Consider the following 144179-nt stretch of genomic DNA (forward strand, 5'->3'; position numbering starts at 1 on the left):
CTTTACGACCCTCAAGCCCTGCACATTTATTAGCATTCAAGCTTTCATATTTTCTCACATTTACAATTACACCCTAATTCAGTCTAATAAGAAAGTGGGATGCTTTTAAATAGCTTTTACTGTGATTTTTGAGATGCACAGACACCAGTCTGTCATCAGTTATTCAGGCAAGCAGCATAGCTGGGAGATGTGACAGATGTCTGCATGAAGAAGAGAGACTGAAAAGGAAAGAAAATGTTGAATGAGAGAGGAGAGAGACATACTTCCATCCCATCTCTACTTGTGTCTCAGCCTCATCTCAACTTTGGTCCATTTGTGGTGAGGATCGGACAGGACTAGCCGGCAGCCACGTGCTAAACGTTGTGCTACGGTCAAACTACAAAAATCAGACTATTAAAGTGAGGCATGCTTATACTTGAAAAAGATTACATGGAGACTGCAAATGGATAATCCTTTGAAGCCTGATCAAAGAAAGTCTGAATTTTGAAGTGGGGTGCAGTATGTGTTTACATGCAAAAGGAGTTGATACGGGTAGCTGTTTACATGACTCCAGCATGTAATCCAGTTAGAGAGCGCTCTGTCTTGTCAAGAGCGGCTGTTGTTGTTTGTTGGCATAAAAAAATAGCACAGATGAATGTGAGAGAGTGGCACAGGTATCTGTAAGGGAAACGTTTTAAGTGCTCACACTGCTTCAGATTATTTTGGTTAAGGTATATGATATGCGTAGGTTTTTAGGCATGATATTTCCTTCTGATATTCTATATTTGCAGCCTTATTTCAAGATTTCAACAAGAGCTAACAATCTACCCTTACATTATCCTTCAGATTGTAGGTCTAATAGTTTACACAGAGTATTGTTAGTGTAAGAAGAAACATTTATATTTTAGACCCTTTAGATTTACCCTTTAGACATTCATTATAGATGCTAGATGAAAGTTAAAGAATATTTCAAACTGTCAAAACTGTGATCTCAGATCTAAAATGACTCAGCAGAAAATAATGGAAAAGAAATGCACAAATGTCTTCAATTTTCCAACTCATGTGCAGCCAAGAGAAAATGTCTATGATGCAACCAAAGAATGTTTTCATTTAGAAGTCATTTAAAAGAAACTTTCAAAGAAATGTTGCATAAAGAGGGTGACATTAAAAAAAACTATTTTTAAATGAATAAATCTAAATGTTGTGCCTTCCACAAAGTCATGCACCTGTGCCTAATTACATGTGCACTGTGGTATTTTGGATCTGAAACACTTTGATCTTACAGTAAAAAGAAGTCAATATAAATGTCAATGGGCTTTAACAGGGAGCAATCTTTCGAAAATGGATTTTCTTTCTGTCCAATCAAACATGAAGAATTTCTTCCATTGTCACAGATAAACTGATGTTTTTTATAAAGCCTTCCAACTCGTCTTCTCGCCAAGCTCTTTCGATAAAATCTCGTAAATAAAACGGTCTGTCTCTGTTGTTATTGCAGAAGGAGAAAAATGTTTTCTTTTGCTTGTCTGTGCAAATATTTCAGTGTGGTGTAACACAAACATCTACAGACTAAACATTGACATACAAAGGTTCTGGCCTCGTGTTGTGCATGAGGATTTGCAATTGGGTTGCTTTTGTTTTCATGTCCTCTGACGGTCTGTAAAGCAGATGTGCTGTTGTCTTTGTAATGGGAAGAAATAAAGCTGTGGCATGTAGATAAATAGGTAGATCATGGAATTGCCAGATGTAAAGGTTCAATGTGTAAGTCATGGCAGAGCAGATTACTGAAATTTACCAGTACCCCTCCCAAATGTATGCCCATTGGCAGCAGTCCTAGCCCTCATTCCTGGTTTAAAAAGCACTGCAGTCAACCATCACAAAAGCAGAGCTGCATCAAACATCCCAATGACACACTGACAAATAAACCCAAGTTCAAAACAGCCCTACAAAAACAGGAGCACAAACGCAGACACTGCCCATGTCTAAAAGCTCATATTTGTTGGAACCACAGACATGCCGTGGTTCCCTGTTTGACTAAAGAAAAGACACACGAGGCATTTTCTAGTGAAAAATGCACTACGAGATGTTTCTCCACACAACAAGGAGACCTGTTTGACTAACATCCTGCCTGTGAACAATAAACGCTTCACAATGTGAAGAAAAAGATATTCTTTTTCCTTCCATCCTCTCCATGCTCAACACTCTTTGTTTTCTCCATATCCTGTTAAGGAGCCTTGGAACAGCTGGTACTGCTGAATCAAAGGCGATTTTAAATGATGTCAAAATATTGCACCAATGATGACAGCGCAAATAATGAAAGCACTAAAAAAGTTCAGCTTTATCTTAACTATTGATTAATTATGCATGAAATATAAATTTCAGATATGATGGAAATGTGCATTGATGTACAGGGAGAAAAGCACTGCATACATACTTTTTTGGTTAGGAGTGAACATTGTAGCAGGGGTGCAGTTGTCACAGGTTTGTATCTTTGATACTGTTAATGTGCACTCAAAATGAGATGCAGTATTTACCAGCAAAGGGGAAACAGCACTACCTGAGCAGACAGCTAGCTCTATAAGAAAACTGGAAGTGCGCTGTCTCCACACTGTGGTTCAAACCGTTAAATACATCCTTCCATGGTTTTCCTAGACATTTGGTTCATTTTGTTAAGAAGATGAGTAAGACATAATAGTACTTTTCAATCCGTTACTTAAAGATATCCTGATTACGATATGAAACAGGATTTTCCTTTCAAGAAAAGGATTATTTAAAAGCACCACAAAATGAGACACTCACTTTATGTAAATAAATCTAAAGAAAATTTCCATATTATAATCACATTATATCTCCGAACTAAATGTTGTTTATGGGATTTTGTTGTTTAGGTATAACAGAAAAGAGTTATACAGCAAACCGGTCATGTCTAACGTCAAAAGAACAAAATGCAACCACAGAAAACGGAGCAGTCAAAAGGAGCAGTCAAAGCCCGAGTCCAGGTTTCAGAGTCAAAAACAGACAGATGGTCACTTAGATGCAGCAGCATGAAGGTCAAAATGCAACCTGGTAAGTGGAGAGTGGGGAACTATGTTCTGAGGGATCACCAAAACGAGGAAGTGGACGCAGGTGAGCTGACTGAAGGGGATTAGAACCAGGTGCGATGGGTTCGTGCAGACAGGTGACTAGTAGAAAACAATGGAAGACTGAGGACATCTGGTGGGTGGATAGTGTGATGCACGATGTTGTGGCCAATAACGGCAAACCCCAAGGCAGAATTATGACAAATAGACAACAAGAAGAATGAAATTTGGTGCCAGTTGAGACCATAAGGTTGGTGAATCTACAACAACATTATAAAAACAGTCCTTGATTACAGCAAATATTGTAGGGAAAAGTGCTACTTATTATTGTTTTGGAAATTATGTGAGATGAGATTTACTGTAAGAACTCTCAGGAGACTCAGACGTCTTACTCATAAAAATGTAAATAAGGAAAATAGATTAAAAGCGAATGTTAAAATACTTGTTGTGAAGAGCCTCAGTTCTGAAGCTTCTTTCTCGAACAGATCATATTTACGGTCAATCTGAATTTCTCACTGTCTTTCAAGACATGTTTGAATCAACTTTCTGAACATCTACATGCTTCTAACCCCAGTCATTAAAAACACTAATCCCATTTCACATTAAAAGATTAATCAGAGATGACATTACATCAGTTTGACACCTCCACTGTCTCACCAAAATAGGCATTATTTTAATAGAAAATCCTTCACAATATCCTTTTTTATGGTCTGATCAAGTTTTTTAATAGAATTTTCTATTTTGTTTGTTTGTTTTTGTTTCCATTTTATTTTCTATTCTGATATATAATTATTACAGCAATGCAAAGGTCTACCGTGACAGTGCAGCCTTGCTCAAACAGAAAAGTCAGTCGCATATGCCTGTAAATTAACCAGCAAAAATCAAATTCACCTGTGGGGATTCAGTATTACACCTAAGCATTAGCATGCTGCTGTAACAGCCTGCACTGTTTTGGGAAGACTTTCTACAGGATTTTAGAACATGGCTGAAGGGATTTCCATTCAGCCACAACGGCATTAATGAGGTCTGGCAACTGATGTTGGGTGATAAGGCCTGGCTAACAGTTGGGGATGCAGTTAAGCCCAACAGTATTGGATGAGGTCTAGGTTAAGGCTCTGTGCCCTGGCTGCCTGTTTTTCCATATTGAACTGGGAACATCATTTTCATTTTTTTCATGGGTTTGTGCAAAATGATGCTGCTAACATAGATGTATTTGAAAAACACATGCATGCTATACTTTAGCTTTCTTCACTACAAACACAGAAGCTGCCCAAGGGAATGCACAGTCTGACCTCAAGATCTGTGATAAAGAAGCTCCCGTTACATCTCGGACTGAAGTAGAAACCTCCAGGCTGCAAGCTTTAAACACACTATGACATTTGCTGGATTTGTAATATTGATCGTTTCTTGGTGTGCAGGAGGTCCTGGGGGTTTAAATACAGGACAGGCCCCCATTTGTCAAAAACTAGCTTTGGGAAAGTGGCCAGCTGGAAATGGCAAGGGATGTAGTTTAGTTTTAATAAATGTATTTTATTAAACTTTAAAATATATATATATATGGGAAAGTCAGTAATTTCAGCAAGGCAGTGAGTGATTGTGAGCCATATGAGTTGCCAGGTTGTTCAAAGTGCAAACGCAGAAGCCTAATAGCAGGTTAACTAGCGGGGCATCATTTATAGGCTGGATGGTCCAGGTGAGAAACATTAACTAATAACCTTAGAGTAATAGAGTAACCTCCATCAAACCTCCAAGATTAACCGAGTGTGGACCACTGCGTGTTAGGGCATCATTAAAATATTAGCGTTCAAACTTTTTTTTAATGGTTTCAACAGTTCGCTTTCAGTTACTGATTTTTTCATACATCCTAAATTAAATGCTATCCTAAATGTATCGGAGCGTAACTGCGCTTTGTTTTTGGTGAGGGATTTCCTGGCTGCCTGTCTTACTATTGGCATATGCCTGCCCTGGATGATGCGCTTCTCTTCCCAGGCATGACACACTTACTTGGCTGCAGAGCCACGGGACAGAAACACGACGAGGAAGCAAGAGGACAGAGGCAGGCGAGGGAGGTGAGGATGCGGGTAAGAAAAGCGCGACAGATGACGATGATGATGGCGAGGACGGGGATGAAGATGAGAGTGATGATGCTATCGACGAAGGAATGGTCGTAGAAGAAGCGGAAGAAGAAGAACGGAAAATAAAGCTCTGCGGGATCGGAGGATAGTAACAGTGGTGATGCTGATCGTGAGGCAGTTTGGATTGTGAGTACGGGACCGCAGAGGCGAGGATGCTCGGACGCTCGGAGCACCTGCTCGCTCAGTTTTGATCATTGTGCAGGGTAAAACCTCCGGTATCACCGAGAGTTTAACGAAGCGCTATTCTGAGGAGGTGGGCCAAGTCCCAGGAGAGAGAGAGAGAGAGAGAGAGAGAGAGAGAGAGAGAGAGAGCTCTCCGAGGACCTTTGGACTGAGTGCCGGTGATCCAGCAGGGATGTTGTTGTTCTGTTGTCAGTGATGTGAGGCGACATTAAGGAGCTGGTGAAAGGAATCCTGGCACATATTCCTACATTTTTGCAGGTAAGCAGCAAATTGCTCTGTATCGCTTTCTGTGTCTCTCTCCTCATCCAAAAACTCTCTCTGTCTCTGGTGATCATATTGCTGCAAACACGTACACCCTTCTATGGAAAGATATAACACTAAATAGGGAGTTACAGGGAGGGGTGGTTGCAGTAAGTTCATGTTGACCTCTTCCTCACAGTATTTTGCCTCCCACAGATTAACATTATGTAATATTCAAGTAGGTGGACAGAGAGGAGATTGACAAGAATCTATAAAGTGTTAGCTGGTGCCATGTAAGTACATTTATTTTATTACTTGCATGCACACTGTACATGCACTCTAGTTAAAAACACATTGTACTAAAGTTACTGCATGCTTGATCATTTAAATTAAAAACATACACACAACATATAATATATCCTACAGCATGACTTGCAAACAAATGCTGTTCATAAATTGTGAAATTAGTGGTTATAGTCTATAAATTGATGTATAGTAACTCTAATAGAATCTCACTGCTTAATTAGTGGCTTTTACTGCTATTTTAAGTAGTTTTGTTAATTATAATTTAAAGTTTTACATGTGGGAGAGGGCTTTTGAACTGTTGAATTAATTGAAAAGTGTCTAAGTATTAATTCATATTGACGAGTTATAACGTGAATATGAACAAATGCTGAATAAATGCATATTGTGAGTAAAATAATATATTTTCACACTCTACATTTATCTAACATCCACCACACTGGCACATTATTGGTGAACTCTGTGACACAGGGGAGAAATAAAAGCGCAAATACAAAAAACACAAATTGTAGGAGGCAATTACATGTAAGGCAAATTTACTGTTGGGTACCACAAACACCGTAGGTCCCTATAGGAGTATTGTAGGCGTGTTGTAGTGATTTTTGGATAGGCTCATCTCTATCTCGCTTGCTCAGCTTTCCTCCCAGGCTTTCCTCCCACACACTTTAACTCCTTTGTTTCAGCAGTGGAGTACAGTAGCCTTACAACCCTGCAGTTACATTAAAACTAACAAAGAGGAATGCTGCAGTCCAATGTCACTTTATCCCTTAGATCAAATACTAGGTTGTGTAACAAATATTCGGGTCTATAAAAGAGGCATAGAAGAAGAAGTACAGATAGCATATAGGTCAACTTTATAAGAGAAATCAAAATAGCAAAAAATAAATGCTTATCAACTAGAGAATACAAAAAACATAAAATTCCCCAGACATGGTAAAAGTGTAGTTAGCTATGTCCTTGTGTTAAAAGACGTATTTCCAGTTTTATTATGTGTGACATTTTCGGTGACATGTGGGTTGACGGTTTGATCAAAAGAGACTTGCTGTGTCAGGGCTGCAGGCACTTCTTAGTGCTCAGAGTCCCCAGAGAATATTAAAGCTCTGCCATGGGTTATCTAAGTGGTGCCTGTCTCCACTCAGCTATGAAGGTCAATGCTGCAAAAAGCCCTTTGACTTTACTCTGACACATACACTGTAACTTGGAGTAAACACTGGTATTGAGAGATTTCTTAAAAATTTATTTATACGTTTTTTTAAACTTATGACATCTCATGTTTGGTATCGTTGTGCAGTGACCTTTCAGGTTAAATAGTTCAGTGTAAATGTGCCTGGAGGTGCAAATAGAACAAAGGAAGAACATGTGTTAACTTTAGGAAATTGATGTTTGCATGTTTGAATCCAAAGATTTAATGAGGATGTGGAAAAATGACAGAGCCTTGCAATTATCATAAACCCCACCAATCTCTCTTTAATGAAGCAAAATATTATTTGTTAGTTGTGTGCACAACAATTTTACAGTGTCTTTCACAGTGGAATTAGATCAATTGATGCTCTTTATCTGCTTTCTATGCTACAAATTACATAACTAATGTCACCATATGTCTTTAAAAATGTGATACATGTGGTAGCGTTGTATGTGATGTATTATTAAGACAACTTAGTGATTTTCCACAGAGGGGATCCTTTAATGCAGTAACAGGGTTAACGTAGATTAAGTGACAACCTTGAAACAAGCGATGAACACTGAGCTCCACGGGGACTGAACTTCCGATCCCCTCACTGTGGGGTTCAGTTCTGTGACCCACCCGTCACAGGAGCTGAACTCCTGGGCTTTAAAGGGTGGCATGGACATTCTAACCAAGGGTCCTGTCTGCCCAGCTCCAATCAGGAGTTGCTCTGAGATTGGTGCCGTACCCAGGACTGACAGGTTGAATGGATGACAGGGCTGTGTGGGCCAAATAGACTGTCAGAGAGAGCTGTGAGGAGATGGATGAGAAGAGGGAGAATGGGACACCGAAAGAACATCAGAGAGAGGGAATACCAGAAAATAGAGCTGAAGAAATGATGGAGTGCTGTTGTGGCTACAGGCAATATCTGATTCCCTCAATTTCTCTTTCTCTAACTGTTCCTGTCCCTCACCCTCACCCCCTTTTCTTTTCCTATCATCGCCTGCTTTTCTCTAATCTATGGGGTATTACAAGCTCTACACAGTGTCTGGAGCTGTTTTGCTACAGAACGAGTGTAGCACCTTAGAAATGTGTGATAGCTACTGTGACAATGGGCCCTACTTTCTGTATAAAACCACCAAAATTGCTTATAAATCGTAAACTATTAGTTTTTAAAATTTAAGAAATAAAATACTGCTAGCAACCAATGAAATGCTAAATGTTTATCAGTCATTGGTTGGTGTATGTTTTATGAATCATGTATTCTCACTCCCAGAACAGAAAATACAGTTATTAAGTCAAAGCTGCCTAAACACAAAGTTCTCTTTAGCATTAAGCCTGTGATGTCCGTGTTGCACCAATACCCAGCCCAGTAAGTCTGGTGTCTAAACCAAACCAGCTAGTAAAGGCACAAATAAACTAAAGTATCAAAAAAATCAAAATGGTAAGTATAACGAGACACAAGCTGCAGGTTTGCTTATCACCATCTTCTAAAATAGTATTGTAATCATTCATTTAAACCACTGACGGTGCATAAATGATGGGTGTAGGTTCTGGGTCTGAAAAGTGACGCAACAGTACAAGCGCCTTTAACGTTCATTCTTTTTATTAAATTATTATTTGCTGACTGAAGTCATAGTGACTATGTCCATCTTTTACATACAGTGTATGGTACCTTTATAATAGCATTTAAATAAAAGAACAGACTCACTATATAGTATTTATTAACAAAGGTTTTAAAAACCACTTTACAATAACCCTGCAGTTCATTACATACAAAATTATTTTTACTATTTAGTTCATATTAACAATTATACATCTATTCATCCATCTCCATCCATATCTTCCAGGTCAGTGTCGCAGAGGACCTGAGACATAGCTTAGCTGTCGTGGAGCCAGAGGCAGGGAACACCACGGATAGAGGGAAACAAACAACCATGCATAGTCAGATTTACAGCCACGAACAATTAAGAATCACTTAATCGAAAAATCATGTCTTTAAACTGTGGGAGGAAGCCTGAGTAATGAGAGAAAACCCAAGCAGGCACACAGAGAATAATATGCAAACTTCACATAGAAGCACTCGAGCCAGTCAGCTGTGAGGCAACAGTCATTTCAATTTACAACTGATAATAATCGTTGTTATTGTTCCAAATGATGTTGATGTTATTATTACTATTATCATTATTATTATTTTTTATTAGTAACCCTATACTGTTATGCATGTAGTATTGCCACACTTTATTGCTTTGGCTGCTTAGAGAGAGAACAGTATTTAGTGTCATCAGTCCGTCTGCATGTTGTCATGTGTTGCAACATATGTGAAGCTCTGGAGAATTGTGGTATAGTAGATGAGTTTCTGTGTTTGATTACAAAATCTAAAGGATATAAATACTATTTCCCACTCTGCTTGTCCAGTTAGAGTTTTCACAAGCCTTTTATCTCCAACAAACTCTCTCTAAGGACATTTACATGGAATGTTGAGAAATTGGCAGTTGTCTTGTGTTGGCAACTACGTAGAGCTCAGCTCTGTGAAGAAATGACATTATTCCTATTTTGAAATTTACAGCTATAAAAACTGAATATCTAGTGCATTTTTTCCTTTTGTGTGCATTCTATTTAATCAGGGGTGTCAGATTCACTTTAGTTCATTGGCCACATAGAGCCAAGTTTGATCCCAAGAGGGCCAGGCCACTGAAACCATTGCATAATAATCCACAAAAAATACCAAAGAAATGAAAAGAAAACACCTAAATCACAATAATGAACAGTCCATCTACAAAACAAATAACAGGCAACTCGAATTGTTTTTGTCTTAAGCAAAATACATGAAATTTCCATAATATCTCAGCAATGTCACTGAAGGTAAATATAACTGTGCCAGCACCAGCTCTCTCTATGCTTTGTGGTCTGGCATGACATTGGTTATGTCACTGTCTGTAAGAAACCAGTTAAAGAAAAAACAAATAGTGAACTAGTAGTAGTTTGTCACAAGTCCTTCTGTGCAGTGTTTTAAAAACACATCCAGCCAGGCTGGACTCTTCAGTGGGCTAAATCTGGCCCATAAAGTGGATTAAATAATCCGGTCCATTTTCCCACTGAAGTAACTTGTGTATAAATATAATGTGTTTGTGTGGGGGTAGTATTTGTTTTTGTCTTTGTAGCTGTTGTGATGTGATGAGCCATTTGCTTTGCTTCTCGTTTGCTTCCCTTGTTTCCCTTTGAAAGCTATATATTTCTGTGTGCTTAGAGCTTTTAAACTTTTACATATAACATTTTATATATGTAATAAAAAATAAAGTGCATCTTCAAAATTTTCACTTTAAAGATGTGCATTGCTGTTGTATCTGTAATAGAGCTTCATGTAAAGTGAATTCAAACATAACTATATACATAAAATTATATTTTGGGGCCAAAGTACTTACATGTTGACAAAAAAACAAAAGTAATCTTTACTTTCTGTTGTCTTAATTTGGTACTGAATAATTTAAAGGATTTATTTCAAAGCACTTTTATGGAAATGCTTGATGGTAGATTGCAAGTTCCTTTCAGCTTTTTGATTTGGGAAATTACAATAAAAAAAGGTATGGATGAATTAAACTTGTAAAATGCAGTAAAAGGACAAAGCATGTGCTGCTTTGTTGTCTTGTTAAAGGCTGACAGCTAACACAAAAATCCAAGCACTGCAGCATCCATCTATTTTCTTCCACTTATCAAATTCAGGGTCACGGGGGGGATGGAGCCTATCCCAGCTGTCATGGAGGAGAGACAGAGTACACCATAGGCAGGTTACCAACATATCACAGGGCTAACAGAAAACCTTCCACAGCTTCACCCAATTTTTAATCGCCAATTAACTTAACGCCCACCTCATTCGACTTGGAAGGAAGCCAGAGGGAGAACACGGAAACACGGATTGGAACCTAGTATCTTCTTCCTGTGAGGTGACAGTGTTAAGCACTGAACCACCATGCTGCCCACAGTGTAACATGTTACTACAAAAAAGGCAAAAAAGCAGACAAAGCTACACTAAACTAAAATCTCCACTTAATTTAATTGAAATTTAGTGTGCTTTATCAGTAGACAGACCCCCCTTAATTTAGTTCACTCATCCCTCTAAGCAGTTCCTCTCTTAGCTTCAGCTCATCCTATTGAATGTTTGTTTGGGATTGAAAGTTCTGCTCTCTCTCTCACACACGCACACACACATAAACATAGTCCAGGACAAGACTGGAGTGAGAACAACTCACTATGTGTGAGAGAGGAGAGATCGTTCCGTCTAGCTGCCAGAGTGTGTTGTCCGTAATATCGGTCTGTGTGTGCAGGGACAGTTATATAATAACAATGCAGAAAGCATCACAGGTTCATGAGTCACAAACACACACACACACACACACACATGCAGGCTCCTAACACTCTCACTGCGAACAGGAAGTGAGGCATTACAATCTTCCACGTGTTCACGATTTATCAGAATCAGAACAAATTGTAGCGTGACATATTATCGCTTTGACTTGACAAAGACAATGTGTTTGACAGCACGGGATGTGTTTACCAAACTCAACTCTGTCTGTAATGACCTTTTCCAATTTCTGTATCTGAATGCGGGATACAGACCTACGTCTCCACTGGTTCACAGCAGCTGTTCATGATTTTTGAGAAGAAAAAAGATGTTCACAATTAAACAAGCCTGTTGGATGTGTAAAAATAGAGATCCTCCTACATCGGATGGCATGCAATTCATCTCCGAGTTCCAAAACAAGAAGCCTGACCCTCAATAATACTTTTCTTGATGAATAAAAGGTTTTAAAAATGGCTGTGTCATTAATGTCAATAGTGAGTCAGTGGAGCGATGTGATGAATAAGAGAAGTCGACATGTAATGAAACGGAGGAAGTGCCTCTATTGATTAATGCAAAATTTATGCCTGAGGTAAAAGCAGCCTAAGCAACACTAATACATTTTCTGAAATGTGAAAAACATTAGCTTAGTTGTGGTGAAAATAAATGGAAAAGTAAATATAACAAAGAAAGCTTCAAGCTGGCATCTTGGTGTTTGTTCCTGAAAATAAATTAGCAATACAAGCCTTTATGAGGAGGAATAAGCATAATCATTTTACAGAGAGACTGCTCTAAAGTTAAGCAAATCAGAGAAAGTTTTATCCACAGGTTTCTTCTTGCTTTCAGATTTTTCAAAGTCGTACTTACAAAAATTATCCTTTTGATGCTAACGTGTTTTCCTGGCATCATTGTTATTTTGCATAGCTGTTGCACAACTACAGTAGAAGAGTTAAAGCCTTCAGTATACAGTATTACAAGTATTAGATCCTTGTAGTAAATTACTAGTATTTGCCTTTATATGTGTGTGTGGTTCAGCTATTGATTGGAACGCTTCAACCCTTTGGCCATGTTCCTGAAAGAGCAATAAAGACACACACACACACATTCAAATGTACACATAGATACACTCAAAGGATGGTGTGGGTGGCCACTTGACTGCCTCACAGACAGACAAATACACCTGCACACACACACAGACACACACACACATGTGGCCTGGGGCTTTCTAAACAGCCAAGCTCGGAGGTTGCAATTCGCACATCACTCTTTGCTACCTCCCTCTTTTCCTCCATCTCTCAGTAAAGCAACACAGCATCTCTCACGTTCTTTCATTTATTTCTCATTGGCCATCCACCCGCCTGCTGTTTGTTTTCTTTCCCTGCCCTCTTTAGGCTCACACCACACATTTTTTTCTCACTAATGTGCTGACCTTCCCATTGTTCTCTGTCTGTCTTTGTAGTTACATGTATAGCAGCACTGTGTCATACAGACCAGTAGAAGTTGGCTTCCTGCCTGCTGAGATGTGCCAATAGGAAACACTTTGAACAGGGGTTCATGCTGATGAAATTGATCTGCTCAGGTAAGGAACAAGTATGACATATTGATATTCAAAAGCCTGTAAATGAACAATTGTAATGTCAAACTGCATCTATGGGACTTCATTCAAAAGGTGAAAATTTATTCTTTTATGGAATATTTTCTAGAAAATGTCTTGTTTAGCATGCAGCTAAAACATAGCCTAACCCAAACCTGGTCACATGCAGTCTGGAGCACAGTGTGTGAAAAAAAACACATATAACATAAATTGTCTTTAACAATGCTATTGATCAGTTTTACTCTAAATTAATCAAGAAAAAGGCAAAAGTTATTATGTCGTGCTGGTACCAGACATAATGAGATTTGTTTTTGTTATTGAGGTAATCCTTTGTTTATTTTTAGTTGGATTACAGGTTGAGCTTTTAAACCCCAGAGAACGAGTTAGACATATTTATAGAAGCTCCCCATCTCAATAAAAGATGAATCGCTGTCTTATGCAACAACTCCTGACCACAATGAAGACAGGATGGAGATGGAAGGACAGAGGAACAGATGGATAGATAGATGGAGAAGCAGATGGATTGCTGGATGCATGGACAGATGCATGACTCTTGCAGATGTGTTTTTTTCTGTCAAGGTTGCCCTTCGAGAAAAGGATCCATCCTTCTTCACTCCTGTAAATTTCTCTAGTTTCCTCTAGAATATGACTCGGTTTCTTTATCAGTTTCTCTTTCCCTCTATTCACCACTCTGTTGCTCACACCTTTAATATCGCCGTCATTCTCTCCTTTTGACTCTCTCCCACTTTCTCGTTCTCCTCTCTGATCTATTATTCACATCCCTCTCTGACTCTTCTCTTTCTCCCTTGACACCTGAAATCTCTCCATCCCCTTCAGGGTGTTTAGGCCTCCACCGACAGTGCTTCCCTCCCAGGAAAAGAAATAGAATGATGAATAAAAGAACAGAGTGAAGAGATAGATAAAAAGCTTTGGTATGGGTGGCTCTATCGATATGCCAAGGTATTTCTTCCAGGCTGAGCTGGTAGCATTCAGACAGAGCTGAAAAGGAGAGCATTTGCAATGTTGCTGCAGTTTTTCAACACAGAACTGTTGCCAAAATTTTTTTTTTCTTTTTTTGCTCATTACTGAAGCGTAGTATCCAGCATTAGTGAGCTTAAATGCAGTATTAACTGCAGTGTTTTTCAATATTTGACCGAATTTCAAAGCATGTTGTGAATTTTTTTCATTGAGCTCTTAGTGTCACTGCATTTGGTTGTTTTGAGGATGACACGTGGCATCAGTTTATCCCTGAGCTTCATTGCAGCTGTGCCCCTGAGAAGGGCATGCATTTCCCAGCTGCCAGTAAAAACATCCACATCTGTCTTCTTTTTCTTGAAGACAGGAAAATGCAGTCAGTGAAGATATTCATGGAGTAAATATATGATTTATTCAGACACTCTTCCGCCTTCAGCATGTCCATAAATTCATTGTGTAGATGTCATAATAAGGTGTTAATGGGTGTATTTTAACCCAAACCAAAACCAAGTACAGAATGAGTACTGAAGCTGAATGCTGACACTCAAACTAATGTTACAACTGAGTGCTTTGGGGCAGGGATAGCTCAGTAGGTAAAGTGGTCGCCCCATGATCGGAAGGTCGGCGGTTCGAATCCACTTAACGGCTACCCTGAGGTACCCCTGAGCAAGGTACCGTCCCTACACACTGCTCCCCGGGCGCCTGCTTAGTGGGCTGCCCACTGCTTCACTGAGTGAATGGGTCAAATGCAGAGAAAAACAAGTAATTTCCCCATGGGGATCAATAAAGTATCCATTATTATTATTATTTAAGTCACTGACTCACTGTCACCAGTCTCCAAAGGTGGAGTTTTGTTGCTATATTAAACTGAACACCAACTCTAACTTCCATTCAATGCAGTAAAACAACCAAATTTCAACTAAGATTAGGTAATAAATGACTCCTTGTAGGAAGAGGATGACACCAAATTGAAAGCAACTGAAAATGGCTATTCAATGAGCTGAAAGTATTCAAAATGATAAATGTTAAGAACATTAACTGCTAATGATCATATAATAAACGGCATCTATTGAAATGTATCATAAGGTATAATAATGAAATAGTTAATGGTCTTGAACTGTAAAGATGTAACAATGTCATAAAGGTTATTTGAACAATTAAGAGAATTTATGTTCTAGTGAACACTTATATTGTCTAAGTATTAAGTGAAAAAGTCTGTGCAGGAGATAAAAGCTAAACATAATCTACATATAAGATCAATGGCATGCGTGTGTGTCAGATGAAGGCAGATCTGAAATAGAATCTTCTTCCGTTCCTCCTCACTGCACACATCGTCTATCCGCGCTTGCCATATCCCTCCACCAAACCATCAATCATCACATTCCCATGCTTTATGGTAATAGGAGGAAAAACTGCATTTAACGGCATTTTACCTTCTACCTCACCTACCTATCTCTCTTTGTCCCTCCATCCATCCATCTGTCTGAGCTCTCATCCAATCCAGACACAGTATGAGGTTGTTTATTTAAATCTATTTAAATGGATATGAGGCGTGGGCATATACAGGGATATTTCACGGCCCGGCAGGTCAGCAAATATCAAAGCTGTTCCAGCTCACTAACCCCTGATCTCAGGGCCCATAGACATTTAGTACATACCACAGGTGGTCAAAGTTATGTCTATAAGTGATTGTGTATGAGAAATAATTATATCTATCTATCTATCTATCTATCTATCTATCTATCTATCTATCTATCTATCTATCTATCTATCTATCTATCTATCTATCTATCACCACCTGAAGAAATGAGCGACAGAAGTGATGAATCATGGCTGAAATTAAAAGGAGTGAAACAACTGCTTCTCTTCTAAGATTAAAAGGCCAAACTGGATGAGGTGTCTTGGAACAGTTTAAAGAATAAGAAAAAACAGAAAGTGCAAGGGAGGGGAGAGGAAGGAGAAGTGAAGGGTAAATGTCTTTGCTAATGTCTTTGGTGCCAATATTGACTAACACTGGCTCCCTCTGACTTTAGTACACTTACTGCATCCTCTTCAGATCGTTAGCTCTGTCATTAGAAAATGGACCTGTTGGCTCAGTTGTTCATTGTCATCACATTGGATGGATGGATGGACGGCTGTACGGACGGATGGCCAGACGGACAGATGGATGGCCAAACATCACATTTTCTTAATGGAAATATGAGCTTCTGAGATTTAAATTCAGTGTCAATGTTCAGTGAGAACTAATTATTTTTTCAAGGCTACTTCCTGACAGGGTGGACTGTGTAACAGTGAAATGTCAATTAACCAAATTTGGAACAGGTGGGACAGTTAAGAAAAAAAAAATCCATCCATTCAACTTTCAGCTTCCATCTTCTGAAAGATAGAGGTAGATAATCAAGACAAACATTAGAATACATTCAAAAATGGTTAACAGTGTCACATGTAAAATTAGCTAGATGTGTAAAGATTACTTAGATAGTCAAAGGCAGAGGATGTTACTCATCTAATTTCTCACAACAGTCAGTTGTATCGATTAATGGAATTAATGATTGGTGGTTCATAATACAATTTCATAGCACACCATCATGTTATGTAACATCTTGATCCATGGAAATGTTAGTATCAGTCTATGACTGAGTCCAGACAGGAAAGGGGGTGCAGGTGCTGTTTTAACACAATTTAAAACATTGCTTTTCATCCCCTCCCTTAAATTTTTTTTATCATCTTATCCCTCTCCACCCTTTTCTGGCTTATATCCCCTGCACAGCACTTCTGACAAAGAAGGAAAAAAGAGAAAGACCTAAAAGGGCAAAGCAACACAAGGATTTACACACTGAAACCCAAAGAGAGAGTGAGACAGCATGTGAGGGGAAAAGGGTCAGGGAAAGAAAGACATCAGTCTTCTAATTCAAAGGGGAGGTGTCTGTCTGAAATGGAATTCTGTGATATGATGTTACAGATTTTTTGGTTTTTTATTTATCAGACTGCTCCAGTTGGCCCTGTGCACTCAGCACTTGCTGGACTTGGTATAATCGTACTTTAGTGACCTGACAGAAAGACAGAAACGCATTTACTGCAATTCAATATAAGTGAAGGATATCAGATACAGTACAAGTTGCGAGAAGCAGACAGATTTAGATGTAATAGATAGTATACAGTTGCAAAAGAAAAAACATTATAGATTTCAACACCATTTCCAAACAACTCCAAGTTGAATTTTCACCTAACCTTATGAGTGTTGTTCGCAGAGGCTAAAAATTGCCCAGCTGGGCATGTGGCCGCCTGTCAAACTCTCAGTGGACACTTCTGAATCTGCTTCTTTCTTTTTAAAATGTCAGAACAATTTCTCAGCTTTTGTCTGTTCAGTCAGGCTTTAAAGGCGATAATGTTGTTATGGAGATAATTGTGTAACAAGAAAGTCATCACAAAACTGTTAAAAAGTCATTTTTTGGAACTCGCAATGATGACCACTTTTTTTCAGTCAACCGAAGAGTTTATTATTGGCAGGTTTCAACAGTGTTACTAATGAAGGTAAAATATCAACTGGAAGTTTTATAACCAAATTCTTACATCAAATTTTCAAATCTACTCTATCAGATAAACTTATCAAATAAAAATAAGAAGAAGAATAAAACATAGATACATTAACTATTATATACATAGTACATTTCTACTCTGATCACATTCAGACATTGACAGAGCTTTATAAGTATTCTCTGCCTATCATGCACAGTTTCAAACTCTGCATGGGGGTTTAATCGGATTGGGAGCAATTTGGGCGATCGGTATGTTGCCCAAGGACACTGACATGTGGACTGGAGGAGCTGGAGATCGAACTACCGACCTTCCAACTGGCTCTGCCTCCTGAGCCACAGCTGTTGTTTTTGACTTCATGGTGTTTTGGCTTTCATACAAGTCATGAAGTCTGATGGATGACTGGTAATATAAGCAGAACAGGAGTTTTAAAAAGTAATTGTTTTAGTCCACGTGACCTGACTTTCTTGCACCTTGTATCTTAGCTGTACTACACGCTTGCTTTAAACAGGTTTTTAGTTTGTAATGTGTTCCTGTTAGAAGAGTTATTTTGAGTCATTTTTGAGTGTGCTACTGAAGCACAAATGCTCCCAAAATGCAATGCACAAAAGAAATGTAGCGTCTTTTCAAGTTAAAAAAAAAAAAGTAAGTTGTAGTGAAACAGTTCCACAAAGTATTCAGTCTTAAAATGTCTCTTTGTTCAGTTTTTATCACCAGCAGCTTTCAAAATCTGAAGTTTCTTTTTCAGTTGGTCTACTTACTAAAGAGGTTTAGTGATGCTGGTGTTCGCCCCAGCATGCATCCCAGGGTGCCTTTTCAGAGACACAGCAGAAATGGATGAAAGCAGACAGTGATGGACACTCTCAAGCGAGTAAGGGTGTACTGCCATCTTGTCAGCTGCTTAGAGTAACAATGTGGAACCACAAGAGAACAGAAGTGGGGTAAGCAGGTGCAGCTGTCACCTCACAGTCAAGTGTGATAGGGTAAGGCACCTGTCACTCAAGAAGAAACAGCCATGCAGAAACTCTAACCAGTTCAACTGAGGTGTTTTGTGTGAAGTGACAGTGCTCTAAAATGTAAAAAGGGTAACAGTAAAATGTTATCCTTTATCCTTTATGCTCAAGGCTTTTTTCCACTTGGCAAAGGGGACTGGAGGTGTTATGTTGTGACTTGTGGAAGGACTCAGCGACAGGAAATTAGTCACTTAATCTACAAATGCATCTGAGCTTCACAATCTCTTGTGAGAAAACACTTTATTTTAGTGAATTTTCCCACAAGACTTTAGTGAAAATGGTCAAGGGTGCACATGGGAACACACAGCAGACAGTATGGTGTGTTTACTGTCTGTGTGTGTGTGTGTGTGTGTGTGTGTGTGTGTGTGTGTGTGTGTGTGTGTGTGTGTGTGTGTGTGTGTGTGTGTACAAGCATGCTATTTTTTGCTGTCTTGATTTACAGTACCAATCATAGCTGGATATAAAGTGCTCCCTGAATTCCTATGGCTCATTTTCCAGTCTGTACTGGCTCCATCCTGCTCACTGAGCAATCATAATTTCCAGTTATTATAAATCAAAACTGGATTTCCAGGGATGACTGACCAATCACAAAAAGTATATACTGCAATCAGTGGTAGGATTTATTCAGTGTTGTGCACACCACTGAGATACCACAGTCTGACTATGTGGTTCATATGTGCATGAAAGAATATTAATACATATTTCTGTTCCTCTGCACATTGACACAACTAGTTCACAGGACACCCCGTAAACCTCCCAGGTCTCTGATGCACCTGCTCATTAAAAACTTTCCCTTCCTGGTTCTTGCCAAATCAACACCGCCAACAGCTGCAAGTACATTTTACTTTGAACTAACTAACTAAGTGGACCAGTGAAGGAATTTGTTTGGAGCCGTGTAAGATCACCTGTCTTATTATGCTTGTGTTCAGCATGATGGCAGCCTATTTGCTTCTACAACCAATGGACACAAATAGTTGGCTATAGTTACCTTGTAACAACCCTTTGAGCACTCACATTTGCATGTTATAACCAATCAGCATGTTCTAGGACTGAAAAATGAAGCCAATGTGAAAGCACCAGAAACCACAGATCCCCACAGACACTTATGTTGAAATCCCTAATTTTAGCTATAAAAACCTGTCGTATGCTTATGGTCCCCAATTCATAACAACTGCAAGTTTTATCAGGTTTAAAGTTCGGTGTGTGTAGCTATAGTTTGTGCTCTAGTTTTGCTTAGTGACATACTAGTATTCTATTAGTCTTTTAGCACCTGCACCCTGACATTAACTAATTCTGCTCTTGTGTCCAAGACAGTAACTTCTATCTCTAAAAACCAACAACATAGCAGGCAAAAAACTAAATTTGAGGGTTATGAAGCCTAGAAACCACTGGCTGATGTCACCATGACTATGACCTTGTTTTCAGAAACTATGTTTGGCTATAATCTGTATTAATTAGCTAATTAAATTATGTTTCGGAGTTTGGATAATCTTTGCTAATTGCCTATCACCAATATAGAGAGTGGCACCAGTCTTACGTCATTAGCATGGAATTGACCTAATTTGACAGCTGTAAGTATTTATTTCCTCCTAGATTAAATAATAGGTAAGCCAGAATACAATAAGAATTAAAAATTCCAATTTGATGCCAAGTGTGAACCTCGGTATGCTTCAGACTCATTCTTCATCATGTAAATGCTAACAAAGCAGATATAGTATTTAGGCTAGTTTGACAATGCTACACTGATAACCTAAATCCTCTGACAGATTATTTTTTACAATTCATGATTGATAATATCATCTAAATTATCTGGTTAGTGTGCCAGCAGTTGTTTATGGAGATAAGCAATCCAAACAAGCGATTAACACAACAATAAAGGATGGTAGCAGATGAATGAATTAGAAAAGAGGTTGATGATTAAATGAGGGGAAAGCAGGAATATGGGCCAGCAGGGTGTGATAATATGTCTCTCTGTCATCTATCTCACATGGGAGGGCGAGAGACAGAGAGCGATTAAGGGGATGTATGATGTATTCTGACCCATATTCTCACACACAGCATGTTTTGTGACCCACATACTACCTCGTCCAATTACACATCTAAATGTTATACTAACATGTGTGTGACTAACTGCTTTCTGTGCGTTATCAAGAATGAACGCACAGTTGTACCTAGAATATGAAGCTTTTAAAGCTGGTTAACCTACATTCTGTTATGTTCTGTGGTTTGCTTTCAAAAGATCCTGGCAGCTCACTTGATAGTGGATAATATATTTTATTTTATTACATTTCAATGTTGCACTTCAGAAGTTTTACATTTATATTACATGATAACATCAGAGAGCAATCTGATCATCTATACTTACCAATGATTGCACAACCTTTCTTGGGAATAGTTGTAGTAGTTGTATAGACCCTAATAAGCATGGCAATAGCTTAATATGAATAGATCACAGGCCCATGGGCAAGTGATTTAAAACATCACTATTCCTCACACTGCAGGAATAAGCCCTGCCGAGTTGTTTGTGCTTGTTTCTTGTTCATAAGACATTGGACATTGGCCTGTTTTACATCTTTGCTGAATCAGCGTTGTGTAGCCAAGTCATCACTCAGTTTATACTACTGTAGTTGTCCATCATCTTGATGACGTTCATCAGGATGACGTGTGTAAAGCTTGCATAAAGCTTTGTGAAAAGAAACAAATCCTCAGTATATGATAAATGAAAAATGCCTTAAACAGGCATCACCCTCATCCATCTTGCTGAGTCGCTTAAAGCATGCATTTATGTTTTTTCTTTTTTACTCTTTTCTTACTTTTACCATTATTTTTCACTTTCTTGCACCTGTGAATACAGACATAACCAGCCAGCCCACAATAAATAAGCTTATACACAGGGGATAGTTATGTAATACAAATAGTTCACCTAATGTACTGCTTTTTAATTATATTGTCCAATCGATCAGAAAAAGCTGAAGTAATGGTGTACTCTATGTAATCTTCAGTATTTATTAATGGCTGTTATGATTTTGTAGTGCTGTATTTTAATACTTTAAACCTTTGAGCAAGGATCACTAAACACGAGGAACAGCCAACCCTGCTTCTAACATAAAATCCACAGTTATATAATTTATGAAAATTATGTTTTAAACCAAGGTCGGCTGAGCATAAGCAGAAAAAAATGACAAATTGTTGAAGTGGAACTCTAATTTGGACACACACTGAAGTATTGTGTTCAGAAATAACAGCATACAGTTTGGTAACATTAGAAAGCTTTACTAACAGCTTCTGTGACCCATGGCTGACATTCTGCCCGTGGTATAGTGGATGTACTCCAGGACTCAGCAGCATCACTTTGGATGTAGCAGAAAGTACAACACCCAAACACACTTGACACTCTCATCCAGAGAGAAGAGGAGTGCTTTAGCTTTTCTTTGTGAGGTGTGAAGTTACTCCGAACCCGAAACTAGAAGAAAATATTTCGGCACATGCGAGGCACTTTGCTGTTGTTTTCTTCCAGTGCGAATGTAGGTCCTCCTGTTTTTCCTTCTCCAACTCCTCCTCCATTCCCTGCTCCATTGGTAATGGAACATGATGGTTTAATGGACAATGTTCTCCCTCGTCCAATGCCAGTCTTCCTGGCATTCATTCAATACAACAACAGGAAGGATTAAAGACCGAAAGGGAAGGAGAAGAGCAAGACAGCATTGAAAGAGAGAGGAAGAGAGGAGGTTGAGTGAGAGATGTTCTCTTTGTGCTTCCTGTTGTCCTTTGACCTGGCAGTAGGAAGCTTAAAACTTTTCCAGTCACTGCACAAGTGAAGAGATAACATCTGTCATTTAATGTCATGACTGCAGCACTCACAAATTGACACTGTTTGAAAAAATTCTGTTGCATTTAGAGGATCAACATTTTTTCATAAGACTGTAAATGTTATTATTATTACTACTACTATTATTATTACTATTATTATTATTGTTATTATTATTATTATCTGCAAATTAGTTAAATGAAGGACATTGACAACATAGAACTACCTTTTGTTTTATTTTTTCATTGCAAGCCTCTTTCTTTACTTTCAGTACCTCACAGGTACAGGTTTTTCTTTTTCCTGAATATCCCATATAAAATAGCCATGTTTGGCTTGATTCATTCTGAAAGCAATAGTTTTAGTGTCAAGACTGATCACATGTTAGAAAAGGAGGAAAAATATTGTTTCTGCAAGCAGTGCAATATTTCTGCCACCCAGACAAGTTCACAGACTGGATGTTAACCTGCTGCTTCTGATGCTGAACACAAGTGTTCAGCATCAGAAGCAGCAGGTTAACTTCACAGTGTGACACATAAGCTTTGTGTAAAAATGGCTATTTCATTAGTTATACTTTGCAATTATTGGTTGGGCCCCTTTTGCCTCCAGAAGTACCTTAATTGTTTGTGGCATACATTCAACAAGAGGCTGGAAACATTCCTCAAATATTCTGGTCCATATTGACATGATGGCATCATACAGTTGATTTGCAGATTTCCAACACATCCCAAAGGAGTTCTATTGGATTAAGATCTGCTGACTGGAGGCCATTTGAGTACAGTGAAGTCATTCTCATGTTCAAGAAACCATTCGAGATGGCACAGTGTGTTATCCTGCTGGAAGCAGCCACCTGAAGATTGGTACACTGTGATCATGACGGTATGGGCATGGTTAGCAACACTACTCATGTAAGCTGTGGAGTTTAAATGATGCTCAGTTCATACTAAGAGGACCAAGTGTACCTAAAACATTACACCACAACCAGCAGCCTGAGGAAATGTGAAAGCGGGATGGATCCATGCTTTCACTTTGTTTATGTTGAATTCTGACACTACCATTGAAATTGTCACATCAGAAATTAAGATTCATCGGACATAGCATCATTTTTCCAATGTTTTATTGTCTAACTTAGTGAGCATGTGTAAATTGTACCTTTAGTTTCCTGTTCTTAGCTAACTTGTGTGACTTCTGGTGAGGTCCTGTCCTGTTTTATCCCATTTGCTTCAAGGTTCAAGGTTTTATGAAGTCAGAGTTGCTATTGTGCTCTAGTTGTAACAAGTGGTTATTTGAATTAATTTTGCTATCCTATCCTTTTGCTGAAAGCACTCTGGCTATTCTCCTCTGGCCTCTGACTTTAACAAGACATATTGGCCCATAAAGCCGCTTCTCAATGGGTAATAAGGACGTATTTTCTCTTCTTCAGAACATTCTCTGTATCAGAATCAGAATGCTTTAATAATCCCTAATAAAATTATGTAAACCCTAGAGATGGTTGTTTGCAAATTTCCAGTTTGTGAAATATTCAGAAAAGCCCATCTAGCAGGTCTTCATTCTTAAATACATCATGGCGCTAATTAAATACTTGCATTAACAAGCAGATGTGTAGTTGCGTGAGTGTATGTCACTAGTTTTGGGGGGGTTTTAAGCTTCATGAAATACTTTGGAAGAGTGTCTTACTGAAAGAAACCATCAAAAAAAAAGCTCATAGCCAAAGTAAGAGAGACCCTGAAGGCTTCTACCAAAAACAATTAGGTTGGAAATGTTCCTTATTTTGTAATGATAAACAAATAAATGTAACATTGCATTTGAAAAAAACACCAGCTGAGAGGTTAATTAGTGTCTGTGCTAGCTGATGCAAATCCAGCATGGGTTAGATGCACACAGAGGGGTTTTCAAATACACTCAAATCTCCGCAGTCCCTGCTAAGCATGAAAACTCTGTACAAAGGCGCATTAAATCATGTCAAGACTCTCCCAGCAGTGGTAAGTTAGACATATTGAAGTAAAGTGCCAACTTTCTATTCTTTCTAGTCTTTTTTTAATTAGCTAAACAATAATGTGTGGAGCACAGACACTTTTGGCTTCATGTCAAACAAAACAAATCACCCGACCAGACACTGCCAGCAATTATTTAAAAAATGTGGTTATGAAAAATACAACTAATAGACTAATAAACCCTCAGTAGTCTCCCTTGTATACCTTTAGATACAATAATGAACCCACTACAGAATGTGTCAAAATGTCAGTCATTGTGAAGAAGAAATTTACAAGAATGTGATTGTATCATGTTTAAATGACACCAATGATTCAGTGCCAAGGAAAGAAAAACAATTATAAACATGCTGATTCAGAATATGTGCACAAAGTGACATGTTCTTAGTTTCATTAGCGTCCTGCTGAGCACTAGCTGTTTTAAAGACACAGTCAGGTAACGAGTCAAAGAGAAACCAATTAAAACTAGCTGTGAGGTTGTGAGCTAGCACACACAGGTTCACTGTGCCTTGGCATTAAATCGTTGGAGCTCTACTGAAAAGAAAAAGGCAATTTTTCATCTTTTCAGAGAAAGACTATCCGTAAAGCAAAGGTAAGTAACGTTACCTCAATGTCTTGTGACTGAGAACTACATTAACACCATAATATCCCTCTGTGTGGATGGTGCAGAGAGAGATGTTTCATAATAAAGCAGCAATAAACAGTGGAGGAACTACCTCTTCCTAATAAGTAAACACATGTCTTCATGCTTTCCGGTACCGACACAGTGGATAACCACAGCAATACAGGGAGTGCAGAATTATTAGGCAAGTTGTATTTTTGAGGAATAATTTTATTATTGAACAACAACCATGTTCTCAATGAACCCAAAAAACTCATTAATATCAAAGCTGAATGTTTTAGGAAGTAGTTTTTAGTTTGTTTTTAGTTTTAGCTATTTTAGGGGGATATCTGTGTGTGCAGGTGACTATTACTGTGCATAATTATTAGGCAACTTAACAAAAAACAAATATATACCCATTTCAATTCTTTATTTTTACCAGTGACACCAATATAACATCTCCACATTCACAAATATACATTTCTGACATTCAAAAACAAAACAAAAACAAATCAGCGACCAATATAGCCACCTTTCTTTGCAAGGACACTCAAAAGCCTGCCATCCATGGATTCTGTCAGTGTTTTGATCTGTTCACCATCAACATTGCGTGCAGCAGCAACCACAGCCTCCCAGACACTGTTCAGAGAGGTGTACTGTTTTCCCTCCTTGTAAATCTCACATTTGATGATGGACCACAGGTTCTCAGTGGGGTTCAGATCAGGTGAACAAGGAGGCCATGTCATTAGTTTTTCTTCTTTTATACCCTTTCTTGCCAGCCACTCTGTGGAGTACTTGGACGCATGTGATGGAGCATTGTCCTGCATGAACATCATGTTTTTCTTGAAGGATGCAGACTTCTTCCTGTACCACTGCTTGAAGAAGGTGTCTTCCAGAAACTGGCAGTAGGACTGGGAGTTGAACTTGACTCCATCCTCAACCCGAAAAGGCCCCACGAGCTCATCTTTGATGATACCAGCCCAAACCAGTACTCCACCTCCACCTTGCTGGCGTCTGAGTCGGACTGGAGCTCTCTGCCCTTTACCAATCCAGCCACGGGCCCATCCATCTGGCCCATCAAGACTCACTCTCATTTCATCAGTCCATAAAACCTTAGAAAAACCAGTCTTGAGATATTTCTTGGCCCAGTCTTGACGTTTCAGCTTGTGTGTCTTGTTCAGTGGTGGTCGTCTTTCAGCCTTTCTTACCTTGGCCATGTCTCTGAGTATTGCACACCTTGTGCTTTTGGGCACTCCAGTGATGTTGCAGCTCTGAAATATGGCCAAACTGGTGGCAAGTGGCATCTTGGCAGCTGCACGCTTGACTTTTCTCAGTTCATGGGCAGTTATTTGGCGCCTTGGTTTTTCCACACGCTTCTTGCGACCCTGTTGACTATTTTGAATGAAACGCTTGATTGTTTGATGATCACGCTTCAGAAGCTTTGCAATTTTGAGACTGCTGCAACCCTCTGCAAGATATCTCACTATTTTTGACTTTTCTGAGCCCATCAAGTCCTTCTTTTGACCCATTTTGCCAAAGGAAAGGATGTTGCCTAATAATTATGCACACCTGATATAGGGTGTGCATCATTAGACCACACCCCTTCTCATTACAGAGATGCACATCACCTAATATGCTTAATTGGTAGTAGGCTTTCGAGCCTATACAGCTTGGAGTAAGACAACATGCATGAAGAGGATGATGGGGACAAAATACTCATTTGCCTAATAATGCTGCACTCCCTGTATGTCTGTGCTGTCTGGTTGGAAAAGTAGTGCATTTGTGTCCGTTTAGCTGTGGAGAGGTAAGAATTGCACGTACATAACCAGATGTGCTTGTATGCACTCTTCAAAAAAGTGAGATGGGTTTAGCGTGACACAGATGAAGCTTTGTGCAGGTTGAATACTGATTGGCAAAAAATTTGGCCTGACCATGAAAAGGAAGCAACTGTGTCATTTACTACAAAGGGGGAAAGAAAAAAAAGAATAAACATTTTTCAAAAAAGCAGCTTAAGAAACACAGACAGTGGTAATTTCCATTGTTTTTAACACTGAGTTTCACATCAACTCATTGTATGGTACAACTTTGGTTATCTTGGCAGCTGGATGAAAGACCCAAAAGAGCACAAGCAAGAATATCCAACAGAAATATTGTTCCACATATTTTTGAAACTGGACCTTGGTGATAATGAGCAGCAACATCTAGATGTTGGTCCGCTAAGCTGCGCTTAGGCTCTACCTATGATCGATGCACAACAATGCCGGCTCTTAGGCCCAAATTCTAGAATAGAATTAGTCAAAATATTGTCAAATGGTATACTGGTACTACATCTTTCTACTCAATTTGAGCACTCATAGTTCTTCTACTATCTATTAACCCATTCACACACTTTCATTCAGCTTACCTATACCTAACTACTTTTATCAAACATTGACACACACACTGATGAATTTGCTGAGGATCTTGCCCAAAGATGCTTTGACACATAGACTGTAGGAGTCAGGGATTAAGCCACTAACCTTTTGATTTGTAGATGCCCCACTCTAGCACCTCTGCTATAGCCATCCACAAAAAAGCAACAACAGGAACATTTAAAGCATATTTGCCTGTAACTACAGAATCCTGAACAGGAAATGTACATAAAAATTGGAGGGAAAGGATGTATGTGTTCCTCAATGATAGAAAACGCTTAATTTATTAAACCCTTTTTGGATGCCAAAGAGTTTTTTGATTTTTTTTAAAGGTTCATAAAAAAAAAACTAATGGAAGATTTTATTTTAACGCTGAAGACTGGAGAGGTCAAAAAGAAACAGACATACAGCTATTAAAGAATACTGAATGACACAAAATCAGTCATAGTATTTAAATCAAAAGATGTGCAACTGTAAATGTATCCATAATACTGCTGTCAAAATGTCCCCATTTCAAATTGAAAAGCACATTTAATTAATTGACTGCATGCTAACAAGGTAAATGGCCGTATATTGTGGTTGAGATGTCTTCAATATCACTTAGGCTGATTGGCTTGAAACCCCTGCTGTGTAGTCAGACACTTGCAATGATGATAATGCACCCTAATGAGCATCCTGAACGAATTGCATTGATACTGATTGTTATGTGTAACTGCCTTAATTGCCCCTCAGTGTCAAATGTGCTAAATGTTGTCCATTAGCTAATGAATGAGCTCACTTAAAACACATTTTCTAGACATACAGAGATTTTGAAAAAAATCAGTCACCTAAAAACAACTCACTTACTTCCTATGCAATTTTTTGATCGTGTGTTGTTACCTTGGAAAAAACTCTTCCTTTGATCCTATTTAAGAAAAAAAAAAACTATATGCAAGAAATGCATTTATTTATATAAATTAGGCAAATATTTAGATGAACAGGACTAACTTGGTATGTTACTAAAGGTAAGAGAAAAATCACCAAAACCAATTCATCTTTCTACTGCCTACAGCAATCCTCCATGCTATGTTATGAGAAACATCTCCTAATGACTTACTGTATAGTGCGTCTTGATTAATCTTTTTTCTAAATAATTATTACAAAGGGTGGTCAAACTTTAATACTCTTTTGAAGATGAGATTTTGTTTCTGCTATTACTCACATAGAATAAACATTTCTTCAAGTCACAACATACACATCTGCTATTCGACACAACTTTATCTACCATTGTAGCTAACCAATCAGACACACACAGTGTGACTGTGAGCAAAAATTGCACAAATGTAGTAAAAGTGATACAAAATTATGAAAATTGATATTTTATTTCTTTTAATTAAATTTGTTGGAATGTTCAGTAAATATTATAGTTTCAAAAAATATAATTTCCTGGCAATTATTTAATGGTTAAGGCTTTACAGGGCAAATCATATTTCATCAGAGCTGTTATGTTAATGTATATCGCAGTACACCTACAAAAAAAACAAAATGTCATAATATTGTATATATAATAATTGTTTTCATAACAATATAACTAATCACTAATCCAGCACTAGCTAGAGATTGCTAGCACTTGATTTGACCCACTTATACCTAATTCCCTAAATTTTTCATGGCAAAGATTCAGAAAGGTTTTGGAACCATTTCCCAGAAACTGTGGTCTCTTTTGACATGAGAGCATCAAACAGTTGCTGCAAATTTGTTGGCTGAACATCCACGATGCCAGCTTCCTTTTCTAACACATTCCAAATGTGCTCTATTGTCTTGAGATCTGGTTGACCATCAGTGTGAGTTTTCTGATTTGGCATGTTATCCTTCTGTCAGCAGCCATCAGAAGATGGTTACTAAGGAGCACAAAAGCCCCTTTTCCATTAGTACCTACTCGGATTGAGTCACAGCGGTTCACCATGGTTTTCAGGGTTTTCCAGTAGGTCATAGTACGTGGTACCAGGTACTTTTTTAGTACCTGCTCGGCCGGGGTTCCAAGTGATCTGAGCAGGTACTAAAATGTGAAGTCATCAGACTTCATGCCACCGGTTGGCTGTTCAGTAGCGTCACTCGATGAGTCGTGAGAGTGTCCCACCCCGCTTTGCAGTGTTGCTATGACGAAATCACGCACATTAGGTAGTACTGGATTGTAATGGAAAACCAGTCGATCCGAATAGAGTCGTGGCAACCCATGATGAGTCGATCCGAGTATGTGTTCAAGATGGCACCGGGGGTCATGGCACGCCGTCTCTCGGTTCTGCAATGTTTATGTTTTGTGTTCTTACTGGTGTCCCTGTTAGTTTTAAAAACCCACTCCCTGTTGGCGTATGAGGCACACTTTAGCACTTTTTCCATTAGTAGTAGTAATAATAATAATAATAATAATAATAACTTTATTTATAAAGAGCTTTCAAACAAAGTGCTGTAAAACTATTTGAAACTAAAGAGATAAATAAAATAAAAGTGATACATAGCAATACAAGTAAAAAACACAATGTCGCTCAAGAAAAAAAAAACCCTACCCACAATAAAGGATGAATTTATGCTTTCAGTTGAGATGTACTAAGAAAATGTTAACTTTTTAGATGGATGAGAGAAAAGATAAAAGGTAATTTATTTATGATTTGAGTTGATAAAATACCATTTTAGGTTTTCATGATTTTCCTAAGTCGTTTGGAGTCAACAAATAAGCCCTATAGCAGTTTTTTGAGAATCAGTCATGCTTCCTCACAATGAAACTTTATTGTAAAATAAGGCACAAATAACTTTTTCTACACTTTGAGTTCAGTGTCATATACCTTAAGATATTTTCTTTGATCCTCGTTGTCTGACAGAGTTGTCACTATTGGCTTGAGCTGATTTCTTTTTCTTAAGTTTTTTCTTTTTTCCTATTAAACCCTTCTCCAGGAGAAACTCTTTCTGCCTCAGTGTCAATGGATGTACACTGAGTCAGTGCTATGGTATACTTTATATTGAAGAGAAGGTGGCTGTAACACATAATGACAAGCTGTCAGATTGAATTCGAGCAGCTGCTTGATGCTTCTGTATAATTTGTGCAGCTAATGTATAAAGTGATGCAGCATGCACAACAGCAGTCAATATGAGAAGCTTCTAACCTTTATAGTTTATGACACCCTTAGTGAGTCACCAGTCTGGATAGGTACACATGCATTTATTAGATGCAGTTTGACCTTTAACACCAGATAAATATCCAAGGATTAATTGTGAAATTAGATACATGCTTATATTCATGCCCGAATCATCAACGTACAGAAGCCCGGGCACAAAAGCCCTAGCCAGCTTGTTTGGAGGATCCGTTTTGGGTTTTTTTTCAGTAATGAGACATATGAAACAGGAATGTGTGCATATATGTACAAAGCACAATTCTTATTGGAAAAAAAATTCCAATAACCATTAAAATACAGCTTTAATAAAACCTCTAAAGTACATGCCAGACCTTTCTTTTATTTATTTGTTGTTTGTTTGTTTTCTGATTAAAATGCTATGTTTATTCCAAGTTTTTCCACATACATAAACACAGACTACAACGGGGCATTAGGGCCACATTCAGGAAAAAAATAGTTCATTTTGAAATTAAAGTCAAAATTTTGACATTAAAATCAAAATAACAGTTTGAAAAAAAGTCAAAACAATACAAAAGTAGATATATACAGTACAGTGCAAAAAGTAAGAAAATGAAAAGCTTAAAATAATAACAATGGGAAATGGGAAAAATCTAATGCTACCCATAGGAAATGTTATCAGGAGGCATGGCATGATACTAATGGCTACACCCCAGTGCAATAAAGAGGATGTACGTTGTATCACAAGAGATAATATAACAGCTGATCCAGCTGTTTCACTAATACATCAACACAAGGTATAGATCACACAGAAGTCGAGGCAGTTGTTTGGCTTAAAACGACAACTTTAATCTCCACATTTTGACTTTATTCTCTTTTTTCTTTTTCTTTTTTCCTGGAATAGTATTTTGATTTCAACCTCAAACTTTCTAGATTATTCTCAGAATTATGAATATATTTCTTTTTAATGTGGCACTAATATTACTTCTTGCAGTTATGCTCCCAGGTAAGAGTTGAAACAATAATGAAGTACAGCTCAGAGAGCTTTTTTTCAGGAAAAGCATGTTTGGGATGTGTATATTTAAGAAAGAAAGAAACATTTTTTTTCTTTATCAAAAACTCAAATTAAATAATAAAATAATAACACGGGTAAGAAAAAGAACTGGATACTGGATACTCAGTTGTTCTTTGGTTGTGAGGTTCAGCAGGCCCTTTATTGGTGGGTCAGCCTGGCTCCTGTCCAGTCAAACTTTGAGGTCATAAATCCATTATGACTGTGATGTACTAATCTCCAGATTATCTTGCAAGTCATCACACTGAATATCTCAACCAATTTAAAATTAACTGCAATATTTCATCACAATTGTTTGCATTTTTTTTCTATAGTTATGCTGATGACACCCTGGTTTACATGACTACACCAGTTATGAAGTCTCTGCATTGACTTCATGTCTGCTTCAGAATGAATTTCAAGATAATTTTAGTGGCTGTTGTATGAAAAGTGTTCTTTGTGATGACTCCTACTTATTTTTCATTCCCTCTGTCTGTTTTAAATTGTCTGGAATTTTTATTATTAGTCCTTGTAACAAACCACGGCAGACCCGATGACATTCCTGTGCTCTTCACCATCTTTATTAACACCAGTTTTCACACGTATGGTTGCTGTTCAAACACACAGCTGCAGCTCTCCCGCTGCCAGTTCAACTACCAACATACCAACAACAACAATCATGGCAGTCAGGACCAGCTTTTTATGCAGGTGAGGCATGACTGCAGATGCCACGCAGGCGTGTCCATCTCGCCTGCAGCGGCATCGCAGACCACGCCCCGCCACAGTGGTCCTTTGTGCTACTTCATGTTTTATGTTAAATGACAGGTGCTCAAGTGTTTTTACTTTTATGCTTTGTCTTGAGTGAGTCGGTACCTTTAGTGTATATTTTTAATCTGCATTTTCTCTTTTTTCAGGTTATTGTGTCAGAATTTGCATGGCTTTTATTTTACTATGATAATTTTTGGTGTATATTTGAAATTCTTAGAATTAAAGTCTGCATTAATTTACTTCCAATAAATACATCCGATTAAATACAAATAAATACATCCAAATGTTTTGTTTTGGGGATAATAGGCATAAACCTTCTAACACAAAACCACATGTTTTCCATACCATAGTAAGTTTATAGCTTCTCTTAACAAAGTTTGAGTTTATGAACTAAACTTCTCCCTGTGAGCTTTGGTGGAAGTTTGTGTTGTCAAAGCTTCATAACCTATTTATCTAAATGTAATTTTTTAAAATAGTATTTACACTTTAAGGCTCATCTAACCCAGAATCACCAACACATACATACAAGCAAAATTTCTCTCATCCTTCTGTACCTTATCTCTGCAGGTGCATCCAGTCCCCTCAGGGTTTTGTGAAATATAACACTATCATCTTTTATTACAAGGGTTCCCTCCCTCTTCCTTTTCCTGCGCCCTCACTCCAAAATTATTGTGCTTGCCTTCTCCCTGCGCTCTTACTTTACTCTATGTATCACTTAAGTTCTCCTTCTGTCTTAAATCATATTGGAAGTGGAAAGAACAAAAGCCTTGCCCAGCTGCCTTATAGGACAATAAAATCCATGGTGCTGTATGAAGCAAATTCTTCCTCAATAAGAAGTAAGAAGCTATATGATGATCTAAGATATTGTAAGAGAGCATTGACCAATCCCAGTAAGCAAGCTCAAATGAATGACTATGCATCGTGAATGTCCAAGAGCAATTTTTCCTTATAGCAGGGATTTAACAACATAGCTTTTATCACTCAGCAGGTACATTATGAGGTCTTTAAATTAGCACGATAATCTCTAATTGTGAAGATACACAGAATTGTAAATAATGTCAGCTGCAGACCAATTGAGAGAACCAGCTGTTAAATATGTGACGGAGTTACACCGTCCCGGGCCGCAGACAGCTGACCTGAGCGCATACACGCACCACCACCGTTAGTTTCTACACTTGTAGCGCTGGGTTACCATGGCTGCGCGTCTTTTAGTCGACCAGGCAGATAACAGGAAGGGGTAAGAGGTATATTTTGAGCGGCACAGAGGGTGGCCAACATATTTTTTTTTTTACTCACCTTTAATAAAGCCGGTCGCGTAGACTCTCCGTGATCGCCGATCATACGAGTGGTTATGCAAGCCGATGGTATGGTGTTCCGGGGTTCAAATAGTGGGTTTGCGCGCCCTTGGAAAGGTCACGTGAACTGCATTATTTTGGTTTGTTTTGTTTTTGTTTTGTTTTTTGTTATTGTGAAACACTGTAGGCTGCCTGGAAGTGGCCATAAATGTGTGTATACATATATATATATATGTATTGTAGGAATACAGCTGGAAATATGCTGAGGAAAAAAGAGTGTTTGGGGGAAAGAAATGATAAAGGGATGACTATTATGCCTAGTGGGAGGGGCAGTGGGGCCGTCAGGGCCTACCTGGGCATTCTGTGAGATGTTACATTGAGGGTAACATGCAGACTGGCTCAGCCGCTTGTGTTTTGTATACAGATTTTTGTTTTGTTTTGAATTAAGTCAGTTGTTTATTTTCTTTGTAAATAATCTTTTGTGCACCTGGGAGGAATAAACTATACACACTGAATGGTTCCTGACTACTCCTGCATTTGTTCGGGAGACGTTTAGGAGACCCCCGACAAATATGTCCCACATGTGCACCAGTCACACTTTATTTGTCATTAATAAAACTTTATTTTATTGAAGCGTAAGCAAAAGTGATTGCCACTGTGAGTGGAAACAGATTAGAAATTTAAGTATGCAAATGAACAGATGTGTTAGATTATTATTTTATATATTTGACATTAAAGATAACATTGTAAATAGTCTAAATAGTTTTAAACCAATAGTTAGTCCAGCTCAAACAGGATGACAAATTCTTACATGCTGAAGATCTGCCATGTCCTCCAGCATAGTCTCGAGCATGAAGGCGATATCAAGACACACAAGGAGCACTGGACAGGACCACTGAAGGGCATCAACCTTTGCAGTACTGGTATCTGTTCCTTTGTGTAAGGAGGAACAGGAGGAGCACTGCCAGGGCTCTACAAAATAACGTTCAGCAGAGTACTGGCTCATGTCCATGTTTCTGACCAACCTGTCAGAATCAAACATGAGAAGGTTCACATGTGACAGGTTTGAAAGATTCTAGAGACACAGTTGCAAAATTTAGGATGTTTGCAATCTAAGTGAGGAGAACGGCGCGTCAGTGGACATTTCTGGTGTTCTTTGGTGAATGCCAGTTGCATGACGCTGGGCTGCGAGCACAGGTCCCACTAAGGTATCCTGGGGTCTACCACCACCATCATGGAGTGTGTTCCTGATAGCTTGGTCAGAAACATGCACATGAATAGATTGCCAGAGATCATTGTGTAAGCATTGTTCATGTTCCTTAAAAGGAGCAAATGCTGGTCTTGCTGCTTGATTGATGTCCTATTATGGCCCTGCCCAGTTCTGCTTGTATAAAGGGCTATCTGTTGGTATCTCCTCCACATTCTTGACACTGTGCTGGGAGATGAATTTTCTTGTGACAGCACCTACTGATGTGCCATGAGCTAGACTGCCTGTGCAACTTGAATGGACCACCTGCAAAACTATTCCCTGTGGGGTGTATTGGCTTGTTGCTGCCTTTCCAGTGCACCCGTTGTCACTTTCATATACGTCAAAGCAGGTGAACTGGATTCACAATTGTTTATGGTTCCTAACTGCAGAGACTGATATTCCTGAAGTTTAACTGACTTTTTTGTTTTTGTTTTGTTGTGATTTAGTGTCCCCTTAAGGCAGTGTTTTTGTGCAGTGTATTTTATAGGTTAGGACTAGGGTTAGGTGTTCAGCTGTGATGGCTATGTCAGTGAATCTCCTCACAAAGGTAGATGTTTATGTGCATATGTGTGGAAGGAAGGAAGCAAGGGTTATGCAAATTTAAATCTATACAATTATAGATTTCCTTGTGAGTTCTATCTAGAGAGAATGAGAGAAAATGGAGTTTTTGAGGAAGAGATGAGAAGAGAATTGAAGAGAAAATCATGTTAGGGGAGAGAGAAAGAGGAGACAAAGAAGTGTGAGAGAGAGGAAACATTACCAAGAGAGTAAAGAGGTCCGCTGAGAATCATTTGGGGTGAGAGAACATTTTCCTGTTCTCGGGGAAATGTGTTAAACCAAATTACTGTTGACAACAGAATTATAGACGTAGACATACAAGGGAGAAAGAGAAAAGAAAAAAGCAATGGAGAAGCCCAGAGACTGAAATGAAAATAATATTGTGATTGTAAATCATTTAGAGACTTTGATTGTTCCTCCTGCTTTACATTCATTGCAGCTGAAGACAGAAATATTTTTTTAAAAGGAAACAGCAAGGAAACATCAGATGGATGTCTCCATCTGTGTCTCCAGACTCCAGTTCTAGTGACTCCAAAATATTCCTGTGTTGTTTTGGTGTAAATGCTATGCAAAGCTTTAAATGCGCAGTTCTATATGTTGTATCTCTCCACGGCTACTTGGCTGCATTGCCAAAAATATTTGGCAACTGGTAACGTGGGCTGCTGTAGTTCTGATTTGTGTTAGTGTTTGTTTTTTAGCTTTGCCTCTGCTGTGGATAAATATAAACCAAGATTTCCATCCTTTCTTCCTTCATCTTTGTTTCATTTAGCACAACACACACAGCCTTTGAGTTGTGGGCTTGAAGGGGAATGCATGCAAATGCACCTCCATAACCTCAGTATTTGTTGAATACTGAGTCCAGATAATAGTTAAATTGTTTTAAACATGTTTTAAAATACACAAATGCACATACAAGCAAGACACAAACCTAAGTTAATAATAATAATATTTTAGTCCCTCATTGAACTCCAGAAGGAATTTGTGATTAATATGTGCACAAAGGATGGAAATCAAGCATTAATTGAAATTAAGAATTTAGCAATTCCATTTCCATTGTCAGCATCACTTATCGACTTGACTCCTTATCAGTGCTCTTACTGATTCCCATTGGGTTCCTGAGAAACATGAACAGGTATAAATGGAGGCTGTAGCCTGACTCTTCATCACTGCTTTTGTTACCTGTTGAAGTTCAAGATCGGTTCACTCAGCTTTAACATCACTCTGGTTTTGGCTAGCTTAGTGTTAGGATGCTGTCTGCGTGTTTCAAAGTTCTGTCTTGGACACAGTTTGCACTTTACCATCATGCTCTTGTCCTTTTGTGCAAAAAAAAAGTAAAAGTGATGTCCATAGCCGTGCTGTAGACTGCGTCACTATTTTCCTGAAATCAGCTGATTGTACCGCAAGTTCAAGTGGAATTGATTGGCAAGCAGACAAACAATTTTAAGGAAGTGATTTACTGGGCACAGTATCCACATTGTCTCTTGCATGTGCATGTTATGTGAATAAATAATTGATAGGCACTTTCATTCATTTATCATCATTATTTTCTAACTTTTGTTATATTGTGTCGATCTGTGGAACCAACACCCCAATACAGGAAGTTTGGATCGGTTGTCTGTTTAAATAGTCCAGTCTCTGATCCGATGAGTCGTACCCAGGAGGCAGTGCAGAGCTCAAATGGAGCAGATGGGTGAAGGGACTTGCCCAGTTCGAATTGCCTCTATCCCACGGATTTCTACAGGCAAGGATTTCTACCCTGCCTGTTAAACTGTGAAACTGATTATTAGGATGACTGCTTTTATTTAAAACCATTATCATCAGAAACACAAAAAACAAAACAAAACAAAAAACTAGACAAAACGTGACTGGATCATGGGACCATTTTTTTCTATTGATATTTAACTTCAATATATGGATTAAATACAGTTTCTGTTTAAATCACTGCCTTTTTAAAGACAAAAAGAAACAAAAAGAAACATGATGAATGTGTTAGCATGAATTTAGTCATGAAAAGTAAATTGAATTTTAAGGTTTTGATTCTATATCTCCACTGTGTTGCTACAGTTAAATAAATAAATACAGTACATTTACAGCATGTTTAACAATACATAAAAACAGCATTGCATCATTTAAGAAGATAATTAAGGTCAAATCAGAGAATGCATACTTTATTTTGAGGAACTGGTATAGTACACACAGTGGGTGAGCTATAGAATTGCACAATGGTCCTTTAATAGAAGCATCAATGAGCTCATCCTCTGATAATATGGAGAAATAACATCTAAACTACACAGTGATACATAAATAATAAATCTAAATGGCATTAATTATCCACAACAAAATAAATAGCTTGACAATATCGGAACACTTTTGGTGCAGAGTGAACAAAACAACTGCAACAGAAAAATAAAGGAAAAGAATAAAGAAGTCTTCTCTTTCACCTGCATTGTGAATGTAGACAGACTGATTCCAAGTGATTGGCAGGAAGACAGATAAGAAGGCAGACAGAGAAACAGGCTGATGCTGGAGAAGCAGAACAAACAGACAGATGAGACATTAAACAGAAATGGAGAGGAACAGGATCGGTCTGTAATCTAATGATGATGATGACTGAGAGAGAGAGGGACTGTGTGCCTAGACTCTAGGTCTAATTATCTGTCACACACTGAAATGGAATAAGTCCTCGGGGAGAGAGAGCTGGAAAAGAGGGGGGAAGACGAAGGGAAGGAGAAAGAATGAGGAGGCAGTACTATGTGTACAGGGCAAGACAACAGTTGCATAACATGACCCCCTGGCATACTGTTGTGGTCATAAAACCAGATATCTGATCAACAGATGGATGATGGGTAGAAAACTTAACTTTGACCAATTTTTCATTTATTTATGGACAAGTAAATCCGAATATGTAGAGGAACAAAATTTCAGAAAACAACACTGTATGTTAACTTATGGTGTCATCTGGTGGTGGAGAATAACTACAAATGCTTCTGCCTTCCATATATGTAGTAGGTAAAGCATGCTTTGCCTACCACAAGAGACAGACAAATGCACAGCTGATGATGTATGATAATGCTCCATAATGTAATATCAGGGCTTTTCGCAGGAAGGACATGACTATACTAATTTAAAGCACTCACATGTTACTGAGAAACAAATGCCCCCACAGTCATGTGACAAAGAGAGGTTTCACAGAACTTAATGCCGACCTTTTGCGAAAAGTAATGCACAGCATCACTTTAGTAAAAACCTTGATTTTTCAGCCGCTGGACCTGGGCATTGAGTCAACCATGAACTTCTCTTTATACCAAAGTATTCTGGAGTCAAATGTGAGGCAATTTGTCAGACAGATAAAGCTTGGCTAAAATTGGATCAGGCAACAGGACAATGACTCCAAGCAAAGCAGCAAATCTACAACGAAATGGCTGAAAAAGAAGGTGTTGTAATGGTCCAGTTAAAGTTCAGACCTCAATCTGATTGAAATGGTCTGGTAGGACATTAAGAGAGCTGTGTACAAACGAATGTCAAAAACTTCAATAAACCAGTGCATCACTGTAAAAGAGAGTGGGTCAAAATTCTTCCACAGCGACGTGAGAAACTGATAAAGTCATAGGGAAAATGATTGCTGCTTAAGGTGGTTCTACAAGCCATGGGATGTTTGACATGACTGTAACATCCAGCTGTGCTGCAGCTCATTATAGGTACAGGACAATGGTTTCATCTGGAAACTATGGATTCTACCCACAATGGAAAGACATGAATGTTGGATTAATTGGTGATTCTTGGCGATTCTGTGCCATAAATACGTAGATGTCTTTTTCAGTGTTAGCCTTGTAATGTTCTAGTGACACGTTTAAGGTGTACCCTGCTTTTCACCCCACGACATTTGGGATTAGCTCCAGTTCCTTTGACCCTGAACTGATTCACTGATTCACAAAATAGATGGATGCTATTTCTGACGGTTCAGGAGGCGGATAGTGCAAGAGATGACAGCTGAAAGTGCTTCAGCAGTGCAGCTTGTGATGACTGATTTTGAGAAATGTGTCATTGGGTTACACTGGCTTCACAACTCCAGCTTCACAACACCAAGTTGGATACATGTTTAATGTACAGATGGACAGATAGCACTAGAAGACTGTCTTTGTAGATGTGGGGAAATTGTACCATTTGCTGCATGTCTATGAGTATTTATTAATAAAACAGAAATGGAAAACTATTAAGCCCACATTTCATAATTCTTGGAAATTTGCTTTTTACATTTTCTTTAGTGTTGACTATCAAGTTTTATTGTTTTTTTGTTTTTTTTTTCATTTTTTCATTTTTTTTGTTGGCTTTTTGCAAACAGTTTAATATTTAACTTTAAGGGTGCACTCCCTCAAACCTCAGTTATTTTTTAAAGTAGTTAAACACACTGAATCACACAAATACACACTCCACCCTGATCTCCATCTCTCTCTGTTTCCCTACAGTGAGCTCCAACCAGAGCCATGGGGAGTACCCAGACTGCCGGAGTGAGAGGGAGTCAGGAGGGGAGGCATCTCTCCTGGTGTCTCCGCTGGTGGTGGCGGGGATCGTTATAGGTCTAGTCCTCTTCCTCTCATGCATCACCATCATCGTCGGCAGCTTGCGCAAAGACAGTCGACTCCGAAACCCTCACCTTCGAGCAAGCTATGGTCAGTCTGTGACACACCTTGACATATTCTAGAACTTCCTTTTTGGTAGCTTTTCAGACTCCCATTGGAATGTAAATACAGCATCGTAAGACATTAAGTTAATACGCAACTTGATACAATGTCCACGACTTCAGGTATGACTATACATTTAAATCTTTTTGAGTGTCATGCTATGAGCTTAAATTGACGTAAATTGGTTGGTTAGGTTTGGGGTTAATTACGGTGAGGATCAGGACATGATACCAGACTGAAATATGCAAAAGTTGGCTCTAAATACAGTGGTGCGGTGCTGATCTGTAAAGCACAGCTGGAGTATGAGATGAGATGCCATGTAGAAGAGCACCACATAATAGGTTCAAATAAACCTTAGTTCATCACGCTGAAGTAACTGAATGTCCCCAGATGACAAAAGTCTGATTCTAGCACAGCATGAAGTTGATTTTTGTGTCTCCACAGGACAAGACAGTTTTTCTTATGGAGGTTCAGCAGGTGAACTGAGGTCTAGCTGCTTGGAAGACTTTCCTCCTGGTTTAGACTTTGACTCATACAGAGAGTCTCAGATAAACAGTGTGTATCCTGACTCCCCACCACGGTAAGTGCTTTTTGAATTTAAAAAGCCTGTGTAACAGATGTCAGTATTCAAATAAAAAACCCTCTTTTCAGAGTTAAAGTTTCCCCGGAGGCATCTTCCTTGGGGGGCTCAACCCGGGGTAGCGGTCATGTCCGGTTAGGGGCTCTGTTGGCTCTCAGGTGACTGTTTCCTCGCGGCTGCGTGCAGCGGGGCTAGGGGAGGGTCTGTGCTGACGGACGTGGGTTACTGACCTGGTAGCCTGGCTGCCCCTGGGTGGGTCCGGGATGGGCGTGAGGTTCTGGGGGCGCTCCGTCTCTGGGCTGGGACCCGGACCGGGCCTCGGGGGCTTGGGTCCTGGTTGGTGTGTTGCCGGGGTTGTGGGCGGGTGGGTGCATGGGGGCCCAGCCCTGGAGCAGGGTGCCGCCGGTGCGTCGAGCCACCTGGGGGGCTCTTTAACTGGTGGGGGAGATTGTCACATCTTGCAGGAGCTTTCCTCTCCTCAGGAGCTCCCTCTGCAGGAGGGGGAGATACAGGAGAGGTGGAGGAAGATCTCAGCCTGGGTGTTTATTGTCTTATGTAGTCTGGAAGATGAGTGGATGGTGGGGTGGGTGCAGTTTTCTCTGTGGTGGGGTTGGGTGGACTGTCCCGGGCTCTGTGGGGCCGGGCGGCGCTGCTGCACTGGGCCCGGTCTGGATGGGCCTGGGCCCCCTTTCCCTGGCGGGTCGCGGTGTATGGGGGTGCCTACTGGGGTCAGCGGGGGAGCTGGCCCCAGGGAGGGGTCACTTGCCCCTCCCTTCCTTCCCTCCCCATCTCCAGCTGCCTCCCTCTTCCCGCTCCACCACAACCACCCACACATGCAGGGCCTTGGAGTAGGGGTATGTCACCAGGGTGCAGAGGAGGCTACCCCCCCCTCTGTCCCCTTCTGGCTGCCTCTGCCTCAATTTTATCCCACAACTTAGACATTCACATTACTCACACTCTCATTACACATACATATAGGATCTTGGGGGTGGGCACGATACACGGAGTCCAAAGTACCATCAGGGTGTACACCCCACCCCTGGCATCGTTGCCCACCTCTCAATTTTAAATACACGTAGACATTGAGGGCTAGCAGGAGGGACCATGCGCTTACCTGCTGCTCTCTGGCAGGTAGCTCCAAGCCCTCCTGGGTTTTAAATGCACCTTAGAACACACATGCATCAACACTACAATGAGCAGCTGGAGGGAGGTTTGGAGTCTTCTCTCACCCCCATTCTCTGCGACCTGCTGGAGCAGGGGGGCTAGGACTAGGAGGAGGAGTTGGCCGTCCGACTGCGGTCTGGAGTGTGGAGCCTTCCTGCTGCTGCGGAGTCGGGGCGGTCTGCCTCCCCCCACCGCAGGGAAAAGGGAAACACCACCTGGGTCTGGGTGCAGTTCCCCCCTCCAGGGGCGGGGGCACCTAGACCCGGTTTGTAGAGTACGCTTGGGGAGTGTGATCGTGTGTACAACGTCTCTTTATGTCTGTCTCCACGTTGGTTGAGTGTAGAGTAAGTGCATATGAGAGCATGAGGGTGGGAATGGATGTTTGTATCTGTGTGTGCCTGTATGTCTGTGTCTATATGTCAGGTTGGGTGTCAGGCGCCACCTCTCTGGGGACATCTCAGGCCCTCCAAGGTTTGGAGGCCTATCTCCCCCTACCACCACTTCCCCTGCCAGTGGCGGACCCCCTCAGACATCGGTGCGTTGGTGGTTCTTTGTGTCCGGGGATGGGCGTCCAGGTACACACCGGCTCACTCCTTGGCGGCCGCTTATCGGGGCCTGGAGCCTGGGGCTCGCTCGGGCCCCTTTGGAGGTGGGGTGCCCCCGGCCTCTCGGCCTGGGGCTCGGTCACTCAGGCACGGCTGGCTGCCGGTGGAGCTCACGGGCGCGTCACTGCAACTCCCCCTGGCTTCTGCTCCGCGGCTGCTGGGACTCTCCTCAGCTCTTTCTGGGACAGTGGCGCGGCTGCCCCTCTGTTGGTCTTCCTTGGTCTCTTGTGTTCTGGGGGCCTCTGGATGTCTGGAGTTTTGATCTCCTCCATACCTGCTTCATGCCCTGGAGGATGGGGCTGTGGCCCCCCCACACCCTCTAGCAGATCGTTACATGAAGGAACCTTTTAAAAAAAAAAACAAGCGCGTCCATGCTCACAGGTGTACACACGGGTGATCACACCCACAAACTACACCCTTTTTGGCTCCTACCTCAAAGCACATTGTGTTCTGTTGATCTTATGTGCTGCACAATAATGTTTAACATTTAGTATTTACTGTCATATTCCCATATATCATTGTGATGTTGTTTATTCTATTACTCTTGTTCTCTTCTGCTTGCTTTCTTTTTTCTTTCTCAGCAGGTGATCCAGGTGATCGATATATGCATTTTTTTTCTCTGCTCATTCTGTTGGTTTTTGTTTTTTGCCCTTCTCCCCGTCCCTCTTCTCAGCTGTTTCTCTTTCCCTCTTTCTTTCTCCCCTTCTTTCCCCCAGTCAAGTCTGTCCCGTATTCAGTAAGTGAAAATAAAATAAACAATAAAAGGTGAATCAAATGGACCATTACGGCAAGGCTGGGATGGTCAGTTTGGTAAAGTAAATCCGTTGGGCATCTTTCTTTGCCTTTAGACAACAATTCTGATGGCAAAAGAGCCAAACGGGACAGGCCAAAAAAAAAAAAAAAAAAAAAAAAAGAGTTAAAGTTTAATCTACTATACATCTATTGCTTTATTACAACAAAATGTAAATGAAAATGTACCATAGTGATGTCTGTATACTAAATATGAAACTAAAATACTGCTAGACACCTGTTAAAATTGGAAACAGAAGGACGCTTTGGTTTTTTTACACATACCATTTGATAATTACTTAGATTTAACGGCGCAGGAAGGTCTCTGGTTTTGGAAAATTCCTTTTTTCTGGCAAAAGTTGAAAATAAAATATTAAGAAAAAACAAGTCAAATGGAATTTTTTGCCTTTCCTCAGCTACACACTACATTCTATTGGCAAAATAAGAAAGAAGAGCCTTTCCTTTGACATATATGTGAAATGTCAAGTATGAAATATAAGTGACCATTCATACACTATCATGCACTGTTCTTTGGCCACTTGGTTTGACCTTTTTCTGTGGTAATTCATTTATTAGAGAGCAGTGCTAACTTTGGTGCCCATTGCAAGGTTGGCTGTGAATATGTGCATGTGTGTGAGAAAGAGGGAGAGAGAGAGAGAGAGAGAGAGAGAGAGAATGGACTTGCTAAAAGCTGGTGTCATGGTGTTTTTGATCTAAATGTCAGCTGGTCTAATTGGCAACTTTAATAATTCACATAAATCCCTCCCCTGCAGTGCATATGTGTGTGCTTCATTCTCATCACAGTTCTTTAGAACCGTTCAAACATTTTACTCTGTTCAAGGGTGGATGATCTGTAGTCTATAACTCAGAGGGAATAATTGTCATACGACTGAACATATCATTTTATTTTATGGTTTATCAGAGGATATTGCTTACAGTTCTCCCTTTCTGCTGGCACCAAGTGTACACTCTATTTCATGATTATCCAGGGAGTATCATCCATCTGTAGTACGTGATTGAGATGACATTACATCTTATCACTTCCACAATTATTGTCAGACAACAGGGATAACGAGGATATCAGAGAGATAATTTACTGAAATGACTCACTGAAATTTAATAATAATAGTAATAATTAGACACAGTGGCACCACATTGCGGAAAGAAATCCAGCTTTTTGCTCTTTTCTTATGTAGTTACAAAGTAATTGTCATGTGCAATGTATTGAGCATCACAGAACTGCTGCATGTGACATAATCAAGGATTCCCATCTTCATCTCCTCAGTTCAGATAGAAGGTAAATAAGAAATGTAGTGCTTCCTGGATTATGATTGTTTTTGGGCTCTTTGGAACTGATCTACATATATGAACTTAAAAATCAAAACACTATGTAACACTTTTACCACCGGCTCGTGTGACAAGACTCCCCCCTTATGCCCTCGGGTGCAGTCTTGACTCTACTTAAACATTCTGTGATAAAAGATACATCTCGAAAAATAAATATCAGTCTAGGGTTCATATGATTCTCGTGTCTACACAGACAAGCGGAGGCTAAGGAAATACACTTAACCGATTAAGGCTAATACATGTGAATACTCAAATGATAAGACACCATGCAATAAACCCAACACAGGATCTCAGGGTTAGAAAATGTATTAAACAATTGCAGAAAATTCACATCCAACCCTTTTTTCTTCATGAAAAAAAACACATATACAAAACATACAATAAACCCCCGGGGGATAGATTTCAGTATTTTTTTCCCTTAACCTGTCCAATGTTATTCTTTTCCCAGAGTGCACTCTTAGTTTATTTTTGTTGTTGGCGCGCTTTAGTTGGAGCTCTTAATAATAACAACAATACCTCCGAGTATCCGTGATGTCTCCACCTCCTCCGATGAATAACTCGCTCGTTGTGGTAGCAACCGTCTCCACTCGCAGCAGCGAGCAACGAATCTCCGGTTCCTTAGATAGCAGCGAATCATCCACGGTTAGCGACTCTCTCCCGAGACAACTCTCCAACTCCGTCTCTCCGCTCCGGCGGAATCTCCGTTAGCCAGGACCGTGGCGTTAGCCTAGCTCCAGGGTGTGACTCCTTCCCTTTCAGAGTCTTTATCTGCCGTTCTCTGCGATAGTGTCTTTTCCTTTCCAGGCTTGTCTGTGCATTCTTTCTGTTTCCTCCGTTGCAAAACTCTCCTTGTAGGGGTGAGATCCGTATGGGATGCAGAGTCTAGACATATCCTCTCCCCAAGAGGCAACAAGTGATTCCGATGGAGGATCTTGATTGGTCCATCACCATCTTTGGGTTTCAACCGGAACACAGGTAGGTTCGGCATCTTACTTTCCACAACATATGGTTTTGACGCCCAGCGGTCGGCCAGTTTATGTTTCCCTTGCAACCCGAGGTTTCGTAGCAAGACTCTGTCTCCCGGTAGCAGCTGTGCGAACCTAATTCTTTTATCATACCGCTGCTTATTGTTCTCATTCTGTTTGGCAGCGACGGACTCTGCTAGTTCATAGGCAGCCTTTAACTCCTTCCTCAGGTCAGAAACGTACTTGAGGTAAGTTTTCTGTGGTGTGCCATCACTAGAAGTCTCGAAACACAAATCCACAGGTAACCTAGCTTCACGCCCAAACATAAGGAAATAAGGAGAGAAACCTGTAGCTTCATTTGGAGTGCAATTATAAGCATGAACCAAATGAACGACGTGCTGACTCCATTTTTTCTTTCTGTTCGGTTCCAGGGTCCCCAACATGTCCAACAACGTCCTATTAAACCTCTCGGGTTGAGGGTCTCCTTGAGGATGATAGGGCGTCGTTCTTAATTTTTCAACTCCAAGTGAACTCAACACTTCATGGACAAGGCGACTTTCAAAATCTCTGCCCTGATCACTGTGCATCCTCCGTGGCAGTCCGTAATGAACGAAATACTTCTCCAGCAACACCTTTGCAACCGTAGAGGCTCTCTGGTCTCTTGTTGGAAAAGCTTGAGCATAACGAGTGTAGTGATCGGTAATGACCAGAACATTTTCTGTGCTGCTCGAATCAGGCTCTATGGACAAAAAGTCCATACAAACGAGGTCGAACGGTCCCTCACTTTGCAAATGCGACAAAGGTGCAGCTCTCTTGGGTAGAGTCTTTCTTTTTATACACCTCTCACAAGACTTGCAATACTCTTCAATCTCTGACTTCATCCGAGGCCAGTAGAACCGGTTTCTTACCAAACCGTATGTCTTGTCGAGGCCCAAATGACCTGAGTCATCGTGCAGTGATTTCAGTACAGGGACTCTATACTTTTCTGGTAGTACCAACTGAGAACAGCGGGATTTCCCTGGAGGAGTTACAATGCGATACATCACTCCTTTCTGCATCTTTAACCTGTCCCACTCTCTCAACAGCAAAGAGCAAGTTGGTTGCTTGGTCTTGTCAACTTGGTTACTATTCCCATTACTCAGAGCTGTCCACACTTGTCCTATGCCGGGGTCTTCCCGTTGAGCGGTCGACAACTCAGCAAGACTCACAAAGGGCATATTCTTAACACTCAAAGAAGCCAGATTGCAATAAGCTTGTGGGATAGCTTGTGGAGAAGTGCCAAAAGAGTCAATGGCTCTTCTGGATCGTGGGTTTTTATGTTTCATCACCCCAGACATTTGACACAAGGCTCTCACTCCTGCTGCAGGAACGTCGTCCCACTCGGATTTGGATATCGACCCCGATTGTGGCCGGCGAGAGAGAGCGTCAGCGTCAATGTTTTGGACTCCTGCTCTGTACTTGAGACTAAAGTCATATGTAGACAGGGCAGCAAGCCAACGGTGACCCGTCGCGTCTAGCTTGGCAGACGTTAGCACATATGTCAGAGGGTTGTTGTCTGTCCTCACCTCGAACTTGGTCCCGTACAGATAGTCATGCAGTCTGTCCACTACCGCCCACTTCAGCGCCAAAAATTCCAATTTATGGGCTGGGTAATTCTTTTCTGAAGGAGTCAAACTCCGACTGACGAAAGCCACAGGTCTCAATCCTTCGCCTTGATCCTGGTACAGCACTCCTCCTAGCCCCTCCCGGCTAGCGTCTACATGCAGCACATAAGGTAGCTGAGGATCGGCAAAGGCCAACACAGGAGCTTGAATAAGTCGTCGCTTCAGCTCCTCGAAGGCTGCCTCATATTCTCCGCTCCATCGACCACCAAAGGGCTCTGCGGGGTTAAGGTACGGACCATCCTGTCTCTCCTTTACTTTCTTCTTTGCAGTTGAAGGGTAACCAGACAACAGTTGGTTCAATGGGTGAGCTACCTTGGAGTAATCTTTCACGAAACGCCGGTAGTACCCACAGAATCCAAGAAACGACCGTAACGCAGTCACAGTGTTGGGTCTTGGCCATGCGGTTACAGCTTCAGTCTTCTTTGGATCAGTAGACACCCCGTCTTGAGATATGAGATATGTGCCCAACGTAAGTCACCGATGGCTGACAAAACTGACATTTATCCAGTGACAGCTTCAGTCCTTCGTCAAGCACCTTCAGCAACCGGATCTCATGCTACGCAAGCGTGGCTCCAAACACAATGAGATCGTCGAGATAGACCAACACCTCAAGCAAGTTCATGTCTCCAACAGTTTGTTCCATTACCCGCTGAAATGTAGCGGGAGCCCCTGTCACTCCCTGTGGCATTCTTTCAAATTGGAAGAATCCAGCCGGGCAAATGAAAGCTGTCTTTTCCTTGTCGGAGTCTGCCATGGGCACTTGATAGTATCCACTCCGAAGGTCAAGCACACTGAACCACTTGCTTCCACTGAGACATGCCAAAGCATCTTCAATTCTTGGCACCGTGTATTGGTCGGGAGTGGTGCGGCGGTTTAGAGTCCGAAAATCCACACACATCCTTATTTTCCCATTCTTCTTTCTCACGACCACAATGGGTGAGGCATAAGGACTGCGTGACTCTGTAATAACACCAGCAGTTTTTAGCTGCGCTAGATGCTGTCTCAGTGCCTCCACGTCAGCAGGCGGCAACCGACGAGACCTCTCCCGAAATGGTTTGTCCTCTGTGGTTTTGATAGTGTGCTGGGTGCTCTTACTGCATCCGACATCAAACTCATGCAGAGAGAAAACTTCACTCCGCTCCATCATTTCTGTCACCAACCTTTCCTTCCACTCCTTAGGAACTGGTGAGTCTCCAAAGTTGAAAGAAGAGGGGCTCAGCTTCCCAGGGAACTCGACTTCAGACTCTTCCCTCCCAGGTAGAGATGACACGACGTCGACTGGAAACAGATGAGCTATTGGTGTCCCTCTGGTCAAGGTAATTTCCCGTGCTGACACGTTTCTAACCAGAACAGTAATTCTTTTGGCCGTCACACCAGTCGAGGTCTGCAACTCTGGTCTCACCAGAAGTCCATCGGGAAACCGTGACTCATTCTCAGGGTCATCAGGTGAGTCTACAAGGATTGTCTGAGTGCTCAGCACTCCATGAAACTTTGGTGCCCCAGCCACTTGGGCGACTCCCCCAGGCCGTATGGTGACAGGTTTGGCTTGGGTGAACCACACCGTTCCCCTCTGGTTACTGTCAGCATCAGGTGGTAACACTGAGATCTCACTGAAAACTTTTCTGAAGACTGGGTGAATGTGCATGGATCTCACAAAGTTTTCTCCTCCCTTTTCCCTGCAGTGGCTAAGCAATCAACTCACAGTGGGTGTGTTAGTGCCAACAAGCAGGGAAACTTCACCTCTCACAACTGGGTCGGGACATACCAACACAAGTGCATCAATGGTCTCACTCACACCTACATCTGCTTCCAAAAACTCCAGCCTAAGTGACAAATAGCCATCATAAGGGTACTCGGCGGAACTGAGACCCCATATCGCCAACGTGTCGATAGACGTCAATGGCAGGTGTGTCAAATATCTGTCGTAGAAGGATCTGTACAGCAGGGTTACTTGAGAACCAGAATCGAGTATGGCTTTAGAGTAGATGCCTTCAATCTGTACCGACACTACAGAGCTAGGGCCCACTAAGCCTGCAGGTACAGTGTCTTTCACTTTTCCCTCTAAGGTGCTGCACTTGGTGGAACGTGTTACAACCACCGGGATGCCAGGCCGTTCCTCTACTGGACCCCGCGGTAGTTTCCCGATTTCTTTGTCAGTTTAATGAGGCGCTTGTTGACTTTGAGTAGGTTTTCTTCACCTTCACATTCTCTCTTAAAATGTCCATCCTCCCCACATCTGTAGCAAAATATTCCAGGTTTATCCTCTTGATAGCCAGACCTTTGTGGGGTAGCATTTCTTTTATAAGGTGGCTTGGCAGGGACTTCTGGTTGTGAAATCTGGGTGTCTGGATGTGATGCAACCGTAGCAGCTTTAAGACTAAGCATCTCAGCTTTCATGACACTTATCTCTTTTTTCAGCTTTGCCACTTCAGGATCAACTTCTTGTTCAGGTGCTGACTTAGAAACAGGAGTTACAGACTGTGACATTACTGGGTTCTTGCTATCATTTCTGCTTTGGAGCATGTCCTCTTCCTCCCTTACTTCTTTTAGCAACTCACTGAAAGAAGGGGGTTCTCGCAGCTTGTGAGTCATACGAAGACAGAGTGCAATCATGTCTTGTTGCAGTGCTCCCCTCACAACCTGCTCCATCCGTAATCGATTCATGTCAGACAGTGCCACGCCTCCTTTTCTGAAAATACAGTGCAGCAGTTTATCCAACCTCAACAAGTAAGTAGACAACTTTTCGCCCACATTTTGGTAGGTATGTCTGAACTTCACCAGAAGATCGGACGCACTCTCAGTTGTTCCAAAAGCCGTCTCCAAAACCTGCATGTAGTCATATGAAGTTGCAGTGGGCTGCTGCACTCTCAAGAACCTTACAATGTCTGCAGCTGGACCTTTCAGACTTTCCACTATTCGCTGTTTCTTTATGTTGTCACTGCACTGCCACTCATCTAGCAGATGTGTTGTCTGTTCTGCCCAGGCATCATACTCTTCCTCCCCATTGGGCGTAGGTTTCACACCAGAGAACATGCGCAGCTTACGATAGCTCTGAGAATCAACAGATGTGGCGTTACATTTATCCACTAAGGAACTGATAGCATGTATCAAAGCCGTGTTCACATCAAGGGGTGAAGGCTGAAGTAAGCCACCAACGTCAGTAAGAGTTTTACCTTCCGCATTCAGGAATGACATTAGCTTAGATTGAAACTCATCATTTTCTGCAGGAGCAGTGAGCACATGAGCTGGCCATGGACCCGCCTCCCCAGGAAGTCCAACAACATCCGGTACGGTTTGATTTTTTAAGTCAGTTGAAGTCTTGATCAGTACCAACTGTGTCTTAGAAGCTACATCAAGACAACGGTCAACTATCTCGGATTTTCCAAATACTTTGACCTGGCTCAAGGCCGATAGCAGAACTGCATCTGTGACATCGGGGTCCACATCACTCAAAACAACTGCATGTCCATAAGCTAACTGCTTCCTTTTGCACCAAGCTTCAATTTCAACTGCTTCCATTTTTCTTTTTTTTCTTTTTTAGCTCAAACAGTAAGAGATCTCACAATAAATGTAACCACACTTGACAATGAAAATAATTTCCTTAGCAATCTCAAAAAAAAAATTAGTTCCCTCTCTTTGGTGAATAACGGAAAACCAGGTCAGTCATAACACAAATTACATACAATCCCGGACGAGCCCCCAAAAATGTAACACTTTTACCACCGGCTCGTGTGACAAGACTCCCCCCTTATGCCCTCGGGTGCAGTCTTGACTCTACTTAAACATTCTGTGATAAAAGATACATCTCGAAAAATAAATATCAGTCTAGGGTTCATATGATTCTCGTGTCTACACAGACAAGCGGAGGCTAAGGAAATACACTTAACCGATTAAGGCTAATACATGTGAATACTCAAATGATAAGACACCATGCAATAAACCCAACACAGGATCTCAGGGTTAGAAAATGTATTAAACAATTGCAGGAAATTCACATCCAACCCTTTTTTCTTCATGAAAAAAAACACATATACAAAACATACAATAAACCCCCGGGGGATAGATTTCAGTATTTTTTTCCCTTAACCTGTCCAATGTTATTCTTTTCCCAGAGTGCACTCTTAGTTTATTTTTGTTGTTGGCGCGCTTTAGTTGGAGCTCTTAATAATAACAACAATACCTCCGAGTATCCGTGATGTCTCCACCTCCTCCGATGAATAACTCGCTCGTTGTGGTAGCAACCGTCTCCACTCGCGGCAGCGAGCAACGAATCTCCGGTTCCTTAGATAGCAGCGAATCATCCACGGTTAGCGACTCTCTCCCGAGACAACTCTCCAACTCCGTCTCTCCGCTCCGGCGGAATCTCCGTTAGCCAGGACCGTGGCGTTAGCCTAGCTCCAGCTAGCCAACATAGCCAAACGTGCCTCGTGCTTAGCCAAGCACCAAAAGATACGGGAAGCCCAGCTCAAACGCTCCGAATGATTACCGGGAAGTCCGCAGACGGGTGATATGTTGTTGCCGAACAACTTTGGTGACATAAGCAGTCCCGAAGTCCATGCTTCGTCTATGCCATTTTAGTAATCCTTCTTTTTCTCCTCTCTTCCTCCCGAGTCTCTTTCCCCCGGAAGTCATCTGCAAGTCATGACCTCTCGTGACGTAGCATACAAAACAAGTTACACTTCTTCTCTTTTAACAGACATTCACATTCCATGAAATTATGGTTTTTTAACGTAACTGATTTTTTCACACACTATTTATGCATTTTAATACAAACATTTATATCACATATCTATACCACTCTTAACCTCACCATGAACAATTATTTTCTCTTTAACTTATTCTCATGAAAACAAAATAAATACCACTGATATTTATCAGAGTATTACAACTACAAACCACATTGTTTTAAGTGAGTTAACCTTTTGTCTCCCTGACAAACACTGTTTGCAAAAATGCATTTTTTTGTTACATATGACAATAGAAATAAAAAAGAAATTAAGACATGACCTCGTTATTTTTAAGTTACTGGGTTTTTTTTTTTTTTCCTTTTAGTTTATTCTCTGTGCAGTGTTTAAAATGCCCCATATGGACTTCAATTGTAAAGTTTGCTATTGTTTTTGTCAAACCTCATATGTGAAGGGATGCACCTGGTAGCAGCAGGGTTTGGTGGTGTTAAATGATGCTTGAGCCTAATGTGGGCGACAAATTGTGCCCATACGCAGTTAGAGAATTTCAGTTTGAACAGCGGAAATGTGAGAATAACTGTGAAGAACTCCTCAGCTTTCTATCAAGAATAAGGAAAGAAAGCAAAGAGGAGAGCAGGGAAAAGGAAGGGGAGCTAGAGCGCTACGTCAGTACTCTGGCAGGAAACCAGAATGTTCTGGACCGCCTGCGTGTGAGACGTACTTTTTGGCTTGGACTACAGGACAGCAGCCAACCAACGCATATGCATAAACTCACATACACTCACATCCATACATTCGAATCACACTTTTTTTTGTAACCATAGTGCTGGCAAATTATTGTTTGGTACCCTGTGAAGAAGCAGGTAGTTGCAGTCATATGATCAGAGCGTGTGTGGGCGTGCATATTTTTGCGTGTGTAGGCCACAGATGGTTGAGGAAAACTCAGAGAACTCAGATCAACAGCTCACCTGCTGCGACTGTGAACGCTACACTTCCGACACACACGTACACACACAAAGTCTGGTAGAGAAAAAAAGTCACGCTTGCGGATCAGCGCCTCACCTGTGGAGACTGAAAGCTTCTGCTTCCTCTCAGGGAGAAGCTCAGCAAGCACACACACACACGCATGGACACAGATTCCTTTCTTTCTGATTTGATTTGCATAATAGCATTGGTGAGCACATAGTGTAGGAAGGCACGTGTGACATTCTCATCGTGTATTGAGAAGATTTAAATAAGCATTAACGTCACAGCTTTGTTTCCTTTTGATTTGTTTTGTGTTTGCCACTTACATGTGTCCAGACACTGATCTATTAATATAATTTTTTCAATTCTGTTATGGTGAGCATGTGAAAAGGAATATTTATGTCATGTTGCTCAAATTTAGGCTGAGGTTTGCCCATTATTATGTCTGGTCTCGAGTGTCACAGCATATGCTGCTGGTCTGATTGCCGATTCTGATCCAGAGTTCTGCATACAACAGTGGAAACATCTTAGTTTCTGGTCAGCAGTTTATGGATACTATGACCTATGGATGGAAAACTACAGTTTATCCATTTGTATTTTAAGCTTGGAATTATAGAGAATTTAGAATCACATTTGCTTCTTTGTTGATATATAATATGTAATTAACTGTAAATTACATGTTGCAAAGGCAGGCAGTCAGAGATGTTACCTGTGTTTTACCAGTTGTACAGCAGTAAACCACGATGGAGCAACAGTAGCCTGCATCTGTGACTTTTCACGTAACATTCAATAATGACATGTTTAGGAGCAGCTGAGGCATTTGCAATAATTTGCCCGTTGCTGTGTTAGGCTGCGTGACACTAACTGCAAGTGTTTGACAAATACAGGAAGCGTTTTTTCATGTTATTAAGCTGTAAAGCAATTTCTGCACAGTGTCACTTGTCATCTCATAGGAGGAAACTAATCTTCCCACTGTGCACAAACTGGTAATGTAAAGAGATGAAAAGCAGGAAAATGAAAGTAGACACCTGATTATTGTTTTCTGGCACTAAGAGTAATTTGATATGATGAAAACTGATTTGTTGAATGTCATATAGAGGTTTCATATTGTTTCTGCTTTATGCTGTAAAAATCAAATCAGTTTTGGGTATGATTCACACACAGTAGCAGCACCATCTACAGTTTAACTCCACAGGCAAGAACCTCTCACAGTGGTAAAGAGCAGAAACATGCTGGCTTTACACACACAAATACACACACTTGCACTGACACACAGAGACCATATGCTGTAAGCAAGAGCTGTGTGGTGTTCAGCTCTGTAGAGCGTCATAACCATTGCATGAATACATGCCAGAGGTCCTCCCTTTCTGCTGACATGCGTGTGCATTTGACTTCTTTTTCTACTGTGACAAATGTTAAGACAAAATCTTTTAGGTCAAGGTTAGAAGTCTGGGAAATATCTGGGTTTAAATAAACCATGACTGTTAATAGGAAAAATGAAAAAGCAACATTCTTCACACTTGTATCAGTGGCAAACTACTTCATCCATTGCTTTTGACAGGCTTCACTTATTGGTTGCATGTGAAAGTTTGGGGGGGTTGCTTTGTTGTAAAGCAAACCTCCATACAGCTGCATAAAATAGCAAAATAACTAGTAGATAAACCTAGCCTTAATTGACAGAAGCAGCCAGCCTATGCAGGAAAAACGTTGAAACATGGATTTCCCAAACTGTAGCATGAGGATTGTGTCAATGTGTTTGTTTGCCACCAAGCAACAGCATCCTTAAGTTATTAATAAATTAATACCTTGATATTGAATTTCATTTACATGATATGTCTGGACTTTAAATAGAAACAAGCAGCAGATAAAAACAAACAAAACAACAAACAGAAAAGCAGTTGTGCAGCTCCCAGCAAGTCTCCCAGAGGGGGCGAATTATTATTTATTCTGCCACACCCTGCTAACACACATGCTAGTGAACACACAAAGGTGTAAAACACCTCATTCATTATCTAGTGTGAGGTGTTTGCAGAAACAGACACAGTGGGAACAGAGCAGCATATAGCTCCTCAGAGACAAGAGACACAGGGATTTAGAGTGTGTTACAACACCTCATCGTGCCTAGCGCTCACTTTCCCTCTGTCTTCAATTTTCACCTCAACGTGCTGTCATGCCACTGATGTTTACAGTCAGATTTCTTAGCATGAGGCAAGTGAAAATAATCCACATGAATATATTTATTGAAACCCTGAGTTATATGGGGGTGTGAGAAAGAGAAGAGAAAGACGATAAATGATAAATGATAAATGATAAACAATATTTAATAATAAATAATTATAACTAAAGCCATCGCAGAAAACTTTATTTTTCTATATTATGTTTTTTGTATTATATTTCTCCTCATGTTAACTTTTATCAAGTGGAAAAAAGTGATTGTGTTCATCTTCCAGCTTCATGTGTTTATATTATGCTAACCATAGCCATGTAGCTAGCCACCATGTAGCACATCATTATATACCAGCAAGCCCAACTTCAGTAACCCTACAAACATCACTGTTTAGTTTTCTATCTTCATTTATGTCGGAAGAGATAGCAGAGCTGTACGTTTTAATTTTTCAGAAATCTCTCAGTCAGAGCATGGTATATAGACCTTAGATGGAAACTAGCAAGCTAACTCCCTGCTAACTTCAAATTCTGTTAAACTTAATAAATCCTGTTTTTATGGATGCCTGGATGTCAAACTTAATTGTTACACCTGGTAAAGCAGCAACACTGATCATGTCATTAAAGATGAAAGAATTTAGAATAGAATAGAATAGAATAGAATAATCCTTTAATTGTCCCACAAGGGGAAATTTGGTTGTAACAGCAGCCAAAAAGACAAATATACAAACAAACAGTACACAGGACACGGAACAGAAACATACACAATTTTCTTACATATTTACATTATTTGAAAAGTTTTCTAACTCTTAGTGATGCCGCAGTGTTTGTTTGACTTTGAGACCTGAAGAGTTTTGACCCGGAAACAGCTAATGACGTCAGCTAATGTTCAACTGGAGTGAACATTAGCTGTTATCTTCACATCATGGCGGAAGTAGCTCTCACTCACTTTTTCTATACACAGAAAGACACAAATTTAACGTGAAAGAAACTATCGCTTAAGCGCTTACTTATAGGAGGTCATGTGATTGTTGGGGTTTTCTCCGTTTTCTTTCTATTATTGTAGAATATGAAGCGCCTTGAGGCAACTGCTGTTGTGATTTGGTATTGTATAAATAAAATTGAATTGAACTAAAATGAAATTGAAAAAGAAAGAAAGAAACTCATACACACATGTGTGGCACTGCTGTGTATTGATGTTGTTAACCACTGTGCTGATTAAGTTACACTGATTTACCTCTTCCTACGGCCCATTCTCATCTACCATTACTTCCACAGGGCTATTTTATAAAATAAAAATTCTAGGGCTCCTCATGGTTTGCAGTGGCAGAGCAATGATCAGAACAACAGCAGCTGAACCAGTCACGTCATTGTGCCCATGCTTTGCATCTTTCCAGCATCAACATGACGCAGTTGCTGTCAAACAAGAAACGTTTTACATTGGCTTGTATTTTGTTTGTCTTTTATTCAGTTATAATCCATCTAACCTGCAGAAATCTTTCATAATTTTAAGGTTGAATTTCCAGTTTTCTTTACATGGATTAAGCCCACTTATAAACCTTAAGTGAATATTTTGACAAAAGCCATGGAACTTTAATCTCACTTTTCATTAAGACTTAATAACTGCAGCTATGCATGTATAGAGTCACTAGTCAAGCAAAACAATATTATGGCTTCATTAACAGCTCAGTCCTGAGTGCCAACAGTGTGCATCTTTGGTTTTCCCTACCAGAACACTGAACAACTGTATTTAAAATTTGCATTAAAGATACATAAACCTTTTCTAGACTACAGCTGAATTCTGCAGGTTTATATTTTTTTGTGTCTTGCCTATTTATCTTCCAAATGTATGTTTTAGATGGTTTTATATAGAGCACATTGTAGATATTGCTTGATTGTGCATAGTTAAAACTGTCTTTATATTTGAAACTGAATGTCTCAGTGCAACAGCTCATGTCTGATGGTGGGAGGGGTCCATCTTGTCTCCTATGGTATTCTCCTGTGAATTTCTATTATGGATGGATGTATTTGAACATAGAAAATAAGGCAATGGCATCAAGCTATCATGAAATAGCAGATTAAAAGCCGGCTTATTAAAAAGATAAGCATTGGGAGAGTTCAGCAAGCGCACTACCTGACATGAACCATTTGTCAGCACAACTGTAAATTTGCTAAAGACATGTTTCTTTACAAAATGCCCATTAAGAGTTTGAGCAGATTACTCCCTTTAAGTATGAGTTATTTTGCAGTTGCTATCATTTTTCCTGTGTTGGGAAGGATACATTTTATGTGCCTGCACTTGGAGTAAGCTAAAAAAAATAATAAAGAGAAAAGAAAACCACCTCCAGACACCCACATGCACAAATGGCAAAGAAGAACATAACTTAGTAACTGATGTTATGATATAAAATCAATGTTCTGTAATTTATCTAACTTTTTCATTTTTGTCCTTTTGCCTGTAGCTATGATGAGTGTGTCGGTCCAGGTTCGACTCAGATCTACATCCCTACAGATGACCCACCTCCTTACTCATTGGTGGACCCCTGTCAGGGGGGAGCAGAGCAGGATGAACGGCCTTGCTACTCCCTTACAGATCCTTCCCCACACTGCGGAGAGACCTCAGCCAGTGCTGCCTGGTTTTCTCCCTCCCACTACCCACTGGGACTGCAAGAGCAGGAGCATCAACATCTTGCATCCATCTCCTTCCCACTGGAGGCAGCACCACCTTATGAGTCAATGCTGCCAGAGCAGGGACAGCCCCTCCCTCTCATGCCATGTGACCTTTATAAACACCAATCAGAGAGGGGGGATGATGGCAACTCCCAGCAACTCCCTGCGAACCAGATCTCATAGGACAGTTAATTTGTTTCTCTCACCTGTGGGCTTGGTGAATTAAACAAACACTTGGGATGTGTGGAAAATAGCTTTCATTAGCAGCTGTGACACCAAACGATGGTCCAAAAGATGTGCATTTCTTCCACACGGTTGCAAAGACCTGAAGAGGCTGAAGCTTGACTGCAGTGCAGTCAAAACTCCAGCTTTCAACCATTTTACTGTTGTTTGACTATGGACAAAATAAAACTCAAGAACTGCATTATACTGCAAAGTTCCTGGAATGGCAACTTCTCTCAATGGCTCTCCTCTATGTTGTTTAGTTTAGTTTTGCCATGTGTTGACTGTTATCGTCTCCTTGAAGTAGGACTGATACAAGAGTTGTGTGTCTTGTGTGGAGTTTAGTCTGAATCGCTTCCAAACAAATGCATTTACATTTATCCATCATGTCATAGACAACAGGAAATTGAGTTTGTCTTTACAAGAAAGAGTATGAACAGTATAGATGTGGGTTTTAGTAGTCTAGTTTAAGGTATACACAAGCACACTCAGTACCATCCCTGAGTTTATTTTGCTGTGATGTCACATATCTTCGTATTTAGAAATGTTTTGGGAAAAAACTGTACTTAGCTCTGATGTTATATAGAACATGTCAACTACCAGCACACCACTGCTGATTTACAATCTCTATAGTGTGTGCAGACAGTAGCGTGGTTTATGGCAACCTCCAGTGTTAGTTTGTTGGTTGTGGTAGTTTGATTAGAAGGAGTTTGTGATGAAATGGCTGTGTATAACAGGGGAACTACCTGGACAAGGAATTATCAACATGCCATTTTTCCAGGTATATTTGTATTACCTTTTAGCACCATGATGATGCTATAGAAAACATTGCTAGCATGTCATTTGAATCTGTCATCACCAGAGAGGAGTTCAACTTGTCCAGCTGTATAAGTTGTCATAATTCTTCCAATCAAGGGCTCTGGTTTTAATGTCAATGCTGTAACTGGATCCCAGCAGCAAAATGTAGCTTGGAGCTCTCCTCTTGTCGAGGTTGGGTTGATGCAACGGAGAAGAAACACAGTAAACTGTAGACTTTATTACATTATTCACTCATAAGGGATGCTTCTGCGTTGTTGTTCTTGTTCTGCTCTCATAAAATAATTCACTTGGCTTAAACCGTTACAAATGTTCTCTGTATTGCACACAGGTGAGCAACACATGGCTTGCGATAGCCACTAAACTAATTACTAATGAACAAAATAAACTGATGTGGAAACTTTTTGGGTCATTCCATCTTAACTCATTAAATTTCTAGTAACTTCTCTTTTCAGCCACCTTTGTTTTCGACGAAATGTTCAAAGTTTGGATATATTCTGTATGATAATTGTTGTGAAATTTTACCTTAAGATATTAAATACCTTTCTAGATTTTAAAAACAACAACATTAATTTACACATTAGTGTAATATTCAGGCACGTATCCTAAACACAATGAAAAATTTAAAACAGCATGGAAGTTTAGTGAAAATAGCATTTTTAGGTCAAAAAGCATTCTGTGTGTTTCATTTTACATTAAATTTTGAACATTTAAATTACTTTGTCAATAGTGGTCTTTGACAACGTGAGATGGTTTTGGGGGCAAAATGTCATAGCATGAAAGCAAAATGTCATAGCAATCATGGCATATATGCAAACCATGAATATTTTTAGGAAAGTCAAAGATGGCTGAGCTGAAGGACAACGATGATTTGAGACAGAGTGACCCAGTAAGATTTTTTGTAATATGCAAAGCCTTTCGCATTTGATTCTAAAAAAATGTTTCCGCTACAGTATCTCAACATTTAAACATGTAACTGTCAGCTGCAAAGTTTCTGCTGGTACTTGTAAATCAAAGGGTCCCCTTGAAAGGTTATTACATCATTCTGCCTGACAGGCACCAGACTTCTTTTACAGGCATTATTTAAAAATGTTTAAGGTGACAAACATGTATGGACTGTTCCAAGTGTTAGAATTGCAAAATGGTTCAAGACAAGACAAAAGAAAATTATCATTGTGTCCTTGATACAGTATTTCCTTGTTATTTTGCTGTAGATGCATCAGGGGAAATTAGTTTATACAACAGCAGATATGTGGTCAAATGCATCCCATTAGCAGGTGGTTTGGGTGATCTGGTAATGCTGTGTATTGGTGGTCATTTACACTAATATGCATCAGAGCTGACTGTTGCTGAGCAAACTGCTTAAAGTGTAAACAAAGTAAATCCAGATACAAATGTTTTCGATGTTTCACCATTTATGCATCATTTCCTAATCAGAAACAAAGCAATAGATATGAGCTAAAATGCATCAGCTGTACATAAATTGAGTTGAGCAAAGGGGAAGTAAAGCCAGTCGGAAGCATCTGTAGTGAACAATTTTGCCAATTAATAATTAGTCAGCATTAAAACGGTAAATAAGTTAATAACGGAGAGATAATGTTGTTATTTTAATATATATCTGCAGCCATTCTTTCAAATGGACCATGCAATCATTACACACTCCATTCTGTTAATGAGATGTGGGGAAACATCAGGGCAATTAGTTTCCAAAGAAATCTAAATTGTTCATTATTTATTTTGTGTTTGAGTTTGAAACATAATAAGTTGGGAAATTCTTTAAAGTACAACAAACATGGTACAGTTACCATGACATAGACATGTTCAGAGGGGGATTTTTACAATGTGGGTGTTATCTCTGAACAGCCCGGATGGATAAAAGCAGAACAAATCACAAACTTTTCTAACTTAACCAAAACGGAACAAAAACCCAGACAGCCACTGTTGGTGCACAAAATATGAATATACCTGCATTATGGTCACCAGGCAACCTGATCTATCACCTCAGGTGTCTGTGTACATATGTTATATAATTTACTATATGTGTCACAAATACACAAAATGTTTGAATGAAGTGTTTAGAGTTAAAATTGGGGCTATCCTGGAGACACTAAGACCTGTAGACAACATCATCATTCACCAGTTATTGAAGCAGGAAGCCACTAAAGGCTGAGCTTTAATAACATTTTTTTTCAATGTTAGTTTAATTTGAGAAATTGACAATTTTTTTAAAATTATCTTTACGTGTGACATAGTGTTTTAGTTAAAGATGTGCCTATTAGCCCCCAGACTGTTAGCTTGAACATTGTAGCCATAATTATCTCAAGGCAACCAATCTGCTGCTTTGAGCTAAATCTCTGGTGATGTACTGATTTTATGATGTGGGTAAAAGCATGCTATTGTAACTGAATCCCTGTTAAATGCCTTGTGATGACAGATTTTACTAAAGGATACCATTTTCTTGACTGTTTCAAGCTGTTCTTAAGGGTTCTAGTTAATCACTGGTTGTCTTTTGGCTCAAATTAGCACCTGGAAACGAGCCACTCACAACATTTACTTCATTACGTTAGAATCTCAGTACTGCTTTTAAGATTTTAAGCATTCAGTCAAGAGTAATTTTCTCTGATGGATTACCATATGTTGTAATAAAACGTTTTTGTCTGCCATTTCAAAGTTTCTGCACTATTCATGTTTACTTATTTTCCTCTCTTTCATTTTTCTGACTTCTATATACTATAGAAAAAGTATAGAGTAAAATCATTTGTAAAAATAATATGAAATAAAAATGATGGGTTTTATGAGAAGATGTATAAGCCACATAACAAACGTGATAGAATCACCCAGGCTAGCAAAGATTCAGACAGGCACATTTAAACCAATTATGTATTTTGACCATATTCTCCTGAGAACCGAGGAAAAAAGTATCTTCCTGTTGAACGTTTTTGTGATTTCCTGTCTCTTCGGAACTGAAAGAGACCACCCAAACACATGAGATATCATCAGAAAGACCAGGAAATTCCACAATTAGGCACATCAGGACTTAGTAGGGTAGCTCCAATAAGTCAAAAGTTATAAAGACCAAAATGACAAATGACCATGAATGAATATGCTGGGTCTCGGAAGAATATTTAAAAATCAGACATTATGATAAGCCAGTTTTACATTTATCCACTAGGGGGCGCTGCAGAACAAAATAGTCTACACAGAATGGTGAGAACATTTATCTAACTACAGCAGTGATTCCCGACCTTTTGGAGCCACGGCACTTATTTTACATTAGAAAACAGCACACCACCAAACAAAAATGTCACAAAAAGCATATTATATTTTTTCCCGTGCATTAGGTATAGCGGAATTGGCTTGGTTTGTCCCCAGTATACCTTTTTTGCTTTCTTCTGATCGCTACTCATGCTAGGGCCTTCATCTGGGTCAGAATTTTCTCCAGGACCCAGGTCAGATTGACTACTTTTAAAAAAAAAAAAAAATTTTATCTATTGCTATTACGCGTCTCACAGCATGACTATTACGCAATTGCTTCTTTGTCTTTGTTTCACTGGCAGTTGGCAAACCATTTAATTAGAGCAGGAAGAGAAGGTAATTATCCTGCCCGTTACTCATGCCGATTGCTTAGAGTACTAATCAGGTGGAACGGTTGGGAAACACTGAACTACACAACGTTCTGTATCAGAGGAGGAATGTGTCACACCTTTATAAGATTAAACAAAAGGTAAAATGGAAAGATCATTAAATTTGTCTGATTTAATGCAGTTAATAGGAACTGTGTGAATTCTTTCTTAGTTAAAGTGTCTCAGTCTTTAACTTAATTGTTCAGCTAGGATTGCATTACTTTGCAGGTGCATTCTCTGTAAGTAAATACAATTTTGATGGTTTACATGTGTAACCAATCATAATCTAAATAAATTGTTTTTTGAGCAAACACTAGCAAGGCCCACATTAGAGGCTCTACAATGTTGAAATATTGCATCAGTGTGACATTTGCAAATTCAAACTTGTGATTAGATTTATCCATTTTTTTCTAAACAGATTTTTAAAAGTTGGCTAATTATGGGTTATTTTAACCTGACATTTTCCTCGGTGTGGCTGTTGTGATTCTGTGGATTTTGTGTTATTATTTTCCGTGTTTTTGGTAGATGTTTAAGTTCCCTGAGCATTTCCCTATCTGCTCCTCTCTCTGTCACATCTTTTTGTGTTAAGTGTTAGTCTTCATGTTCTTTCATACATGTTAAGTGTTAGTACCCATTGTATTTTTTCCTATTTTACAGTGAAGATTTGTTTCTCTCATGCCCTGTGTAGTGTTGCTCTCATCTGCCTGATTGTCCTTGCCAGTCCTTACTCTGCTGTTGGACATTCCCTAATCAGCCTTTATACTTTTTCACAGCATCTACTCCGTGTTTGTTCCCTGTGCTCAGCATACTGTTAGCCTCACTCATTGTGGTTATTGGATTATTGTTTCTTTACTTTCTGGACTTTTCTCTGCTATTTTAGACTTTCTCTTATAAACCATATTAAAGGCTCACTTTTTGCTGAAGTCGACCTCTTGTGTTCTGCATTTGAATCCTCAGCCTTACACTCCACACACCTTGACATCTTCTAACTTCATACTATTCTCTTCTACATTTTGTTTTTGTCTGGTATGTTATTCTGCAAAAACAATAGCAGTTACAAAAGTAATAATAATAGTATTGACAATAAGATATTTGGAGAGGTTAGCTGAAGAGTCACAGGGAGATTTTCTGAGTTTGTATTGACTTTTTTACAGAACTGCGGAGGAGGGGAGTCTCATTTTACTCTAAGAAAAACAAGCTCTTTGACAAAACAAAATCTTTGATAAATATGAAGTTACTCTGTTTCTAAATTGCAGTCATCTGGGGAAATGAAAAACAACATGCAAATGGCACACTTTTTCTATTTCTTTTTTTTTTTAGAGCTACATAGTTACACTGCTGAAAAATATGCAGTCATGATGTATCTGTTCATCTACTGTTTACAAGTTGCAACATAGAATACTAGGAATTACAGAAGGAGTCGTTTATACGGAGCCCTTTTGGTGGATCTCATTGTAACAAAAACACAGGTTTTCGTGATTACTTTAAAAAGGGTTTGACTTTTTGTAACATTAAAACAGAGTGACTGTAGATGAATAGTTTCAACTCCTATTTGCCTTGCTTATACGTGCAAATTTAAATTGAAGCTTAGTTTCAAGTCTTTTATTTCACAATCATTGTTTTTATTTAGCGTCAGTATGTTTGCTTTGAGTGCTCTTTATTGCTAACCCAGTCAAATACCTCATATCAGTGTGAGCAGTTTAGTTCAGTTCGCCAAGCTCTGTGCTTTTGAATACAGGGAACATGTGATTTATTTTTAGAACACTTTATTTCCCAAAACTGACCTGGGTAGATTTTTAAGATGCTTCTGACATGTGCACACCTAGCTTAAGTCCTGCTGGACTGGTTTATAAGTCAGTCTGAGACACTGTAAACAGCAGTTATAACTTTAAAGACCCATTGAGAGGCTACTGCTCGTGAATAAAAAGGTAAGATGAGCTATTATTAAAAATCTGTTTTTCTCCCCTTAATGTGGAATTGAAGCCAAAGGACTACACTAAACCTCATTTCTCCTGTAGAAAATGAAAGCTCATATTGTGCTCCTGATCCTTGTTCTTGTGGTCGGACTTACAGTGATGCCTGCTTATCCCAATGAGGACTCTAAAGGTAAGACCTGTGTGTATGACTTAGAGAATACTCAAACAGCCCTTACTAAACACTAAGTTTGTTTATGATGGTTTCAATCTTACAGTCATTCCAGATTACATAGCCCTACACGAGCTAGAGAGAGATGGAACTTTGAAGCCATTTATACCAGAAAACGCAGGAGGTATGTTTTTTTTTTTTTTCTTGCGCAGGAGGTATGTTGACTAAGAATAGTTTTGTGTTTGCTCACATTTGTGTGTGTGTGTGTGTGTGTGTGTGTGTGTGTGTGTGTGTGTGTGTGTGTGTGTGTGTGTGTGTGTACCATGTTTAGATATCTTTGTAAGGACCAAAAATTGGAATGCTACTATACTTGTGGGGACCAACAGCCCTTATGGGGACAAAATGCCCAGCCCCACGAGTTTGGAGACATGTTTAAGGCTCAAAATGTGGTTTAGTGTCAGGGTTACAGTTAGGCTATGGTTAGGTTTAGGCTAAGGGTTAGAGTTAGCCATTCACTTGTGATGGTTATGGTAAGTGGCTAGGGAAAACATAAAGTCAAGTAGATGTCCTCACTAAGATATGAAAAGAAGTGTGTTTGTGTTTAAAGTCTTTACCACTATGGCCATGAAGTTGCCATAAAAAACTGTACATGCAGTACCTCAGGGTTGCACCTCAGCACAATTTTGAAAGTACTGACAGGTGTGCTGTACATAAACTTACCAGAAATGTATTTACTTAGACCTCGAACAACTATGAAACCAGAAAGTTGTAGAGTTCAGGATAACAGACTAAACCTTTCTCAGAGTATATGTTGGTTGTACTTGGTGTGGAAGTAGTGTTTGTGACTTAATGATTTTTTGTTTTTTTTATTGCAGGGAAACCTGATGATCCATGACAGAAAAGAGAGGTTTTCAAAAGCTTCTTATAAATGTGGCTCCCACCCAAGGCATGCTGAATAAACAAACATGGCAATCATACAAATAATGCTAATGTAAATATTTTGTGTTATATTATATACAGAAAAATAATAAAGTTCAACTTGGATTTAAAAGGATAATCTGATATCTTTAATTCCTAATTTACAATGCTCTAATTTAGATTATTATAAGAATACATTTTCTTATATGGTAAATAATTAGTAAAATAAAAGGTACGTTACTTTGTTTTTGATCTTTACCTCAGAGAACTCACATGTATGCTATGGAAAACAAATGAAGAACTTTAACCTTAATTAGGTTGATCAAACCTTCCTGCAGTATTGCTACCTTTTATAATATATAAAATGCATAGGACCTTGCAGAAGAATATAAATCCACTAAACAGAGACTTGCAAGAACAAAACTTTTGCATTGTAAAGATGAAAAAAAGGTATATTATATATATATATATATATATATATATATATATATATATATATATATATATATATATATATATGCATGCTTTAAAATGTTGCCAGTGTGACTGCTTTAAGTGTCTTTATTGTATTTATATATGTATGAATAACAACTATTATTATTATTACTGTTATAACCTAGCGTTTAAATCTGAATGATACACAGTTAGGATCCTGCTCTATAAATACTACCATTGCACAATATCAGATCGTATCGTCTTACTCTGAACTCATCGTGGACTTTAGCGCCCCCTGGTGGCTGGTCGCATAAGTGCAACTGTAGATATATACCGACCATTAACTCATCCTGATTATTACGACCTGTTGGGATGAATTTTTGGTGTTATTTTAAATAAGACGTGTTGGGGGAGAAACTGTGGGCACAAAGCTTCTTTTCCATCAGTCTAAAGAAAGTTTGCCCGGCTGCCATGTGATCCGTGTGCCGAACACCGGCCAGAATGTCAGCCGTCACCGTAGCCTGGTTCTCGGTAAGCGACACCCACTTTTTTCGCTGCCGTCCAACTGAACCGCAGCACGTCGACTTTATCTCATCGGCGGTTTTCCCCTTTGCTTAAATTCAGCCCGAGTTGTCAGCGGAGTTTTATCCGGTGATCACGGAGTTTCTGTAGGGAGCAACATGCGCTCCTTAACGGGACTGGCTGCAGTTGTCGGGGCGGCAAGTGTCTACCTCTACCTGCTGTCCACGCATCTTCCCCCGGGACCCAAGCAGCTCCAGCCTGGCTCCCAGGGGGAGCACGAGGAGGTCCAGGAGTACAGGTAAGGAAACTTTACATACTTTACATGCAGAATTCAAGTTTGGGCAAAAATATTACTTTCAGTTAATAGAGCCACTTGGTGTTACTGATGGATATGCAGGTAAGTCAATTATCATAGCAGTATTACATTAACCTGTTCCTTATTATCAGTATTATTGGGTGTCTTTGACAAAGCTGGTACTTATGGTGCTCCATTCTTTAAAATATATCTGCCTATAATCTGAATTTGGACTGCAGGCATTTTTCACCAAAGCACGGTGCTAATACTCTTCATAAGCAGAAAATCTTGGTTGAGAGAAGGTTGTGGGTTGTGGCTTTAGTGCAGAGAAATCTTTTTCTTTTTTTACTTACACGCTTTTATCTGAGACATTTTTAGTCAGGAGGAAAGTGAAATAAAATAATTCCTGGATACATTTGTTTTATGACACCCCTAAAGTCTGTCTTAAAATTCCTTGGGGATTCCCTGGCCTCCCCCCATCTTGGAAACCAAAGCAGTAGTGACATATAACCTTCCCATCGTTGAATTAGTTGGAACATGATGTGAACTCATCTAAAGATATGAAGGTCTAAAATTATATATGCCTTAAATAAAGGATATTTGTTTTTAAAGTATCACATCTACAATAAGTATCACATTAATAATTTATTATTATTATTGTTATTGTTGCACTAAAATATTATCTGCTTGATATTTACATCATGTCTCCTCAAGTACATACTGGACCCAAGCTATACTGGACCGATTAACTCACTTCTAAGTGTGTATGTGTGTGTGTATTAGTGTTTTGAAGTGATTTATTTTCTATATGTGTGTCTCAGTGTGTGTGTCTCAGTGTGTGTGTGTGTGTGTGTGTGTGTGTGTGTGAGAGAGAGAGCGAGAGAGAGAGAGTTATGAAACTGATATGTTGTAATGTGCCAGACGGTCAAGTGTGAGGTTGTCTAGAGATGATAGAATAACGCAGACCAATGCACTCTGAAGCCAAGAGTAGGATCCTTGAGTGTGTATGTGTGTGTGTTGGAGAGAGAAAGGGTGCACTCCCAGTAAAATGATATTACCCATATTTTGTTACTTATAAAGTAAAAGCATAGCGTGAGTGGATCTGGTGAGGTGACGTTTTCAATAAAAATTTCTATTTTTATTTACGGATGAGAAGTAGTGTTGTCTGATGAGAAGTAAAAAAGAGCCGCCAGGTGCTAAAAAATAAACCTTAGACTCAAACGTTAGAACAGGCTTTTCCCTGCAGCACGCCATGTAATAAATACTCACAAAGAAAACGGTGGCCGTTACAACTTATGTCTAAAAATGTATAGTTTCATGCCTCTGTTAAAACACTCGACTCCAGCTACATGACGCGCAGCAGGAAACACTTCCCGCAAGTCGAGCTGCACGAGATTCACAGAATTTACAGAAAATGTTAAATTTTTGTGATTTATATCATTATCGGGACGATAGAATTCTTATATCGGGATATGAGATTTTGGTCATATCGCACAGCCTCTGCAATGTTATATCTACTCCACTACTCTACATACACAGAGAATGCTCCATAAAGACATTAGTGAGGATGTGCAGCTAAACAAACTATCACCCCATCAACATCAGTACATAATTTTTTCCCCATTTTGTTTAGCTCCAGTATACAGCAGTGGATTTTGAAAGTCCAGACGCACTTACTTTTTTGTGTTGTAAAGTATCATTTTAACTTCAGGGTCATCCACTGCAGGTACGATACATGGAAGATGGAGATGTGATCAGATGCTTGCACAGGAAGGTTATGCCATTCCTTACAAAATCTTAGTTGCTTTCTTCTGAGTCTGTAACTTTAATCTTAGAATTTCTGAGTTATTGTTTTTATTACAAATGACTTTAATCTGAACAAACTGAGCATCACAATGGGGTAGAAAGGTGGTTTAAGTGACTTTGACATGGTTGGTATGGTTGCTGGTGCCAGATGGGCTGATATAAGTATTTCAAAAACTGCCGATCCACTGGGGTTTTTCCACCTGACCACCCTCACAAGAGATAATATCCAGTGACAGCTCTCTAGATGAAAATGTCCTGTTGCGGTCAGGCGAGAATGAACAGACTGCATTGAGCTGATAGGTAAGCAAGTAACTACTCATTACAACCAAGGTATGCAGAATAGCATCTCTGAATGAACAAAACATCAAACTTTAAAGTACATGGGCTACAGCAGCAGAAGACCACACCGGGTGGCACTGCTCTCAGCTAAGAACAAGAAATGGAGGATAGACTTCACATAAGCTCACCAAAAGTGACTCGAAAAACACTGAAGAAAATGTTAACTGGTCTGATAAATCTCAATTTCTGCTGTGGTCCGAATTTGGAGTGATCAACATGAAAGCGTGGATCCATCCTTCCTTGTATCAGAGGTTCAGGCTGAATAATGAGAATAAGTGAGAACCTGTAACCAAATTTATCACTGAAAGAAACAAGAAATTAATTAATAGTTATATATCAGCCCCAGTCACATCTTCTAATGCTGGAGATTACAGTCAGCCTAATACAGTCCGGCTTCATATTAATATCAAGCTAGTGGAAAGCTATATATGAATGTTGTGTGTGTGCGCAAATACAGAGTGTTTTGCATAAGGTTGTGTATTAGCAAAATTTAAAAGTGCCCATGATGACACTTGTAGCTGCTTGAATACAGTACATACACTCATGCAGTTTCATGTATCTGAACCCTCATGCATCATCAACTTGTGGACCAATGACAGAACAGAATATTCGTCCACTGACCAGTGGGAACAAGGAACACTGAATGCCAGAGCAGCTGGCAGAGGAAGCCGGCATCTTGAGTTTCAACTGGGGGGATTTTATTGTGTGTGCATGTGAGCTTTGAGAAGTGTCTTCCTACCCTCTGCGCAAGTCTACAGGCAGCAACACTATTTCTGTCCTTCAATCAGATATATCCTGTTACCCTCTGATTCGCTTTGGTGCACACATGCGCACAGTTACACTTCTCTTACACTTTGTGTGTGTGTGTTTTTTTTTTTTTATCAAATTTAAAAAATACTATATATACAACTCAAAAAAACAATTGCATCATAGTCATGCTGACATTTTTGCCTATGGGTGCTGTAGTTCAACCACTGAACCAATGCAGTAGAAGTAAATGGGGTTTAATTTCAGGCTCTCATATAAAATCCAGATTACTTATATACTGCCATGTACGTGCTGTCTGTCACTGTATTTTTCCATTTATTTTTAATTACCACAAAGCAGAAAATAAGATGATGAAGGTGATTTAAAACGTATCAGATCATTTATTGTTCACGGTACTCAGGTAGCGAAGTAGCATCACATGTGAGCAGACAATGGTAAAAATCAATACCAATTTATTTTTTTAATCATTTTGAAAAAATAAAGGTAGTCAAACAAAAAAAAAGCTCACAACTTGTTAGAATAGTACATACTCTGTTTTTGCCTTTTATACTGTATTTCCATGCACACAGCATTCTTGTGTTTGTTCCATCTAGGCTAAAGTTCCCATCTGACCTGGTCGAGCTACGGGAGCTCGCAGAGATGCTCAAGTTTTACAAAAGACAACACTACGCCTATGTTCTGTTGCTCTTCTGTAGCGCATACCTGTACAAACAGTCTTTTGCCATACCTGGCTCCTCCTTTCTGGTGAGACACACAGTAATGCAAACCAATGATCCGAACTAATCCTGTGTCTTGTTGATTTCCGATAAATATCTTATTCCTACGTGCAAATTTCTTTTAAACAGAGACTGCTTTTCTTCCTCAGAACATGTTAGCTGGTGCAATATTCGGGCCCTGGGAGGGTCTGGTATTGGCCTGCATGCTCACCACCACAGGCTCCACGTTCTGCTTCCTGCTATCTGCAGCATTTGGAAAGCAGTATGTGGTGTACCTCTTCCCTGAGAAGGTGGCCCTGCTGCAGAGGAAGGTAGGCATGTTTTAAATCCCCTTCTCACCTATTCTCTCACTTTATACTACGCAGCAAATCATTTATTCAGTGAAGGACAAACCAATTACAGTTTCCTCTCTATGTCTTTTTTATCATTTGCTGTCTAGGTTTTAATTTTCTCACATTTCCTTTTATCTTCTTCTCTCCTCACCCATTCTCCTCCCTCCGTCAGGTGGAGGAAAACCGCAGCAGTTTGTTCTTTTTCCTCCTTTTCCTTCGTTTCTTCCCTATGACTCCTAACTGGTTCCTTAACATCACCTGTCCTGTTCTCAACATCCCTATGCATATTTTCTTTTTCTCCGTGTTCATAGGTGAGACCATAGTTTCAAACATGAAACATGCAGACTAAAAAACCTACAAAACAAGTACTGATCAGTCAGCCACCACTCTCTCGCTTTCAGGTTTGATCCCCTACAACTTCATATGTGTTCGCACCGGAGCCATCCTCTCAGAGATCTCCTCACTGGATGACATATTCTCCTGGGGGACGCTGGCTCAGCTCCTCGCCATCGCCCTCGTGGCCCTCTTACCCGGAGCACTGATTAAACACTACAGCAAAGGTCGCCTCACAGTGGATGGCATGGATAGCAACGGAATCAGTGAGACTGATATCAAGCAGGAACGGAAGAGGCGATGACGGAGTGTGAGGTAAAAGAAGACCTAAATGTAACTTAATGTGAGAAGAAGTGAGGTGAGGAAAAACTGACCGCTGGTTGGCATGTGACCTTTTGGTGACTCCAGATTTCTGTAAGGTCACGCCAGAGAGTTATCATACCTACAGTACGATCTGTTCTGAACTTGGCTTCTGATCATGTTACACCAAGTTTTAATACTGAAGGTTCCCTAAAGGTTTGGGGTAAGTTTTCTGAGATGGGGCTGGAAATGTCTTGGGCTCCTTTGTTACAGCAATACAGAGGCAATTAAATGCCCTAAAACAATAAACGTATTGTTTAAATACATACGCTGTAATGATCTGCACCTATTGTCTTAATTAAACAGGACAGGACTGGCATTTTTATAAGGCTAAGCAGTCCAAAATCTAGAAATGTTCAGATTATTAATCAGATATTATGAAGAAAAGCTGCACATTAGAGCATGTGAGAAGGTAAAACAATCTATTTACAAAATATTTTACCTTAAAAATAGTTGCAGGTTTTTATTTTTTCGACAGTGCCTTGTTTCATGTCATTTTCTTTAACCCTGCGTAATGACCCTGAGAAACTTTTTGAACTTCCCCATCTACAGATCCCAATCTAAATCCTAAAACAAACAAAACATAATTGAAACGGACCGTGCAGTCTCAGTAGTTCTTATGGATATGGCTTTTATGATGATTATGAGTATGTTTGTCATACTGTGAGTTTCATTTCTGGGCAAACTGAAGGGTGTCTGATATACAACATTTTGGTGTTCTTTCAAAAATATAATCAAATTTAGTGCCTTAAAATGACTTTTTTTAGACTAGATTTAGACTGAAAGTCCTACGTAACTATTTTTCTAATAACTTTAACATATTACATGGACACTGGACTGGATCTCTTTACAGATATTAGTTTAACAATGTTCTTTATTTTATTCATAAAGAAGAGAGCAGCTAGACTAACATTTCTCTTACATATGTTTATTTAGTAACTAATTTGGTAGTCATTGCTGTTAAAGAAGCTTCATGGAGAAAATATATTTGGACTTTAAAATGTTTTGTACCTGTATTTCCTGAAGCATTTACACATGTGTCTTAATGAAGCTGTTTTTCACTGACATGAGAGGTGTGAGGTTTCATGGTGGTTTCAACAAAGATAATTTAGAGCAACATGCTCTAAATGTTGCAGAAATGTGGAGCTTTTCTGGACTCATTTACAGTAATGAACTAGCTTGTTTTTTTTGTTGTTGTTTTTTAAGAGAGACATTATAATCACTTGTAGAAAAACACTTAAATCACTCAATTCATTCAGTGAAGAGTTAAAATCAGCTTTCCAGCCTTTTATTGTGTCATTTTTAAATATTTAAACTACAGACATGAGAAAATCGTATAATGTGCTCCTATTAACACGTGTGGTGTTGCACTTTACATTTGACTGGAATTGTTCTTTATTTATTAAGTCAATGTTTGAGAGAAGAAAGTCTTTAGAAAGGAGTCTTAAAATCTAGCTTTTTATTTATATCATGAAAGAAAACACACAAAAACAAATGTTAGGTGCAACAGAGGGGCAACAAATAACCTTAACTGAGAAAATGACAAACCTTACTTACAGAAATCTGAATTGTCTGGTGTGTATTTTAGAGGCATTTCATGATCAACCTCATTTCAGGATAATTGTTTGAGTATATGTATATGTACTGTTTTTTGATATTCAACAATATACTACAGTTTAGGATTTAGAGTATCACATTTTATAATGTAGCCTCCCAGTGTGTGAACTTTTCCTGCTTTCCCTGATTTGTGAATGTGAAAAACACCCAAAGTGCCTAACTTATTTTTATCTGTAATTTTGTCAAAGCTACATGATATAAATAAATAAATTCAAGTTTGTTTGTTTTTTTATCAGCAGCGTGAAATTACACATTTATGGGGGGCTGGGGAGTTGCTAAGTATGCTGCCTTTATTTTTAAAGGGCTTTTTGTGTGGGTGGAAGAGGATTTTTATTTTCCTCTTGTTTGATCAAAAATCTTTTCTTCCCCCCTCCATCATGTTTTAGCCATAGACAGCAGAAATGATGGATTTAGCTTACAAATCTGAAAAGTGAAGCCAATGTTTTTGACTTAAACCTTCTATTTAATGCCCATCATGGGGCAAAAAAGATTTTCAGTACTGTGGGAGCCTATGGGAAGTGGCCTAGTGATGAAATTACAGGCTCATCTACACGCTTCAAAATGGGACATCATGGTGGAGTTATCCATCATTTTATATTCTATGGTTGTATGTAATGTAATAAAAATCTAAAATGTTTTTTACTTTGTTTTACTTGTGAATTTCCAATTAGAATCAATAATCGAGTTTAGTGATGAAGTAAAAACGAATTTAGATGCAAACATTTTTTATTTATGCCTTCTGTTACAGTCACTGACCCCGACTAACTTAAAGCAACACACTAAAAACATCCACTGTTACACTGAACCTGCTGACCGACATTAAAATGTCTTACTTTATCTCAGTGCTTTGCAACACGCGCATACACACTCAGACATTTTTGTTCATGCAAACACAAAGACACACACACACCTTCATGTTAACTGAGGCAGGCACTCTTTAAAAAAAGGTGAATCACATTTTTATCAAACATCATAAACACAAGGACCTGATGTTGATTGCATGAACCAGTATGGTGTTTGTTGGCAGAAGATCAAAAGATGGAAATATATGCATGGGGACCAAATACATTAGTAGGTCAACAAAAAAAAAAAAATCACAGCAAACATTAGTTTGACATTAACATGATCTGTGTCCCTGACATTTTTTAAACATGCATATATTTCCATCCACCTTTTATAACTTCGCCAACACACTGTAAACTTCATAGTAGCAATAGTGTAAAACAGCAACAACGTAACAGGCATTTACGAAAGTGCAACCACACAGTTTTGTAACTCTGCCCACTTAAAAAGTAATAATAATAAAATTGCATCCAACAACCATTTAATTTTTTTTTTTTTTTAAATTCGGCTCAAGCCTGCTTTAATGTCACCTGAGGATGACACTCCTTGAACATCCCAGTTTGACCACTTTCAATTGCACATCTTCGATTTCCAAACGCAAAGGAAACACACTAGGTCTGGAGCACTACTGGGATTGTATTCACTATTCACAGAGAAGTCAAGTCTAGGTTAGCGCAAGGTCTACGGTGACCATCAGGGCCGCAATTTCCAGGGGGGGATAGGGGGGTATGACCCCCCCAATAATTAGACATTAATTAGGGGCAGTCATGCAGATCCTTACATTTATACTTGGTAGCCGCACCCCTAATGGTCATTTACAGCATCCAATACAACTTTCCTAATTTACCATATATGGATACACATAGCTGATGTGTGTGTGTGTGACACAAATGCTCAGGCCCCTATAAAACAGGATGTGTGGAGGTATGCCGTACCCTCTCTGCACCTCGGGAAGAAGGGTAACAAACTTCTTCTCTCTTTCCTGTTTCTGTTCCATACATTCCTAGCATCTCCCAACTGTGGCTTCCTATTTCCTTTTATGACAGGCAGACCCCCACTTTTACATTACAGTTACAAATTACACACACACACTCAGGCTTATAGCTAAACCAGCCTAAAACACGCACACACATTCACAAATCCTTTCTTATTCCTCTGATTTACAGCTGGACCCTATCATCTAAACAAACTTCATCACATTTTATTCTAATCGTTTTCTTGTGCTCACAACACCCGGCCTGCTGACGACATGCAGGGGCATCTGGATTTATAACACAAATTTCTAGTGTCGCCACTGAAAAGACTAGAAATGGGGGTAATACATTAGATGTTGGCTAGTCTACAGTGGGATTCAGCACTCCTATTGGACCAGAGCGTAGAGTGTCTACGTTCACCGTAGACTCCGGGCCAATGAAAAGACGTAACCGTCTACAGTGACCGCAGACTTTGCTACCGTAGACTCGACACATTTTGAACAGGATCTTTTTAAATGGACAGAGTAGTAGAACTTTCTTACAGATGTAAACAGTTTAGCAGTGGTTTGTAAAGAAAGATAAGCCATTTGAAACAAAAACAGGACTGTATCTGTGACAACGTGAGCCCTCTGGCTTTACCTGTCTTTCATTCAAATGGACAGATTTGTCATTCCAATAACTACTGTACGTGCTTTTGTCTTCTGTTGTGTAGGTTGGGCTCAAAGGCAAAGAACATGAGAGGAATTTTGGCTGAATTCTCAAATTAAGCCCGTATGAGGTGGTGCTCCACCATGGATGAGTGAATTCAAAATCAGTCCTGAACAAATATTTAAAACTAAACAGCTGCAACACAATTACAGTTGCAAAGAAAACAAACTTCCTCTGCAGCATCACCAAGAGACAGCTATCCAGTGAGTTGCATAATTTAAAAAAAAAAAAGAAAAAAGGGAAGAATGTATTTATTCAGTTAGTGCAAACAGCTCATTGCTGAGGAGAAGTCCATACTGCTGAGTCATGCAAGCAGTCAGCATAGACTGGAGCTTTTAAAAAAGACACAGCGTGCAAAATGATAACTGAACTAACAGGCAGATTCTGGACGCTTTGATATCCCCTGAAAGAAAATATGACATTGTTCTTTGATAGAAATGTCACAGGCTGTCACTGAGTAGTTTACTGATGGCTTTTCTGGTCTTCTCACCACGTGCATGCTTATCTTAAATATTATTTATTTAAGCATGGTCATTTAAGTTAATTTCTTTGAAAAATATATCCAGAAAGCAATCAAGGAAATAAAACTTTTACCTGCTACAATTGGGACTGATTCTGTACTGTTTACATCTCAGAGTGATTCCAGTGAGAAAACTGAGAGCAAAATAATCGATGAAAATAAAATAGAAGAATATAATAGCCATAATAAAATTCCAAAGGGCTCTTTCCACAACCAAAAGGAGGCAAGTAATAGTCGGAAGTGATCGTTTCGCCTTTTTAACTTTTTAACCCCAACCATCAATTTCCTTGTTTAAGTTCCTTCTAATACAGGGGTGGGGAATCCAGACCTCAGGGGACGATGTCCTGCAGCTTTTAGATCTCACCCTGGGTCAACATACCTGAATCAAATTATTAGTTCCTTATCAGGCCTCTGGAGAACTTCAAGACATGTTGAAGAGGTAATTTAGCCATTTGAGTCAGCTGTGTTGGATCAAGGACACATCTGAAACCTCCAGGCCCTTGAGGTCTGGAGTTCCCCACCCCTGTTCTAAAGCAACTGCAAGCGCAACCTCTCTCCCGATTAGCTAATAAGTTGATATTCAACTGGGAACCACCCTGAATATACAAGGACAAATAACCCAATTCTGGTGGGCAAATGAGTGTCTCATATGATCCAGATTCAACCTTAAGTGGCCTTTGAAGCAGCTGCACCATAAGGCACTTCTGCTTTGGCACTCAGCTATGGTGGCCGTCGCTTGGTATGCCGAAAGCTTTGTTCATCACTTTCATCATCTTGATCCCTCCTACTCTTCCTCCCGTCTTGGCTGCGTGAAGTGATAAAGAAAGTTGGGTTCATCCTTGAAGCTGTGCTGACCTGTCAACACTCCTCCCCGCTGAAGACGGGCACCATACAGCTGTGCCTCGGCTCGTCCAGCGCTGAGGCCTCGTTCCACCAGCCAATCTACTAAGTCACTGCCTCGGAACACATTTTCAAGATGGGACTGGGGATACTGATGAAACTGGGGAGGGCTTGAAGCATTACCATGCTGACAATTGGTGGGTTCGTGGTCAAGGGAGGTTCCTGGTGCATCAGGGTTGGAAATATGCGCTTGCAATTCATTCTCGGGCTCTAGGTGGGGTTGACTCGGAAGCAAACACTGGCTGCTGGATTTATCTGGATTGTGGTTTCGGTTAAGAATCTGTGAGTGATCGTTTAGCTGACCCTGATCACTAGAATTTGTGTTTAGGTAAAGGGGTTCATGGGCTGAGGAATGTCTCAGAACTTCATTTTCATCCTCCAGTCCTCCTCCAAACCTGTTAGTATCAGAGGAAGGATTCACCTGTCGAAGTGTTCACACTCTCCCCTGAGCCACTATGATGATGATGGTGATGGTGAAGAAAAGAAGAGGGAATGGGCAGGCAAAAGAAAGGAAGGGTACATGAAAGGAATAAAAGAGAAAGCAAAGGAAGGATTATAAGGCATAAAGAAGGTATAGAGATAATATAAATTATTTTGTGTTAGAACGATAGCACCCAGGACTTGTAAAAAAAAAAAAGTTTTAGTTTTGTAGTAGGGTGACTAAATTTGATCTTCAGTATTTTAAAACAGGCACGGCAGAGTATAAAATTAAAATGGTTAGACTTGATTTTAAGAAAAATAACATTCTTATGTAGAGGGAAACCCAGAAACTGATGCAACATGCAAAGAGGATTCAGAGACAAACTGGAAAATCAGAAGTAATTATTTGGACATGCTCAGAATTGAACAAGAACACAATTTTAAAAAAAGAGAGAGAGAGAGAATTCAAACTCAAAAACGGAGATCTCTAATAATTTTTTTTCCGTGTTTACTTCAAAAATATTTTGCTTAGAGGGAATAAATTCTATAAGCAGATGATGTGAGGGGTGATTTAAAAACAAATCATATACACAAACTGTACTATGTAACACACACAAATGTCCTTAAAGAAAACCCCACACAAATACATGTAAACAAGTACTCATACCTGCGTGTGTGTACTATGTCTTGTACACACTGGTCTTTGTGGTAGCGGACAAACTGAGTACAGGTGAGCCTGACCTCCTCTGGTACACCCGAGGGACTCAAATCATCAATGTCCCTGCCCTGCCACAGGCTAAGCAATCTAAAGGAAATGCAGACAAAAAAAACTTGTTCTAGTATTGTTTTATTTATTTGATCACAAATTAATTTAGAAACCACAATGAAGTCTCAGATCACCTCTTCTTAAAAGGCAAGATGATTAGGTGTCTGTCCAGACCAAAAATCCCAAAGGACAAAAAGCCCTGGGGGAAAAAAGAAAACAAAATGTAGTAGATACAACTGAACATAGTATTTTTTTTTACTCGCAACACTTCATATATACAATAAGCTGATGTATGAGATACCTGTCCATAGTTAGCCACAGCACAGAAGAACTGTAGTTCAAGGTAGAGCCTTCCTGGATCTTTGTTGAACAACCACCACAGACAGCTGGACAGGTTCTTCATTTAGGCAGAAACATTCACCAATCAGGCACCAGGACATTGTTATGGCATGCATTACAACTTTCCATTTTTACAAACAGGTAATCCAACGTAGCATAAGGTTACTAATTATTAACAGCTTTTATATTAATCCAGATGTTTATATCATAAACAAGATAGATAAGTAGATAAAGACAAAGGATTTATTATATTTAAAGGTCTCATTCATCTAACTGATAACACTGTTTGAAGGCAATTTTCATACACTTGTAATGTCCATATAAATGGTGATTTAAATGTGGATGACAACAGCATCAGTCCATTCACACATTTTCTCACACATAATCATAAAGAGTGTTTCATCCTTACTGCTAGCAGGCTGACTATGAGCAGCAGACAGAGCAGAACATGTCTCACAGTCTGTTTATCGTCTGTGGTTTGAAGCCCGGGTGGTGGAAGATTCAGCGGCTGCTCAGAGGAGGAAGTACTTTGCTGATGCCCATCACACAGCGCCCCAATGTGGCCTAGAGAGGAAGAGAATTCCAAGTAAAGATGACAAAGCCAACTTTATGGTTGTAAACCATCTTTATTGGATTATACAGACTACTGTTGGCTATACACTTGGTTTAGTTATAAAAATGCATAATAATCAACCACAGAAGACAAACATTTAAATTTGTGTCATTTACTTATTGTTAGAATTAAAATAACAGAATTCATAATAAAACTAATGAAACGTCACAATTTACTCTGAACGGTGAATGGTGAGGTGAAATGTATGTTTATTACCTGTGCTGTTCGTGTGGTCCCTCTGTGTACTGGCTATCATATCAGGTATGGGCTGGAGAGGAGAGAAACCGTGGAGGTCTGCACAGCAACAGAACAGAATGAATGAACATATTTACTGCACATCATCTGGTTACAAACTCAATGACAACAGATAACAGAGATTCAGACTCAGATTATGTTTAAGTTAGAATAAACTAAAGACAAAGTGAAAGAATGGAGTTACCCGAGTTGATACCACAGGCAGGTGAATTTGACATCTGTGTCTGCTCTTGCTGTTGGTGTGAATCCTCCAGGCCACCAGGGACCCTCACCTCATCATTGATACCCGTTACAGTAGCTCTGCTCAGGGCTTGGTAGCCGCTCTGCTCCCAGTCTCCCTGGCTGAGACCCATCAAAGATATTGCACCGAGAACCAGGCTGACCGCAAGAATTACTGCAGTGCTGATTATCTGGAGGAGAATTGATGAGATTATGAATTAAACTTCCCAAACAAACCTTGTTCTAGAATTCCTGAAGTGTGCTTTTTATAAATATTACTTTAATTTGGTAAAAGAATTTCAGTGCGTTTTCTCCACATACAGCATTAAACCTGAACTTAAAATAAAAAGTCTTGAGCTGAAAAAAAAAAGGAAAAAGACTGGACAAAAATAAACAAAGAGTTCAGAACGACTCTTTAGAAAGTGTAATGTAGAGTTACAGCAGGTATTGTTCCAACCTGGGCTCTGCCATAGAAGAAGGCAGAGTCTATCGTATCACTCCTCTCTCCTGATATGAGAAGACCACCAACCATTAGGAAAGGAACCCTGTGCGTGGAGAAAGGTTGAATAATTTTGTTATTACTTAGACTTTAGATCATATTCTCTGATATGATCTTCTTTTCTTGTCTCCACAAAGAAAAAGAAAGTCACATTTCAATCAGTAAAAGTTTTAAAATGTTTCATTCTCTTATTCTATTGTCAATTAAAATATCCTTATTCATTTCTCTGTGGTGGCCTACCCCCAACCCAAAATCATGAATACTCCTGGTCGGAGTCTCAGCAGATCATCTCTGTTAGTCAGAGCCAGACAGAGAGGGATTAAACCTGAAAAAGAGAACAAAACATTCAAATACAATCACCAACATCTACCAGCTAAACACAAATCATTTGAGTTTTGGGGTATTTCATTCATAAAACAGGTGTAACCACTTACAGGTATTCACTTACCTGTCCAAATGTATGTACTGTAAAGAGACCCATAGAGCAAAGTGAAGGTGAGAATTTTGCCGAGCAGGTTGTCCTCTTGTTTCACCAAGAAATTCCACAGGATCATACTGACACACACTAGGAACTATAGAGAAAAGTACAGAGTTTAAGGTACAACATGTACCTATACAAGGTTCTCAATTAACATTTCATGAATGAATCAATTGAATTAAACACTGAAATCTCATTTTAAAAAATGTTTTCGAAATAAGACTGACCTGGGCCAGGAATAGATTTAGCGCAAATAGGTGAGGGAGTTTGTTAAATTTCCTGCTGAGCAGCATCACCGCTATGGTCCACACCTGAATGAAGATAATCATACTCGATCATTTGATATGTCTATATTTGGAAAATCAATCATGACACCAGCTATCATCCACAACTTCCTGTGCTTAAGCTCTAGGTGTTGTTAAAGCATTTCTGTGCTTCTTCTTTATCATTTTAAAATTCTTCCCTGTCCCACTGATCCAACCAGAGCACTGGGGTGAATTCAAAGGCACTTACCAGAGCTATAAGGCTGACAATGCTGATGTTGAAGCTTACATTTTCAAGCTCTGTAACCAAGGGGGTTGGGTCCATTAAAGGGATTGTTAATAGCCAGGCGGACACATACATGATTGGTGCCGACAAGAATGTACTGATTACCATCCCTGACGTTACCTAAAAAAACCCAAACAAACAGGATTTGGGGGTGAGAGAATGTAAAAACCAAGTTTAAAATACCTGGCTAAGTGTCGACCATGTGGGTTTCCATGCCATCATTACCAGTAGCATGAAAGATGGAACATTTTAGTCACAAGGGAGTCCTCTTCTCTTTGTGTTTCAACAACAACAACAAAAAGTAATATTCCTTTCATACAGCTTTTTAAAGTATGATTGTTACATTAAGAGAACATACCACTTCTAACTCCATGTTATAGTGTCCAGCATAGATGGCCACACTGGGGGCTGTTGGGAAAACTCCATATAAGAAAGCAAAGTTGGACAAACTTGTGTGATTGGCACTCGTGCTGTTCACTCCAGTGTCCAGAATATCCACCATGTCTTTACAGACCAGCGGCATTATCAAGCTGAAAGGATGACATTGAGAGAGACAGACAAAAATATACTCATGGAGCTGTGTAATCAACCAAAAACCAAACTGACTATTAAAAACACTTCTGTACTTCATATTTTGTTCATTTTCTTTAAGAGTTCTTGGTGAAGCTTAAAGGCTTGTTGCCATTTTAGAAAGATGCATTTCCGTATTTTTGAAGACAGAGTGTATCTTGCATTACATATTATATACAAAATAATGGCAACTAACACAAAAATATGTACCATGCAAAATATGGTCAAATACAAAAACCCACTAGCTCAGGCCACCTTAAACCAATTACGCTCACACTATTCCATTCAGGCTTCACTTACAGTTTGGCTGTGATGAGCAATATCAAGGCAACTCCAGTGTCTCTGGTTAATTTTCTAAGCTGACCAACCTGCCAAATAAGACGGCAGCTGATGATATCCTTCATGGTAAGTAAAACAGGTTATCCTTAGGAGAAGGAAAAAAGATAGACAAACACAAGAGTGCAACTCACCATAGTGAGGCCAAGGTAAAACAACGCTGCCCCTCCAAAAGAGTTTGCGAGACCATCTATAAACTCTGACAACACAGCAGGGATCTGCTGGCCCAGCGCAAAGTGAGAGATGATTCCCACTATCACCATGAACACTATTGGGTTCTTCAACACCTAGAGTGAAAAAAATAATAAAAATTAAAACTCGAAGACCTAAAATTGGTGCAAAAGGTCAAAGTGGGAAACAGCTACAAATGTACAAATTGGGTCCTTAAAGTTTGCAAATAAAGTAAACCTTAGGATATACAGGTGTATTAATGCACTTGTCAAAACACCTGCATGCTTAGTACCTGTAAGACAACAACTCCCAGGATGCCAAGACTACTGTGCTGTGGATGGCTGGCCTGTCTCCACCTCTGCACCTCACAAAGAGCAAAGCCGATGGGATTGAGGAGCATGAGGGATACAGGAGCAACCAGGTATATGTACTGGAGGTATTCTGGATATGTACTTCGATACAAAGCATCAACTAGAAAAGTGAAGACAGAGAGGCAATGAAATATATACACACTCTCTATGTCTTAATTAGATAAGATTAAGATAGACTTTATTGCCATTGGCACAAAGCAGTACAGCTGCTGGTGGATTTATCAGTCTTTCTCACAAAATTATCTTCTTAAAGATCAAGATCCATTTTGACAGCTTTTTGGCTTTCCGTATGTTAAGAAGAGGAATTATTCTCCTGTCTATAGCAAGTTATATCGTTTGCCAGTCCCCTGTACCATGACTCCTCTTCTATAATGCAGCTGAGGATGGCTGTGCCATAACCTACATACTTTATGGTGATCTTTTCTGAGTAGAGGCACAGTCAAAGGTTTACAATCATAGGTGCTGAAGTGGCATCCTTGGGAGGCTCCTGTGTTGACTGAAAGCTTGGCAGAGCTGTTTTGTACCGTCACCAACGGTGATCTGTGAGCAAGGAAGTCTAGGATGGAGATGCCCTGAGACCCTATATGTGTGCTACCTGAAGTTTGATATCAACGTTGAAAGGTCATTATGGTTTTCCAGTAGGGTGTTGTCCTGGATCCCTGACCAGTGTGTATTCCGTTGTTTATGGGTAGTTAAAACTTTGATTCCCTGCCACATATCTCAGCAGCAGCACTTAAGTTATTGGGAATATGCTTCCTTGGCAGCCTTGATAGCACTTTGTAGCTCATATCGAACCTGTTTATACTCTGTGTTATTCCCTGACATGAGAGGACTTTCTCCACTGCTAACCCTGAATGAAGAGCAAACAGTAATGTTTTGTTGCACTTACCTATAGGATATCCAAGGGCGAAGTCATTACTCTGAGTAGCAAAGATGGCATACAGACCAGCCTTGCTGTATCTGTTGTCTGGACTGGCTACCATCAGTGTCAGCACACATACCAGCACAAAGACTGTCACCTACACAGGACAGAAGCGTGATGATCAGGTTTTTGTTTTCTATAAATCTTCAGCATAATGCAAACTTACAAGTGGTTAGACACAAACCTTAGCAACCAAGACACTCCACAGAAATGCCCATATGACATTTCTGAAGTCCAACAGCACCATGTTTTTAAAAAGCAGCGCTGGAAGAGCAAACTTGGATACGAAGTTCCCCAAACCTTTAGCCTGGCTCTCTGTGATGATGTCACCCCTGGGTGGGGGGGGATAAATACACATTTACACTAGGCACTTACTACATTTCCCAGCCAATATTTTGGGAAAACTGGGCAAAAACATGGTCTAATTCTCAATCACCTACCTGCCTGCTATATAGCCACACAGTATGATGCCAAAGCACTCCAGGAGAGCTGGGAAGAGCTTGTCTATGGACATGTGAGGTCCTGCAGCAGGCCCTGTCAGAGTGCTATGGGAGATGTTCTTCCCATGGATTAACACATAGCTGTTGGTTGTATCCATTGTGATGTGGGACAGGGTGATCAGAGAGGTCAGGTGAGGAATATCAGCACACTAAGGGAGGACGCCGAGAGGGAACTATCAGAGGTTGGAGCGATTCAAAAACAGGCAACATAGAAATATAACAGCGGGTAAACTAAGACTAAGAGCAAATTGCAACGTCACGTCTATTGAATTTAAAAAGCGCTTTAGACAAATATGTAAATGAAAGGTTAGCGACTGGTTGAGTCTCAGGGTTACCAGCATCTCTATTTACGCATCCGCGTCACTATAAGCGATGTTAGCACGGTGCCTTTTTTTTTAAATGCAATATCCGGAAATATTTAAAGTCTACCAACGCTGATACAAAATATGCTATTTTCCAAACAAGCACCGTTTCTACTGCCTACCGCAGGTTAGCGCTAGCATAATTAAATGCTAAAAACGAATACGAGGGCGCGGTAACTTTACATCTGACTGAGTGTGCTGTTTAAAATACTTTGTTTCACAGCGACACCTCCTACCTCTCTATTTTAGACGAACATCGTTGTGCAGAAAAGCTCGCTGTGCAATTCCGTGTTATTGTCATTTGGATACAATCTGACAGCTGCTGAGATGTGGCAACGCCCTGAAAAATGACTGACAGATGATTCAGCCAATGAGAGCCGAGGTATGTTGGCACACAACTGTGATTGGGTTTTCAAAAAGTTTGGCGTGTCGCAGCGTCATGTGCGCTGGATTTATTGAATTTAGGGAAAGTGTGCAAAAAATTGCAGGTATTTTTGTCGTTTATCAGCTATAAATGTTTGTTGCACGTTTTCTGTGGAAAAAAAGAAATAGTGCCTCAAATAATGATTGTAAGTTCCAGAGGTGATGATTTTATAAACATACCTTTACGGTTTAAGCAATTACTGAATAAATCCTTCACTTGATGATACTGAGCAAATGTGAGGAGGTATGACTGAGCCTGCGCAAGGAAAACTGTTGGATTTCAAGTCCATCAATAAGACTTGAACTGGTATGTAGTCACAGAAGTGATATACTTATTAAAGTAACGTGAAGAAGACTGTATGTAACTGAAATGATGGGAAACAATAAATCAGTTCAGAGGAAGGAGGGGTAAAAATAAGGGGAAGACGATGGGGAGATGAAAATCCATCCAGTTTACATCAGGGGTGTGGATTCAATATCACTAAAGGAAGTGACAGCCATGTTAAGGGGCAGACACAGTTTACTGACATAATTTCATCTAACTAAAAATGATTACATAATGAAATTTGAAAACTGAAAGAAAAAAAATGGATGATCTTATACTTGCAAAACAGTTCTTATATTTTAGTTTTGTAATGTGGGCTTTTTAAACTCTAATTCAGCAGGGTGGGTTTCTTAACATTACATTGTGATTTGAGTGATACACCACATCAAGCAGGGATAAATTATGCCAAAGGAGCAAAATGTCTGAGACGACTCCCAAGTTCTGCAGCTCAAGAAAAGATTGAGATCGAGCCTGCACTTGCAGTAACACAATGTGAAATAATAATCAGTCATACTGCTGGGTAATGAAAGTTGCACATACTATAATTCTGCCTAATTATGTTACAGAAGACACAAACAAAACAAAACAACAATAAAACAGACAATGCCTTCTTTGATCTCACTCAGAAGAATGTATTTGCTGATTTTATTGCACAGATATGTAAAAGATGCATATTTTTATTTGGCAATACAAAAGAAAAGTCACTTCATCTGGATCCTGCCACTACAATGCATCGTTCCCATTTTATCACATGATCATTGTACAGTCATATCAAATTACTTACAATGCATAACAGAATAAAAGCGCTCCATTTTCACCCCCAAGCAAAGAACATAAAGCATTGTTTTAAAGTAAATAAGTTTGTGTATGATTGTCTTTAAGAGTTCCTTTTTGACATGTAGGTTTCAAAATCCATACATGTATCATATATATGGATCATACACGATCCATACATGTACTGTATATGTACGATCCATCATGTATACATGATCCCTACATGATGGATCATGTATACCGGACAGTTTTAAAGCAATGCTTTGTGAAGCAAACACATAATACTGCACAGTTCTTAAACATAACTTAAAATAATACCATCATTCAATATTGGTTGTTGAAATTATACTGATACAAACACATGACCTTCATATTAAGTCAAGGGAGCTTTGACAAAAAAACAAACAAAAAAAAACAACAACAAAAAAACGCAAAACAAAAATCAGTTCAATTATGTTGCCATATTCCCATACAAAATTTATTTTAACACCTAAATCATAAACATTAGAAGCAAGCTCATGTCACACATAACTGTAAAAGACAAACAAGCAAAAAAACGTACCATTCAGTGGCTCCAACAGAAACACACAGATGCACATTGTTAAGGCACATGTGGTTTTGGCAAATTAGACATTCATGTTCCCCCTGATGTGTTTTCTGCAGTGGAGCCTGGAAGTTAAGGCCTTTTACACTTTGGTTCCATGTCTAGGTCTATGTAAGTATGACACGCTGATATAGTACTGATGTTCTAACTGTTTTATTGATAATGTGGGAATGATGCTTTTTGTAGTTGCGCCAATGGTCCCTGTATGTACGTATGCAATTTTCAGTCATACCACATTCTTTAAAGAAAATTATTTTGTGGACCTTTAAGTTGTGGACTCCCTAAGGTTCCTGAACCCCACTTTGAGAACCTCTGTTCTAAATGATCTGGTAGTCAATGCTTCTGTTTCAACACTGACATCACCAGAGTTGTTCCAACTTAACAAATAGATGAGGCATAAGCATCATAAGGCACAAAAGGCATCTCTAGCTAATTCCTTTAAGTAACCTTAAGTATAATCATGAATAGAAAAGGCACTAGGGAAACACTGGTTCATAAAATAACAGCTTGCAGCTTTTCAACACTTGTATAAGATGACTGATTGCATAAGAAGCCTTGCACTACACAACAATCCTGGAACTAAAATATAGTCATAAGATTTTTAATCCGTTTTAATCCATAAATAGTCCCAGAAAGTCACATGTGCTACATGCCACATTTGTCAAGTATGCTTTTCTATTCCTTTTCAAAAGTGTAACTGGTTGGTTGATAAGAATGGAATAACTAGCAAGCAGTTTATGCAATCCAAACATTGGAAGCAAAGACTAAATAAGTTATTGGAATAAAGTCGATGTGCATAAAGGGTCATGAAACCACTGTTGCTCATGAGGCAGCTATGACTCAGGACACCCAAATAAAACGGCATGGTTGTAAACCTAGACAAAGTGTACCAAAATATAAACATGCTTTGGTCATTTAATGTGTCATTCTGCTGTTACAGAGGCACATGATGTAAACTCCACATTGTGAGTTTGTCCTTTTTTTGGACAACTGTATTTCAGGTCCATCTTACATGTTGCAGTTCTTACTTGAACTACATGCTGCAGGTCAAAGCACAATGAGCGCAACAAAAAAGACAAATAGGGCAGGTAGACAAAGGGGGTAGTTCCAAGTGTTGCGATAGCTTCCATCTTATCTTCACCTGGGTATAGGAGGAAGAGGAGGTGCTCCTCTTTCCTTTTTACCAGAACCTGCAAAGAATCAAAGACACACAAAGTTAGTGCTTTCTTTAGTAACAGAGCATGTTTTCCTCCACCAGATGGCAGTGTCTGACAAGCCAGATCAACAGTTTTCCCACTTGTTTGGAAGTTTGGACTAATATAATGTAAATATCAGCCAAAATCTTTAGTGAGTTCAATATTTTTAATTTAATGGTGCACAAATGCTTAAATATTGTAAGGTAGTCTGATTATAGCCAGAAAGACTTAACAGAACTAAACTGAATGTTGTGACGTTTTACAGTTGGGACATTGATTGATTGTTGAAAAGAAGATTACAAAAGCAAAGTAATGAACTGGGAGGGACAGCAAACTTTGATGTTGGGAGTTAAATGGGAGTTATTGTCAAATGTCGGAAAAGTACTGCAGACGATTATAAGAGAGATAAATTAATGTTGAGGCTAGTAGTAATAGGCCACAGACAACACAATTAGGACTGGTACCAGAACGTGGCCTGGGCTGAAATGAGGAGCTACAATGTCAGATGTCAGTTCATCAGAAGTAATTTACAAACCATAAAGGAATGCTGATAAACTACTTTGCTTTGATTAGAATCTCATATTGAATATATTAAATCAATAATATATCGTTAATTTGTAATGTTATAATCAGCATCACTTTTTCCTGTTTTGTATTCTTTCCTTTTTTCTGATGTTTTTTGTGCTGTAAAGGACTGTGGATCAAGTGGCTCATGTCCAAAGTAATGTTAAAATATGTAATGTTATGCACTGGTCTGTCAGTGTCTTTAACAGGTTACTAAGCAAACTGAAAACTGCATGAAGATCATCTAACGATGCTGAGTGCAGATAACATGCAGAACTCACCTTTGCTTTCATTTTTGCCAAGCTTACTGGGGTAGGTCTTCTGGGAGTGCACATAGGGCTCAGGTGGAGGAAGGTCTGACACTGGGTGAAAATTGAACCGACCCTCCCACTCATCTATTAATGGAAAGAATGAAGGTGTCAGTGTTAATTTCTCCAGGAGAATGACTTAGCTTTATGACAGTATATGTATAAAGGATATTGTATTTGTTTAGAATTGGATGAAACATGACTAAAAATGTAATTTTAAAAAATGGATCCCTGTAAACTCGTTTTACAATCTTACTACTTTGGTTAAAGGAGTAAAAACAACTGCAGCGGAGGTGAGTGAGTTCTTTTGCCATAACTGAACATAACAGACTTTACGTCTTAAAAACAGTGCTGAAGGATATCGTCTGAAAAAGTCCTTTAGAAGTCAGAGTTAGCCTCTTCTGTTTGGAAAGTAACCACTGGTACACATGGGCTTACGTGCTGGTTTTAGGATTTTATTGTTGTTCCTTAAACAGACTCGACATACTTCAGTGCTATTTTCCTCTTTATTTTTGCATCGTCTTGCCATAAAGTAGCAAAATTATTTTATAGACTACTCAAATAAACCTTAATGACATATTAAAGGTTTTTCTCACCTTGTATTTGGTTGTGGTTTTGGAAACCATTCCCCATGGGTGGTGGTGGAGGAAACCCACCTCCTGTTCCCGGCCTGTCAGGAGGAAGGGGAGGCCTGCCTCCGGGTCCACCACGAGGGGGCTCTGGGCCTGGCCGTCCCATAGGTCGACCTGCAGGAGGTGGAGGAGGTAGAGGGCCTTTGGAGCGGGAGAAAAAAACAATAGGATGTTAAATGATCCAAAGTGGCATAAAATCCAGTAACTTTTGATGTTAATGGGCATGCTATATCATAAATATGTCTAATATAAAATTAGAATGCTGCAGTAATTCATAGTTCAATTAACAGGTGAGCTCTTTTTTACCCGAGCGTACTGATGACTGGTTCCTTCCAAGAGCTGGTGGTCTCTCATTTGGAGGAGGAGGGAGAGGTCCTGACCGGGTAGGTGGTGGTGCTGGACTATGGCTGGCGAAGATAAATGTAATATTAATCTATGTTAATCCTTTTTAAAGTATCCCTATTTTTTAAGCACACATCCCTTAGGAAATATAAATCATTGTGCACACTACTTTAAAACCTTGAGGATTAAACTGCATATCTGAAATACGACATACAGATTTAACTTCATAGAGCATCAAGCACTAATCGCTCTTCTTTCAGATTTGCACCCCAGTCACTTTTGCCATTTTAGTTAAACAAACTTGGATGTTGCTGTGTGCACCTCTCCTTCTGTTCTCCACAGTTAGCAATGTTTGAATGCCATCTGTTAAATCAGCCAATGTTGTAAGCAGACACCAGGTGGAGTTTAGCTAAGAGATGAAACCTGGCACAATCTCATATTGTCATGTTGGTGTTGTTCCCAGATCAACATAGTAAATGTTGTTCCAGCATCAACATTGCAAGTGACCAATCAGAATATTGTGACATCATACTTTTACCTAACCCTAACCCTTTAATAAACACTAAGCAGAATTGATATTGTCCTTGCAACATTGGAATTTCATAAATGCACGAATGGCTTGGCGCGCCAAAGAATAACGTCACAACAATGTGATTGGTCACTTGCAATGTTGATCCTGGAGCAACATTTACTATGTTGTTCCAGCAAAAACACCAACACGACGATATGAGATCATCCTGAAAGCTGAGGAGTGGGGTAGACTTAACTTTTTTATAGATACACACATTATTTTGTGTTTTTTGGTGTGGACAGGTAGTTTAGCTTTATTTTTATTTTTCCTTGCAATTTGCAAGTTTGCTGTTTTATTGTGTACTTAATTTTGCTTTATCTGTTTGTCATTTATTTTGTGGTTTGGGACGATTACCTACTGCTTAATAGCAAAGCAAACACCTAATTTAACAGTAGGTTTCCCACCTCAGTAGCAACAGGAACCTTCCAAAGCTAGAGTAAGTGCTTAGTGGTATGTATGTTTTAGACTGTGACTAGACTAGGAAACCTCTTAGTTTAAAGCCAAATTAAATTCGAGAAAAAAAAAAGATTTTATCAACATTCAACTTAAGTTTTCAAACTGCGAGTGGCCTTTTTAAGGAAGGTACTGGTTCCTTTGCATGAAGTGTGAACTGCAGCATCATAGAACAGCTATTAGATTTGAATCTATGCAAACTCTGATATGTCGACCAAAGTAGATACCATGCTCACATTGTCTGATAAGAAATGCACCGCTGCATTTCTTATTTCTTGCAGTCATCCATTAAGATTTAACAGATTTCAGGTGGCATATCAGATAAAACTTTGTCAGTACCTGTTGAGCGAGCTGTTTCTTTGGGGTAGACGAGGTGAGGGGTCATCACCTCCTACTGGGGTGGGAGGTAAGGAAGGAGGCCCTGGACGTCCTGGTGGAAGAGGAGGTGCACCCCCACCGGGTGTGGGACGCGAAGGTGAGGAAGAAGCAACAGACGGAGAAGGTTTGGAGTTGACTGAAGGAGGAGGAGGTGGCGGCATGTCACGTGGTATGGATGGCCGGTGTCCTCCAGGGGCAGGTGGTGGTGGCGGTCGATCATCAGGAAGTGGGGGCCTCCCTCCTGGAGCAGGTGGTAAGGGAGGTCTGCTGCTATTTGAAGGTGGAGGAGGCGAGGAGAAGCTTGTTCGAGGGCCTGGTGTGGAACCTCCTGGTGGCGGAGGAAGAGGGCCGTGCCTCCCTGATGGAATGCTTGGTGGTCCAGATGGAGATCCATGGCCCGGCCTTGGTCCTGTGGGGAGTGATGGTGGAGGTGGGCCCCCACGAGATGGGAAGGACTGAGCAGGTCGAGGTGTGTTGGGTACGGGAGGAGGAGCACCTCCTGGAGAGTCTTGCCTGGATGGAAAACCTGGGCGGCCCTTGGGAAGATCAGGGGCACTGCTACGGCCACCAGCAGGGGTTCCTGGAAGTCTAGGTGGTCCGCCGCTAGGGCTTCCACCACCACCAAAAGGGCTTGGGCCACCACCACCAAAAGGGCTTGGGCCACCGGATCGGCCTCCAGGTGGGAGAATGGGTCCTCGGCTGGGTCCCGAGTCTGACAGAGAACAAAACGGAAAAATAAACTACGAGATTGCACAAAATTTTCTTTGTTGTTTGTCATTGTTTTGTATCTTTTTTTTTTTTTTTTTACCATTGGAGTCTCTGTTCGCTGCAGATCTCAGTTTTGGCATCCCACCCGCAAACAGGCCTCCTAAGCCAGCAGGAGCCCCACCACCACATCCTCCTCCTCCTCCCCCGCCTCCTCCTCCTCCTCCCCCACCTCCTCCTCCTCCTTTGGGTTCTGATAGAAAAAAACAAACAAATATTGAGTTAATCATTCTTGCGACATGTGGAGGACATTCATTACTGAATCATATTATTTCCTCATTACTTGTGACTAAGTTAATATGACTAACTCCCATTATTTCTCCTTTGCAATCATAACTGAAATAGTCACTGAAATGACATCGACTTACTGTCAAATACGGGTGCACTGCGGTCATTTGTAACAGTTTTCTTTAGTCTGGCTCCTTTACCAATATCAGACAAAAGAGCACTCCTTCCATGCTGCTCTGAACGGCTTAGATTTGGTTTTTCTGTGTTGGCCTGAAAAAGACACACAAACACTGTCAGCCTTGGGAAGCCACTAGCAAATTGAGAAATACATGTAATTGTAATTAGTTATGCTTAATTGGAAAAAGATGTCATTAAATTAACATTAAAGCAAAATGTTAGTGGTTAAAATCAAGGTTACAAGTTATTTTGATATATTTTTGATTAAGGGATTTATAATACATCTAACATTAATATTGTTGTTTTGAACATGCCTGCACTTCTTTTTCAGATATTACTGGACAACGCAACTCAGCAAAGGATGATACTGTTCATTATTACCCAGTGTTCAATACATATTTAAGCTTTCTTTTCCCTTCAAATTCTTGGCAGAAATTACACTGCCCTTTTTCTGCTGGTCGCATCACTGCTGATTGCTATCTGCCATGCCTTCAACCAGTCAAATGCCTCAAAGTGGGTGGTCTTTTCGTCTGTCACAAAAGACTAATTTCTGGAAATTAAATAGCATTTTCCTTTTGAAATAATAAAAAAAAAGCTCCAACACATATTCTTCAGTGTGAAACGGTGAAGATGCTGTTGCTATTAAATGCTCAAAGAGGTAAGGTCAATCTATTACATTGAGGATGTGATTAAAATGTTGACATTTCTTTCATTTTTGGCAGGGTACCTAGTCAATTGTAAGCTTTTAGATTTCTAGAGCAAGCTTTTCAACACTACATTACTTTATAGCATTTTATAGAGAGATGGATAAACAGTCAGTGAAAGAAAGAGAAAACTGTCATTTCTTAAATTACTTCAACTTTAAAGTGACAGGCCATGTAGATGAAACTATGAATGAAAAATAACAACAAAAAAAAAAGATTTGTTATGACATTATATGGCCACAAGATGTCTCTAGCTCAGTAGAACAGAGCAACAGATCTGGCTTGATTTAGATAAATGAAAACAAAAACTCACAAGAGCAAAAGTAGGAGGAGGGGGAGCTGCTGGAGGTGGCGGTGGTGGAGGTGGTCCTGGCATCTTCTGCTTTCCTCTGTTTTACTCTATCTGCACTGGATGCCGCACCCTGGAATACAGATCACAGACATTCTTGAAAAACAGGGAAAACAAGCTGATGTTGAATTATGTTTGGACCTCTTAAGCAGCAGACTGCATTTTTAAAGCATCCCAGTGTCCCATTAGGGATGAGGCAGGATGCTTGCACTGCAGTACATTTGTGTTTCCTCTTACAATTTGTTTATCAATTAAAGGCTTTTCTGATGACTATATTATTCATGACTCCACCACAGGATGGTAGAGACAGTAAAAAAATGGCAGACGGCAAACAAAACTGAATCACAAAAATAGTGACAAAAATGCTGTATGCTGCTGACATCACAATGTAGTGATTGCCATTGCTTTTTGCCTTTTTAGGGACATTTTTTTCCTCCTTCAGTTACACGGTTTTTGTGATACACTTACTCGCCAGTTTGTTAGGTACACGTGTTCAACTGCCCATTAACATAAAAATCTAATCAGCCAATCACATGGCAGCAACTCGAAGCATTAAGGAATGTAGACATGAAACAGATGACCAGCTGAAGTTCAAATGAAGCATCTGATTGAGTGATAAAGGTGATTTAAGTGACTTTGAATTTGGCATGGCAGTTGGTCCCAGACCGGTTGGTCTGAGTATTTCAGAAACCTATGAACTACTATGACTTTCCCATACAACCGTCTCTAGAGTTTATAGAGAATGGTCCGAAAGAGAAAGTTTCCAGTGAGCAGCAGTCCTCTGGGAGAAAATGCCTTCTTGATGCCAGGGCCAGACTGCTTTGAGCTGATGCAAGGGCAACAGTAACTCAAATAAGAACTCTTTACAAACCAAGTTAAGCAGAAGAGGATCTTTAAATTAACAGCAAGCCTTGAAGCACATGGGCTAGAAGGCCACGCCTGTTGCCACTCAGGTCAGCTAAAAAAAGGAAACTGAGGATTCATACGAATTCATCGAAATTGCATGAATGAATATCGGAAACAAGTTACCTAGTCTGATGAGTCTTAATTTCTGCCATGACATTCAAATGGTAGAGTCAGAATTTCACCAACATGAAAGCATGGATCCAATCTGGCCAGTGGTTCAGGTTGGTGGTACACATTTAGAGCCTTAGTACCAACTGAGCATTGTTTAAACTTCACAGCCAACCTGCTATTGTCCATCCAGCCACTGATGGCTGCGTCCAGCAGGATGACACATTTCAAATCATCTCAGACTGGCTGCTTGAATATGGCAGTGAGTTCACTGTATTCAAATGTATTTCACAGTCATCAGATTTCAATCCAACAGTGCACCTTTGGGATGTTGTGGAACAGAAGATTTGCATCTTGGATGTGCATCTGACAAATTTGCCACAACTATATAATACGTAGCGAGGTGTACCTAATAGTGTGGCTTATGTGTGTAGATTACAGATAACTGTTTCGTGTTTCAAATATCACAGGAACGCAACATTATACATAGCTTTGATGTGATAGTATTGTGCTGTGAGTTACTCTCTGACTTCCTCAACTAGTTTCTACAAACCAAAAGGTTTAACTACAAAATGTTGGTGTGGAAGTAACAGTTCTCATTATGTTCGTGCCAGACAGCAAAAGCACACTCTGATGATCATTTCTCTAGCAAAATCTCTGTCATTCACAGACTAGCAGGGATTGATAGGACTATATATGGATGCTAATAACTGTTTAGAAAAATACCACAAGGAAATCCTTTTTAAAGTATTTTAAGCTGTAGTTTATTTAATGACAAGTACAGTAGATACTATGAGCTGACTGCACTGAAGTGCATGCGTCTATATATTTTGCACACAAAAAACAGTGGCTAAAGAAAGTTACTTTCATTTCCTTAAATTTGGTGAGAAGTCTGAAAATATGCAGAATACAAAAAAAACAAAAAAACAAAAACTGTAGGTTACTTTGTTTGACTGGCAGGGATCGCACAACATCACAATCATTTATCGTGGTGGTGCTCGTTCACTACATCTGAGCTCCACTTGGGTTTTAGCCTGCTGTACAAATCAGTGGGGGAGTCCAGCAACTGCAAAGACAGCAGCAAAGGCTCTCTATGATATGACTTCCTCTTTAGTCGAGTCTTTTTTTAACTAAACATTACTAATAAAAGTGGTTCTGACTGGAAAATGTATCACCCTTTGCACTATAATGTCATGTATTTATGCTATGTTGAATTCTTGGAGGAACTGAAAGTAAACGACGGAGACAAGATCGCTCGAGAAGGAAATATTTTTTTCCAGAAATATGAGGAGTAGCAGGTCATAACAACAAATCAGTTGATATCGATCTCACATACAACGGCAAACTGACAGTAAAAGTTTCATCACTAAGGAACTTGAGTGTTCAGTTCCTGTAACCACAGCTTCAAAAAGTGTTGTAAATCTATATAAAGAGTTTATTTTTACAAAGCCAGAAGACAATGTTACAAGGGCTCATTCTGTGTAAATGCCAATGGGAAGTCCAAGAGTTTATAATGCTTATAATAAAATACTGATGATTAACACACCATCCTGTGACTGTGATAATGTATTAGCTGCTATTATTCTCATTACCATTGCTCTTTTCCACTGAGAAGAAAATAGGGGAAAGAAAAACAGTACGTGAATAGTGAATGCATGCAGCTTAAGGACAAACTGAACATGGCTGATGTAGAAACAGCTGCAGACCACTGATTCTCATGTCCATGAAGCTGTGCAGCGGCAGCTTTCTGTTCTAACATCAGGCAGAACTATGAACTTGCTAAACTCATTTGCTTCAAGCATCCACTATGCGTTGTTTTTCACGAGGGAGAGATTCAGTTTTTCTTAACCTATCACAAGATACCAATGTATCTAACTGAATCTAAGATTATTTTATGTGACCGCTGACGTGTAGTTATGCAAGTATACTGGTTTACCTGCATTTCAAGAGTTAAGTCAGATAGAAATGTTCAGTACAGTTGTCTGTTTGTATAACAGTAACTGTGTCATAAGGATGGCAAAGAAAAACAAAAATAATGAGCTGGATCTCCATCATTACGTGCTTAAGTTTAAAAGTTCTTTTCAATTGGATCTCTTGAATGTAAACTCTCATCGATGAGGCAAATAAATGCAATCCCTGTCTGTAATGCAATGTATCCAGAACACTACACCAATGCAAGTGGCCATGTCACCAGTCACATTTCACCCTATGAGAAAAGGACTAAGATTCCAGTAAAGAGTAAGACTTGTTTACTACCAGAGAAAATGATGTCAGGAAGGTGTCAGAAACCCAGTGCGTCACTCACATTTGACACTTCCCCAAATAAACTGAAAATGAACAAGACTTCTGAGTCGATATCTGAGTGGATAGTTTAAATTACCTGTTTGATAAAAAAGGTTGATGTAAAAAAAGCCACGAAGCAATCAAGGCAGGGTTGTGATTACTGATTTACTCCAAAGATGAATATATAAATAATATAATATTTATTTTCTAAGCCTAATCCATTGCTATCATAATGGCAAACTAGTCTGAATGCAAATAACAAACAAACTCATTGGTTTGTCTGTTTACCAGTGTCAACATAACTACTCTAATCACAGAGGTTAGGCGAGGCCACGTACAGTAGGCAAAAGGCATTTAACCTTATTGACTAACTTTCACTTGTATTTATCCATATCAACTGTTTCATCTCACAAAAATACACACCTCACGTTCTCACTTCATTTTTATTTGCACGCATAAAAAAAGACCATCCTCAAGGGGCCTCTTACTTCCTGTATGCTGCTGACAAACAGGAAGTCACGATGCGCCTCAAGAACCGCAGCCATCCGGTTGCCATCCGATGCCTCTACATCGCAGCCACGCATCATTTTGATATTCTCCTACCTCATTTTCTTTCTCTCAACTGTGACTTGCCAAACCACACCCCAACTCCACACACACACCCTGCATGTGTGTATAACCCCCATGTTCCTCCTTTTTTGTGCCTTCATGTTCACCCTTGCATGAACTATCAGCCTTCTTTTCTCAGTCTCGGACAGTTTCACTCAATGCCCTTTCCCTATCGCCCAGTCTCACTGGTTCCTGCGTCCTTTGTCGCTCTCAGTGTCTCAAAACAGCGAAAAGTGAAGTTTAGATTTTGTCTGCTTCCTAAAGCTAGCAACACAAATCTTATTTTAAGGCATACATGGGTCTTCAAAAATGATCCCCATCTCGTACTGGGGTTGTTATAGGGATACAGCAAATGTCATACAAATTTACTTCCATTATAACAACTGTATATCTGTTACAGGGACAAAAGAACATGTTTATAGCAAAAAAACAATAACAATAATATTCAACATGATTATTAGTAAGAAGTTGAAACATTAGGCAGTTATTTCTCAATGTAGAGCAAGAAAAAGCCTGTAAATGCTGCAGAAACAAACGATAAAACACTGAGTGAGAACAGAGTCTAAAGAGGACAGCATGTACCGTAAACATGCATCAGTGTCAGGGCTGGTATATCACACCACCTCAAGTAATTAAGTCACTCAGAAATTGGAAACTTCTCATTTGCAATTCCTTTCATACATTCTTTAGTCATATTTAGCAGTAATAAGAATACAGATTCGGTGAAGAGTAAAGAGAGGATTTAGAAGAAAATTGTGTGTTGGTGCACAAAGATGTTCACCAATTCCTAAATATTTCTGTTTTAAAAACTACAGAGTTGAAAAATTCAGTGTATAACATTTATTTGGAAATATAATGTATCAGTTCGTGTGGGGTGTTTTTGAAGATTGTGAAAGACCTCTTGCCTACTGTGCCCGAGCTTACCTAACCTCTGTGATCACAGAGTAGCTCTGTCAACACTGATACACAGGAAAAACTAACGTGTTAGTTAATGACATATATATTTGTTTTAAACGAGTTTTCCTCTTACAGTAGCAATGTATTTGGCTTTGAAGACAAGCATTATATCCTGATACTTGCAATATAATTTATCCTTGCGCTTTCTACTGTGGTACAAGTAGATGATAATCATAGAAATTATACATAGACAAAAGGTACGAAGCCACCTACACTTCTACACAACCTTTTAGGACAATCCACTTTAAATAGGTGGAGTAACTTTTGCAGTTATAAAGGCCGTTACTCTTCCGGGTAGGCTTTCAGCAAAATTTTGGAGTATGTGTGTGGGAATTTTTACTCATTCATCCAGAATTCCCAAGCATTTTGAGGACAGATAATGATGTTGTAGAACAGGGCCTGACTTGCAATCTAATGTGTCCCAAAGGTGTACGGTGCGGTAGAGGTCAGCACTCTGTGCGACCCAATGAAGTTCTTCCACAATCAAGGTCTCTAAAGGCACCCAGCCCATGCCTTTAGGGACCTTGATTTGTGCACTGGGGCACAGGCATGCTTGAACAAACTGCTCCCATAAATTTTGAAACATAGAATTGTCCAAGTTGTCTTGATAAGATGAAGCTGGCCCAAGCCAACCCCACAGAATTATTAAATTCAATTCATTTTTTGAGTTACCACCAGACATTGTATGAGAGAGACACAACTGTGATTTCTACTAGTGCTTAGTGAAGTCCTGCTGTGAAGCCTCATCCATCTTGGCGTTTGGCTGTGATGAGGGTTGGATGAGACTGAAAAACTCAAGAAACTGAAATTAAATGTCTGGTAAACTGTGTGATTTTATGCTCATACAACCTGCAATCATACAATAAAAATTATGCAGTATTCAAAAAGATTTGAAACTCATGAGTGAGCCCCTAAGCCTATTGGTCTATAGACTTTTATACAACAGATTTATTTTTGAAGCTAGAGAAGTCCCCTAATTCCCCTCAAAGACATTACAAAGAATGCTATTTTAAGGCATTCCTTTTCTGTGTATTATTGTAGGGTCTTTGCTTTACAATTGAGGTGACTGCTGTTGTGATTTGATGCTACATAAAGAAAAAAAATAACATTGAAATCACAGTAGACAGCGCAAGGATTAGATTACTAGCAAGAGGTTAATTCATGATATCCTGGTAATCAGTAAAGGACTAACAACCAAGGGATGTCTGATCTTGCTTTTATCTGTAGTAAATTTTCTCCAAATATGGCTAAGTTGCCAAATACCAAGACTGCTGCATCAACTCATTTCCTCTCCCAGTGATGAAATTACACTGATACAACTGCAGATAGAAGACTGGTAAGTGAGCGTCAGGATTACCAAAGACATTTTTCACACATGCATTGAACCCTGAATACCTGACAGAATGCATTTGAGAATGCAAATTTCCGACATAGTTGAATGATTTTCCACCTGCCAGTTCCCTAGTACACAGTTCGTGTGATGTCAGTTGGTGCAATATCTGAAGAGTGCAGTTAATTGTTGGGTGCATTCACTGCTGACAACTGGTCATTGTGTTCAATGCACAATCCATCCACTCTCGTGTGTTGGCAAGGGAGTGAAGCTGTGGTTAAAACCACCTTTCTGGTTTTATATAGTTGAAAGTGAGCATGTAAGTTATTTAAGGTGACAACAACAAAACAAGAATTAATTTGCATTATGAGCTGTGTGCTAGCTGCATTTTTAAATAATGCTGAAACAGCTCTGACTAACTGCAGAAAGACATCAACTTCCCCAAAGGAAACAGGCTTGTGTGATGAAATGGTAAAATGCGCTTCAAAACTTCTCTCCCTCTCTCTTATTCACACATAGCCTAATATTAGCAAAGCACTTCACAATGGTTCCTTTGACAAACAGAGAGGAGCAAGAAGGGAGAAGCAGGGAGGAAGATTTGAGGGACTTTGAAGAGACTCCATGAAAACACAGACTCAACCTCTAACATATGCTTCAGTTTACAAATGGTCATAAAAAGGCTTCTTCATCCCGCCACTGAACCCCCTGTGCTCCACATCCTCATTAGATTTACTGCTTAAGTAAAATCATACATACACAAATTCATATTACAAAGCACAGACTTTGTGACTGCTACCCTGAAGAAGAACAAAGTTTGTTCTTTTGTTAAGATCTCCACATTTCATTGCTTGGTGACTCGCTAACTTGATGCATTTTACCGACTGAAGGCTCCCTAAAATGGAAACATCACATTTTGGTAGCTTATTAAGTCACGTCTATGTGTCCCCAAAGCACCACTGGCTGGGCTTGCTGCAATGAGTTATCGGTAACCGAATGCCAGTCAAAGTGTTTTCCCACTAACACATTAAATTTAATCGGCCCCATTATACTTTCATCTTGGCATCTTTGCACTGAACCAACACACATGACTCACGTGCATACACACTTGTGCACACGTGCATGCACATACAAACTGACATACATGCTCACACATCTAACCTCTTTGAATTTAGCGAGAAGTGTCTATTCATAAAGAGAGAAAGCAGAGGGATTGTATCTCTGTCTGTTTTGTGAAAATGGATGGGCAGACCCCCCAGTCTACATGCTACAGCCTTTGCAAAAATATGTATTACGGCTCGTAGGAATACAACCCCCACAAACCCTCTGATTTTTAGCACTATATCTTCAAATAGTCTATGTCGCAAACCACAATACAATTAGAAATTGACTTTGAGTGCTTGTGGTCTGTAAACAGAAGAGATGGCACTGCATATACAGGACCATCTAACTCCCATACCATTTGGACTTTTTATTATACCGCCATAATAGTGTTGCCATTTCAACAAGAAAGCTATCTAATGAAAAGAGAAATTAAAAGGATTCAGAGTGTCAAATTTCATAGGAACGTCACAAAAATTCTAAAAAATATTTCTGATCAAAGAGGCTGCTGAGTCTAAAATGTGCCTGATCAGCAATAATTCTCTACAAAGATCAGATCTGCAGCTTTTCTTTACAACTTGTTAAATAGCCGTTATACCTCGGGGTTGCTGTTTGTGATATCCCAAAGTTGAAAACTCTTGTTCTAAAGGGTGTCTCTGAAAAAACGTTAACGTGCACAGGTTGTTGGCTTCATAAGCGATGGAGCTATGATGTGCAGATACAAAGGAGCAGCCACACTTCTGTGTGGCAAGAATAACCCTAATCTGACTGATTCACTGCATCATTCACAGTTAAAGCCTGGTACTGTAAAAATAACATTATAGAGTGAATTCACATACATTAACACATTAACTTTTAGACTTCAGAAGTCTACTACTGTTCTCAGTTAATCGAACAGAATCACCTCTGTCCCTTTCTGGATAAAAGAGGGGTGACATGACATGCTCCACATGAAAGCCAGAAAGTCCATCATCAAAGCTGAGCGTTTTCTTATGGAGCTTAGAAATTTGCACTCCTGTATTTTGACATTATTTCATATTCACTGTTAAAGTTAAATGGCACAACTAGCCAAATAGCTAAGTGGAATTAGCTAAGTGGAAGGGAAATTTAATTCTGGCATCTTAAAGCATTTACATTATTGCATGCGATGGTGAATGTCTGAAAAGAAATATATGGCATTTAGAATATTGTGCATAATGATTAATTAAAAAAATACATCACAATATTGTAAATGCTGTGATTTTATTTTCAAGCTCTAAACTTGATTATTTAAAGTTCACAAATGTTAGATGCACAGCAGTAACAAACACTATCAGGCTTCAGAGCATACAGGAACGCTGTGGTTCGTGAATTAGAGCAGGAATCCGCCCCCCTTTTGTTATTTTTTTCTTTCCACAAATTGCACTTCGGTTTTACACGTATACAAGAACAAACAGGTTAGCACAAAGACAAAAAGAAACAAGTAAAGAAGAAACAAGGACCATTTAATGACTTGATAATATAGCTGGTATTCTGGTATCCATCCACTTGTATTCACCGTTACCGTGAGCCAAAAGTCATTCATCACTGTATGTGAACAAGGCTCCCTTACTGTTATTACATACATTGTTTGTTATTCTTTTCCTGCACGTGGGAAATGAACTCACCAGTGTGCGTTTCTCTCCATCTGTAATGTTGATAAGAGCTGTTGTGTTTTTTGCGTTTGTGCCATGCACTATGCTTGCAGGGTGGGAGGGTGGACAGTGCTTCTCTATGGAAATGGCATTGACAAATATTGACAATCCCACACAGGGACAGGCAAAAAATAAATAAATAAATAAATAAAAGCTGATTTTATCTCAAACTGACTTCAACATTTTGATTACGTGCAGATGAATGGCCAAAATAGTAACTTTTCCAAAGATTGATTCTACATTCATATGGAAGTAAAGAAATGTGGAAGACTGTGTATAAACTATTTTTTAAAAAGCTGTTTGTCAGTATAAGCATGTGTAATAATTTCAAAGGGGTCATGTTGGGTGGAAGCGGGCTTATCATTAAGGGGAAGCCTGCAATCACTTTTCATTCAACTCCACCCAAGCTGCAAACAGGTTCAGTAGTGAGTGTTAAGTTACCATAAACGATAAGACAAATCAGACACATTTTGTGTATTTCAAAAATTTTAACTCTATAACTACAAATTACTATTTTAACATTTTCATGCATTGGAAATCGAACAAAAAATTTGATGCCAATTCCAAAAGGATCCGAATGTGAGGTGATTTTAAACATGAGCTGCAGGAAAACTGTAATATTATACACTTTACAAGAAGCCCAGGGTAGTAATAAATGTGTCTGACACTAAGCAGAAACAGTGCTGAGTGGCTAAGCTAACATCCTGTGGTGTGTTCACATACACACACCCGCTGACACACACACCAGCTGAATGTTGACAGATGTGGTTCCATTGCTGCTGTTTTAGTCTTCGACTCAGCAGGGTAATTTTACCTCTCAAACATTTCTCCAAAATAGAATTAAAAGCTGAAAATAGTTTGTGATGGGAATGTGTCTTCCTCCAACAACAACAAAAAAAACACCTAAGTTTTTCTTCAAAAAACGTTATTGTAAGTATTGTGGATTTGTGTTTTTCCCCTGACGTGCATTGAAATATGGACAGACAACATTTAAGCAGAAAAGGAAAAAAAGGTTATTGCACAAAATTCACATAAGACAAATATAGACTGGACAGGCATATGAAACCACTCGGCGACGTGATGTGATTTCTAACCACTTTTACCATTTTTTCTGGTTTTCCTCCATACCTACACCACTTCCTACAAAAAAGACAATGTATTTACCTTGACTTTGGCTACCATTCAAAGATTTTGTTTTACGATTCATCATGTGTGTTTTTTCTGAAGCAGGCTGAAGGATGATTCAATACAGTCCTTTTAAATAAAAAAAATTATGTTTTTTAAATTGATGGTACATTCTATAACTACCCACAGAGTTGGTTATTCAAAGACCTCTTTTAACACAACAGCCAGATTGCAAGGGCTTTCAAAGTAACTGGACATGTAGTTATTATGTTTCAGTTTATATTTAATTATATAGTTCCAAATTACAACAGTCACCTCAAGGCTATATAGACTCCAGAGACACTGTTTGGGCAGCAGCATGTCATTTAAAAACAGATCATGCACAAAAGACTCAGATAGGAGATGACCACACAAGTGAAGATGAAACTCAAAAACAGTTGGATACTTTCTAACAACATATGTTAGAAAATATAACAGGGAAGTAGGAGAAACATTATATTATTACATATAATGTTCTTGTATAACATACTGAATTGACAGTCAAGCTACGTGGTGCAAAAAAATCAATAATAATAATAATGATAATCTAAGATGTAGGCATGCATATCTATCTTTTGCTAGAATTTTGAGGATTACTGTGAATATAAACTCACAATGATCATTAATCCTCAAAGAGCAGAAAGGCCCATTTGTAGTTTGCAAATACAAATGTAGGCTCCTGAGTCACAGCCCAATGAGCTGAAACAAAATAAGGCTAAGGCAAAAAATACACCAGAAAATAGCATTGAAAGCATGTGACTGCATATTGGTGGTGTTTCTGTTATGCTATTGCCTTAATAATTATTGCCAGCTGAACTACTGTGTTGTTGTACTGCTGTTTCACATTCTTTGTGCTCAGATTCAGTTAAATGCATCAAAACTAATATCCTTGTTAAACATGATATTCTTGAACATAAATCCAAACCTAATAAAGACCTTTTCAGGGCAAAGAAATTGATCTAGTATGCTGAATCTGCAGCATACTAAGTAACTCACCTGTTACGGTGAAGACCAGGCTTAAGACAGCGAAAGACCACAATAAGCTAGAGCTAAATGGGGCCCGGTAAGATCATCATCATGTACAATATAGCAAGTCTGCTAATGTGGGCTTAACAACTCCAGGAAGTCAATGTGTTATGTTTATCCATCTAATTGCTTTTGAAGAACCTAAACTTTGAGTGTTATGTTGTAAAAGGTCAGCATTCATTACCTAATGTATTTGTTTTATCTAGTTTCTCAATGCAATGTACTTTCACATTACTAAAAGAATCCAGGAAATGAATTCTAACGGATGCTCAGCTGGCTTTAACCAAGACTGGGCTTTGCCCTCAAACTTCCTCACCATAGGAACAAATTATTTTTTAGCTCATAACTTCAACTAAACTACTCCAAAAAAGGGGCCGCCAGGTTAACAACAGACTTCAGGCTGATTTAGAGTCTTTTTTTTTTTAATGTGACGCAAAACAGTGGAAAGAACATAGAAGTGAATGGACTTACTCAATCTGTGTCCATAGAAGAATCAGCAGTATATTCAGTAGACAGTAGAAAAAGCACCTTAGCTCATTCCTCATAAAAAGGCAAAATGCGAACAGCAGCCACATACAGCTGAAAACGGAAAAAAACGGAAGATTAGTAGCATCTAAAAGTCTTCAACACACATTCATTACCAAGTAGGACTTCTTGATTCCACTTCCTCTAAAGTTGCATATCACATATTCAGAGAAGTCCCTCTTAAACACATACAGAGCATACATACAGCGTGCACCACTTCCTTTTTTCAGTTCCCCCACCTGGTGGAGGGGGAGGGGAGCTGGAGTTTAAAAAGAAGTCTGGGCCAATAGAAATCCAGCAAATATCTGACCTCTGTGGAGGTTATTCATCCAGGTAGGAGTCCAGCAATATCATTAGAATGCAATCGTACACTGAGGCAGCAAAATTCACTAAATAAGAAGAAATATGCAAAGTTTTTTTTTGTTATATAATCTAGCACAACAAGGTCCTTCTAGAGTTTTTAGAAGTAATGTATCTATAATATATTATACTTTTAAAAGTTAAATGCAGTAGTTCATCAGCATTGCAATTCATGTTTTAAAGGACGTTCTTTTCAAGTAAAGATCATCTGCACACTGTGTGTGATACAAACAGCGACTATAAAAAAGGTGAAACCTCAGAGAAGAGGAATTAGCGCACCCTCGCTCGCTTGCTCTTCACTCAGTTTACAAGATGTGATGACCTATTTGGTTGCAGTGACCTTCCTGCACAACCAGATTTCGATACTTCTTTACATAGAAAGGCAGTGTTATTTTGTGCGACTGTTTAAGATCTAAGATTCTAAAGGTGGCCTTAATGGCCAATTTCACTAATTGATAAATAGATGTTACACTATTATCAAGAGACATTTTTTATATATTTTATAAAATTAACAGCTCTTTGGTATGCAACACCTGAGTGCTGTAGAGTCAAGTGAGTACTGAGATGAACCAGCTAGGAACATTAACATCTTTGTCAGTCTTTTTGCATCCTGCAAACTGAAGCCTAGTGATGACACCAAAACATTTTCTTTTTTGCTACAATTTGGTGTCTTCAGCTGCTGTGTGGTGAATGGGACATGACTGTGTCATATACATATACACACACAATATATATATATATATATATATATATATATATATATATATATATATATATATTTATTTTCCCCTGCTTTTTAATGACAGAATATCAGGTGCAGCTGTTATTTAACTGAAAGTGAATTGATTGATTCCAGCCCATAATGTGGCTGGACATAAAGGTTAGCATAGCTCCACAGCAGACGCTTCCTGTGCTCTCAGTGTCAAACTTCCTGCTTCACCACACAGTCAGAGGCGGTCTGCCAAGCCACCGTCAGCTGCACTTCAATACTCTCCCTCATGTCTCCGCTTTCCATCCAACTACAGCAACAGAGCAGCGTCTTAAGGAGACACCTTGGCTTATTCTCATGTACTCAGCTGTTTTTCTTTACCAGAATCGAGTCTCCAGTGAGGGGAAAAAACACGTCTGGGTAGTTACCTCAGTTAACCATATAAAAGGCCACTGTTTCCCTTAACGGAGACTGTTGCAACTGGCTAATCCATCAAAGAAATGCCTATTCTGTTAAATCATCACTCACCCAAACAAAGCAAACACAGATTTAAACACAGTCATTGCAGGTGATGGGACTGATAAATGACTGAGAATGAAGCAAGCATTCAAAAAACAAACATCCCTCTATATCTCCTCGAAACATTCTGAAACACAAGAACATTAACCTTTAAGAGATCAACAGCAAAATCCTTCCATGTTTTCTAGCCCTGCTTAAATGCATCCCTAGCAATAGCATGGTGATTTACATTACAATACTTTAGCATGCAGTGTGTATTAGTGTATTTTTACTCATTCTGCACAGATCCTGCTAAAATTAAACAGTCTTAAAGCTTTGAATCCAGAGATTAAGTATTAAGTATCTTTCAGTGTGTGACTTTTTTGGAAATGCACGGGTTATTTTTTGTTATGCACCAACACTATGTCTAAGATGTTTTCCCATTACATCATGTTGCAGTGTTTAGTCACTGCAGCATCAGCAGTTTGGGCTGCAACTGTAGTAAATCTCAAAAATAATCTAGGAAAATGCATCTTTAAAGGAACAGAGTCACATTTTTGTTCTTATACCTCCCTATAGAACAGAGGCTGTCTGCACTGTTTCATACCAGACACGTTTTCATTAGTCAGGTGTTTGTGGGTGAGTTCTGTTATGACAAAGCAAAGATAACCGTTTCCCTGTTTCCACTCCGTACTAAGCTAAGTTGGTGCTGGTTGTAGCTTGATCTTAAACTAACAGATATGAGAGAGCTATCAATCTTTTTGTCTAGCTCGTAACAGCAAGTGGATGACTCCATATTCCAAAATTGCCACCTGAAATGCTGATGTATTTGTTGTGGCATGTCAAATTTTAAATTAACTTAAGTGTCACATATATATAAGTGCTGCTGTAATATACTGTAATAAGAGTTTGAAAAGGTTACACACCATCTCTGTAGTCTTCACAACCACAGCAGGCACTCTTGTTGTGTCTCGGGCATATTCAGCCCTATCAGATTCACAGTCTGAGCGGAGTTGTGTCTCAGTATTTCCTCTTTGTTACCATTGACATCACAACCACACCTAAAGCATGTACTATAAAGCAAGTTCAACATACCCAAGATATATTTTCCTTATCTTTGGAAACATGTATCTAGGTTCATTTATACTTCTTTTGTCAGGCTGAATGGTAACACAACTCAGTAAGTCAACCCAGGGTTGGTGGGTTGGCTGAGGTATCAGCACTTATATATGTAAGGGGAATATGTTGGCAGTGCATCACCAATACAAACATGGATAAGTCTATAGGTTCCAGAGTGGGTTTTTTTTTTTCAGTTGTAAAAATGTAATATGACAAAATAAAGGCAGGTGTTGGTGTAAAGCAGCAGCATATAAATCTACTACACAGCAGCCTAGTGCACAAAAAGTGTGGTATTAATGTGATAATACGGCTTGCAGTCTATATTGTCTATATAGTCTATATATTACACACTTCCCTGTGTAGACACAGGGAAGTCTCAATAGAGTTCAGGACTCTCAATAGAGTTCAGGAAGGAATGTCATGGGGTTCAAATGCTTATTGATTTTTTTTGCATCTCAACACACAACCTCAAATATGGTATTAATATAGATGCAAACATCAAACACTGTTATTAGACTCATTAGGCTGAAGAGAAGAGAAGAGAAGAGAAGAGAAGAGAAGAGAAGAGAAGAGAAGAGAAGAGAAGAGAAAAGAAGAGAAGAGACTCATCCTTTGCTGTATGTCACAGTCACATGAGTGTTAGTGGAACTTGCCTGCAGGCCACTCAGTCACTTTAGATGCTTTGTGATCACACATCAGACCGCATATGACTCATATAGTGTAGGTTAAACAGAGATGACACAATTGTGTCACTTAAATGCTTCAATAGTGTGAAAAAAACATCGGAAAATATGCAACAGCTAATGCTTATTTGAAGAAACACTTTAACTTGTACATCTGTTAAGTTAAAATAATTATCCCATGATTGATATGCAGTTGGGAAAAACGTAGAGTACCAGAATGAATAGTGACATTGAATTGGAGGAATACTAATCAAGCGTTGGAATTTAACCACTCTGGCATTTCCTGACCACATAAATCATTGTTTCATTTGTGACTGTGCCTGTTTATAGCTTTGGCTGGTTACATTAATGGCACATGAAGCACATGGTCGTGAATTTCAGTACTGGACGGACACAGTGGTGCCAGAATCACATGCTTTACACAGGAAACCGAGCAGAGCACAAAAAACAAGTTTTTTGGTTTTACTACTACCCGCACATGCTACACAAATGCATCTGAACAGTGGTGCATTTCTTTTCACATCATAGCCTTCATAGAAGGAAATGGTATGATGTTTCTTAGAACATGTCTTTTCTGAGTTATTTTAGGAGATGACAGAAGTGGAAGCTCCTCGCTTCCTAACTGACGCTGGGTTCGGCCCACTGCGCACTGTGGAATGAAAAGAACTCTGAGCTAATACTAGTTCTGTGACGAGGCACATGAATGAAATACAACCGGGGGCGATATGAGCACACTCACGAGGCTGCCCTCTGTTGTGCAATGACCAAAACCTCAAACGATTTTAATGAAACCCGGACATAAAGTAGAACAAAACTTTCTACACAGTGCTGCTCTTTTTGAAGGTTGTAATCCAGAGAAGTAACAGGTTCAGTCCAAAATAAGGTTACACAGGAACACCACATATTTACACACAGCTACCTTATTAGGCCGCTTAATAGACAAAGCTTGAAAAGGTCAAGTCAAAGAAGATGTGATGGCACTGACGTGAAAGTATTGGATTTTTTTCCAAGTTTCAGGATCCCAAAAAGCACCACTTCTAGTCATCATCACTCACGCAGTCAAGTAACTTTCAGCAAGATACTAAAGGTCAAGACACATAATCCTAACCCTGAGCCCCCACAATGTATCCAAACATTATCCCAGTAGCTGATACAGGCGCTCTTGCAGCATAGGTAAATGTAAAGTGCTCTAAACTGTCCTCAGTTAAAAGTAATTTCAAGAATACAGTCCATTTCCCCAGTTAAGGATACTTGACTTCACTGCAGATTTCAAGAGGCTCTACTTATGAGCAATAAAGCCTGCTTCTTACTGAGGATGGAACAAAGCTCAATGAGTGCTTGTATGGTAATGCTTTCAGTTTAAAAGCATCTCTAATAATCTTAAATTAACAAAACTTTCTAATGGAAGAAACAAATCTCTATAGGTGCCATAGTTCCAGGAACAACACGACAACATCATCCCCTCTAAAAGAGGCATTTAAAACCTTTTTTTTTTTTTTTTTTTTGGGGGGGGGGGGGGGGGGGGTGTAATAAAATGAGTCATTAAGATCCAAGATACTTACAGCCTACTCTATTATTTTGTCCTTCTAGACATTGCTTTGATGAAATGCACAGATCACACTGGATCATCATCCCTGGAGCTACTGGTGCACTAATGCTCTGAATACATTATGCAATTAAGTAAATAAAGTGAGAGAGGTCTGGGACAAACCAGGAGGTTTGGTGAATTAATACACTGAGGATATAAGAAATAAGAAGTGGCTACATATTGACAAATGCACAAATAGCATTTCAGTAGTGCTTCAGTACGGAAAACTGAATTCAAGTCAATTTCACACCATTCAGAACGAAATGTATACTTGGTTAATTTACAAGTGTTCCTTTTAGTGTCAAGTGTCCCGAACTATACCAGCATGTTTGCCGACTCCCCATATCTGAAAAAAGTTATCTACCCAGGCACCAAAACGTAAAGTTTTTTGAACAACAGTAACAGGTGAGATATTACACAATATCAAGAAAAGCTACACAGTGGAAAGAAAGAAAAAGTCAACTGATTTAAACTACTGATAAAGCCATGCAAGTCAGACTGGAGCTAAGAAATGTCAGATAAAGTGGCTGCTAAACTGTGAAAGTGACTCTCCAGGCCTTGCAGAGAAGGGAAGCAGTACTGTGTTCCCCATTTGATTAATGTGTTGTCGCCATTCCTCCATTCAAAGTAAGTAGCCTTATAAACTAAACGTTTACAGTACTAGCTCGGGTTTATGAATCTGTCTGTGTAAGTGCATGCAGAGATACTGCTTGCCAAACAGGTTGTGGACGCACACAAACTCGCGTTATACGCTTTCAGCCTAATATCTCTTCTGTGCAGCTGTAGTCAAGTGCATTTTTGTATGTGTGTGTGTGTGTGTTGCCACAAGTGGCCCCTGCTTTTTACAAGGCTCTTTGAAAATAAAACCCAACATTGCAGCCCGTCCCCGCACGCCTGTAGCTCTCTTTACAATTACGCAACACGAAACGCATGCCTTATGTGTAGCTTAACTGTAAGAGAGACGAGCTACATCTTCATGATCTATGAAAAATCGGAAGTTTTAACAGAAACCAACACTGAGCACTATTTGTGGGTGGAATGAAGAAGGAAAAAAACCCTGGCCTGTGCCCAAAGTCCCAGCCAGATCCCCGCAAGTGCCTTAAAGTCGTATTTTAAGCGTGTAAACTACTCTTCTGATCTTGAAATAAACAGTTGTTTCCATCTCTGCTCAAATCATTCCCAGCTGCTTTCGGAAAGATGACAATTCTCCTTCTTTCTGCTTGTACAGCGAACTCGTCTGTCACGGTTTCCGCTTAAGTGAAGCTTTTTATTTTCTCCACACAATTACACAAAAGCAAAACTTCAACGAAATTTAAGACAATGTTTGCTTAACTTACCTCTGCAAGACCGAATTGCTGTCCACGGCCGATGTAATCTTCCATCGACCGTCAACACAATATGGTTGATGTTGAGGACCGCTACGCAGCCAATCCTGAAGTCTGCAGAGGGCTGGCAGGCAGACAGACAGCCCTGCCACACTCGCCTCATCCAGAGCCTTGTGCACAGTGGGTTGAGCAAAGACTGCTGAAGGAGAGCTACATGAGGAAGTAGTTTCATGATCACAGTGACTGTGTGGAAAATGTAGTTTAGCTAAATGAGACCATAAATAATATTTATACTTTCTATAGACAACACAAGACATTTAGTCATAAAACATTGTAATAACTTCGGTAGTGTTACCAGTAAATATTAAGATGTAGGTGTGTGTCTAGAGGGGAAGGTATGTGGTGGCACTGGCCAGACCTGAAAAAGGATTGTAGGTGCAGCTAACTGCCAAAATACTGTAAAGAGAATGGCAGGTAACAAATATGCATTTGTATTTTAGGTGTTTTAAGCTTTATATATTTTATTTTTTAGAAGAATCAGTACTATTATGCTACTTCAGTAGAATTTTGACATATTCTTCAATGGCTAAATACTTTGTTTGCCACTTTGGAAACAGCTATTCTTTACAAAATGATAAATGATATGTAACCCTTTTCATGTCTTAGCATTGATCTGGCTGCACAGGCCTGCAAATGATGCACACAATAATATGCAGTGTTTCCATGCTTTCTAAAATCCCTGATCAAACATTTTGTTTTCCTGTCGGGTTCTCCTGCCTTGTTCTTGGTCCCCCCTTGTCTTCCTATTCAAAAGCTCCTGGAAGCAGCCCCTTAGCTATTCAACCAGGTAACAAATGAAAGCAACTGTACTTAATAGCAGCTTTTTCAAGAAGCCACAATCATCTGTTCACACAATAATGTACACGCTGGATGTCTGTGGGATACGTCAGGAAAACTTTGGGGTGCAGTATCTTGCCTCAAGAACAATTTATGGATTGAAAGAGCCAGGGATCAAACCACTGACCTTCTGACTGGTAGATAACCACCTCTCCTCTTAAACTGACTGAGCAAATCTAAACCTCTTCTAGAAGCAAGTCTTTCAGCTTGGCATCCCTCTTGGAACACCTCCAAGTAATTACTTGTTCATCATTACCTAAATGAACTTCAATTTTAGTGATCACTTGAACATAAACGGTATAAAGAACTGCCAGGGAAACACTAAAAAATGCTTTATGGTTAAAAGCTTTTCTCCCCACAAATGTCATTTCTACCCCCATCTTTTACATCTACATAGACCTAAAATGATCCTGTTCTGTTCATGCCATTTTCATTTTCAGATGACAGTATTTTTCCTCCTTCCTAGGCTCAACTCTTTGAAGGTATGACTCTGGGTTCGGCCAATGCAGCTGTGCCGGCAGGGTCTCTTATCCGGAGTTTTAATAGTGATGCAATGTTTCCAGATGTGGAACAAGAGAGAGAAAAAACAGCATTAGTGTGACCTGAAAAAGTTATTTTCTCAAAAGACACACAAACACTATATATAAGGGCTTCTGACGTCATTGAATTTGGAAAGAAACACCAAATTCCACTCTCAGAGAGAAGACCGTCAACAGTTTGATTACATAACCCTTTTCCCCCAGCGAGACAAACAGCTGTATCGCGATACTTACTTTTAAAATTAAAAAAACAAAAACAAATCCATGTTTTATCATTCTTTTGCTTGATTTTAACATTTTGAACTATATCTTACTCACATATTATTTTCATATTTGTGCTAAAGTTACACGTCTTTTACACAACATGAGTTCAGAAATGCTTGTGACAATGCAGAAGCCCTTCTTGCAAAAAAGGACTTAAAGGAAACCCGAGCTGATTGGTGAGTGGGTGGACAAGCATGCTGGACATATCAGAGGTGCAGTTTGTTCTGCCAGAATGCCTCCTCACATCTGACGGACATAAGCTTCACGTGGCCCGCCTTACACGAATAAGACAAGGCTGCCTCCTGGTGGACTAATGTAAACACAAGTTTTACTAAATAAACAGTTGCCGTGTTTAACCATAAATTACCAGCTCTGTAGTAAAAGTTCTACATCACAGTACACGTACAGGGAAAAAAGACAAAAGCATCATTTTCATTTAATAAGCTGTACACTTTAATAACATTTCAAAAACATTAAGATTATATACAACAGTTATTGCAGAGAAATTAGTCACAAATGCCTTTGTTAGGTACACCTTACTGTTATCACGTTGGAACCCGAGCCTCAACTCTCGCGGCCCGGTACCAAACCACTCACAGACCGGTACCGGTCCGTGGCCCATGAAGGGAACCGCTGCTCTATTGGATTGAGATCTGGTGACTGTGGAGGCCATTGGAGTACAGTGAAGTTATTGGCATGTTCAAGAAACCAGTGAGTAGACTTCAGTTTTGTGGAATGATGCTGGAAGCAAAGTTCTTTGTGTTACTCATGCATGAGGGAGACCTGCCTGGAGCCAAGTGTCGTTCCACCCACTTGACCTCCGTCACTCTCAACCAGGTTTAAGATAAGATAAGATAACCTTTATTAGTCCCACACGTGGGAAATTTGTTTTGTCACAGCAGGAAGTGGACAGTGCAAAAGTTATGAGGCAAAAATTAGAATACAATAAGAATAAATACAGTTTCCCATAGCAATCCTTTTATTGTGGTTACATGAATATGTATAGGTTCATTAACATATGACATTTCATATAGGTATACATGTGGACAAAGAATACCTTGTCTGTGTGAGGTCAAGATGTGACCCTGTGAAGACTCCCCAAAGCTGGTGCCAGGAGTCTAGCGGTCCATCTGAACAAAAGGCTCTTATACTTAAACAGATATACGTGTGTTTGCTATACCATATATCAGCAAGAGAAGATACGACCTCTCCTAGGAGGTGTGTGATCTATGCCAGAACCCTCTGAAGAGGAGTGAACGCACTCCCCTCTTCATGCTACACAGAGTTGTTACAGACCTTCAAAGCTAAGCATATATAAATATATATTTCTAGGCATAAATGACAATCCAACAATACAAATCTAACAGAAACCTGCCTCTCACTGGATATTTTCGCTTTTTTATTTAGACCATTCTCTGTAAACCCCACAAGTGGATGGAGAGTGGGGAAACCCCACTAGATAAGCATTTTATAACATCCTCAGGCCAGCCAGTCTAGCACTGAAACTTCAGCGGATGACCCTTCTCGTGTATATATGTTGAAATGCATTTGGTTCTTCACATAAGAGTGGCTGATTAATAATTAAATGAACGAGCAGTTGAACAGGTATACCTGACAAAGTGGCCGGTGAGTGTATATGACAAATGTAACAGGTAGAGTTTCTCTGCATTTCCACACTGTTAAAATTTCCAGGTGGAAGAATAATTTATTTGTCCAAACGACTCTGTGTTACGAGCTTACACTCAGATTATATTATTCTTTGGCAATTTAAGAACTGGCTTTGTCTGCACTCTTATTCAGTAAATGTTGCCAATGTACAGAACCTGTATGATCCTGATCATTCCCACTACTCATACCAGGAGTAGGGGTGTGCAGATAGTTGGTAGATACAAACCAAGTTTTCAAAGAAACCAAACAAGTCCTCCTGCAAAAATCTGAGTCTAAAAGCTGACAAGAGTAAAGCTGGCTGACTGTTCAGATGCTCCTGGTCGACAGACACTGGTTGACCACCTCCAGTAGAGATGCATTCTCCAGAGCTGCTGCCACTCTCTCTTTGTCTGCCAGCTGTTTGTTCACTGTACACACAATGACATAAGCAGTATGATAAATAATGCATTCGATTATACTGGTAAAAATGGTCTAAAATTCCATCTCGCCTCGTTTCTCTCTATGGAGTTTTACCTGCTTCCTCTGAAGCATGAGTCCCAGGAGTGATACAAACATCAATCTGAGAGGAAATAGAAAAAATATACTGCAATTTAAGCCACAATTGAAAATAACAAAAAATTAAAGCACATAAAAATTTGACACTGTAAAATATGTTTAAGGTTAAATGTGCATGCCATGTGAAAAAACATGCATAAACATACTTTGAACCTGTCTGGCAGGGAGCGCAGAAGCTTGACTTTGATGGACAGACCAATGAGTGTTGCCATGCTGCAGTGAGGGATGGTGGGCGTGAACTCAATACCCACAGTACTCTCTGCATCATTAACCTGAGGAAGCATACACAAATAATAAACTTCATTCATCAATTTATCTTCCTAACAGCATACTGCATTCATTTATCAATGAAATTCACTGTTAATACTTTTGAATGAAATGTTTGTTGTTGGATTCAACTGTCTTCAACCATGTCTTTACTAAAGTAATCTGCAAGTGTGTTATAGAGCATCTTTTTATTTCTTTATTCACACTACTACAAACATAGGAAAAATATAAGATAATAGGAAGCAAAAAAAAAACCCCATACCTTAACTCGAACTTGCTCCACAACATTGAGCTCTTCCAGTGACAGTGGATGCTCTGGGTCATTGATAGATCTGATCAGATGTAACTTTAGTTAAAGAATTCAAGACGGTATAATACAAATAATAAATATTTTTGTTTCTGCACTACTGTAATCAGTGTACTAATGATATTAAAGTAAAGATCCAACAATATTAGAAAGAAACGCAAAGAACGATATCTCCTGTGAAGCAAGTGTTTGGTAAAAGTGGAACAGAAGAGCTCCCTTGTAACAGGGAGAGACCTCCAGCAGAATCAGGCTTTTCAAAGTACAGAGATTGGCCATAACCAGTTGGGAGGAGGGGAAAGAAAGGACAAAAAGACAAACTTTAAGCTGTTTGCATAGCCACTGTACCTAAGTCCAAGAAATACTAACATCAGCTTAACAATAACTCAATTAAAAACTGTCAAATTGTTCAAATTATATATATAATAAAATATATTTACAAAAATGAGACAATTTTACATTCCTGAGAATACGAATTGAGCAACCTAAATCATTAACGGTGTTTATAAATTTAATCTACGATGGTTAACTAACCTATTAAAACACAGTTGCACTTCAAAATGTTTAGTTACGCTTTCAATACTAAAAATGTGACTACTGTTACTTGTCGGTAAACCCAGATACAATCGTGCTACTTCTTAAACTGCTGTTAACTCCCTCCATTTCATTATCTAGCTGAATGGCACTGGCATTAGCTTTTAAGTCAGGCAAATAATAGAATACATGAACATCAGTAAAAAAAAAAAAATGATGAAGGGCATATCTCTAAAGCGTAAATGCACTCTAAACCACAGTAAAACATGAAAACAGGATATCGAATATTTCTCTGTCGTCGATGGGGTCGTGGACGTCTTCATCCTCTTCGGACGCCGTCTGTACTCTGTCCCCCGACCGCTGAAAAATCACAGGGTTTGCATTCTCCAAGCGGGTCCCCTCGGACATCTTCAGCGCTTACTTTAGTCCGCGTTAAACAGTAAAAAACCTCGTATTTTGTTAGAGATTGCTGTCTCTACCCGATCCGTACCGGAAACCCAATCGGTAACCGCATGCGCAAATCTTACGTCACTTCCTCTCTTTGCCAACATTGCGACGTTCAAAATATATATATATATATATATATATATATATATATATATATATATATATATATATATATATATATATATATATATATATATATATATATAAAAATATTTAAACAATGGATACTCCGTATACAAATACACATTCTTTTAGTAGGATATTCAGTTAACTTCGTGCGTTTTCGGACGTGTAAGCCTATACAAATGTTTAAAAAATACCATTTAAATTTCCTTTCCTAGTCTTTGCTTATTCTCTTGCTATTTTCAAATTTCCCCAGGCTTCCCATTTTGAAGGCTTAGACTGTACATGGAAATATATATATTATTTTTACTGGCATATGTTTCCCTGTTTGTCCGGCAGATGGCAGATACAGCCCATTTTAGCACTTGACACTAACACAGAATACGCTTTAATAAAAGTGTTATTGCAATAACAATATACTGACCACAATAATCTTAATTTCACAGGAATTTTTACATGAAACATTATTACTTTATTTTAATTTTTTTTTTTTTACTATATTTTAGTTTGTGTTTTTTTTTTAAACACAAACATATTTCTTTTTCTCGCATTTCTTTTATTTTGTACACAAACACATTTGACCTGTTAGCGGGAAGAAGAGCGATTCTGCTTTTTCATCTGTGCAGAGTAAAGAGTGTATCCTAATTAATTTATGACAAGCCACCAGTGGTAGTTTAGATTGGTGGGTTAGCTATTCCTGATTTTTATGCCATTACCTGTAAGTTCTCGCTTTAGTTTCCTAGAATTTTCTCTCTGTTTGCAAAGTTCGAGTATGATAATGAGAATTTGTAACTGTATTCAAAGCTAAACTGGTATCTACAACTCAATTAAACACAGTAATTTCACCATTTTGATGTTAAGTCCCTACAAACTCACTGCAATGATTATCTTTGAAAAAATTAAAACAAACTGGTTAGAACACAGGTATTACATATTTGTGTCAGCCTTTCAGCCAAACCCCTTTATGGAAGCACTTTATTTAAAGATTAAATTATCATATGGTCTTCATTTCTGTACTACACAACCACCATCACCTACTTCTATCAAGTCAGAATCTTAATGAACTGCTGCAGTCACTGGAAATATGGAGTGCGGTAGATGTGAAGTTTTACTTCAGCCTGATATGTTCACCTTTTTGAGAAAAAATGTGCATATAATGAGACTGCGCACGGCCGCTGACACATGTTTTAACAAAAATGTCATGGATAAGGGCAGCGACAGTTTGAAAGGGTGAAAATATTTTCCTAACTGTGACAATATGGACTAACAACCTTTAGAGTCACAATTCTGGTTTCAGGTGGTAACATGCTATTTATAAATAGTTGTTTCTATGAAATTAGATAGAAAAAATGTTCACTGCTAAGTCCAATTTATGCAAGAATTGCATTATCAGCACATATGACTCCAAAACCTCAGTGTCTTGCAACTACATGAAAAAGACTGAACATTTTCATTATAAAAGGCAAAATCTTAATGAGCTGCTAAATTAAAATCATATCAACATTACCAGTCTTAAATATCTCACAAGCTTAATGTCTAATCAGAACACCTGATTAGACAACCTTCAGCATTTGGGGATGAAAAGTTTAGAAGCATGTAGATAAATGAGGCACAAACAGTAAAGTTTAATGTTTCGCATTAATGCAGTGCACTATCAGAATGAGAAGTAAGAGTTTGCTGCTGCATAATGTAGAGAGTCCAGAGAGGTGAGTTTTTCATGGTCTGACATTGTGAATGTGAAGGAAATAATATCCTGTTCTGAAGTCAAAACATTTGTGAAAAATGAACACTGTTTGTCAGACATGGGTTTCTTAAGCTTCTGAATTTAAAGAAGTCTTTTTTAAAATTCTCAACAGTACTGATAATAAAATGGAGCTACCTGTGGAGAGCAGCTTGCTGCTGCCATGCACTGTGTGCATTATGTGATTGTTCCTCATTTGGTCTTTGTGTTCAGAGCATGGTGGGATTCCATATTTATAGAGAACCACTGGTGGTGTTGAGCCTGGAGCAGCACACCTGATGTGCATAATGAGACAAAGCTGCAGACAACCAGTTCACAGCTTGCCATATAAATAGCAGCAAATGTTTGCAATATGAAGAAATATGGGTAGATTATTTTCCTTAATGTCACAATGTATTCCCAAAAATGGATTATGGAGGACTAGCAAATTTTATTGCAAAGAGGTCTTTAGGTTTGACTGTATTTGTAGTTTTTTGAAATACACAGTGCAAAAATTAGGTGCAGAGAAATGGAAAAGCATAGAAGGCTTGAACTTCCCTCTCAAGACAACTTTTAAATTACGGTAACTAATTTTTTGGCATTAAAATAAAGACTAAAGAAAATGTAAATGTAATTTATCCACTTGATGGACAGCAGTCACACCAGAACGGAGGTCAGTGCTTGACATTAGGAGTGTAAATTTCACTCTTGCTATGTGATGTAAGAACAGTAGCAAGAAGCAGACAATCACTAAAGCACCCTGCATGTTAGTGTGATGGTAGTCCATAGGTGCCAGGCAGAGCTTTGTAGATCCATGTCTGTGTATAACAGTTGTCTACTGTCACCTGGGTCCGGGCAAAAAATAGGTTGAATAACCAGAAATGTCAACTGCTATTTTTCATGATTCGGCTACTTGGTAGCTCTGTAGCTTTGCCCCTGCAGCTGAGGAGAAAGAAGTCATAACATGCAAAGAAGTTTGTAGTGAAGGAAAAAGATTATCAAAGAATGGAAACTGTCCAGTGCAGCTCTCTGTGCTTCTCCTGTTTTTTTTCCTCTTGATCTTTGATGTTTTCACACTTCTCCTTGTTAAGGGTGAGCTTTGCTCGTGCTCTCTTTTCTGTTCGAGTCAACTTTGCAACAAGTCATTATTTGACCTGTGCAGGGCATTGCACTGATGGCTTTTTGGAGGTTCAATCCCTCATATCCCTCTCTCTGCATATCCAGGCAGCTACGCAAATCACCAGTGTGGGAATACAAATCCTGGAAAATTTAGAGAGATTTTATCATTTTAATTATTCATTTTTGTAACAGAAATGAAAGCAAAATAAAACAAAAATACTTCCAGGAGAACAAGCCTTGTCTTGCATGCTGTCACTTTTACTTGCGAATTATTAGGATCATGGTTTAAGTTTATAAAGTTAAAGACATCAGTGAAACTGTATCATTTAAATGCTTTAAAAATCTCTGCCACATCAGCATAAAAGCTCATTTTTCCTTACCAGGTTAGTGATTTCCACCTGTACACTGCTGCCATGTCATATTTGTGAACCTGCATTAAAAAAAAGTTGACCAATATTGTGTAAATTCTGATAATTCAAGTTGACATTTATATTGTTTAAGATTTGCTACAGCTTTGTAATTAAGCCCAGAAAGCCATGACCTTTTGTACTATGGGTTTTGGCCACTGGAGTGCATAAAATATATTATACATATTGAGGCCAACTTTGCAGTCTCACAGAGAGTTTCTGTGTCTTGTCAGAAAATGAGATGCCTTTCATCATTTTTGAAATACTGAATTAAATATACAAGGTCAAAGGTAAACTTTTGGAGGAGAAATACAAACTATAGGAACCAGACTTTTTTTTTCTCTTTACAAAAGCTACAACCAGAGTGAACAATGAAGTTTGAACATAAGCTTTTATATGATGTGTTCACTCATGCTAAACCTATGTTTTGTTATTCATTGAATTAAACATGAAATGGCAAAATCAAGATCTTTTAGTTTTAAATTATTCATCTAACTCATGGTTTATACCCCATACTGTGAGATGAGAATGGATGAGACATCGTGCCTCTTTTTAAGTTTCAGGTTGCATTTTCCTCTCAAAGAGGAAAGTATCAGTTCTGACAAATTATTGTTCAGTCTTTTAGAATGATGTATCGTTCCAGTTGAAAAGTTAATGACTATGTGTTTCATAATTGCTGCCTTTTAGAAATGTTCACATTTTCCTTTTCAGGAGTTTGCTCATTGTTTCACATTAATGTGCATATTCAGAGTGACTGCAGCAGTCACAAAGTGACAGCAGAAGATGACTTACTTTGGAAAGCAATTTCGAAGAGTCAGGAAGAATTTCTTTTCTGCTTTTACCTCGCCCTCGGGGGAATTAGGTGAAGGAACCAGCCAAAGAGACTATCATTTGAACAACTATTTATAAAAAAAGGATGTGGCAGAACATTTATTGAAGGCGTAAATTAAACTAGCTCACAATTTTTAAGAGCGGCTTCAGCGTTTTGTGTGTCTCATTTAATATCATCCAGCGACAAAACAGCACCGCATACAGTAAATGTCTTTCATGGGCTGTTTAAGCTGATGTAAGCTCAGCTCTTTAAGCGCAGGTTTAGTGGGACTCTATAGTATGATATGGCTGCTCCTTTGGATCAGTTAATTAATAATTTCGTCATTTTTGTGCAGGGAGGGGAGCAGCACAGGTTTCGGGAGTCTTACAGAGGAAGAGAGAGAGGTGTAAAAGATGAAACAGGTTTATACTTTGGAACAGTCACTTGTCATCTCTTATAATAGTTTGAGCTCCTGGATGTCAAGGGAGCTGATAAAAACCCTCAAGTTCAACCACATAGAGAAGTAAACTCCAGTTCAAAAACATGAAGACTAACCAGTTCAGTTTAAAGAACAGCTCATCTGTTCAGGGTCCAGTTAAAATGTGTTAAATGTCTTGCAAATGCAAATCCAGCTTCCAAATTTGATCTTTTTTTTTTTCAAACCTCTCAGGAGCCAATTTGAATCTCTACTGTTCTCTATATTTCGACTGCTGACTCCTCACACTAGTAATGAGATAGCAAGCATGCTTTCAGTCACAGCTATATTTGAGTCATTTTTTCCTTAGATATCCTTAATGTTTTTGCAGCAACTTTACATGGAACACCCTCTGGTTTGTTTTCATTTTATTTCATATAGCCTATTGATTTTGTAAAAAATAAAAAGTGGGACAGTGTTCTGTTTGTTTTCATGTTTTGACTTGCATCCCTCTAATAGTGCAATTATTTCTCTTTCTTCCAGTTTTAGTGTCATTCAGCTTCACAGGGACCAGGTCGTCTCTAAAAGATGTGATCTCCTCCAAGGTGGTATAGGTTTGACACGAGAGTCCTCCTGCTGTGGGGTTCTCCCTCCCCACATCTTTACTCTCTGTGTATTTATCCACCATCACATCAAATCAGGCATCAATGTTTTCTGGCTGTTCACTGACTTGTGGGGAAATGAGCCTTAAATAAGGGATGATCAACATGACAGCTCTTGAAAACTAATATGTAATAGTTTATTTCCACAGATATCTGCCCTCCAGTGCTGGCAACACTAGTCATACATATCAATCACATATGCACACACATATCACTGTGGCTGATAAATAATGTTGATCATTTCATCAAGAATACAGGAGATCATCCAGAAAACCTGGTCTTTAATTAACAATGTCAGTCTCGCGACCCAGATGCACAGCACTCGAAGACAAGTTAACGATTATTTAAGAGGAGCTTTTAAAGGTAATATAGGTTTGATCTTTGGCTCAGTTTAACTATCACTGAAGCAGGAGTGTAAGCAGAGAGCCAGGGTACATATACTGCTCAAGTCAATGAGCCACAGGGGTACATACTGGTTGGAGTGGAGCCAGAGAGATGCAAACAGAAACAGCAAGGGGAGCAAAAACAGGAAACAAAAGGAGAGGGACAACAGAGGAAGAAAGATTAAGGAACAAAGGGTCCTAATGTAAGTGTTCTAATCTAAAAACATCTAGCAACACTGCAGCTTTTAATCTTAGGATGTTTTGTGACTATAATATTTAAATAAAATACACAATATTTGAACATTTGAAGAGTTTTATACAGAAGATAAGGCCTTTGGATGTCAACTGAGCCATTTTATCTTAATCTATTAGTGTAACAACAGTTGATGAGACGTTCCCAGTGCGGGCCAGACAAAAATGAAACATGCTGAGATGTCTTCTTGAAAATGGCGAATGCAATGAGTGTATTCTTAATTTTATGGAGCAAACAATGAATTATTGACCAATAAAAATGTTTACGACAAGCACAGGGCTTTACACCACTACTTGCTTTTCAACAGCTAGTGGTGCATCACAAAGAAAGGCTGCAATTATACTTCTGGATACTCTTCCAGGCCTTTAAATGTTCAGTGATCTCATATTGATAGACCTCAAACTAATGTGAATAATGTATTTTATATTTAATTATCATGAAAATGCAATGGAGAAGGAAATTCCAGATTAAACTGTCCCTTGAACTGAATAAATTTAAATAAAAGTTAACAACTTATTCCACACAAAAATGTTTGAAATTAAAATGAAAGAGGCCTTTTTCCCACCAACTGTTCTGTCGGTCCATCCGACAAGTCTAGAATCAATAAAAGCTCATTAAATTCCCACCACAACGCTGAGGTTTGGTGTGGGCTGAGCCCTTGGAGGTCATACATTTCCAGACATAGCAGTTGTCAGTTAATGCCCAACTCATGCTGGCAAGAACAGAGGATGAGCTGGTCCTTTTTTTCCGTGGAAATATTTCTGATGTTGGAGATATAGATCAATGCTTTGACTTTCCCCCATTGCTCTCGTCCCTTGTGTTTTCTCACACTGACTGCTAAACATTTCAACTGCTCTTGTGTGTGAGATTCACAGCACACAAAACTGAAAGATTGCAATATTTTTTGATGTTTCTTGTGCGGTCTGCAGTTATATCTCAGTGCCTTTCGCTTTGGCAGGACTTTTGAATTCTCTCTGCAGGGCATTTTGGTTAGTTTTGTACTGAAAACACCTTTTAAAAAGATATTTAAAGCAGGCTTGCCTCTGCTCTCTTTTGAAAGCCATAACCTCATGTCTCATTACCAAATGAGAGCACATTAAAAAAACGCAATATAATGAATATTACTATATGTGACTGTAAGGTTGTTACGTCAAATATAACATTCAGTTCTCTAGCAAAGGTGGGGAAGAAATATAAAGCTTTTTATGTAAAGGAAGCCAGCTGCTGTGAACTTGTTTATTTTCTAAGCAGTGACAGCAGAGAGGAAGACAAGAACAGAGGCCCTGCAGCCAGTCAGTGAACCTCAGGATAGCTTCACAAGAGGGTGCTGGTTGTTTTTCTCTCTTTCAGTCAGATTTATGTAGGAAAGACTGTGATAAATGTACCTTCTGTCCATAGAGAGAAGAGGGAGAAGCACATAGACAGGACTTCAGAGGGAGACTTCAGTCTGAAAGGATCATAAGATTGTAGTAGAGTGAGTTCAGACAGTGACATATGAGGGTATAGAGGGAGAAATTATTTTGTATTGATTCAGCCTCACACACAAACAGAATAAGCCCAACAAAGTTTCACCAGCAACAAACTGAAACCTTGCCGTGTTTAAATCCTATAGTCATTCTCTCATGACACATCAGCTCAATGGTGAGCTCACACCAACCTGAAAACAACCAAAGAACACACGTTAGTTGTTACATGTTGTTACAAACTCACCGGCCACATTACAAATTTCACCTGTTCAACTGCTCTTTAATGTCAGCATGTAATCTGATGACCACATGGCCGCAACTCAATACAATGCGGGATAAAGATATGGTCAAGATGACCTGCTGAAGCTCAAACCAAACATCAGTGAAGAAGAATGGTGATTTTTAAATGACTTTGTGAGATCATTCTTTATAAATCTTAGAGATGGTCGTGTGGGAAATACTTTCTGAAATACTCAGATGAGCCTCTTTGGCACCAACAATCATACAATATTCAAAGAGAAAATATCCAGTTCTCTAGGTGAAAATATTATTGTTGTAGGAAAAGAGGTCAGAGATAAATGGCTAGACTGTAGCAACCAATGCAAGCAGAACAACATCTGAATGCACATCTCATCAAACCTTGAAGCAGATGGACTACAGCAGCAGAAGACCACACTGAGTGCCACTCCTATCAGCATTGTTTAGATGGCACGTTCTGAGTAATGTTGTCCATCAGAGGCCATCAGAAGTGTACCCATCTTTTGATGCCCGCTTCCAGCATAATACAGTGCCATATCAGAAAGCTAAAATCATCTCAAACTGGTTTTGTCACAATGAGTTTAATCTACTCAGATGGCCTCCACGTCACTAGATCTTAATCCTATAGAACGCCTTGAGATGTGAGGGAACGGGAGATTCACATCATGGATACACAGTCCAGAATATATGCCACAAAAATTACGGCAGTTCTGAAGGCAAAGGGAGGTCCACCCTGCCAACAAAGTGTCTGGTGAGTATAACCTTTTATACACATTTCCACTGAAACCACACTGGTTTGCGTGACAAGTGATCATTTTGCTACTGATGACTCAACCTCACCTTTGCCTTCCTGCTGCTCCGTGAATACTGTTGATCACAGCTTGCCATTACACTGTCTCCCAAACCATCCAAGAGGCACTTTGCGAAATCAATTTGTCTGAAATTCATTGGGAAGACTGCAGTGAGTCAAGTGCTCCTCAAGTGCAAATATAAAAAGCTTATGTCACAGTTCAAGTGGGCAATGACCAATTTGCCTCGCATAACTGCAGCCTTTCTCCAGCACGCAGCATCACTTTGCTGTTGTTTTAAGTCTGGTGGCTGAGATGTACTTTAACAAGAGAAAACAAGACCCTTGATAAACGAAACATTGATGTCATACTGCAGGCATGCATGTTCTTTGATGTGTGTTTTGTGCCATGCAGTTTGGAGAACATGTAGAAGCGGGTCTCATGGTGTTAGGGTAGTAGGATCTCTTTTTTGAGACAAAGTAAAACAATGAAACAATAAAAGACATTGAAGCTTTTGAAAACCCAAAACAACCCCTCTCAATAAATAAATATAACAATAATTGTATTTTTCATTAATGATATATCAACAGACAATAACATTACAAAGGCAAAAAAAAGCCCAAGTTGGTCTTGATCTGCTGAACACCAGAACAGCTTTAATGCTCCTGATGTACCTCAGTGTTAACTTCTCAAATCTCTGGGAATCTACAGGAAGGTTTAAACACCATTCTTCCCAAAGATATTCCCTCAAATGTTTTGATGATGGTGAATGTTCTGTAACGTGTCCACAACCTCCCATAAGTGTTTGACTGAAGATTGAGATCTGATGACTAAAGGTCACAGCAAATTATTTTCACACTCAAACCTTCTGCCCTGTGAATTAGGGTAATTTCATTCTAGAAAGAACACTCCTATTAATATGCATAGTACGATCAAGTTTATCACTCAGACTGACCTTTCCTCTAAAGAGACAAGGGTCTCTAACTATACCTCTAAAATATCCATGCATATAATAGAGCTGCCTGGTGACCTCATGTAGAGGGGAGGGGACAAGGGATTCAGGTGTTTGAATGTGAAACTGTTTATTATTTTGGCTGATTTGCATGAGCTTGCATTTGAAAAAGAAACTTAAACTCATCTGCAATCCAAGTTATGAAGACACTTGGCTGGTTTACTTAATTTCATAAGTATTAAATTTCATTTCATGTTTATTCATTTACAGGATGCAATTTAGTATACAATAATAGATACTGTAAAGCAGGATGGAAGTAGGGCACACCTGAAGAGACCCACACAGAAATATGCTGACAGTGCAAAATGATGACCATGTTCTGTAACACCAAATATAAACAGCCAGTTAATGATAAACTCGCATTAATACAATTTCTAAAGTGGACATGCTCTGCTTAAAACAGCTCGGTAACGACCAACAGCTGTATCTGTTTCTGCCAGCGTCTAACACTCCCGGCCCAGACAACATTTCCTATCCTGTCATTAGAGAAGATTGGGTCTCTGTTGACCTTTTACTGTAATTATGTTCTGTCAGGGCGGCATGTCTGCTGCTCTCAGTCCAATTCATATTTCGCTCAGACTCCCTGCAAAATGGCAAAGAAATAAGGCAGTTGTAAAACTAAGCTTACAATAAGTAATATCTATCTATCTATCTATCTATCTATCTATCTATCTATCTATCTATCTATCTTTTGCTCTTTTGTGTGGCCCTCTACTTTTCCAGGGCAGTAGAAGCTTCCAGCTGAGCACCGACCTATTTAACTCCAAAATGAGACGCCGTTTGGAAGGATCTGTTTTTTAAGTATAGCACTGATGCCGTGATTTGATCTATGAGGGCTTTCAGGGTTTACTGGCCTGATAGCCTGGTAGAGGAGAGGCTGAGGAGAGAGCAAACAGGTCAGCACAGAGGGTTTTGGAGGAAAATGACCTCAGTATGGGTCCTACTTTTCTAAGATAACTGAAGATTGGGGCTAAAAAAAAAAGAAAGAAAAGAAAAACACTTTTTTTCTTTAAAGAGTGTAACCAAAATAAATTATGAATAATTTCAAAGCACTTAAGTAGAATAAATTCCTATGGGGATATATGGGCTGCTATATTTTTGTCATATATAGAAGTATTCTGGGAGTGAACTACTTACTACACTGGCCTTTGGATTTCTAGTCAAATTAGAAAGTTGGCAAAAAAAAAAAAAAGATGTTGGCTCGAATATATGATCAATAAAGATTCATTAATATTCTCTGTATAGTGATCTGGGTTGTTTGTACTGAAATCCTTGGCCATATGTGTAGTCTCCTGCACTACTGAACCATAAAAGGAACTGATAGCCATTTAGGCTGCAAGTTCCACATTTTTAACATGAGTCCCATTGTGATTAGAGGCATGTTTTCTAACAGATGTAATTATGGAATAAAGATATTTTTCAAACAGCAAGTGTAAAATATAGTTTTGAAATAATTATTAGGGAGAAACTGGGGAACTCAGATGCATGACATGACAGGAGAGTTAAAATTTAAAAAGACAAACTTTACTTCAGGCAAAAAACGGGTTCATACATGGGTGAACAGTTCAGCCAGGCAAACAAAACCAAAGGGACAAGGTAGAGGCAGAAAGTAGGAGGACAAACAAGGCCAAACACATGGGAACACTAAAACTGGATGGTGACTGCGTGATTTTGTACTCTCCCACACAAAAAATACCCAAGGTCACCATCTCACAAAGTGCCTACTTTGTACTTACTGATCAACAGGAAGGTACTGATCAACTCAACACTGGCACATGCAGAGAATAAATAAAGAAATAAAACAAATCCAACTGGGATACATGAAAGTAAAGCATGCAAAGCGAAAGGTTTTGGATGCCAACATAAAAGGAAATTAGTTAAAATATGGTTTGCAGTTGTTAGCATAAAGAGATTATTTGGGCTTTAATAAATCCAGTTCTTTCAGAGTTTAAATAAAACTATTTGGGAATTCAGTAAAGCAACATAATAGCAGAGTGAAGTCCCAGCAATCGTAGAAAGTAAGGCAGAATCTAGATGTTGGGAGTGGTGGTGAAGATGAAGCAGTCTGAAACTTGGATGAAGCTCTCTGATTGACCAGGATTAAGTGGGGATGGAAAGGAGGCAGGTCACATGAACGAGAGTCAGAAAGGCAGAATGACGTAGCGCAGAAATATTATAAGCACTGGGAGCAGAGTCTGATTGGCTTGCATTATTTGAGCATGAAAATTATTAGTCCAGTTTACTGTTGAGAGAACTCAGAAGGTTAAAGAGTGTTAAAGTGGAAATGATGCAAAGAACAGAATAGTTGCAGAAATGTCCTTGAATAGAGGCAAGTGAACAGACATTTTCTTTGCTGAACTGAGCTACAGTGTTTTGGTCCTCTTGTAGTATGTAATATCAATGTAAGTCAACATGGACAGACTTGATGTCATACCCAAGATTATTAAACCCACGTCACACTATAAGGTTCGTGAAGAAATGATAAGGCTGCTAAAATTAGGGGCTTTGAGGAAGGAGTATTAGGGCTACATTAAGAATCATTTTGTAAATATTAGATGCAGTTGCAATACTATCTTGAAAAAATTCAAAATTGCATATAGCAAAAAAGACTAAATACTACTTTAAGAGAAAAGTCGAAATGTGCAGATTACAGTTGTTTTAAGACAAACTGCCACGGCTGTTATACCCTCTACAAAATGCCTTGTGTATATGAGTTAATGAAACAAATTGATTGGCCGCCTTGTGATACTACATACATGCTCTTTATTGCACGAGGGGGTAACCTTGCATCGATTGACTCTTCCACATTTGTGTGCTTTTCCATCCCACAAGATGCAGTTTCTGCACCATCTTTTTAACACCCTTATAGTCACCACAACAATGTGTTTATGTGCAAAATGAGCAACCATTTCCTTCTGTGTAACTAATACTGAATCTGAAGAACGATTTCACTGAGGTTATGGGCAGGTTGTCTTAAAACAACCGTTTGTTGTTTAAATGTATTTCAACTTTATTCTCAAAATAGATTTAATCTAGAAATTTCAACTTGATTCTCAGAATGATCAATATTTATTTTGCCCTTATGTGGCCATAATACTGCATTGTAGGCTTTCATTACTGGGAGCAAGTGTTTTATTTACACTTTATTAGTGTCATGGGTTCAGGCAAATTAATTGATCCCAGTTTTCCTTTTCAGTTTAACTTATTAACTGCACTAAAAATCTGCACATGTTTACACCCACTCTTATAAAAGACGCTGTTTCCGGACAATTTGGACAGGGTGTTTTTCCACGCTGAAACCAGTGAGGCGAGGGACCGCTGTCTGATCCAGTAGAGAAAGTCAGTTTCAAGGAGCTTCTCGCAGCAGGAACAGCCACACTTGGACAAGCCAATTGTGCAGCAAACCCCAGAGACTCTTTTAAAAAAAAACTGCTGTTTAAGTTGAAATTTTATATTTAACTCCTAAAGAGTTTATGTCATTCAGGATTCGGTCCTGTGCAAGGTGAATCCTGCCTTTTGCCCTATGAGAAGATGAAGCTCTAGCCACTTCATCATTCTGAATCGGATATATGGTTAAGAAAATGGAAGGACAGTAGGATGTTTTGGGGATGTTATTTTAATTGTGAATAAATACTTCTGGACCCTCTGTATTTATTGGTTCACATTCTTTGTTGTCATCGTCTGAATCATTTTTAAACTCATTGCACTTTAAGCTCTCCCCCCCCCCCATCTTAGTTATCCAAGGAGAAAAACAATGAAAAAAGGGAAAGAAATATTCAAATACTCATAAGTGAAGAATATCATTCACAGACCACATTCTGACAGGCAAAACAATCACAAAATAAGAGCAAAAAGTGGAGGATCTAAACAAGAATAACTGAATAAAACAGGAATGATAAGAAATATTAGAGAGCATAGAGAAGAGGACCATACAAGTTTGCAGCAAAGTCTGCAGTTTACAGAAAAATATGTGTCCAAAAAATAACTGTCAACTCTGGATACTGACTCAGTTAAAAGTATTTTGTTTAGAGTCCAGTCTGAGTTTTGAGAGATCTGAGGATTTGCATTGCTTGGTACACTCACAGACACACACATTTGTAGGCTACTCGACTTGTGCATTCAAATTTTAACTTAACAGTATCCCAAAGAGCTAATATTTGATATTGCAGCCCATAAATACTTTGAAAATTTCCTCCCAAACTCTGTCCGTTCTTAAAAAAAAACTAAGTGTTAACAATGTATCTATTTTTTTGACGCATTTTTAGTTCATCAGTACTGTGACTTGAAATGCACATGCTACCTTAACTTATTCGATTTTTATGTCTGCATGGAGATTAGCCGTATATATTCTCTGCAATCTGTGTGCAATCAAGGAAATCTGATTAACAGTTCCAAAGCATTTTTTTCAATTTAAGATAATGTAGAGCCTTGTTTGAGGGCTGCAAGTCCTCTGTGCCTTTAATTTACATTACCAGGCTTTTAAATTACTCTGATGACAGATCATACAACTTATTTAATAAACACCACTGATATTTTGGGGTACTGGTGGATTTTGGAAACCTCAGCCTACGCTGCTGAGCATTAATCATTATCTGATCATCAGCACATGTTTTTCCCCTTCAGCCTACAGGTAGTAACTCTTAAGCATCTTTTGTTTTCAGGTGGCATTCACTGCCAGATTGATGAGGTTCCATGGATTCAGTCTGAGAGGGGAGATCTCTATTAAGATAGGCTGAGACTGCAGGCTTTAGGAGATGAGGAGCCTCCCTCTGTCCTCAATTATGGAAAGCAATTCAAACCAGGCTGAAGCAGGGCAGAGAGGAAGACGAGCACAACACCAGCTGAATATACCTCCTGAGAGACTGTTCTGCTTCACAGAGCACTGTTCTGTATTTATGGCCTCTTTTGTCCTATTTATGGACTCTATTAGAACAAAGGGCCGGCTGTTTTGTTTTATTTATTTTGTCTGTGTTTACGAGGGAGGTTTGCCATGCTTGCATCCCTCTTTTCAAGACCAGCAATTTAAAACCCCACAGCATAGAAATAAAATTGTGATAACAGTGTGTGTAAACTGATATACATTTTCTGTGTTGTTTGGCATTGCTTGTATGTCTCCGAACAACAACAGATGCTTTTGGAATTAATTAGAGTTTAGCTTAAATTCTGAAGTGTAAACACTCCTCTTCCTGTCATACCTATTCAACCGCTTGTTAACACAAATATGTAATCATCAATTCACATGGCAGCAACTCTGTACATTTAATCATGTAGATAACCTGCTGAAGTTCAAACCGAGCATCAGAATGGGTAAGGTAGTTCTGAGTATCATTAAAAGTTATGATTTACTTGGATTTTTCCACAAAGCTTTTTCTAGATTTTACAGAGATTGGTCCTATAAACAAAAATTTCCCAATCCAGTCCTGTGGGTCAAATTGCCATGTTTATGTCAGAAGTCAGAGGAGAATGGCCACACTGCTTTAAACTGATGGAAGGCAACAGTGACTCAAATAACCACTCCTCACAACCAAGGAATGCAGAAGAGCATCTCTGAAACTTTTGTGTAAAACATTTCTTCCTTGGCTAAAAGACAAAAACATAAAAATGCTGGGATCTTACTGTCATGTTTGTTTTATCTTTTTTTTTTTAAATTAATAAGAAATATAACCAATTTTTTTCCAACTGACTGAAACAGGATATTAAAGGGCCTTTACTCTGCCAACTCTTTAGCTAAAAAGTTAATTTTCCAGTGAGTTCAGGGTGAATGAGTGTGCTTCAATGAACAGAGTTTCCAGTCGTGGGAAAACATCCAGGCATTTCCTGTTGTGTGTGTGAGACAGCTGCTCCAGACCTGATCCTTGCAACATTATCCAGATTTCACGGGACTGACCTTTTTATGAGTTTTGGCCGATGGTTGCAGAGAGAATTTTTTTTTTTTTTTTTTAAGTTTTAAACTTGAACAAAAAAGCAGACCTGCTTTCATTATCCTTGGGGAACTCCAGGCCTCAAGGGCCAGTGTCCTGCAGGTTATAGAGTTCACCCCAGGTCAACACACCTGAATCAAATGATTAGCTCATTACCAGGCCTCTGGAGAACTTCAAGACATGTTGGGGAGGTGATTTAGCCATTTAAATCAGCTGTGTTGGATCAAGGACACATCTAAAACCTGCAGGACGCTGACCGTTAAGGCCTGGAGTCCCCCCCTACCCCTGCTTTAGATCATGTGCCCAACATTATAGCGGCATTTTTCATTCCTTGATCAGTTCTTCACTTCATCTTGCGATTATGACAGTTTATTTGGAATTAACAAGATATCATTCATCAATTATTCATAACACAGAGACAAATTGTATAGAATCCCATCTACAATATGGTGAAGTAATTTACTTCAGACATCATTTATACAAAGGGTGAAACGATAACTTGTAACACATCAATGCGAAACCTGGGTTGCATATAATCTTATGTAAATTAAGGGTCTCATACTGAAGCTCTGCAATAACCTATGCACGGATGTTCTGGATATTCAGGATTGAAAATACGAGCTTGATTTAGGAACTGTCAAGGCCGAGTGGCAGGTGAGTTTGTGGAGCAGACCTAAGCAGACACACGAGAGGCTGAGTTTCTTCACATGAGTTTCTTCAAGCTGTTAGGAGAAACTACAAACAAAGGGCAAGGGTGAAACTACCAGTAACCTAGACTGGGAGAACTAAACTAGATATGAAAAAGCATAACAAATAAATGAACAGGAGCATGACAAAACTGAGACTCAAGAAACCTGAAATCTGTGGACATGTGACGATGACAACAGACAACATGAACAAAGGAAGACAGAGGTTTTAGATACACAGAAGGGTACAAGGGAAGTGGAAACACATGGGGAACACAGGTGATACAAATGAACATGATGCCACAGGGGAAGCAAAACTAAACACACTGAACATGGAACATGAGGCTACCAAAATAAAACAGGAAGCACGTAACTAAGACACACAGAAAATAAAAAACCCAAATATTACAACACAAAAAACCATAAACTCAAAAGGCTCGGTCAAATGACCCAGCACCATGACAGGAACTGTATTTTTTTGAGTAAAAAAACAAATTAGATGACTTTTTTCTATTTTTGTGAATCAACTGAAACCTCTGGTGTAGAAAAATAATTCCCAGGAAAAAAACAAGTAACTTTTATTTTTTTGTATACAGAAGCTGATGCAAGAACAAATCCAATAATGCCTTAAAAATAACAGATCACCATGAAGATAGATAGTCAGGCAGGGGTAGTGGAAACAAAACTAGACACAGGTGAAGGCAATAAAATTAATCATACAGGGGAAGAAGTATAATTAAACACAAGAAACACTTGACTACTAAGTAAAGCATGAAATGACTAACAATAATTTAAAAAAATAGAAACATGAACTTAAACTCTATAAATACAGGAAAGAAACTAGAACTACAATACAACCATGGGGGGAAAAAAACTCATGACACTGAGTAAAACTGCACAATTAGGAAAACTAAAACAAAAAATCATAAAGCAACAGAACCTGTAAATAAACAAGAACTTCTCTAGTCTTGATTACACTTTCCATGTCTGTGAATCTGCTCGGGTTCACTTGAATCTGAGTGACATACATTTCATCAGACAAGCACACACCTACTGTCCTCATCTGCAAATTCAGCAAACCACATGTGTGGAACAAAGAAGTCAAGCGTACAAAACAGCCACCATGCATGTGACAGCCTCTGCTTTCTGAGGGCTGTAGGGCGTACGCACACACACTCTCGCAGGCAACTGTGCTCTTGGAGTTTTATTCTATTCACACAAATTGAAGTGATGTCTCCTTTGGTTTCGAAGCAAGTTGGCCCTCACTTAAACAGTAATGAATCAAATAGTCACAAACTTTTTAGTTTATTCTTCAGTTAACAGTACTCGATTAGGTTTAAATAACATGCCTTACAGTGTAAGTATAAGTATTTATTTCATTTTTGCTTTGATGTTGCAAAATCATCAGTGAATCAACTTTGTAAACAAATATTTCCTTTACTGTATACAAAAGGAACCCCTGACCACCATCACTGGGTTACTTCAAAACTGAAAACAAAAGGCTCCAAGAGAATGTCTGAAGTGTTCACAACAAAAATCACTAAAACCAAGTAAGCATTATATAGAGGAAAGATGATAATATGCTTCACAATTGCACACACATAGTACAGTGCAATGCTCCAACAAAATGCACGTTCACATTCAGTGTTTATTTGTGATCTTTTTGATCATGCTCAGAAAATATAAAATGTCAAATATATAGCAAGTTGAAAGTCTTTCAGGCACATTTCCAAGCTCTTCCTGTCTTATTCACTCAGAAGCATGTGTGCTATATAAAGATACTTTTCTTCAGTTATTCGAATGGGAAATTGATCCAGAACACTTTGTTGAACCAGTTAAAGCCGAGAAGAGTGTTCAGTAGAAAAAAAGAAGACCCAGACGTGCAAAGTGGTGCAGTGGAGGCTGAACATTTCATGGGTTCATATGAAATTTCTGTGCACCCGGAGCAAAGGTGCCAATTTTCTGTGACATTTTGGCTTGACGAGTGACGAGGGAATGGCATGTTCCTGAGTTAATGAGATTTATCCAGAAAGGCCAATCTGCTGATCGAATGGCATTTCATCCCCTTTTAGACTGATCATTTAGTGGCCAGAACAGCAGACTTTCCCCACAGGCTAAACAAGAGGACAAGACTCTAACTTCACACCATTAAATCCATTATTGGGGTCCTTAAAGAATGAGGGTTATTCATTTGAAAGCCACAGTAAACAGCTGGTTCCTCTGAGTAGTGAAAAGAGGCATGGTTAGATATGCATCACTTTACCTCAGGTAAATACGATAAGAAGTACAGACAACAACGGATAAAAACAGCATAACCAATTAAAAGACAGAGATCTAACAGCAACAACTTGTGCCACAGGAAATCTACTTATTCAACCTGGTTCTGTAATAGGAATTCTAAATAATTATAATATAAATGGCACTAAAAACATCCATTCAAAGTTGAGGATGTTGATGTCCATGTAGGTGTTCAACATATAAAGGTTATCTTATCTTATCTTATTGTATGGAATTGTATGGAATTGTATGGAATTTAATGAATAGTTTTCAAATATGCTGACTAACTAAATATGCACCATTATTCATTTCCAACTGAAGAAAGAAAATAGGAAGAAAACAAACTGCTAAACCAGGAAACTTATACTAAAATAATAAAACAAGGAAGTATCTGAACGATGAACGTCAGAGTGTTCTCTGGTCTTTTGGAAATGGATGTGTTAAACCTACAAAACAGGCCAGTCAATAAATATCACAAAACTCTACAATCTGCCATCTGTAACTATTTGTACCTGTTAATGTTTCTGAGTTTAGGGGCTGATGATTTTGCCCCCTCAAAAGATCATTCACATCCCCATACCATCACAGACTTTCTGCCACATCTGGTGGTCAAGTTCACTTTCATCAGTCTCAGCAAGGTTCACCACAAGTAAGTGACACGTCCTCTTCATTGCGATGATTATTTCTTTTATTCCTTCTCTTTCTTTGAATTTCAATTAGGTTACAATAAATATAATTCTTTTCTGTAAGTCTAAACATGTGAAAGTTTGCATACAATGTGACAGATTCACGCATTTTGATTCCATGTGTGGGTGCTAGGTTTCTGTAAGAGCTCACTAACCATCAGTTACTGGCTGACTTTTGACATTATATAAAACAAAGAACACAATAAACAAAAGTGGAGAGAAGACTTTTTTTTAAGAAGATTGAAAACCTTTTCTTTGAAAGTAAAGATTCCATGCTCCCTTCTACTAATCTGTGTTTAAATGAAGTGTCTGCCAACACAACAAGCCAAGCAATCACAGCCTCCAGAATCACTGTCAGTCAACAGCACCAATCACAGGCAGGGCAAGTTTAATCAGGCCAGAAAAATCAATTTGCTCCATGTAAGGCATGTTAACGGCTTCAAGGATAGGCAGCTCTGCTAACGTGAAAGTCTTTCAGCGCGGATTACTTTAGGACTGATTAGTTGGTTCTGCTTTACCACACTGCTGCTGCCATGCAGAAATCACCCAGCTGCTGGTGGTGATTTAAATACGGTTTGGGTGTTTCAGGTGAAACTTGTTTTATTTTCCCAAGCCAAGGGTGAAGCTATGATTTTGGAAAAAAGAAGGGGAAAAGATCAGGTTTTAGAAATATATTGTCTTTCATTTTCCCTTCACTTCCCTTTTCACTTCCTGCTTTTCATTCCCAGTTTTTCTTGACAAAACCCACTGGATTAAATAGGGAAACTGTCTTCCATCAACAGCAACAAAAGCAGAAGAATATTTCTGATGTGTCGACACAAAGGACAAGAAGCTTAAATGAAACTTATTAGGCATTTGTAATCAAAGGCTGCAAAAGACAAACATAACTGCTGTGACGTGTTATTTTTTTTTATGACCCACAAGTCACAAGAGGACACTACACGCTCAAGTAGTAAACATAAATCATCAACCCTAAAGCAAATACTGATTAATTGAAACTAGCAGGGGTTTTTTTTTGTTTGTTTTTTTTGCAGAAAATGAACAAATTTTTAAATGCACTCAATGAGGATGTAAATTGAGGGATGCATATACAATCTGAGCTGACCTCTGCTGTTTCCAAAATGTATTTATGTGCAGTTCATGCTTGGCACAATATATATATATATATATATATATATATATATATATATATATAAAATTTATTTTTTGAGTTCCAATGTCAGCATTCAGATTTACTCCATAACTCTACCTTCACTTAGCTCAGGAGTGTCCAACTCTAGTCCTCAAGGTTACTGTCCTGCAGCTTTTAGACGCATCCTTGTTCTGACACACCTTAATCAAATGAATCGCTTGTTATTAGGCCTTTGCCAAACTTGACGGCATTATGATTCAGCCGTGTTGGAGTAGGGATGCATCTAAAAGCTGCAGGACAGTTAGTCTTGAGGACTGGAGTTGGAAACCCCTGAGTTTGATTTTTGCTGTGAGGTCTTTAGAAAAGAGTTTTCTTGAATCTGGTTACAGAGAAGATACTATATACAATGCAAATCTTTTTAAATCACCACTTACTTTGCAGCTACTGAAAAAGTGAAATCTCTGCTGGCTTTACCCACACATGGTTGCATCCAGAATTCTGATCTTTCTGTCTTGAGGATCCAGACAGTAAGAGCTCATTAAGAATTGCCCAGGAGAAATGCTAGTGATAAACCAGCTATCATCATAAGATTTGTAAACAGGAAACACAAGAATGCACTGCTGAAGCAGGGGAGGAAACTAAAAGGATCGAACGTCTACATGAATGACCATCTAACCAAATCCAATGCTGACATAGCGAAGAAAGCATGATACCTAAAGAAACTGGGTAAAATTCAGAACACCTGGACTGCAAACTGTAAAATATTTATAAAGCTCAACGGTACACCGGAGGAAGCCAAGGTGCTGGTCATCAAATGCATCCAGGATCTGGAAAAATATTAACAGGTCACTTGACTACAAAGGCAAGGAGCGGGACAAACAATCTACAGTCATCAAAGCAGGTAATAGAAGACAACAACGGAAGCTAAAGCGTAACGTATTCAAGGATGAAACAATCAATTAATTCATTATCTGGGAATTATACATTGTTACCACAAAGGATTGCTAATCAGGAGATACATTCACCAGTAAACACGGAATACAAAACACACTTCACAGAGCAGGACATTGATCCAGAACTGAACTTTTTTAACATCAAAAATACCTGCTACTATCATACTGAAGAACAATTCAACAAAACTGTCAAGGTCGACGGCAAAATATCTATAATCCACTTTAATAGTAGAAGTTTATATGCAAATTTTCACAAAATAAGGGAATATTTAAGCAAATTTACACATCCATTCAGTGTGATTGCAGTATCTGAAACATGGATTAATAAACAGAAAGGAGAGGACTTTGTAATAGATGGATATGAATTAAATCTTACAAATAGAAAGAATAAGAATGGCGGTGGTGTGGCCTTGTTTGTGGATAAAAATTTAAAATACAAGATGGTAGAAAAAATGACGGTGGCGGTAGATAATATATTAGAGTGTGTAACAATAGAAATTAGTATGGGAAAAGAGAAAAATGTCATTGTAAGCTGTATATATAGAACACCAGGTTCTAATATTGAAATTTTTAAGGAGTGGGTAGATAAAACATTCATTAGGACAAATCAAAAAGTCATGTTCATTTGTGGGGATTTTAACATAGATCTACTAAATCCAAACAAGCAGAGAGCGACAGAGGAATTTATTAATACAATGTATAGCTTGGGACTTTTTCCAGTGATCACTAAGCCCAGCAGGATTACAGCACAGTCGGCAACCCTAATAGACAATATATTTACTAATGAAATAGAAAATAGAACCATAAGTGGTCTCCTAATTAATGACATCAGTGATCATCTACCTGTTTTTATAGTGTATAACAGCAATTACAGGAAGGTTAAACAGCAAAACACAATAAAATACAAACGAGTGAGAACAGAAGAGTCAATAAACGCATTCAAAAGTGATTTACTCAAGCAAGAATGGGAGATGCTGTATAAGGAAAAAAATATTGATAAAGCTTATGAGATTTTTTTAGGAAAATTTAAACTGTTATATAATAGTCATTGCCCAGTAAAGAAATATAGTAAAAAACAAAAATATGCAGAGTGCCCATGGATTACAAAAGGATTGCAAAATGCATGTAAGAAGAAAAATACCTTATACAGAGAATTTATAATGAACAGAAGCACGGAAGCTGAAAATAAATACAAGAAATATAAAAATAAATTAACGAGTATTTTAAGGTCATGTAAAAAGGAATACTATGAAAAATTACTGATTATGAATAAAAATAATATTAAAGGGATCTGGAAAACATTAAATACCATCATCAAAAAGGGCTCGGGGCAGGCAGACTATCCTTCGTATTTCGCAAATAATGATAGAAATATTACTAATATGAGAGATGTGGTAAATGAGTTCAATAAATTCTTTGTAAGTGTTGGGCCAGACTTGGCTGAAACAATTCCTGATATAACAGATTCTGTAGAGAAAGAAACTAGACTCATTGACCGCAATCCTCATTCAATGTTCTTAACGGTGGTGGAAGAAATGGAAATCATTGATATTGTTGGGAAATCACAAACAAAAAACTCTACAGACTCTGACGACATTGATATGGAAATCGTTAAGAGAGTGATAGAGGGCATTTCCAAACCCTTAACACACATTTGCAATTTGTCCTTACAAACTGGTACATTCCCAAAACAAATGAAAACAGCTAAAGTAACACCACTGTTTAAAAATGGTGACAGACACCAATTCACAAATTATAGGCCTGTCTCTCTACTTTCTCAATTTTCAAAAATACTGGAAAAAGTCTTTAGTAATAGACTTGACAAATTTATAGATAAACACAAAATAATAACGGATAGTCAGTATGGTTTCAGATCAAATAGATCAACATCATTGGCATTAATGGAACTGATCGAAAATATCACCAACAATATAGATAAAAGACAATGTATAGTTAGTGTATTCATTGACCTAAAAAAAGCTTTTGACACAATTAATCATGACATATTACTTGATAAACTGGAGTACTACGGCATTAGAGGAGTGGTGTTAGAATGGGTAAAGAGTTATTTGAGAGACAGGCAGCAATTTGTGAAAATTGGGGAATATCAATCAGAGTGTATGGACATTGTTTGTGGAGTTCCGCAGGGGTCAGTATTGGGACCAAAGCTGTTTATCCTCTATATCAATGATATATGCAGAACATCAGATATACTACAGTTTATTCTATTTGCAGATGATACAAATATTTTTTGTGCTGGAGAGAACTTACATCAGCTTTTGGAAATTGTCACACAAGAAATGATTAAACTGAAAACATGGTTTGATAGAAATAAGCTATCATTAAATTTGGAAAAAACTACATTTATGTTATTCGGAAATTGTAAAAAAGATGCAGGAGCAAAATTATTAGTAAACAATGTTGAAATAGAGCAAGTTTCGGATACAAAATTTCTGGGTGTGATAATAGATAACAAAATCTGCTGGAAACCTCACATAAAGCATATACAAGCCAAACTGTCAAGAAGCATCTCCGTACTAAGTAAAGTTAAATATTTTTTGCCTTCCAAATCACTCCGGGTACTTTATTGTTCACTTATATTGCCATATTTGGAATACTGTGTGGAAATTTGGGGAAACACATATAAAACTGCACTTCAACCAATATGTAAAATTCAAAAAAAAGCAATCAGGATGATTAATAAAGCAGGATTTAGAGACCATACTAACATCATGTTTTTGAAATTAAAAATACTGAAGTTTATGGATCTTATAAAATATAAAACTGCAAAAATTATGTACAAGGCCAGATACAATATGTTACCAGGAAATATACAGAGGATGTTCTATGACAGAGAAGGAGACTATGAATTGAGGGGGAAATTGAATCTAAGGATTCTTAAAGCACGGTCAAAGGTTAAAACCTTTTGTGTCACTATTTATGGGGTAAAACTGTGGAATAGTTTTACTATAGATCTACAGCAATGCTCAGGAATTAGTAAGTTCATGAAAATACTTCGAAAACTGATTTTGGAAGAATATGATACCGATAAAGATGATCACCCATTGTATGTATAAAAATATCAAATTATATCCAAATTATATCAGTCACGGTAGCCAAGTTTATATAGGTTCTCCTCGTGTATCGTGTGGAGTATGTGATGATGGGAATTAGGTGAATTATGTGGGATCAATAAGATGTTGAGCAGGGGTAGGAATTAATAAGTATGTTCATACTTCTTCCTACTCCTTTTCAGACCAAACATTGTTACATTATGTCAGACGATTTTGTTTTATTTCATTATATATTTTTTGTTTATCTGAACACATACGTGTGTGTGTGTATATCTACATATATATTCGTATCTGTAAATGAAAATATATGTAGTGTGTATATATTGTTTTTTGTTTTATATGTCTGAAACAAATAAAGATACAATACAATACAATACAATACAATTGGGAAAAAATGTAATTACCCTCATGGATGTCAAATGGTGACGCTTAACAAGTTCTGATGCTTGGTCAGGGCATTCTCATTCTAAGTGAACAAAATACAGTTTTTTCAAAGCTTCTGGTGTCTCACTTACACACCACAGATGTCCTGTGGTGGCTGTGCCTGAAAATCCACCTTATGGGATTAGTATAACAGGCCTGTCTTTCCCAACCCATCATTTATCAGTGCAAAGAATTTAAAGGCCATGTTATCAGCCAATCTTTCTCTTTACCTAAGTGCTTTAAAGCTTTAAAGCAAGCACCCTTTAATGCTTAAAACTAAAAAGCAGGAAAAAGCTCAATTTAAAAAGGCAGTTAAAAAAACAAATAAATAAACAGAAGCACCCTTTTGTAGGTGCATCTTTGCAGGTGGTGTCTTGATGCACCTGCAAAGATGCACACACAATTCCACTGATGAAAAACAGGCAACATCAGACCAAACAGCACCGTGTGGCACCACGTAAACGGTAGATTAACAATCCCCCTGACCACTAGAAAGTCCAATATCACAAAATTGCTTTGAGAGAGAGGGAGACAAAGAGTTTTAAACATACAACAAACATCTCAGTCTGGATTTAGTCCTTGGACTTTGTAGTTATTTAGCCACCAACATGCCCTTAGATGTTCTGTTTTATTTAAAAACACTAGTTTTGGAAAATGTGCCTACTTATATCAATAACATTTGCTGATGACCAACATTGCAAACTCACCTCATGGTCCTCGTGATTGACTCCTCTTGACTAAATTATTACAAAATATAGCTTCTTCGTAAGGATTTAAACGGGTTGACATAATCTGTTCTAGGTAGCTTCCCATTCTGAGTACTCGGGCCTGTTGTGGAAGACAGAGTTGTTGGTTCGTGGCTTTTTTGAATGTAAGCAGCTCAGAAAAAAAGGGGAAAAAAATCATAATTACCCGTGAAAGGTTTTCAATGACCCTAAGCACAATAACCTTTTATGAAATTACTGTTCAAGCCGAGGGCAAGATGATTAGATAAAACCTGGCACTTCTGCAAAACACAGGGTGCTATAATGGAGAGCCTGTTAAAACTACAATTAGGGAAATAAATGGCAGCTAATGAAGCCACAGTGGTACTCAAATACTGAGTAATATACACAGAATTTTAAAGGTTATCCAACAGGAAATTATGGACTTACCAGGGCAGAACAAAGTGCTCTATTAAATTATGTACATTAAACAGCAAATGCTTCTACCAACCAATTTTTTTAACATCATTTTTAGTAAAATGCCTCTGTAACTCAGATGGACAGGACTGAAACTGGAGCTGCTGTGCTCCAGTTTCAGTTAAGTAACATGGATCACAGACGCTAAGATTTAGATTCTGCTAATTAACTTCACTTGCTATAAAAGCCAGTTGTTTTCAGTTGAGTTTCAGTTCACATTATAAGTATGAAAATAAACCAAAGAATCTTATCAATTGGAGGTTAACATAAACATTTTCAGCAGAATCTCTCTCATTTAATGAGCTGGGGAAGAGGTGGCTGGCAACGTGGCTTGTAGCTCTGCATCAGCTGCAGACGGGCTCAAGAAGCTTAAATAGCTCTGGATTACTCGGATGCATTGAGGGAAATTGGCAGAGTTATCACCTTACATGAGGTCATATTGGCCTGGTCTTCTGGGATTATGGCTGAGCTTGACTCTGTGGCCTGTCTTAGCTGAAGAGTTTGGAAAAAAGGGAAGTAAAGTGGTGACATGTTAAAAGTTTCCTTCTTACACCAGTGGTTGGTTCTAACACTTACTTCTAACACAAGCTGCATCTCAGATTTGTCAAACACAGCAGTTTCTGAAAAACTTTGTGGTCAGTTTACTTTCATCAGAAAGATGTGACAGTCTGTCACCTTCTGTACATAAAATGAAAATATCAACATATGCTGCCTTGTGTGGATAATTTGTTTTTAACTTAATTTGCTTTCGTAGAACTTTAATGCAAGTTTATATTTATGGTGATTCTTTGACAGCAAGCAATGCCAAAATGTGCTCATGCAGTAAACAGCAGGCAAAGCGCTGTCACATGTTGGTATTTCTGTAAACAAACTCAGCACTGTTCCATCCAGGTCTCTCTGTATCCAGGTATCTCTCTATAACTTTATGCACCGTTACCTTAATTAAATAATGAGATGATCCAGGAGAAATCAGTGGTTTGTTCCAAAGCATCATTTTAATGAGGTATGGTACTCTTTATTTTACATATACAGCAGGTTTCTTAATTCCCTCCTGAGACTCAGAGATGGTGGCCCACCAGTGGAGTCTGTCTAAATAAAGATGATGTGATTCTTTGATCATATTGGAGTTTGGAAGCTGGACATCCAGTTTTTGCTGATGTTGTTAAATAAGCAATATATACCAACTCACTGTCAAGTTGTGTTTTACTGGTGCAATTATTGCTAACAAATAGGACTGTGTATGGGCATAAATATTCTCTATGTCATTATTCCCACCTAAAGAACAGAAGAATGGGACTTTAAAAGCATACTCTTGTCTTCTTATATATTTTTTTGTAATTGTTAAAATGTCTGAGAGCAAAAAGAATTTTGAGAATGAAAGTTTTTGTTTTCTAGCTAATAGGATGAGGAGATTCTTTGGACTAGCAACAAAACTATTTTACAGTGTTGAGTGTCTAAGTTTTCAGGCTTCTTCGTTTCTACCATTTTCTGAGAAACATTATTTTTGTCCTTTCTTAAGCCACCTAAAACTGACTTATTAGTTATTCAAGTGTTAAAAAAAGGCACCTACCTCAAGGGATGAACCAGTGTCTATATGTAATAGACAACCTAGCTGAAGAAAATACAAAATGGGAAAAAAAAAAACCCAGCAAAGACCTGTCACACGAGGAACACCTAACAGATTCATGTGGTCCTTTAGGTGATCAACTACTGTTTGCTAAAGTCAGAAATGGTATCTGTGGGAGGGTGGCTGGCATGAAGGAGGGGAAACATTACACAAGCACTGGAAGTCAGTGGCAGTAGGTTTAATGGGGGGGGGGGGGGCTCCAGAGAAAGGAACAATGATGAGATCGGCACACATCTGTAAAACATGGTCCATGCTCTGTTGACATTGATGGAATTCTCTAAACAGAAAAGTGCGCCATGCTAAATAATCTGAAAAGTTGTCTGATTCAGTTTTCAACATTTAAATGATCTAAACCACAAAGCCAATTTAGTAAAAGCATACCTGAATTTAAGTAACAGTGTTCCACACAATGGAC

At 38.9% G+C, this 144179-nt stretch overlaps 5 protein-coding genes and 1 long non-coding RNA gene across 9 annotated transcripts; 3 read left to right on the forward strand and 3 right to left on the reverse strand.

The window, feature by feature from the left end:
* The first annotated feature begins 5007 nt into the window (after positions 1 to 5007).
* On the forward strand, positions 5008 to 61357 carry bean1 (brain expressed, associated with NEDD4, 1). Its single transcript, XM_085296209.1, has 5 exons — positions 5008 to 5632; positions 12881 to 13000; positions 39843 to 40046; positions 40503 to 40638; positions 57449 to 61357. The coding sequence occupies exons 2-5, from the start codon at positions 12976 to 12978 to the stop codon at positions 57837 to 57839; spliced, it is 756 nt and encodes a 251-aa protein (XP_085152335.1). The 5' UTR covers positions 5008 to 5632; positions 12881 to 12975; the 3' UTR covers positions 57840 to 61357.
* A 2797-nt stretch (positions 61358 to 64154) lies between these two features.
* Positions 64155 to 65446, forward strand: LOC146560772 (uncharacterized). Its single transcript, XR_014888018.1, has 4 exons — positions 64155 to 64245; positions 64336 to 64423; positions 64509 to 64586; positions 65278 to 65446. It is a non-coding gene; the product is annotated as an uncharacterized LOC146560772 (long non-coding RNA).
* A 628-nt stretch (positions 65447 to 66074) lies between these two features.
* LOC146560773 (transmembrane protein 41A-B-like) lies at positions 66075 to 72678 on the forward strand. The gene is made up of 6 exons (XM_085296212.1): positions 66075 to 66286; positions 66380 to 66575; positions 70079 to 70229; positions 70351 to 70512; positions 70706 to 70844; positions 70935 to 72678. The coding sequence occupies exons 2-6, from the start codon at positions 66436 to 66438 to the stop codon at positions 71168 to 71170; spliced, it is 828 nt and encodes a 275-aa protein (XP_085152338.1). The 5' UTR covers positions 66075 to 66286; positions 66380 to 66435; the 3' UTR covers positions 71171 to 72678.
* An 873-nt stretch (positions 72679 to 73551) lies between these two features.
* On the reverse strand, positions 73552 to 84508 carry gpr155b (G protein-coupled receptor 155b). Of its 2 annotated transcripts, none has more exons than XM_085296210.1 (20): positions 84395 to 84508; positions 83737 to 83945; positions 83481 to 83628; positions 83264 to 83393; positions 82296 to 82474; positions 81967 to 82119; positions 81797 to 81864; positions 81285 to 81456; positions 80891 to 81046; positions 80605 to 80688; positions 80348 to 80471; positions 80140 to 80224; positions 79858 to 79945; positions 79366 to 79591; positions 79143 to 79220; positions 78723 to 78877; positions 78276 to 78371; positions 78109 to 78173; positions 77876 to 78013; positions 73552 to 77183 (listed from the first exon to the last, which is right to left on the reverse strand). In XM_085296210.1, the coding sequence occupies exons 2-20, from the start codon at positions 83892 to 83894 to the stop codon at positions 76673 to 76675; spliced, it is 2814 nt and encodes a 937-aa protein (XP_085152336.1). In that variant the 5' UTR covers positions 83895 to 83945; positions 84395 to 84508; the 3' UTR covers positions 73552 to 76672. The 2 variants fall into 2 exon arrangements, with proteins under 2 accessions (XP_085152336.1, XP_085152337.1); XM_085296211.1 differs by having other exon boundaries at positions 77043 to 77241.
* A 2772-nt stretch (positions 84509 to 87280) lies between these two features.
* Positions 87281 to 111080, reverse strand: wipf1b (WAS/WASL interacting protein family, member 1b). 3 transcript variants are annotated; one of them, XM_085296217.1, is made up of 10 exons: positions 110925 to 111080; positions 104577 to 104684; positions 92916 to 93024; positions 91862 to 91991; positions 91537 to 91686; positions 90690 to 91440; positions 89291 to 89391; positions 88949 to 89125; positions 88326 to 88439; positions 87281 to 87474 (listed from the first exon to the last, which is right to left on the reverse strand). In XM_085296217.1, the coding sequence occupies exons 3-10, from the start codon at positions 92976 to 92978 to the stop codon at positions 87422 to 87424; spliced, it is 1539 nt and encodes a 512-aa protein (XP_085152343.1). In that variant the 5' UTR covers positions 92979 to 93024; positions 104577 to 104684; positions 110925 to 111080; the 3' UTR covers positions 87281 to 87421. The 3 variants fall into 3 exon arrangements, with proteins under 3 accessions (XP_085152343.1, XP_085152345.1, XP_085152344.1); XM_085296219.1 differs by lacking the exon at positions 104577 to 104684; XM_085296218.1 differs by lacking the exon at positions 110925 to 111080 and having other exon boundaries at positions 104577 to 104779.
* Positions 111081 to 113573: 2493 nt separating this feature from the next.
* ciao2b (cytosolic iron-sulfur assembly component 2B) lies at positions 113574 to 116449 on the reverse strand. The gene is made up of 5 exons (XM_085296220.1): positions 116220 to 116449; positions 115365 to 115442; positions 114982 to 115107; positions 114794 to 114839; positions 113574 to 114687 (listed from the first exon to the last, which is right to left on the reverse strand). The coding sequence occupies exons 1-5, from the start codon at positions 116346 to 116348 to the stop codon at positions 114587 to 114589; spliced, it is 480 nt and encodes a 159-aa protein (XP_085152346.1). The 5' UTR covers positions 116349 to 116449; the 3' UTR covers positions 113574 to 114586.
* Between the last annotated feature and the right edge of the window lie 27730 nt (positions 116450 to 144179).

Source organism: Mchenga conophoros, linkage group LG13, assembly GCF_057382185.1.
Source record: "Mchenga conophoros isolate Kocher_MC1m ecotype Shallow Benthic linkage group LG13, M_conophoros_male_GT1.1, whole genome shotgun sequence".
Lineage (NCBI taxonomy): Eukaryota > Metazoa > Chordata > Actinopteri > Cichliformes > Cichlidae > Mchenga > Mchenga conophoros.

Coding starts and splice junctions, on each gene's coding strand:
- gpr155b (XM_085296210.1), bottom strand. CDS start 83,894: ATGGATACAACCAACAGCTATGTGTTAATCCATGGGAAGAACATCTCC. Junction 79,592..79,857: donor TCTTCTATGGCAGAGCCCAG/GTTGGAACAATA, acceptor ATTCTCCTCCAG/ATAATCAGCACTGCAGTAAT. Junction 77,184..77,875: donor GACATAGTACACACACGCAG/GTATGAGTACTT, acceptor TGATACTAACAG/GTTTGGAGGAGGACTGGAGG.
- ciao2b (XM_085296220.1), bottom strand. CDS start 116,348: ATGTCCGAGGGGACCCGCTTGGAGAATGCAAACCCTGTGATTTTTCAG. Junction 115,443..116,219: donor ACGACAGAGAAATATTCGAT/ATCCTGTTTTCA, acceptor CTAAAGTTACAT/CTGATCAGATCTATCAATGA. Junction 115,108..115,364: donor TGGAGCAAGTTCGAGTTAAG/GTATGGGGTTTT, acceptor ATGCTTCCTCAG/GTTAATGATGCAGAGAGTAC.
- wipf1b (XM_085296219.1), bottom strand. CDS start 92,978: ATGCCAGGACCACCTCCACCACCGCCACCTCCAGCAGCTCCCCCTCCT. Junction 91,687..91,861: donor CAGTGCACCCGTATTTGACA/GTAAGTCGATGT, acceptor TTTTTCTATCAG/AACCCAAAGGAGGAGGAGGA. Junction 89,126..89,290: donor CCAGTCATCAGTACGCTCGG/GTAAAAAAGAGC, acceptor CCCGCTCCAAAG/GCCCTCTACCTCCTCCACCT.
- bean1 (XM_085296209.1), top strand. CDS start 12,976: ATGCTGATGAAATTGATCTGCTCAG. Junction 40,047..40,502: donor TCACCTTCGAGCAAGCTATG/GTCAGTCTGTGA, acceptor GTGTCTCCACAG/GACAAGACAGTTTTTCTTAT. Junction 40,639..57,448: donor TATCCTGACTCCCCACCACG/GTAAGTGCTTTT, acceptor TTTTGCCTGTAG/CTATGATGAGTGTGTCGGTC.
- LOC146560773 (XM_085296212.1), top strand. CDS start 66,436: ATGCGCTCCTTAACGGGACTGGCTGCAGTTGTCGGGGCGGCAAGTGTC. Junction 66,576..70,078: donor GAGGAGGTCCAGGAGTACAG/GTAAGGAAACTT, acceptor TGTTCCATCTAG/GCTAAAGTTCCCATCTGACC. Junction 70,230..70,350: donor TACCTGGCTCCTCCTTTCTG/GTGAGACACACA, acceptor TTTCTTCCTCAG/AACATGTTAGCTGGTGCAAT.